The sequence below is a fragment of the Gopherus evgoodei genome, chromosome 7 (genome assembly GCF_007399415.2).
Source record: "Gopherus evgoodei ecotype Sinaloan lineage chromosome 7, rGopEvg1_v1.p, whole genome shotgun sequence".
NCBI lineage: Eukaryota > Metazoa > Chordata > Testudines > Testudinidae > Gopherus > Gopherus evgoodei.
In genome coordinates, this window is record NC_044328.1 from 119,983,657 (window position 1) to 120,127,835 (window position 144,179).

General features: G+C 41.7%; 1 protein-coding gene across 1 annotated transcript; it reads left to right on the forward strand.

Annotated features, from left to right (window-relative positions):
- Window positions 1-8,030: 8,030 nt before the first annotated feature.
- SHQ1 (SHQ1, H/ACA ribonucleoprotein assembly factor) lies at window positions 8,031-120,173 on the forward strand. Its single transcript, XM_030570247.1, is given in 12 exon segments — window positions 8,031-8,097; window positions 13,659-13,843; window positions 14,689-14,753; window positions 16,214-16,336; window positions 19,071-19,228; window positions 23,302-23,414; window positions 28,447-28,577; window positions 59,037-59,188; window positions 61,289-61,342; window positions 65,991-66,114; window positions 80,728-80,848; window positions 118,350-120,173. Coding segments are annotated over 11 exon segments (1,779 nt in total). The 5' UTR covers window positions 8,031-8,097; window positions 13,659-13,757; the 3' UTR covers window positions 119,002-120,173.
- Window positions 120,174-144,179: the final 24,006 nt, after the last annotated feature.

Below are 144,179 nucleotides of genomic sequence, written 5' to 3' on the forward strand. Positions count from 1 at the left end.
CCCCCGGAGAGAGTGAAGGACCCCGCCCCAGGGGCCCCGAAAAACTCTCGTGGGGGCCCCTGTGGAGCCCGGGGCCTGGGGCAAATTGCCCCTCTTGCCCCCCCCCGGGCGGCCCTGGGTCGGTGCCGAAGAAAATGGCGCCCCCCAAATCCTAGCGCCCTAGGCAACCGCCTAGGTCGCCTAAATGGTTGCATTGGCCCTGCTTAAAGTACCATAAGATGATACACTCAAGCAAAATCAGCTCAGGAAAGCAGTAGGTAGGGATTTTATGCAGAGTTACATTACTCTGCCTTTAAATCCATTATATTCTGCCCGTAGTTCTCCATTGCATGCAGCTCTTTTTTTGTTTTTTTTTTTGGCTGTGTGATGAATTGGCATTCATGTCAAGTCCTGATAATATATTGCAGCAGTTACAGAGACAGGCCACTCAGACAGATGGTTTAGATCTATATCTGTGGTTGTAGCCAGCACAAATAAGTGAAACTTCTTCTACTGTAGCTTTAACTGGACTGTTTTGACAAATATATATTACTTAAAAATTACCTTGTTACACACTTTGGTATTGTAAATATGTCTCATGTTTTGGAGGCTCTTTGGGGCCCCTTCTGATGATTAAACAGCTCTTTAGATGGTAAACTGCACAGGCCTGGGAATCACCAGGGGTAAAATGCAAACCTACTTCATCTCCCTACTGGTGCTACCTGGGAAGAAATGGTGGTACTATGCTCTCCAGCCTCATTTTCACATGCACGTTTAAGCATTGTCCAGTGGCCACACCCACACACAATCTGAGAATTCCCCTTTTCCCACTCCACTATCTACGTAGGAATATTATGGCTCCCCTTGTCTTAGTATATGAGTGCCCTACAATCAGAGCCCCTGTGAAGTAGAGAAGTATTATTATCCCTATTTTACAGATAGGGAATTGAGGCACAGAGTGGGAAATTCAAGCCTCATTGATTTCAACGAAGCCACGATTTCACCCCTGATTTTTAGAGGTGCTAAAGTATCTGAAGAGTCCCTGGCCTTTGACTGGAGTTGTGGGTGCTCGGAACTTCTATTAATCAGGCCCAAAGTCACACAGGAAGTCAGTAGCTGAGTCAGTAATTAAACACAGATTTCCTGAGTCCCAATGCACTTCCTTAACCATGAAATATTTCTTTCTTTTTATCCTCACAATTTCAACATTCCTCTCCCCAGTTGCCACATCCACAATCCAGCATCTTCCCCACACACGTATACTTTGCCATGATTACAATCCTAGTTTCAGATGGTGGGGATATAATTGAATATAATTAGCTGTCTATGATCATGTACATATCATGCTAACATCTGTTTAAATTCTCTAAAACCGTAGACTTGGTAGGGAACACTATCAATGTTTTAACCACTGGGCTTGGGACAGTTAATAAAATAAGAAATGTGAGGAGGGACAATAAGGATTTAATAAGTTAAATTCATCCAAAGTGCAGCTCCATTGAATTCTAAGGGATTGTTTACATAGTGCACGGCAAGCCAGAGTATGAATTTACAGTGCACTAGCTTGCCAGGCAGTAACATCCCATGTAGACACTGCTACAGCACACTAAAAGTTTTGTAGTGCACTTTGGCATACTGCTTTTTGAAATGGCGGTTAGTCAAAGCGCACTGCAGAACTTATAGAGCACTGTAGCAGTGTCCATACAAGATATTACTACATGGGAAGCTAGTGCACTGTAGAGTCATATCCTGGTTTGCCACGTGGTACCATCCCATGTAGACAAGTGCTTTAGATGCATCAGGGTTTAGTTTGGCCCAATGTCTGTAATATCATTGCCCACTTATGATAATTGAGATTTAAAAAGATTCTTGAAGGCTTTGGATTAGGACTGCAAAAGGCATGGAAGACAATCAAAGATAGAAAAGAGTTATGGACATGTAAAACAGTCATTAAATATCAGCAATGATTCTATTATTATTGGAAATACTTAGGATCAAGAAGCCTTCATAAACTGACTAGTTTAGCCATGGAATCTGACCAGTATATAACTGCATTACAATAGATTATAGTCATAAAGAAAAATTGCCCTATAATCACATCCACATGAGTCTGCCAGTTTAGAGGAATCTGATGACATAGAAGATGATTTTCTTCATATTTCCATTAAGATGTGGCTTTTGAGCAATGAGAGATTTGGTCTCTAAATCAGAAAACATTTAAAAGCAAAAATTGCTCTCTCTGTAATGTTTTTAGTTTACATTTTCCTCCAGTTTAAAACATAATAAAATGAAATGTTTTGTATTAGTGAGAAAGTTATATTCTAACATTAGCATAAGATCCAGCTGGCTTTTCATTATGCAGTCCTGTAAATGATGCCAAATATGTAACGTGGAAACTGGGCACGCATTTTGCTAAACTTGTATAACTATTTTTACCCTGGCAGGGCCGGTGCAACCCATAGGCGACCTAGGCACTGCCTAGGGTGCTAGGCATTTGGCGGGTGGCATTTCGGGTCCTTTGGCTGGCAACTGCGGCAGCCGGATCTTTGGACTGCCCTGGTTGTCGTGCATTTAGGCAGAGGGACCTGGGGCAGGGGGGGCCGCAGGGAAGGCCGCCTGCAGCAAGTGTGTGTGTGGGGGGCGGCACACATGGGAACTCCCCACCCCAGCTCACCTCTGCTCCGCTTCCTCCCCTGAGCACACCACTCTGCTCTGCTTCTCTCCCTCTCAGGCTTGTGGCGCCAAACAGCTGATTGGCGCTGCAAGCCTGGGAGGCGGGAGAAGTGGAGTGGTGATGGCGTGCTCGGGGAGGAGGCAGAGCAGAGGTGAGCTGGGTGGGGAACTGCCACATGGCTCCCTGGGCTGTGGGGAGCTATTGCAGGGGGGGGTGCTTCAGGGAGGAGGAGGTGTGTGGAGCTGCCACGGGAGGGGGCGCCTGAGGGGGCGGAGAGCTGCCACAGGGCTTCGGGGGAGAGGGAGCGCAAGGTGAAAGTTTCACATAGGACGTGAAACATCCTTGCACCTGCCCTGACTCTTGGATAATAGGTGTATCTGTTCAAGGTTCACATCATAGAGGGAGAGCTTGGAGAAATATGTGGTGATCCTGCACACTGAAAAACGGAGTTTCCAAATGCTTGTAAAGGGCTACACTAGGGCTTTTTATTGCTGAACTAGAATTAACTAATTAATTGTAGCTAAATCTTGATTCTACTCTGAAAATAATGGTACGAATGACACCTTCCTAGTCAATTTTGTTTTCTGGCACAGAGATTTTCAGGCTGTATTACAGCTACCACCTTGGTGGATGCTGGGCACTGAAACAGTAGCTGCATGAGTTGCTGAAGCTTGAGCTTAAAGAGCCAGGTTCTGTACAGACTCACATTCTCTTTGGATGGGCATAGAAGGGGACATGTAATGCATCTGGAGAGTGGGTTACAGTTTTAAGCAGGAAAATAACTCAGGCCTCCTGCTTCAAAAAATAGGACCCTATCACTTGGGCTAAAGTGAATTTGACCTGATTCTGGATTGCCAGTAAAATGGAGAGGCAGTCACAGGGATGCAAAGGCTGATGTATGCTACCTTTGTGCCCTCTGAATTTCTGGAGTTGTTAGCTGGAGCAGCTCCAGGGGCAGCTCTAATTACATTGTGCTGCCATAACTTCCTGTGGAGCTGGCCACAGCCAGAGTGCAATGTCAACCGCCCCTGTAACTCCTTGCCCCACCCTGACATGCCTCTCCACTTTTCCATTAGCCCCATGCCAGCAGGAAATCTTTCTGGCACAGAACTGGCACTTGGAGTTCACAGCTTAGGCCACGACCAGGGTCTTTGTGTTATGTACAGTTGTATTAAGGCTTATATCCTTGAGCAGGTAACAGCTAAAACAACATGATCTCTCTCTCTCTTCCATGCATTCACCCACGTCGCACATGCGAATGCGTGCACACACACACGCACACACACACATTCTTGAACAAGTCTATCATTCCATCTACCTCAGGGGTTGGCAACCTTTCAGAAGTGCTGTGCCGGTCTTCATTTATTCACTCTAATTTAAGGTTTCGCGTGCCAGTAATACATTTAAACCTTTTTAGAAGGTCTCTTTCTATAAGTCTGTAATATATAACTAAACTATTGTTGTATGTAAAGTAAGTAAGTTTAAAAAAATGTTTAGAAGCTTCTTTTAAAATTAAATTAAAATGCAGAGCCACCCTGACCGGTAGCCAGAACCCTGGCACTGTGAGTGTTGCTGAAATTCAGCTCTCGTGCCACCTTCAGCACACGTGCCATAGGTTGCCTACCCCTGATCTACCTAGACACACGAGGAAGTATATTAGAACATACTTCCTTGATTTTGTTTAAATTCCACTTTTAAAAAAATCATTCAAAGTTTGAAAAACATGATCCCAAAGCCAATAAAGACATGCTTCATACTTTCCTGTGTCTAGTGCTAAAAACATATTTAATATGTGATATTAGATTTATTTTTAAAATAAAAAAACATGACATAGAAGAACAGTGTGATTCAGGATTCCATATCTTCTCTAGGGAAATAAAATGAATAAAGACTGTAAAAGGCCGCAAGAGAAATAAAGCTACTAAACTATCTATTGATGGTCAAAATGCTTTTATAATGAAACTACTATGGACTATAAAGTCCAGAAAACTATTCAATGACTTGGAAACCAAACTCAGATTAAGGAATGTTTAATTAGTAGGGAGCCCCAAAGGCATTAAGACAGGAGAAGTCAAAATCTTTTGTTTCTAACTGGTTTCTGAAGGTCCTAGGGATGAACAATTGTGATTTTCCCTCTATAATTCCTCTATTCTGATCTCAGGAAAACCATCCAAATACCACTTGCATCATTCTGGTAGACTGAGATTCTGCAAACCAGAAGCTGAAGATGACGATGTGAATCTGAGTGACTATTTCAGGGATCCAATATTTTATCTAGATTACAGCAATTTAAGTACTGTTCCATCTCCTTTCCAGTTGCACAGGTGTTTTATAATGCTGTGATGTTATTTGCTCATATGCTCTGGCTTTCCAGCAGGTGGAGTTTTATATTTTAAAGAAAAAAGCATTTCTTCTGTAGCCTGGAAGAATGTGTTTCTTCTATTTAAAGCAACTACCAGCAGAGGTAAAAAAAATAAGCCTCTTTTTTTCCCCTTTAGGAAAAAGATTCATGATGCATTTCAATGGGGGTCTTCATACACCAACATTTAAAAATGTGGATAATTATTTTGAACTGAAAACCAAGACAGTGTCCCTCCTTCACAATAGGTATGGCTTTAACGCTCTATGCTATTTAAAACAAATGTTGTTGAATATCTTTGTCTTTTAGCCTCAGCTTTTCTGCTTTTAATGTTTTCTTTGAGGTTCTTTGTCTATTTCTCTTTAAAATTTGTATTTCTGATCTATAGATTGATTAGTTAGGACGTGTTCTTGCAAAGAGCCATTCACATATATAATATTATTCACCTTCACCTGTTTACTTTAGTGGGACAAGTTATGTGATGATACTCTGTTTATCCATTCTTTCTGAAGGTTTCCCTCCGCTGATACATTTTTCAGTTTTCAAAAATTCCTATAATCTTTCAAATTAATTTAAATCTTCATCTCTCATTCTATTGCTTGACTCTCAGTCTGTATTCTGTTCATTCTCTCTTCCCCACAGTTGGTTTTTCTTGCTATATGTTTGCTTTTATTTCCTTACAAGCCCATCTCATATTTCTAGCTCTTATGTGGCATCTACTTCCAAGGGCCTGACCCAGCAGTATAATTATAAACTAGTATGTGGCCATATCTACAATGTGCATGGTGGTATCAATTACTTCCAGATGTCGCAAAGTGTATCTACAGCTAGAAAAAAATTGAAGAACATAACACGTACACAAAAGAGGGCAGAGTTAAGGTTGCGCAGGCAACTTTAAATTTCCCCTTTCCTGACTTTTGAGTGCTTCACTTTATAACCACATTTTTAAATGTAGTTTATTTTTAATGGACTAATGGTGATACTTTTCATGCCTGCCTGCTGCCCAGAGAACATTACAGACAGCTCCATAGCACCCCTGGGAAGGAAGGAAGGAGGGTTGGTGTCAGGGGAAGGTGAACCCAGGATTTGAATTGAATTTGTGACTTCCGCTTCTTCCCCTAAGGAGCCATCTGGGGCTGAAACAGGCCAAGCGCTGGCCCCTCCTGCTGTTGGGCTAGGCCCCAAGGGCCTCAGCCCCTGAGGACAATGGGAGCCTTTGCAGTGGCTTCAGGAACCTGCCCTGAACCCAGAGAAATCCCCACTTAGCCAGAGCCACCAGACCCCTGCGGCCCCCTCACACCGTGTGGCGGGGCAGGAAGAGAACCCAGGTGTCCGGGCTATATGTGAAGGGGGCGAGGAGGGGCGGCTTTCCCCTCAGCAGGGACACCACGAAGCGTGAGGACAGATTGACCTGGGCGGGCCACCGCCACCACTGCCGTGTTTTCAGCGCGGGCGGCGCCGAGCAAACACACAATAAGCAGGGAAGGGGGGGGCACTCTCGGAGACGGGGCTGCTCAGCCCTTCCGCGGGTGGATGTCTCCACTGGCCACGCCCCTTCCCGCGCTCTGCGGCCTGGTCCCCGCCCCTGCCCAACGCCGTGTGTGTCCGGGTCAGGCGCGGGCAGCGCGCAGCCTGGTCCGCGTGCGAGGGAGGAGGCGGCGGCGCCGCAGTAAGTGGCGGCGCGGGGAGGGTGGCCGGGGTCCCAAGCGCGCTTGCGCCGCCGTTCCTGCCTGGCCGCGCGGGCTTACCGGTCCTCACTGCCCCCGCGAGGAGACCGACAGACCCTCCCCCCCCCCCCCCGGGGGGAGACAGACCGACCGACCGACAGACCCTCACTCCCCCCCCCGCGGGGAGACAGACCGAGCGACAGACCCTCACCGCCCCTCCCCCCGGCAGAGAGACAGACAGACAGATCGACCGACCGACCCTCATCCCGCACCCCTCCCCCCCGCGAGGAGACCGACAGACCCTCCCCCCCGCGGGGAGACAACCGACCGACAGACCTCCCCTGGCAGAGAGACAGACAGACAGACCGACCGACCCTCATCCCGAACCCCTCCCCCTCGCGAGGAGACCGACAGGACCCTCACCCTCCCCCCGCGAGGAGACCGACAGACCGACCGACAGACCCTCCCCCCGGCAGAGAGACAGACAGACCGACCCTCATCCCGCACCCCTCCCCCCCGCGGGGAGACAGACCGACCGACAGACCCTCCCCTGGCAGAGAGACAGACAGACAGACCGACCGATCCTCATCCAGCACCCCTCCCCCCCGCGGGGAGACAGACCGAACCGACAGACCCTCCCCCAGGCAGAGAGACAGACAGACCGACCGACCGACCCTCATCCCGCAACCCTCCCCCCCCGCGGGGAGACGGACAGACCCTCCCTCCCCGCGGGGAGACAGACCGACCGCAGACCCTCCCCCCGCAGAGAGACAGACAGACCGACCCTCATTCCGCACCCCTCCCCCCCGCTGGGAGACAGACCGACCGACAGACCCTCCCCCCAGGCAGAGAGAGAGACAGACAGACAGACCGACCGACCGACCGACCCTCATTCCGCACCCCTCCCCCGCGGGGAGACCGACAGACCCTCCCCCCCCGCTTGGGAGACAGACCGACCGACAGACCCCTCCCCCCCCGGCAGAGAGACAGACAGACAGACCGACCCTCACCCCGCACCCCTCCCCCCGCGGGGAGACAGACCGACCGACAGACCTCCCCCCGGCAGAGAGACAGGACAGGACCGACCGACAGTACCCTCCCCCAGGCAGAGAGACAGACAGACAGACGACCCTCACCCCGCAACCCTCCCCCCCGCGGACAGACGGACTGGCTCCCGCCCCTCCCAAGCAGGCAGGTTAGACCCGCTCGGCACCCCCCGCGGGGCCCAGCCCCTGTCCTCCATCGTCTGCCCGGCCCCGGCAGCCAGAGCCGGCCCCTTCTGCCCCACCGCCAGCCGAGAGCGACCCTGGAAACCTGGGCTAGGTGTCTTTGAGGGGTTGGTATCGAGGAGCGAGGGGGAGATGTGTGACCGTGTGAGTCCAGGGTGACCAGACAGCAGTGTGAAAAATCAGGATGGGGTAGGTGGTAATAGGATCCTGTATAAAAAAAAGTCCCAAAAAAATCGGGACATCTGGTCACCCTATGTGGGTCCCACTGGTTTGGTTAGCGGTGTGGGTTTTTGCTCTTTACTAACATGGTTGTACAGGCCACAACCCTTAGGTGCAGTTACAGTGTTGTAAAGTTTCTTTAGTCCCCTGTAGCTCTCTCCCCCATCCAGTAGCAAGGTTGCAGTTAAACTGATAGAGGTACATGTACTAGTATAGCTAGTCTCCCATTCTGTAGGGCAATAGCTATAGTGGTATAAATGCATCCACAGAAGGGGGAGGCGGGGAGTGTTGTAGGGTTTCAACTGTGGGGTGTAGTTGACTCAGTCCAGCTTCTTAGTGTAGATAAGCCTAAAGTTTTATTTTGAAAGCACATTTACCCGAAATCCCAGTTATATTGGCTCTTGGTTATTCAGTTTTCTGACTTAATTCAATGTCTTAATGTTAGGGGTGTGAAATAAAGAAAAAATACCTTTCTTGTGTCTAAACCCCACATAATGGTCAGAGGTATTTCACTGTATTGTACTGAAAGGCAGTGGTGTGACAAGAAGGAAGTTAAATCACTTTGGGACAATTGAACTTGATTGGGTAAAGCACAGGATAAAAATACCACTGTAGAGGACAATCCTACATGGTGGGGAATAGAACTAGATCAGGGGTTCTTAAACTGGGGGTTGGGACCCACAGGGGGTCATAAAGTTATTACATAGTGAGTCACAAACTGTCAGCTTCCACCCAAACCCTGACTTGCATCCAGCATTTATAATGGTGTTAAATATATTAAAAAGTATTTAAATTTATAAGGAGGTTGCACTTAAAGAGTTTGCTACGTGAAGGTGTCACCAGTGACAAAAGTTTTGAGAACCACTGCACTGGATGACCTAATGGATCTTTATCTCTCACTTAACTAAGGCACTCTTCAGAATCGTACTATACAGTGTTAAAGTGATGAGCATTGCAAAGAGAAAAGTGAAATATCTAGCAAGTATTCAGATCCATGGTATTTTCTTATCTGCAAATGTATTACACAGCAGTGATTCAGAATCAGAGTGTTGATTTGAAAGGAACTGTTGTCAAAAGCAGTATCTGAGGTCATGTCCTTCACTAACAATGTTGTTGTTGTAGTCGCGGCACCTCCCAGCGCTATTTAAAAAAAACCCATCTCCTCAAAGGGACCAGCTCCCAGTGCTGGTGCACTGTCTACACTGCCATGTTACGGCGCTGAACTTTGCAATGCTAAGGGGGGTGTTTTTTCACCCCTGAGTGAGAAAGTTGCAATGCTGTAAGTGGCAGTGTAGACAAGGCCTCTGCTTCCATTGGCCCCATTAGCTGTGTGATCTATTAAGTAGATTAGGTATGTTGTGTTAATGCAGCGCATATGGCTTTAAAGAAGATGTTATTGTGATAAGAATGTGGGTCTGTTTAATAAAGACTATTGTGAAAATGCTATATTCCTTGTAGAATAGCTCTTTCCAAATTAATTCTTTTTGTTTTAAAGGATTTATTTTTAAATCACCAAAAAGGCATCCAGGATAGTTTCTACATTTCCTTTTAAAAAACAAACCAATTCTTAAGGGTTTTTTTTTTTCTCCTAAAGAAAATTATTTCTAGCTGATCAAAAGAATAGTTTTGGAGCCCTATAAAAGCCAAACCAAATTTTTGCCTGGTAGGATGGAAATATTTTGTTGATGAATTTAAAATATCCCCTGAAAACTGGGTTATCAACGGAATAGTGATGCATCTGTAGTAATAAAATCCATAGCTGTAACTTACAGAAAGCACAGATTTAGGGGAAAGAGAGGCAAAGGTAATTTTAAGTGCTTTTGGTCACATTGATTCGTGGGCCAGCTGTGGGACACTAATATTACAGCAGCCTTATGCAGACTGGCAATGGGTTCTGCTGCAGCCTAGATTCCTGCTCAGTACTATGGATTCTCTTTGACACCTCAAGAATGCTGTGTATGCCTGGGACTGTTAGGGAAGCAGCGTAAGTCTGCATATAGTAGTCAAGCATTGGGGGAATTCTTCCTGGATGGTTGCAGTTTCTTTTTTGCCTCCAGATGTGATTTTTTTATTTAAGTTGATATTGACCAGTTTAAACATTGCTGGTCAACTAAAACTATTTAGTCCCTGATCTCGCAAACACTTTGTGGACATTGAGCTCAGTGAGACTGCTTGCGGACATAAATCTTTGCATGATTGGAGACTGAGTTTCAAAGTAGCTTTTCCAAATTTCTAACACAGAAGTGACATCTGTGTACTCTGACCACAAACTGTGATTTGAACATAATTACATTGTTTCTTTGTGACTGTGTTGAAATACATCGTATGATTCATGTATGAAAAGAGCATACATATGTATGCATGATATATAATGAGAGTTTCAGAATTTTTTTAGAAAAGTTCTTAGTGGTCTATGAATGAATGTGTGCTTTAGAAAAATGAAGAAAACAATACATTTTTAATTCATAGTCTCTGAACCAATGTATTCATAAAATGAAAAATGGACACGGGAAGTTTGGGGAAGAATTAAAAGATAGACATTTGTCTGTGGGGTATTAACCAACTTCCCATATCTGTTGTATACAAACAAGACATTGATAGGAAATACTCAACTGACGTGAATTTCTGATACAGCATACAGTATTGTACTTCTAATTAAACATAATGATGGTGCCCTGAAACTGCAACGTCACAATAGATGTAAAACTGCTATTTATGGATTACAGACCTATAGATGTAGAATATATTTGTGAAAAAACTAAAAGATAGCATAAACGACCTTACTTGCTATCTTGCCGCAGGCACGGGCAACTTGTGGCCCACGGGCTGGATCCAGCCCGTCAGGGCTTTGGATCCGGTCCACGGGCTTGCTACTCCCCATGGCACTGCGGGGCTAAGGCAGGCTTCCTTGGGGAGGCAGAGGGCTTTGAGGAAAACTGTGGCCAATGCGAGCTTTGGGAAGGTACCCGCAGGCGAGGGCAGCATGTGGAGCTCTGTTCCCTCTCCCACTGGGGACACAGGGACATGGTGCTGGCCGCTTCTGGAGCGGCATGGGTCTAGGGCTGGCAGGGAGATGCCTTAGCTCTGCTATGGCCAATGCCACCCTGGAATCGCTCAAGGTAAGTGGCGCTGGGCTGGAGCCTGGAGCTTGCACCCTGCACCCCACCCCCTTCCTTGAGCCCCATCCTGCACCCCCAGCCCTCTGCCCTGAGGCCCTGCTGCATCCTGAACCCTCCTGCACCTCAGCCCCCTGTCCTGAGCCTCCTGCCGCTCTCTGCACCCCTACCTGCACCTCTGCCCTGAGCCCCTGGACTCTGCGCCCCCTCTGCACCTGAGACCCCCCCCCACTCCGCACCCCCTCCTGCATCCCAACCCTCTGCCTGAGCCCCCTTGTACACCCTGCACCCCTCCTGCGCCCCAACCTCTTGCCCTGCTTCTCTTTCTGCACACCGCACTCCCTCCTGCACCCAACTCTCTGCCCCAGCCCTACATTCATGGCCCTGCATGCAATTTCCCTACCCAAATACGGCCCTTGGGCGAAAAAGTTTGCCCACGCCAGTTCTTGAGGGTTTTGCTTTAATATATCAAATCTGGCTCATATTTTTCAACCTGTTTTCTGTAATATTGGATTTCAACACTTCAGGGTCTACAGTCCTCTACTGTGCAATGAGGTGTTAATATCTTCATTGCTCAGCAGAATTTTAGGATGTGAAATTGTGGAGTAATTTGATACTGTGATTTTGTCATATTCAAAGCATACTTTTAAGTGATTTTTTTTAATAAGTTCTTTTTCTTGCTTTACTATACTTTCCATGATATGGACAATTCTCTTCCAAATTTTATTTAATTCAGTTAATGAAATTACAGATCTAACATTTAGAGCCTGGGTAATTATAATCTGCTTTTTTAAAAAACAAGAATGAATGCAGTATTTGAAAGTCAGGAGTATGTTAGTGTTGCAGGAAGCCAAAAAATTGGTTGATATGTATTTAGTTGGTCCATGTCAAACTTTTCATTATTTGTTGTAAGATACTTACGTGTAACAGCATTTATTAAATTCCATGACTATCTAAATTACTCCATATAGAGGTTACACGTATTGAGACTTTTCCTGCCTTTATGATTTTAATCATGTTAGGATTCCATTACTGTGATGTGCTAATGCAATGGAGCCAAAACACATCAGGTTACTAGACTGATCTTTTTTTTCAACTGCTATAGCCAGGGCCATCTCTAGATATTGTGGTGCTCTACACAGCCCCTCTGCGTGGGGAGGCGAGCCCCAGGCCTCTGCGTGGGTGGGGGCTGCTCCCAAGATCTGTGGGGGGCAAGGGTAAACCATCCCCCAGGATGAGCAGGCAGAGTGGAGTGGGTTGGGCTGGGTCGCTCCACTTCCTGCTGCCTGGTAAATGCAGCGTGTTCCAGATCCCTACTGCAGTCCCCCGGCAGGTAGCTCAGGTTATGGGGTGGAGTGGGGGCGGGGCTGGGGTGAAGCAGGATTGGGAAGAGGGGGAGCGGAGCAGGGGCGGGAGCTATGGGAAGGGGGGAAGTGGGAGTGGGGGCAGCTTTCCTGGCTGTCTCAGTTGGCTGTGGGATTGGGGTGGCCGCTGGAGCAGCACGCAGCTGCATAGGGCACTGGGAAATTTGGTGCCCTATGCAGCTGCATAGTTTGCGTATGGGTAAGGATTGCCCTGGCTATAGCAGAGCTCAGGCTTTAGGAACTCTGAAATCAAACAGGCAACCTAACACTCACTGATATGTGCAATAGCAAGTTGGTCTCATGAACCATATCAATTCCATCTTCTACCTCTTCATTTTTCCTACCATATTCCTAATATTTTATAAAGATTCTTCTAGGGGAAAAAAGTGTGCATGGGAGAAGGGATTGAATAATAATGGATTAAATGGTACACACCATGATCAATAGCCTCCCTATGGGAATCAATTTTCAAATATTGTATACTGAATTCTATCCAATTCTGATTATGATGACTAATCATAAGTGTCAGTAAATGGCATGTACCACCATCTTCTCATGTAATGATTATGCTTCTACCAGGTTTATCGGGTTTTAATTATGATGTTAGTAGGGCTCAGGATTTCTTTTGTATTGTATAAGTGTAAAAAAAAACAACCCCACAACAACAACAAGGTAGCTGGAATGTTTTTTCTTGATAAATTAAAAACTTTTGTTCTCCATTGACATGATATTAGAGGTAGTTAATTACCCAAAAGTTAGCATGATCAGCTCTGGCTTTACATACTGAATATGCTTGGCACTTTAAAATACTTAAGAGTTTATCTTCATTTAGTTGGTTTGATTAAAGAGCTATAATTAGGACCAAAGAGATTGTTTTGCAATTCTTGATGATGAAAATGTAAACAGTTCTTTAGTTCATAGATGTTCTATTCAGGTGTATATAGGTATCTCATTCTCCTCCAAGCTTAAACGCTGTTGTAGAAAGTGTATTTATTTTTGTAGTTATCTTCTTTTGTGAAGGTAATATTTTTCTTTTTTCCTTTTTCAATAGGATTTTACAGGGAGTGTGGTTGCCTGTTCAGCTGCATTCATCATGATAACTCCAGCATTGAACTGAGCCAGGACCCCGATTGTCTTACTATAACAATCAATGTACCTTATGCCAAAGTGTTCTGAGTTTGATGTATATTTTGAAGGAAAGGATTTTAAATTTTATGCTAAGCCTTATTTTCTCAGGCAGTAATTTAGGGATTTTAAAACCTTGAGTTTCAATAAAATAAAGTACTGAAAAGAGAATCAGCTTTATATCTGTGTCCTTACAGAACATTCTACTGCTGCAGTTCCTATACTGTGGTCTGCAGAGAAACTGGCTGGTCACATGGTGCTGGTTCTCTTCTTGTTTCCAGCTGCTAAATCACATTAAAGAAGGCTAAAATATGTTAAATGCGTTCCTGATATACTTTTTCCATGTTGGATAGTAATGCAATGATGAATGGTATAGAAGATCCATGAAACACTTTCAATATTAAGAGGTTGTCCGTACTGAAAAAGTTTGACAACCCTTCACATATAGTATCGTGTAATTTTAACAGCTCTTTCTTTCTCTTGTTATGGGACCTTGAAGCATCAAAGCACCAGCTCTCATCTCTTGCCACATGTTCATATACCTTAAGTGGGGTTGAGTAAATGGGTGGAATAGTATATCAGTTGAGCCTAAAATAACAGAGGGATTTTTCTATCTTGTCATTCCTGGTCAACTCTCTTCATTCCTTGAAATGGCAAAATCCTTTGATACTGTTTACGTAGTGCCGAGGATATCTTCTCTGTAATGATGCTAATCCTATCCTGGTTGGGAAGACAGGAAAATCAAATTCTCTCTCAAATGCTGATCTCTTTCATTACTGCATGGGGGGTTAAACTTTCAAGTACTGCACAGGGATTTAGCTGCATGACTTCCATAACATCAAGGAGAGTATGTAGTTAAATCCTCTCTACTGCTGCAGAATGTGCCATATTATTTACTGGTTGAGCCATAGATGACAAATCAGGTATTTTATAAGACATGTCATCTTTGTCCATAGGTTAACTCTTCCTGGAAGAATTGTGGAAGATGGAAGAGAAAAAGCATCTTATAATGTGGACAAAGGTATTAGTTAATAATGTTGTTTTTTTTATTATATTAAAAACACAACACATGCTGTGTACTGATGTATCTTCTGCTGCATTTGTAATTACACAGAACTTTTCATTTACTTGCAGCAAAGCATGTTTAACTGGATTCCTTCTGGTTTTGGTTTGTTTTAAAACCTGTAGTTCAGAGTGGTTACCATATAAACACAAATGGATTATGCTAGTTAAAAAGAAGGAAGGTAATGCATTTGCATGTTCTGTTCTTATCTGGCATGAAGAGCTAGCCCTGGTGGTCATCTACTGAAAGGACATTGAGTGACCCACCACGAGTGAGAGTGGCTCTCCTAATAGAACTTTCTGTATCAAAGGCTGATCTTCGTGGATACGGATCATAACATTCCTGTTAAAGGAAGGTCTATGTATGTGACTTATTCCAATGTGACATGAACGATATAAGTCACTGAACCAAGTAACCTATTCAGCCTGCAAGAAATATGAGAATGAATAAGGTTCAGTAACTAGTAAGAAAGCACATCTCAAGACAGACTCCTGGCTAGTCTTATAAAGAAATCAATGGAAATACACACATCAGCCATCCCACCAAAAAGTAACGTATTGCTGTAGAGAGAGGACTAGTAAAGTTTTTTTTGAGCTCCAGAGAGAAATTATAATTCATGTTGAAGCAGCAATAGTAGAAATACCATGTAATATTCATATTTGCTATGACAACTGCATTATCTTTCATATGGTGATGTCAAAACATGGAGTAGACACATTTTCAGGCCTCATGGTAAGTAATATATATACAATTTGCTCAAGATTTACAAAATTTAATGCCTGGATCTTGTAATGAGGTCTGTGCTGAGCTCTGTGCATTGCCCATTGATTGCTGTGGGACTTTATGCAGATATAAGTACAATATCTGTGTGTGTGAAAGTGACGGCAGCATTGGGGCTTAAAATTGTAAACTATCTGTTCAACAATTCATTCAATTAACAAAATAAAGCCCCACAAGAATAAGACCTGGGCTTATTAAGATACAGTCTGCTGTCTCCAAAGGCATGTTTATACACCTGAAATAAAATATGCATCAGAATATTAAATGTGTCTTTCTTTAATCTTATGGTTGATTATTTGAGGGGAAAAAACAGTTTAAAAATAAAAATGTACTTATTCTGTCTTTGTTATATGAACTGTGTCAAGACATCACCATAAATGATAAAGCATTTGTGTACCTTTTGAAAAAGAATTTAATTATCTGGTTTCAGTGGAATTCATAGAGTCGGGGTTAACTCTAAAAAATGCATAGAGATGAACACACGGCAAAATTTTAATTTGCATACATCCTGGGTGAAATACACCCAAATAGCTTCCCGAACATTAGCTTCAATAAGGAGAAATGGTTGTACATTTTTTTACACCTTTTATCTTTTAAATTGTTATACATCTGAATGAAATTTCAACTTCTCTTTCAAGACATTTTTACAGTTCGACTGCCTAAGGAGACTCCTGGTCAGTATTTTGATGTGTTGGACATGCTGACGGCTCTGTTAGCACAGAAGAAATCTAGATCAACTAAACCATTAGTGGAAGAGATAGGTATGATTACTGACACTGGAAAATACAACATATTTTAAAAGTTTAATTTGTATAGTTGATTTTTTGTTTGAGTTTGTAAGGTGAATTTGTAAGCAAGAAGACTTCCCTTGTGTGAAGTGCATTGCAGACTTTCATGGTTTGAGAAAGTGTTTTGTAAGAGTTATATTTGCATTCTCTCAAAATATCTAACCCTTGCTAATCCTTTGTTCCCCTGTAGTGTTTATATATGCATAGAGGTTTGAGATTCTACTGCTGCCTTTAAAGTGTTAAGGTATTGGTCTTTTAGCTCAAGTAATAGTAGCTCATTAGATCTAGCAGTCCCAAGTTCAACCCCTGCAGAAGACCTAAGGATGCTCGTACATATAGAAGAAAGCTTTAATAAATGTAGTTAATTGTGTGATTGTCTGTCGTCTTACCAAATAATTGGCAATATCTCTTTCCGTTTGTGGGGTGGGTGGGTGTGGGTGGTTTTTTTGTTATTTTCTTTTAAATATAGAAAGTTGTGATCTTGGAGGTGATATCCTGGCCTTATTGAAGTCAGTGTGAGGTTGCTATTCAGTTCAATGGGGCCACAGTTTCACACTTGGTATATATCTGGTTTGTCTCTGAGCCTCCATTATTGCTTGTAGGAATGTTGGACCCTGATCATGCATGGAGCATTAACGTAAGAGTCTCTCTGTATGAAACATTGCTTAATAGTAGAGAATGTGGCTCACTGATTATCTGAGCATTCTGAATGGTCTTAAGGTGTAATCCAGGGTAGAGCACAATGCAGTACCCATCATCAGGGTGATAGAAGCAAGCATAACTCATGGGGCTTGCATCCAAAATAAAGTCGTCGTCTTTTTGCCAGCTCTTAGAACAAATGCCACTTGGCTATCGAGAGGCAATAATGAACCATCATGAACTCTCGTTTTCTGAACCTGAGTTACAGATGGTGGGCACACGACCTTCACTCAAAAAACTGATATAACCTGACATTCCTTCCAGTTGCCTCCTCCAGTCTCTGCTCGTTAGCTTCGTCTTCTGTGGATCGAGTCTCTTCAGGCTAGCTCTCATCCAAGCTTTACTCTCTGTTAGGCATGGGGAAGGGTTCTCAGTCATGCTAAGATAAAATAAATTTTTAGATATAGGTGTCCTACAAATACACATACGTCCTCTCTGATGCTCCTGATGGATCTAGAGACATATCAAACAAGGTGGGTCATGTAGAACCCTGTGGAACTCTGCCAAAGAGAGTTGTGGGTGCAGATGAACAGTGACCCATAACCTTCTTTGGGAGCGCTTAAAGAAAATAGTGGAGCCATTTGAGCACAGATTACTCCTGGGGGAATTTTGCACCAAAAAATTAAAAATTCGGCACACAATATTCTAGAATTCTGCAAAATAATGCATATTTTATATTTCAAAATAACAATATAATCATGTCACTTTGAATTATTTTGGTAATTTATTTCATAATAACTGTCAGCAAGTATGTCTGTAACAATACAGACAGCAAAAAAGATACAGGAAATGTTTTTTGACAAATAAATTTCTTACTAGGCATATTAATACAGAACTTGGAGTAATAATTCATTTAAACTACAATACAGAAATGTATTTCCCTCACTGCTCAGAAGCAGTGCGAAGGCTTGGGGGATTCGGGTAGTGGAGGAGCTGAGGGAGAGGGAAGTAATTGCTTGGAAGGACCCTGGGAGTGAACCTAGAAGGTTGTTGCGTGTGGACAGAAGAAGTATTGAGCAGTTTGTTGTTTTTTCCAGTAGTGGGGTATAAGGAATTGTTGGCGACCCGTCCTCATGCAGACCCTGGCTGATCCCAAGCCTCTCTTATTCAGTCAGGCACATGTGCCTCTGTTCCCCCACTAGCTCTTCTGAGCCCCCCAGCAGTCCCATGTACCCTATGCTTTCTGTCCCCCCATGCCCTGCACTCCTCACTTGGCACCACAAGCATGGCACTGTGATGAATGCAGCGTCTTCTCCTCCTATCTGCAACTGGCTGCTCCCACCCAGGAGCAGCTGGTCTGTATTCTGGTGCCATAACAGCCCCTGGTGGTGAAAGACGTAACTAGCGCTTCTTTAGCAGAATGTATTTTCTGTGGACAAAAGAAAATTCCGTGGGGAACCTGAATTCTGCCCATGCCTAATGGTGCAGAATTCCCCCAAAAGTAACAGATTTGTCAGCAGCACCTGATATTTTGCACTCCTGCATAGAGGTGTAGACATTCAAAAACAACTGCAGAATTGCCCACAGGTTTTCATTTAGCTAGGAAGGACATGGATCTAATTTGTATACTGCTATGTGGGCCACACGTGTGCACACAATGAATATATACTTATGCATTTGGTACCTAGATGACATTTATATGTACAACTACTCAATTATCCCTCAGATAGTTTTCATGGCTTAGTTTTAAAAATAACATTGAACTTTTAAACTACAGTTTATATAGTGCCATATTAAAGAAAAATAATCTAAACTGCAGTAGAGAAATGAATGCAGACTTAGTTATTGCTGAAATGTGTTGATGGTGCAAAATCCTTTGTCGATCTTCCGTTTTCTAGAAACTGTAGGGTCGTCTGATACTAGAAAAGTTTTCCTAATAGTTAAAAATTTAGTAAAACAAAAAAAAGCCTGATTCATAGATAAACTAGTAATCTTTTCATTAGCTGATACATTTTGACTAAAGTAATTTCGAGATCCTTTTCTTTTTTGTGATACAAAACATTTGTAGGTACCTCTGCTGAGCTAGCCGAGGAGGAGAGGAAGAGGAAGAATTTGACTGGGAAATTGAACAGATCCCCTTATCATGAAACTGCAGAAAGCACTTTACATTTACAATGCTGCTATGGGTTTGGAAATTTGAAATCAGGAGTGTTCCAACGATTGCAGGTGTGTAATTTTTCTTTAAAAGTGACTGATATTAAGTTTATAGTGTTTGTTATGACCTAGCATGCTGATTTCAATTGGACTTAAAGTCAGTGCAATAATGTTTCAGATGTGTTCAATTCAGCAACATGTATTTGTTCACAACAAATCATGTCAACCAACCTCATTTTCTCATTTGACAGATTTATTGGCCTAGTGGATAGTGGGAAGCAGTAGATATGATATATCTTGATTTTTGTAAGGTTTTTGACACAGTCCACATGACCTTCTCTTAAGCAAAGTAGTGAAATGTGATCTAAATGAGATTATTGTAAGGTGAGTGCATAACTGGTTGAAAGACCATACTCAAAGTGTAGTTCTCAATGGTCTGCAGTAAAATTGGCAGGATGTAGCTAGTGGGTTTCCCACAAGTGTCAGTCCTGGTTCTAATACTACTATTCAGTGTTTTCACTAATGCTTGGTTAATGGATTAGAGCGTACGCTTATAAAAATTTGCAGATGACACCAAACTAAAAGAGGTTGCAAGCCCTTTGGAGGACAAGGTTAGAATTCAAAATGACCTGAATCAATTGTAGAGTTGATCTGAAAGCAACATGATGAAATTCAGTAAAAATGAGCGAAGTACTGCACTTAAGAACAAATCCAATGCACAACTACAAAATGGGGAATAATTGGCTAGGCAGTGGTAATGTTGAAAAGGAACTGGGAATTACAGTGGATCAGAAATTGAATGTGAGCCAACAACATGGTGCAGTTGCAAAAATGGCTAATATTCCTTTTAATACGCGTCAGAGTGTTGTATGTAAGACCTGGGAAGTCACTATTCCACTCTACTCGGCATTGGTGATACCTCAGGTAAAGTCTTGTGTCCATTTTTGGGTGTCTCAGTTTAAGAAAGGTGTGGACAAATTGGAGGGAGTGCAGAGGAGAGCAACAAAAGTGACAAAAGGTGTAGAAAACCTGACTTGAGAGGAATGGTTAAAAAACCTTGCCCTTTGTAGTCTTGAGAAAAGATGACTAAGGGGGATCCTGATAACAGTCTTCAACTATGTTAAAGGCTGATATAAAGAGAATGATGATCAGTTGTTCTCTATGTCCACTGAAGCAGAGCTGGAAGTAATTGTCCTAATCTGAAACAAGGGAGATTTGGGTTAGATAATAGGAAAACCTTTCCCATTATAAAGGTAATTAAGTTCTGGAATAAATTGGAATCTTCATCATTGGAGATTTTTAAGAACAGGTTAGATAACCCCCTGCCATAGGTGGTCTAGTTTATTTGATTCTGCCTTAGCACAGGGGGAGTGGACTAGATGACCTCTTGAAGACCTTTCATTTTTATGATTCTGTGTAATTGAAAAGATGGGTCTAAAAATGAGGACAAACAATACTTTGAACTATCAACTTTGAAATGCAAAGATTCTATCTAATGCAAAATTAAATTATTGTATAGTCAATTCTCTTCTCTTCTCTGAATTGCCCAGCTGTAAAATAAAGAAAATACTACTTCTCTGCATGAAAGTGGTATGAGGATAAACATGTTAAAGATTAGAATGCCACATAATGACTTAAAATACATGGCTATGTGAGAGAGATGGGCATTTTTTGTAGTACTTTTATGAATCCAGTGTGCACCTCAGTTTCCCTCTGTGCTTTGTACTGCTATGTGCTGAGTGTAAAGAGCAGGAGGCTTAGGTGTTTTGTCACATAGCTGCCTGGCGTCACTGCAGATACTTGCTGAGGTGCACTGATCCTTGAATAGAGTAAAAGACTCCTGTTCAGAGACCATCTCAGTTGGATATTCTGGGCAGAGTTAACGGAGAGAAACAGGAGTGCTGGAGCCCATACACTCAGTCTCGGAAGCGATGTGGCTGTGTGGCCTACCCTTGAGGAAGAGTGGGACCTCTTTGGGATCTGGAATGCTAAAAGGGTACCTTCAATAAACTGTTTAAAAGCTAAGGTGTAGCACATATCCTGTGGCTCCATGGCAGTATATTAGTGAAGTCAGTCACAAGACAGATAACGTGGACTGTTTGATAAACTGTGTTCTTGTTTTCAGCGTTAGTGCTAAATGCGTACATCTTGTTTAATATAATTGTAAAAAAAATCTTGAATTTATATCCAAAACTTAAAAGTGGATTATGAAGGATATACTTTATAGTTGGTTGTATGTGTGTAGTCTAGGGAGAAAGTTCCAGCCAACTCGCAAAAGAAATGCATCAGTCTGGACTCATTACTGCATTCTTGTCTGACTAGACATGTTTATGCCAGATAGTCACAATAATAAAGTTATTAACTAGATAGTAAAACTGCTTATGGTTTTAAAGTTATCTCAGAGTAAAATGAACTGAAAAGGCCACTTCAATTATTCATACTGGTGATAAAGTTATTAAAAACAATTGAAATAAGATTGGTATATGTATTATTTGCCTAGAAGAAAGTGTTACTAACTTTGACCCCAATCCTCCAAGTTGTTCTGCTTGGGTAGACTCAGTAAAGTTAGTGGGGTACTGCTCAGGCACAGGAATCTACATGTGGGGAACAATTTGCTGGATCGAAGTCTTAAATTGTAGGCTTAAATCTGCATTGCTAATATACGCTAAACGGTTTTCTTTGTTTTTTGACTGTTCATCTCCAATTTAGTCCAACCTGCAGGGAGTAAGGATTACATAAAGATATCACAAATATGTACAGCATTTATTATGGTAGATTATAGACAGTTTACTAACTAAAGTTTTGTTTATGTATATAATACCAATAGGCAGAAGTACTAGCTGCTTCTATCAACTCTAACTATAATACAAGATCATATAAATTGGTACTGCATGAGTTATTATGTCTTAAAGTGGAAAAGTGAAGTAACTTTAGGGGAAAGCTTTCATCATGTTCTAGTAGCATGTATATTGATCTGTTGCCATGGAATTCCTGCAGAAGTTCATATTATTACAGTGAAATTCCAAATGACTAATGATTGCCCACTTAAATATTAACACTGTCAGTTTGTGCATAAACAGTCCTGCGATCTCAGGTGCACAGTGTAGAAGTCAGTGGGATTTGGGGATACGAAACATGTTGTAGGGCTGAGCCCTAGAATTGCAAGAACAATAATGCCTGGTTTTTGTCTGTATCTTTATTGCAATAGTTTTCATTAAGTATTGCCGATTTGAGGCACTAATGAAAAATAATGCATCTTTTTCTTTGTAACCAAGAGAAAAGCCCAAACAGAATTTGTAGTGTTTGAAACACCTAAGGCATTTGGCCATGTTTTTATTTAAGCAACTCAGTCTGTATCTAAAAGATGTGGTGCAGATGAGCAGAACTGATTGAAGTAGATTTAACAAGAATAGCACCCAATTTTAATGATTACAATCAACATGCAATCAACAGCAGATACATTATGAATCCAAAAAGCAGTAGAATTGTAAAATATGGGGGAAATACTGGATCCAGGCCAAAGCTTTTTTTATTTCATTGTTTACTGTTTCTACTTTAGGCTAATGTTTTAAAACAAAATAAATGTAATTATACTAATTGTGTATAAAAACAAATTATGCAATGAAAGGCATAGCATTGTGACCCATAATTAAGGCTAAGATTTTGTCATGGATATTTTTGGAAAAGTCACAGATAAGTCATGGGCAATATAAAATATTAATGGAAGCCCATGACTGTCCCTGACTTTTACTAAAAATATCCATGACAAAATGGGGAGCGTGGGCATCTGCCAGTGGGCTGGGAGCTCCAGGGGTCCCCACCATCCATGTGGGCTTCGAGCTCCCTGGTTACCCCACCACAGCGGTGACAGGGGAACCTCGCGGCTCCTTGCCTCCACACGCAGCAGGGGACTCTGCAGATCCCAGCTGGCGCTGGTTGAAGTCATGGAGATCTTTGGAAGTCACTGATTCTGTGACTTCCATGATCTCTGTGACTAAATTGCAGTCTTTCCCATAATGCATAGCTTTTCAGTAAGGGAGACTTGGTAGTGGCACCTATCATCCTAATAGCTCACCTTAGTATAAGACCGTTCAGCATCGCTTCTAAACTCTCATTTATTCTTTTTGTTCCTGTTACCTTTCCAGGATGAACTCAGTGATGTTATTGATGTTAAGGATCCAGACTTAACTCCTGCAGATGGACGCAGACAGAAACGACTGGAGACTGAGGCTGCTAAGTTTGATCCTGATCATTATCTGTAAGTACTGCGTTATTCCTCCTGAGGAAGTGAATTTACATCAGCTAAAATAAATTTATTTTGCCATTTAATAGATGATGGATTTTAAAACCTCTTTTAAAAAAAAATGGGTTTACTGTTTATTTGCCTGACTCTTCATGTCTCATAACACTAGGACTTTAGAGGGTATTCATAAGTGTGACAGTGACACAAGATATTGCTCATCCACTTCAGGCTTACTTTGCTGCTCAATTATACTCAGAGGCCAGTCGTTTATTCAAGCAAAGCAACTGCTGCTGCTGCGAACTGCAGAATATTATTTTATAGTTGACCTCTCAAGCATCAGGGTAACCAATCCTTGCCAGCATTTTAGGTTGTAGACATCATAGTTTTGTTTTCCTCCTGAGTAACAATGGCAGTCAGCCCATCTTAACCATGAGCAGGTAAATATTCTCTTTTTAGATGGATTCTGCAGTGTTTCTCTGAGTTCTGTAATCATTTGACTTATGCTTAAGTCACTCTTTATTTGTTGCTCAAATCCCATCCCCTTCTTAGTGAGCCCTTTGTTCTGAGGATTGAGCACAGAATTTGGGCAGAGACTGGGTGCACACTCTCAAGCAAAATTCTTTATGCTCCTTTCCCAGATTATCTTTTCCTGTGTAAGGCAGGTAGAAATAGATCTTCTCTGCCTTTCAGGGAGATTCTTTCAAAATTGAACCTTTCAAATTAAGGAAAGGACAAAAACTCATGGATAGATATACAGCCTAAAAATGGCAAATAAATGACTTCCTTTCAGGGGGGTTCTTTTCCACATTTAGACCTCAGACACCTCTCTTCTGCTGCTGGCAAAATGACAGTCTGCAGTAGGAAGAAATTATTTTTGGTTTCTATAAACTTTGAGACAGAAGATGTCAACCCCCCTTAATCCAGTCTGCATATTTCAGGACAAAAAGTTTACTTCCCAACCACAGAGCTCTTCTCAAAGACATACTCCAGAAGGAGTAGAAAGTGTCTCTTTCCTCAATCAAATCTTTTGAAAATAGTTTTTACTGCAGCTGAAATAGTTTTAGATATTAATCTGATATAAATTACAGGAAAGGTAAATTTCAGCCTGAGAGAGACAGTCTTGTAGCCTGTACAGTGGGGCTAAATTCTTTGAGATCAGTAGAAATTTGGGGTTCATAGTTTGCAGGATCAAGCCTATTAATAGCGTTTATATTTTCATGTGTGTATTTTGATATTTGTTTTAAAAAATACCATTATTAAACTGACTCCAGTGGCACTTTTCAACATTTGTGTGTCCCAAAATGGTACCACAGATGTATTTTGGTCTGCATAGGACATGTGTCTACCAGACTTCTAGACACTGTGACTTTCAAATGATCAATGCATTTTGAAAATCAAGTAAACTATCTTCAACAGTATGTATACACCCCACCCAGTGGAATTACATGTTTTGGCCATGTGACAGACTTAAACCTACTTCATGGTTGTTTAGCACACAAGTCTGTCTTTCATGTGCAATTTATCTTTTTCTGTTTTTTAAAAAAGGATCAAAACAAAAGTGATTTGAACCTCCTCCTCCCAGCAGGTCAGACCCACCTCCTATGATTCCGTGAAGTTCCCTCTTCCATCTTAGTGCAGTGTCCTTCTTGTCAGTTGCATTTTCCAGGAAAAAGCAGCTTTCATATTTCTCTCTTGGAGTTGTAGTTGTCCTCATGGCTATAAAGGGGGATAGCTGCTGTGGAAATAACAGAGGTGTGTATACCACTGCTGCATACTAGACAAGGAGATGACTTAGCAATTGGGGAAATAATACTTTTATAACGTTCTGTGAAATACTTAAATCTCCCTCTATGGGCAGCTCTCAAAGCTTAGATTATTGTAATAGAATTCTGTCTTGCCTTACACCACTGGGAGGCTCCGATGAAGGGAAAAAATGACCGTGGAAGGAAGGGAAGATGGTTCATGTAGAGGCCATATGTAAGGCAGTGGAGGAATCAGGAAATACTATCTGAGGGGAAAAATAGGCTGGGCTATACATTAAATACATTAAAAGAACCTGCTATTTATTACTATAAGAATAAGACAGACTGTACTTTGTATTTAAAAAATTTGGGTAGTACTCATTAATATTAAGAAATGTTTCCTGCATTTTTACCATGAATTGTAGTCCTAAATTTTCCTGTTTGTTTCATTGCTGAAAGGTAAGATAGAATGATAGCAGAAAACTTGGAATTTTGAAAATGCTCCGACAGTGCATCATTTGTCCATTAGATAATAATGGAGAGAGAAAATGGGCAAAACATAGGAACAAGTGACTTGTAAGTGCAGGGCTTGAAAACTTTGCTAGGCATGTACTGGGCTGTAGGCTAAACCTATTAGGTAGGTATACAAGGTGATGGCTAGTGGGTGGGGATGGTGTCACTCTTAGGAGGTCCAGAGGCAACACCCGGCAGGAAAATCCAGGCCCCAGCCTTTGCATCTCCAGGTACTGGCAAAAATGGGGATGGTGCAGCAATTTCTAAATGTGTTCTCTCTTTTGCTATAGAGCCCTAAATGAATTGAGTCAGGCCTGCTTGAGAGGCCACCTTGCAATGTGTAACACTGACATTTCTGCAGTCAGCAGAGATGCTTTGAGCTGGAGCCCCCTTGCTGTGAAATGGAGTTTTCTGGCAGCATGGGCTGTCAGCTTTGGAAACTGTTTCCTCCTAACTGATGCAAAATTTGTCAACATTGAGGACTTTCCTGTATTGCACATCTATTACCCCAAGGTTTTAGGGAGGGAAAAAGGAGTGTACTGTTTAGGTTTTCATCTAATCTTTGGTTAATTATTTTTTGGTGTCGAGGCAAGGAGCTGATTTTGGTTAGGTTTGTTTTAATGTGATTCTATTTTTAGTAGGGCTGTCAATTAATCGCAGTTAACTCATGCAGTTAACACAAAAAAAAATCACGATAAAAAAAACATTAATCGCAGTTTTAATCACACTCTTAAACAATAGAATCCCAACTGAAATGTATTAAATATTTTTGGATGTTTTTCTATATTTTCAAATATATTGATTTCAGTTACAACACAGAATACAAAGTGTACAGTGCTCACTTCATATTATTATTTTTGATTACAAATATTTGCACTGTAAAAATTACAAACAAAGAAATAGTATTTTTCAGTTCACCTCGTACAAGTACTGTAGTGCATACTCTTTATTGTGAAAGTGCAATTTGCAAATGTAGATTTTTTTTTGTTACATAACTGCACTCAAAACCAAAACAATGTAAAACTTTAGGCCTACAAGTCCACTCAGTCCTACTTCCCATTCAGCCAATCGCTAAGGCAAACAAGTCTGTTTACATTTATGGGAGATAATGCTGCCCACTTCTTATTTACAGTCTCTCCAGAACATGAGAACAGGCATCTGCATGGGACTTTAGTAGCCGGCATTGCAAGTAGGGATGTAAATACCGTTTACAAAGTTAACCATTTAAATTATTTTAAAATATTTTGTTTAAATGGTTAACCAATTAAAGGGCTGGCAGCTGGGGCTGCACTGACTGCGTGGCACGGCTGGGGCCGCTCTGGCCAATGTAGGGCCATTGGGATCAGTGCGCTGGCCAGCACGGGGCCGCTGGGGCCGGCCGGCCTGGAGGTTAATGGTTAAGGCAGGTTAGTCAGTAAGACTAATGCTTACTGCTTAACCGATTACCATTTTACATCCCTAATTGCAACATATTTACATGCCAGCTATGCTAAACATTGGTATGTCCCTTCATGCTTTGGCCACCATTCCAGAGGACTTGCTTCCACGTTAAAAAATAATGCCTTAATTAAATTTTTTGACTGAACTCCTTGGGGGAGAATTGTATGTCTGGCTCTATTTTACCTGCATTCTGCCATATATTTCATGTTATAGCAGTTTCAGATGATGACCTAGCACGTTGTTCATTTTAAAAACACTTTTACTGCAGATTTGACAAAACACAAAAAAGATACCAATATGAGATTTCTAAAGATAGCTACAGCACCTCAACCAAAGATTTAAGAATCTGAAGTGCCTTCCAAAATCTGAAAGGGATGAGGTGTGGAGGAGCATGCTTTCAGAAGTCTTGAAAGAGCAACACTCAGATGCAAAAAACTATAGAACCCGAACCACTGAAAAAGAAAATGAGCCTTCTGCGGGTGGCATCTGACTCAGATGATGAAAATGGAAATGGTTTGGTCTGCACTGCTTTGGATTCTTCTCAAGCAGAACACATCATCAGCATGGATGCATGTACTCTGGAATGGTGGTTGAAGAATGAAGGGACATGTGAATCTTTAGCGCAGCTGGCATGTGGAGCCATTTAGGGATCTGGGACAAAAATCTGTCTGGGAATTGGTCCTGCTTTGAGCAGGGGGTTGGACTAGATGACCTCTTGAGGTCCCTTCCAACCCTGATATTCTATGATCTTGCGACGCCGGCTACAACAGTGCCATGCGAACGCCTGTTTTCCCTTTCAGGTGACATTGTGAACGGGAAGTGGGCAGCATTATCTCCTGAAAATGTAAACAAAATTGTTTGTCAGAGCAATTGGCTAAACAAGAAATAAGACTGAGTGGACTTGTAGGCTCTAAAGTTTTATATTGTTTTATTTTTGAATGCTGTTTTTTGTACATAATTCTACATTCGTAAGTTCAACTTTCATGATAAATAGATTGCACTACAATACTTGTAAGTGGTGAATTGAAAAATACTAATTTGTTTTTACAATGCAAATATTTGTAATAAGTAAATATAAAGTGAGCACTGTACACTTTGATTTCAATTATAACAGAATACAATGTATTTGAAAATGTTGAAAACATCCAAAATATTGAAATAAATGGTTTTCTATTGTTTAACGGTGTGATTAATCGTGATTAATCGATTAATTTTTAATTGCGCAATTAATTTTTTTTTATTGCTTGAGAGCTCCAATTTTTAGTGAATGCCACTAGAGAATCTGGGATTGGTGGGTTTTTTTGTATGTGTACTATATATTGAAATAAATAACAAGCGACTCTTTTCTCCAGTGCTGACTTTTTTGAAGATGTAGTCATTCAGCATGTTTTGAAGTACAAGCCCTGGTGGGTTGATGCTTATGCAAAAAAGATGGCTTCCCAGGGAAGGAGTCATCAGGAACATGTTAGTCAAACAACGTTCGGTAAGAGTTCATACATTTAATTTAATTTTTATTGGTTCCATTCCACATTACTTGCCAGAAAGCTGTCTTCAAGATGAAAAGTCGTGGTTCGAGCTAGCTATTTCCAAGCATGTAATATTAATACCACCTTTGTCATTATTTATTTCAAGGATGATTATAATGGGGTTGTTTTAAAGAGTTGAGTGTCTGTTTGGATAGGAGATATATATTGGTCATCTCTCCTTCAGCATTTATATATAAACTACTAGAGTTTTGTGCAATTCGTTATTATGCAATCTCGTATCTTCAGAAGAAACTATAGTTTTAGCTTTGTCATCTGTTCTCAAGGATTATATTAGACACATCAGTGGTCTGTGAAGACGCAGCTCCCTTTTAAGTCTTTGCTATAGATTTTATGGACCTCATGGAAACCTCTCAAGAGTTGACAGTAATGAAATGTAATTTCAAATTAAAACCGTTTTTGTTTGGACATTATATTAGCTGGAAGGTGCGAGTGCCCAGTGTGTTACTAGTATAGCTCCTTCTTTACTGGTATAGCTCCTTTATAGCAGATTTTCGTAAGTCGTTGTTCTCCTGATACCAGATATTTCCTTTTTTGAAAATACAGTAGTAATTGATTTCTGTATCCACTTGTGCATATGATGCAGACACTGTACTGTTAGTCTCATTGTTCAGAATTATTTGCATAAAACTGTCGTAATATCAGCCAATATTTCTATACAATATACGAATCATCTTTAGAAACTTGTGTATTATATCCTTCCACAGGTGGTTATTCCACATGTTTTTTTTACGTATCCTATGGGCTTCTTTCCATTCTTTGTTTTATGGCCTACAAGATGTGTTTCATCTTTAGAGGATGAACTTGTGATAATACTATTAATGGGTATCTGTGTGAGATTACTATTATATAGATAATGGTTTTAGAGTTGACTGTTACCTTTATATATGTCCTCTGATCGTCATTTCATCTCCTAGAAGACTTAGGACAGGGTTGAGCAAACTATGTCCCGCGGGCTGGATCCGGACCTTCAGGGCTTTGGATCCGGCCTGCGGCACTGCCAGCACCAAGTCACAGTGGCCCCTGGGCGGGGGGGGCAGAGGGCTCCATGCGTTGCCTCCAGGCACCGCCCCCCACAGCTCCCATTGGCTGGGAATGGGGAACCACAGTCAATGGGAGCTTCTGGGGAGGTACCTGGAGGCATGGCAAGGGTAGCGCATGCGGAGCCCTCCACACCCCCCCTCCCTCCCTAGGGGCCGCAGCGCTTCTGGGTGCAGCACTGGGATGGGGACAGGGCAGGTAAGCAGGGAGCCTGCCCTGGCCCTGGTGCATGCCACTGCCACTCTGGAGCCGCTTTAGGCAAGCAGCGCCAGGGCCGGAGCCCAAACCCCTCCTGCATTGTCTCCCCATCTCCCTGCCCTGAGCCCCCTGCCAGCACCTTGCACCCCTCCTGCACACCAGCCCCCTGCCCTGAGCCCCCTCGTGCACCCCGCATCCCTCCTGCACCCCTGCCATGATCCCCCCTGAACTCTGCACCCCCTGCACCCCTTCCCTGAGCTCCCTCATACACTCATACCCCCCATCTGCCCCAATCACTTGCCCTGAGCCCCTTCCTGCACACCTTGCCTCCTCCCATACCCCGTACTCTCTCACCCCAACCCCCTGCCACGGCCCTGCATACAATTTCCCCACCCAGATGTGGCCCTCAGCCCAAAAGTTTGCGCACCCCTGATGTAGGAACACAGGATTTGGCGTGCTAAATGATAATTGTTAATTAATCAAACATGGGATCCATACATATAAATATTACTTTGTATTTCTAGGCCAGAGGTGGGCAAACTTTGGCCTGCGGGCCACATCTAGCCCGCGGGGCCATCCTGCCTGGTTCCTGAGCTCCTGGCCCCTCCCCTGCTGTCCCCTCTACCCTGCAGCCTCAGCTCGCCATGCTGGCAGTGTGGTGGCGTGGCAGGCTCCGGCAGCTCAGGGGCAGATTTACCAGTGAACACAGGGTGCCCTTGCAACAACAGGGGGACCCAGGGCTGGGCACTTGGGCAGCTCAGCACCAGCACCCCCTCCCCCCCGCAGGGCAGGAGGGGCTGCATTGTGGGGGCAGGGGAGCAGGTGGGAGCACGGAGAATGGGGGCAGAGGACTCAGAGGAGCACCGGACGGCTGCACAGCCGGCCAGAGAGATGTGATGCTTTGAAGGGAAATGGCTGCTTCTCTCGGGCCGTGCGACTGAGTCCTCTGCCCATGTTCGCAGGGGCCACATTCTGAAAGGGGCGGGGGGTGGTGTAAATAGGGGGTGGTGTCCCAGGGGGGTGCTTAAGGGCAGAGGGTCCCGGGGGCTGGGGCTGTCAGGGAACAGAGAGCAGGGGCGATTGGATAGGGATGGGGTCCTGGGGGGCGGTTAGGTTCGCGGATCCTGGGAGGGGGTGGTCAGGGGACAAGGAGCAGGGGGGATTGGATGGGTTGGGGGCTCTGAGGGGGATGGGGAGTGGTGGTGGGGATGACAGGGAGGGGGTGGGCTGTTTGGAGAGGCACAGCCTTCCCTGTCCGGCCCTCCATACTGTTTTGCAACCCCGATGTGGCTCTTGAGCCAAAAAAGCTTGCCCACCCCTGTTCTAGGCTCTAGTTCCTTGTACTTTGAGCTTTTACACAGGAAATAGAAGGGAATCTGAGTAAACAGAGTGCGTTGCAACAGCTCTGGTTCATTCTCTCATTGATTTCCATCCTGCCATTGCAATGAGGCATTATTAACACACACATCACATACATTGGAGACATAGTAGATTAAAGACATTGGACAAAAGTGTGAGAGACTTGGAAACAAAAAAGTAGTGAGGTTTATTTCTTTTGTTTGCTTTCACTGTTGACTTCTCATTTAATAAAGTTGTGACCACATTTGTCCATGTTACAGAATACAACGAAAATGAAGAACAGTGGACAGATTATATAGATAGAATAAATAGGTTTTTTTTGGTAAATGATGTTCCTAAAAAAACCATTGGGCTTTATAGGAAATGACTCAGAAATTACTCAAAAGCCCGACAAGCCTTAGTGACCCAGCTAGGAAAAGTTAAATGCAGGTATTGGGACAGCCCTAAGGGACCATCTCTTTCCCAGACGGCTCGTTATAGGGGAGAAGTTTAGTTTGATGTCACAAACATGATCAGAACCCCTCAAGTCTGTTGGCTGAATTTAAGAAACTCATGGCATCTTGTAAATCTCATGTAAATTTAAATGACTCATTAAAGGACTGAATGGTGTTTGGATTATGTAATGACAGAAGCCAAACAAATTGTTGACTGAGAGAGATTTGAGAAAGAGGCTGGTCTTGTGTCAATGGAAACTTCAGCAAGAGATGACAAGGAACCGAGTGAGAGTATGAAACCAGTGGAGGCTGTTGAATCCTGATTTAGATGTGATAGAAGAAATCACCATGAGAGGGAGTACAGGTTCCACCTGGAGATTTGTCATTAATGCAGATGCATAAGGTACAGGAAGCCTCAAAGGTACAGAAAGTGTGTACGTGCTTTGGAGGAGCAATCAGTGAGCAATCTGAAGAGTTCTCTATGTTCGGAAAAAGTATTAAAGCAAAAAATCCAAGACAGTGCAGCCAATTTGAGTTATAACGAAGATTCAAGGAATTCCTATTTATACAGAGTTAGAGGTAGCAAGGATGTCACAAAAATAGTTTACTTGGTACTTACAAGGAAAATGCAAGTTAACTGTCTCCAGATCTGTATTAGTGATATAATCTAGAAAAGAACCAATGCATCAGGCTATTGCTGAAGTGGAAGCGATATCGAAAGTGCACATGTAGGAATTGACACTGTATATTGTGGAAAGGGAAGGATTTCTCTTACTGGTTGAGAGTGACTGCGTTATCCAGTAGGCCTGGGCAGACATCTGATTGCTGTATGGAAAGGTGCCTGAACCAGAGCTTGTTGAAATCAGTGGGAAGGCTTTTAATAATTTCAAAGAGCTTTGGATCATGCCCATATTAAAAAGTCTCAGGAGGGCTTCCCAATGCCCAACTGCAAAATGTCAGAGAGTTTAAAAGTACAGGCAGTGTAGTGGCACAAACTAAACTTGATCTGAGCCAGAGGCCCGAGAAGCGTGTTGTTATATCCTTTGAGATCAATTTAGATGATGCCCATTGTATGATAAACCTGTAGTTTGTTGGGCATGTCAGTTTGTATACCACTGAAAGTGTGTGTTGTGTGCCAGACTGAATTTACAGCAGTGCCCATAGGGGCTGCCCTGTGTCTTCCCATGCAAGGGCATAAGGTGTGGAGTCGCCACTACCTTCCCTTGGTTCCCTCTTACTGCCCTTCTACTGCCTTCAGTGAGATAGAAGCCAGTGAGTATCCATCCTGCTACCCCGGCTAAGCTTCAGACTTATTCCTTTTCAAACTATTTGAAGAATATTTCTTGAATGTTTCTTTTTTATTATAGAGGGACAAAGTAGTGTTAAGGCCTCACCCAAAAGTCATCCTCAGAATGGTCTCAAACTTCATCTGAATCAATCCATCAAAAAACCACATTTGGCATTGGAGAAAATAAATTGCACGCTAGATGTTTCCAGGACGTTGCTTTGTTATATTGATAGGACAAAACCATTTGAGATTCACCCTCTCTGTTGATGGGTGTTGTAAAGGTTACGCCATGTCAGGGCTTGGCTACACTTGACAGTTACAGCGCTGTAACTTACTCCCTGTCCACACTGGCAAGGCACATACAGCGGTGTATCCCTGGCTACAGCGCTGGCTGTACTCCACCTCGGCCTGGGGAATAACGACTATAGCACTGCTCTTGCAGCGCTGGGGTGCCAGTGTAAACAGTGATTGATCTTACTAAGCTGTAACTGACCTCCAGAACCTTCCCATAATGCTTTTTAAGTAAAGGTAACACTCTTTGTTTTGTTGTGAACTCGGGGCTCCCGGAGCTGCTTATCTAAAAAACAAACACAGCTACTGTTTGCTTGAACAGAGGCAGTCTGAGGGATGAATGTCCACAGCTAGTGTTTGCTTGAGGAGAGAAGCAGCCTGGAGGCGGTGTGGTGGTGGTAGTCCATTTTGGAGCAGCTGCTTATCTGGTCTGAAGGCTATTTGCATTTAGTGAATGAGAGAAGGGTGGGGGAAGGGGTCGAAACTTTTAAAATGATTGAAGGTCGGTGCTGTGTATCTTCAAGTCCTTAGAACTCGTAAGGCAGGGAGCTGAGAACAGTGTCAACTCCAAAAATCCACTCTCTCTGTCTGCCCCACGCTCCCTGTCACACTCCACCCCCCCCTTTTGAAAAGCACGTTGCAGCCACTTGAATGCTGGGATAGCTGCCCATAATGCACCACTCCCAACACCGCTGCAAATGTGGCCACACTGCAGCATTGGTAGCTGTCACTGTGGCCACACTGCAGCGCTTTCCGTACACAGCTGTATGAAGACAGCTTTAACTCCCAGCACTGTACAGCTGCAAGTGTAGCCAAACCCTCATCTCAGAGAATATCAAAATTGGCTACAACAGTGTATCTCCTTGTGTTAACAGTTGGCTGGTGAATATCTCTCACTGAACATCAAGACTCATTACAGAGTAACATTTGCATTCTTCAGACATTTGCCAATATCAGAGATGTACAAGGCGATGTCCACAGAGTGACCGCCTAACTTTTGTCAACACCTTGGACTTGGCAGCTGGGTCAAGACTAAGTTTAGGAGAGCAGTATTACAATCAAGGTTTGACTAATGCAGCTGAAACTCCTCATTCCTCCATCCTGAGGGGTAATTCTTGGCAGTCACCTGTAGTGGAATCCACAGTCATGCATACTTGAAGAAGAAGGGACAGTTACAGTACTTGCCTTATGGTATCTTTGGTTCTTCAAGATTATGATGTCAGTGTGAATCCCCTAACCTGTCCTCCATCCCTGCTTTTCAGACTCCTCAGCTACCAAAGGCTTTGAATTGCAAGGAAACGGGAGGTTGTGGTCACTGCTCTTTCATAGAAGCATGAGGAGGCACAGGGTGCATTTGCAGCCCTAAGGGACACTGTTGTGTTTAAAAAAAACAACAAAAAACTGATCTCATGCTCATCAGATGCAGGCGCACCTACAGTGAGTTCCATGTTGACAACATCTCAAAGAACCAGTTACTGTAGAGTAGGTAACTACTTCTGTCCTTTATCAGCCTGTCTTTTCATGGCTTGAAAAGCAATGCTTGTTTAGTACATGTGTTAAGCTTTCATGTACGTATAGTTTGTATGCTGCGTAGTTTTGTAGAAAACAAGACGATACACATTGACTCCTCCCATGTTATCGTATATAATCAGATAATATATACTGGCATTAACTTCCATTTTATGACTTTCGGCTTTAAGGGACATTTCTTTCTAAACTGTGGAAGTACTCATTATTCCTGACAGAAATTTATTGAAAAAGGAATCAGTTTTCTATTTGTGCCACTTGTAAGAGAAATTTAAAAAGCATTATTACTTGTATTATATTTGTAAACCAATTAATGTTGCAAAATGTAAGTGGTTTATAATGGGTGTATGACTCAGTCCATTATGGAGTGGCTGTATAGTCAGAACCATTCAGTTTTGGTGTTAGCACTTATTTGCAGAATTTAGTGAAAGTTTAAACTGAAAAGTGAAAATTTATTTTATGCAATTAGCCCACCTTCATCAACTTCACTATCTTTTTACTTTGAATGGGTGGCTGAATGGAAATTTTGAGCTAGCCCGATCATACTTATACTTACACCTTCACATACTAAATACCTATAGAGGTAATAGAAGCCCACAATAATCACCTTTTTCAGCCGTAAGTTGTTTAGAAATGGACCCGCATCTCCATTCTCTGCAAATTTTTTTTTTTTTATTTAGCATTTTCTCTACAAGTCCTCTAAAACAAGGGCTTGCATCTGTGTTAAAAATTCATGCTCCTTATCTGGCCAACCCAGTGTGACTAGGGTCCTGGGAGGGGGTGGGCACATTGAGATTACTGAATTAGGGAAAAGTGCAAAAAATGGGGCAGACAGTCCCCAAAGCTGTGGATATTCCAATACTTAGATTTACCAAGCCAGCACAAACAGCTTCTACAATACCTTACTGGTTACACAGAAGCCAGAAACTCAGTTCCCTTAGAGCAACCCAGCCTTGGGCTTCCACACAGACCCTCAAGTCAAATATGATGAGGATTACTGAAAATTGTATTAATTGTATAAGAAAGTTCTACCAATCCCAAAGGATAGGACACATCACCTGTCAAGTTAATGAATATTTCAGATCTTACCAATTCTTATTAACTGAACTAAAATGTATTAAAAACAAAAAGAGAGAGGGAATATTGGTTAAAAGATCAGTATATCCACAAACCTGAGTGCAGTTCTGAGATCAATTTCATAGAGATGGTGAGCTTTGTAGGTGCAAATACTTCTTTCAGAATTAGTTCATAGATTCAGTCTAATGTTCATATCAGGGTGATCCAGGTCGGACTGGAGATCTCAGTCTATGACTTAAGCTTCCCCTGCATAAAGCATCAAGCAGATCTGAGATAAAAAGGATCAGGACCCCAGAGTTTTTTAGATAGTTTCTGGCCTTCTTTTAACAGCTCAGAGTTCATAGCAGAACATAGGCAATATTCCGACTCTGAAGTAGACCTGTTTCCTAACCATCACCTGTAAGTAGCTAGTCAGAAATAACATAAGGCAATTGCCTATTTTCTACCATTTGTAAGTGATTTGCTATATACTTCAAGAGAAATCAATACAGTGATATCACTATATTTACAGTTCATTTAAATGTTCTCCTTTTGATCTCTGAATTAACAGAATACAGCATAGACAGGAAATGTTCGATTACTTTGTTAACCTCTAACAGTGTTTATGTAAACACAGAAACACAGTTATCTACCAATTTGTCCCTAAAGGTTGAATTTGGGTCATGTATCCTGTAGATGCTTAAACCTTTCTGACCATATGTCACACCCAGTAAAATATCAGTCTCCTTTAGTTGTTTTTCTTATACCAGCTGGATGAACTGTTGTTTCAAAGATGGTAGTCAATGTGTTATCCCTTTTTTGTTGTAACTATCAGTGGTGTAAAAATAGATGTTGTGCTAGAGACTGGTTAGAGAGTGGAGGCAAACATTGATTTCTTTGCAAGATAGGGGCAACCTGTTGTTGAGTACAAGAAGAGAGGCAATTGTAGTATGACAGGGGCCGATCAGAGGGGGAGCCATTTGCCCTGCACCTTAAGCTCAAAGGGGGCCTCAAATGTAGACACTGCTTTTGGCATTTAATAAGTTTGCAACTTGTTTTTATGCATATCCCTATCAGACCAAAATGTGATACTCTCTCAGCTTAGAGCTGCAAATTTAAGCAAATAAGAGATGTGATTTGGTAACAGACATAATTTTTTTTGTTACCGATATAGATATTGTCATATTAAAAGTTAAATATGTTCATAAATATTAATAAAATTAAATCTGTTCTGATGGCACAAGATTAGACTGTGATGAACGTGTCCTCTCAGATCAGCTGATTATATAAACAAACCACTACTAGTGGCTGGTGCTGGATCCAAGTGCGTGTTCAAAGGTAGAGAATTGTTACATTTTAGTGTCTTTATAGTTTTATGTTTAGTTGTTTAAGGAATTATTTGTGTGAGAATGCCTCATTATTATCTTCATATGGTAGTTAAAAGAGGTGTCTGGTTGGTTGGTTGATTGAGACCTAGCTTGGTAGCTTGGCCATCGTCATAGGCTTTCGTAGTCTGTAGGCCCAGATTTAAGGTGAAAATTTGTGAGGACAGTCTTGTACAGTGAGTTTCGTGAGGACACGTTTGAAATTTTTGGACATTATCCCTCTGTCTGTATCCCTGTCTGTGTTTACTATATATATGTCATCCCTTTGTCTTCAGCTCAGCCTGTTATATTATACCTTGCGTGCTTGAGTTTTGATTCAGTGATAAGGATAATAACCTGTCTGTTTCATTTTGTGTTCTTAATTAGTATTCCTTCCTTTTAAGTCTTTACAAGCATTTGTGTACATCTTACAGTAGAAGATTTCAAGTGTGATAAGCTACTTACTTATAGCAGAATTTTCAAGTATGGATAGGCTACAAATTGACCAGATAGATCACTATGAAGAGGAGATTTGAAAGCGTGCAAGCAAGACATGGCAAAAATAACTGAGTGAAGCAGCAGCTAAGAGCTCAAAGCCAGTAACTTCATTTCTCAAACCAGTGGAAAGCGCACCTTGCCCAGCAAACAATGCTACAGATAATGAAAACTCTGCAACTGCAACAGGTGATATTTCAATGCCAATACATGAACATGAGGACAGTAGTCAAGAAGGAGATGTACCAACAGTAACAGATGCAGCAGAAGATCCTGTGTATGATCAAGAAACACAACAGCAACAGGAAGATGTAGATCTTATACAGCAAGAGCAATTCATGAGTACTACAGTTTGACTGTCACTGTCATTGGAATTATGGACAAGAGCAATGCTGCCCAAATGCAATCTTTTCTTCAAATTAGTTGTTTTGAAATTCCAAGTAACATTCCATGAGATGCTGATAATCATGCCTTTCCTACTTGTTTGCTGACAAAAACTCTTCCAAAGAGTGAGACCTGCACAAGAGTCTGATTATGCTGGAGTATGGAAAAACAATCTCTGTACTGTGCACCCTGCTTCATTTTGAACAAAAGTGTTACAAATGCATCTGTTCTCTCTGATCAATTAGGATGAAGCATCAACAGAGGTTGGAGGAGATTGAAAGACCGAATACCATCACATGAGAGTTTAACGTCATAAAAAGAAAACTATATTGCATGGAAATCAGCAGTAGGGCAGAATCAGCTGAAAGTTCAGTTGAGAATTTACTCTTGACTGAATTCTCTACAGAAAGTAATAGCTGGGAAAATCTTCTTGAGTGCATCCTGAATGTCATCCTTTTTCTTTCTGAGTGGGGGTTGGCTTTCTTTGGTTCCAGTTAAAGTATTGGTGATCGTGCAAATGGAAACTTTCTAGGCATAGGTGGGCTCCTCATCAAACATGACCCACTTTAATCAGAGCATGTTAAACGTGTTTGAGAATTGCAAGAGAGTCAAAACCGCATGCAAGTCCATTATCTCTCCACATGGATACAAAACGAGTTTATTGAGCTATATGGGTCATTCATACAAACAACAATTCTTAATGAGATTTGAAATGCCACATATTTTTCAATTGTTGATGCCACTCCAGATTGTTCTCACAAGGAACAGCCTACTATGGTTATTCACTATGTTAAGATTGTTAGCAGCTCAGAATTTTCAATTGAAGAAAGGTTTATTTTGTTTTGATAATTTCATGAAAAAAAACTGGAAAAGAAATTGCTGCTCGAGAACTAGCAATTCTAGAAGGTTTTAAGTTAGATTTTCAAGTCTGAATTGGTCGAGCCTGTGACAGTGGATCTAATATGACTGGGAAGTACAAAGGTGTACAAGCAGATCTGCTTGAGCATCATTCAAACTGCATTTTCTCCAACTGTGGAAACCACACACTTAACATTGTAGGTATTGACTCTGCTGAATCATGCGAGGAGAAAATTACCTACTTTGGAACTGTTCAGCAAATGTACAATCTCTTCAGTAGCAGTCCAGAAAGGTGGGAAATTCTGAAGCAATATCTTCCTACTTCACTGCATGGGATGTCCAAAACTAGATGGTCTGCATGGATTGATGGTGTTCAACCAGTTGGGCTCAGCATTTGAATTCAGTGAGAGAGGCTTTAAATGAGCTTGAATCTCTCAATCTCACAGCACAGGCTCAAACTGAACTTCAGTCTATTCAAAAGCACATGTCCAAATTTGAATGTATTCTGATGTCATCTTTACAATGATCCACCAAACTAATGTGGTAATTGAAACACGTAATGCTACACCTGATGTTGAGAGGGATAACATTGAAAGTCTTATCAATCACACACAACAGATACATTGACAATGGGGTGCGATCCTGATTGAGGCCAAATTAGTAGCACAGAATATTGGCAGTTCATCCGAGTTCTCCATTAATTGCAACTTACCTACTGAATCCGAGGCCGAGCAGCATTAGAGGGTCAGTGTCTTCTTTGTTATCATTGACTCTATTCAGTCAGGTCTTACACGTCGATTTGAGTCACTGTGACTAATTTGTACCATCTTTGGGTTTCTTGAGCAGTTTAGTGGACTGAGTAATGAAGATCTTCTTTCTGTAGCTGAACAATTTCAGCAACAGTACAACAAAGAAATCTCAAAAGATCTCAGTGACAAGGACATCTTCTTCAAATGAATATATTCCATGAACTTTAAATTGGATTGCAAGCCAAAGGAATTGCTTCAAGAAATACTCGAACTTGAACTCTCTGGGGTGTTTCCAAATATCACAATCACATTGCGTATTTTTGTCAGTTTGCTTGCATCTGAAGGACGCACCTTCAACATGTTGAAGCAGGTAAAGAACTATCAGTGTTCAGCTATGGGACAAGAGCCTTTGAATGGGCTCACCAGGCTTAATATCAACTGTGACATTGCACGAAAGCTAGATTTTTTCCCCTCAATAATTAGCGCATTTGCACAGAAAGGCTAGAAAAGCATTTGTTAAATAAAAAATTCAGATTATGTCTCACTCTTTTTTTGGTGCCTTGTTTTGTTTTCATGTGTCATCTTTTTTTATTTTTATTATGGGTAGGGCCTTCAAAAAGCTGGAAGTGGCCTGGGCGCCTCTGGACCTCTGAGAGGGCCTGGTGTTGACTAAAAGTAAGAGATGGATTGATGCTTTCATCAATTACTTTGTGAAGCTTTTGCTGTTGGTCATCTATAGCAAATAATAACAATGTCATGATTCTTAGAGGTGATACTTGTATGAATGCTCACTTGTTTATATTTTTCTAAGATACTAAGTGAAAGAGAATCTAGATCAGGGATCGGCAACCTTTTCAGAAGTGATGTGCCGAGTCTTCATTTATTCACTCTAATTTAAGGTTTTGTGTGCCGATAATACATTTTAATCTTTTTAGAAGGTCTCTTCCTAGAAGTCTATAATAAATAACTACACTGTTGTATGTAAGGTAAATAAGGTTTTTAAAATGTTTAAGAAGCTTCATTTAAAGTTAAATTAAAATGCAGAGCCTCCCAGACTGGTGACTAGGACCTGGGCAGTGTGAGTGCCACTGAAAATCAGCTCTCGTGCCGCAGGTTGCCTATCGCTGTTCTAGATTAATATCAAATGCAAAAAAATTGTGGATGAGGAATAAAACTATAGGTCAGGGGCTCAAATAACATGTTGATGGTAACTTACAAAACTCGATAGATGAAGGCATGTCTGGAAGAGAACAATAAAAGCTGGAAAGGTTAGCTAGCTGGGCATCACATCTGATATCTCCAAGAACATTTTAAAAATGTCTGAAAACTTAAAAATATAAAGTGAACCAGGTCCATGATTTCATTCTTTGTAATATACTGTGCAATAAAATACTATGGTATGACACTTGTGCAATGACAACCATCCACTATGTCCTGTGTATTGCCCTGAGTCAAACTCCTTCATAGCAGAATGTGATTAATGGCCCTGCACACTTGCATCACAGCAACCCCTCCCATCCAGTGTTAGCAATCTGGTGTTGTCACCTTCCACACAGCGATTTCCACTCATCCTCTACAGCCAGTGCAGCTCTCATTTTGGTGTTGCTGTGCCAGAGGACTGGAGTGAGCTCCGGAAACAGTCCCAGAAATGTGGCCTTGTGCACCACCGTTTGTCATCCCATACCTGTATAACGATGCGGTCCCACCAGTCAGTGCTTGTTTCTTGGCGCCAGAACTGGCTCTTCATTGTTTGCAGCTGCTCTTTGACTGCCAATAACAACCTTGAATTGTTTTTTTTCATGGTACACAGCAAGCCAGCCTGCAAAAAATCGTCATATTCCTTGTGGCTCTAGAAGTGCTGCAGGATCAGGCACGTTGTGTTCACAACACTCATCGCAATAGTGCAGAGCTGTGTAGGATCCATGCTTCTTGCAGAGATGACAGACACGCAGGTTTGCAGAGCATTTGAAAAGCGTGCAACATTCTAGGATGCAGATAAAATTATGGGATGGAGAAAACTGCATCATGGGACATTAAAACCATATTCCCAGTTACCCCTGTGTGTCTCGTTTGCTCCTGTGAGGCATTGCAAACCCTTCCCAAAACACCCTGTGCTAAATAACTGAGTTGTGCAGTGGAATGTGCACTGCTCTCTGCATTGATGCAAGCACTGCTAGTTGGAGATGCACACTGCTTAAACAAGGAGCATAATGTGGACATGCAAAAGTGATTTAATGACTGCGGCAGCTGTACGTCGATGTAACTTAGGCTGACTTAATTTTGTAGTGTAGACTTGCCCTATGTCTCATCACTACTACTCTTGCTGAGCCTCCCTCCCACCTGTGTCTGTGGATAACCTGTGCTCTCAAGGATTCAGCAGTACTGGAAGGAACTTGGCAACTGGATGGCCGACGGCAGGACATTGCTGGGAGAATGGATGAAAACGGGCATAATTGAAACGTATATTGCGTTTGTAAAAAAGAAGATCTTTTAATGAACAAAGGGTTTAAAATGCTGTGTAAGCTAGTAGAAGTTCATGGGGAAATGACCAACGCAGTATATTTAATTTACTTTTCTATTGAAAATATTGAACTAAAAAGCAGCTGAATTATTGTTACTGCCTTTACTAATTTGTCTCGAGGATTTTTTTAATAGTAAATAGTTTCTTAGAACAAAACATTTGTTTTGACTGGGAGGAGTAAGTACAAATACAGATATGTTTTTGCATGGTATTACAATTAGTTGAAGATCTTATTTATTTGATTACTGCTCTTACTTTCTTCCTTGCTTATTTTCCCTTGTTTTGTTTTTTACTTCTTCAGTTCTCTAAATGTCTCATTACCAGATTTTTTTTTGGATCAGCTCGTCTCATTAGCATTTAATGCCTTTAGCTGTTTTCTATTCTTACCTTGAATCTACTTTTAATTAACCTTTTCTGGCTCTTCCTCCAGCTTTTGTGCACACTGTATTTTTTATCTTCCTCTAATTTGCTGTTTCATTGTCCTAAGTGTTTTTTTCGTTTTTGTCCCTTATATTTTTATTGTTTATTGGAATCATTACATCTCCAGTTGATTGTTTTCTTCCTGATTTTTCTTCTGAGCCTGAATGGCAGTCATCAGGCTGTTAAGATCACTGAAAAACTGCTTTTGCTGCACAATGCCTGGGATGCCAGGGGAAAGATTAGAAATTAGACTTCCTCTTCATTGTGTTTGTGGCAAAAGTATCATTTCAGGGATAGGCACCTTTTTCTTAAATGGACAGCCTCAGATTTTTGTTCATGCTTGCAATGTCTAATGCAAGTCAATAATCCTCTCTTCCCCTTCTCCTCCCCTGCACCCCCCCCCAAAAAAAAGCCTAACTAATTACATAGCTGTTCTCATGAGGGAAAAACTTTTGAAAGGCTCTCTTTCTTGCTGCTAAGGTTCACATTAGAGTCTTGCTTCTACAGATTCCAGATAAAATGCTTTACATTTTGTAACAGTCACATTCAGCTTAGTTAAAAGTTCATTTTTACTGTGTTTCAAAATGCTTAACAGTATAACTCCTTTTTAGGCCGTACAAAAGTCTTCAAAGACTCAGGCTGACACATGTATTTAATATAGCATTTACATGCTCCAGGGATCACTTGTTTTATTTACAGTTATCCATCATGCTTACTAGTGACCAGTCTGATTTTTTTTAAAAAACAGTGTAACAATGCGGTTCTGGTGGGACCCAACTGAGAGTGCCAATTCAGGACCAATTGCTTAAACAGGGCAGTAACAGCCCAAGGCTGGGGGTTTTCCACCTCTAAGGCAAACCAAATCAGCCAGACAAAGAGGACTTTGGTCTCACTCCACTGGCTAACCACAAGTCACACAAGCAATTTCCTTAGACACTCCAGTTTTCTGATATTACCACCAGTCCCACTTGTCCTGGGGATGAATGGTTATGAAAACCAACAACCTAGTAAAAGAAAAAAGTTCTCTAGATCCCAAAGAATCAAGCCCCAGACCCAGGTCAATATACACATCAGATCTTACCCACAAAACACGCTGTTGCCAATCCTTTAGAATCTAAAATCTAAAGGTTTATTTGTAAAAGGAAAAAGATATATAGATGAGAGCTAGAATTGGTTAAATGGAATCAATTACGTACAGTAATGGCAAAGTTCTTAGTTCAGGCCGGTAGCAGTGATGGAGTAAACTGCAGGTTCAAATCAAGTTTCTGGAGTACATCCCCCACTGGGATGGGTCAGTCAGTCCTTTGTTCAGAGCTTCAGTTTGTAGCAAAGTCACCTCAGAGGTAAGAAGCAGGACTGAAGACAAGATGGAGACGAAGCATCAGCCTTTTATAGGCTTTTCCAGGTGTAAGAACACTTCTTTGTCCTTACTGTGGAAAATTACAGCAAAATGGAGTCTGGAGTCACATGAGCGAGTCCATGCATATTTTGCTGAGTTACAGGGCGTATCTGCCTTCTCTCCATGGGTCAGTTGTGTAGCTGATGGTCCTTAATGGGCCATCAAGCAGGCTAGGCAGAGCTAACACCAACCTGTTTGGGATGTCTCCCAGAAGCACAACACAAATTTGAAATACAGACAGTATAGAACCAGTACTCATAACTTCAACTACAAAATGATACATACATATAGACACCATAATTATAACCAGCAACCCATAACCTGGTCTTAGACACCTTGTATGACCCCCTTTACATAAGATTTGGTGCCTCTACAGGATCTTGGTTGCAACCATGTTCTATATGGTCCCAGATTATATCAATAACGTCACAAACAGCAACAATTTTTCTTTTTAAAGACTGAACCTTTCCATAAGCCTGTAAATTTCCAAATAAATACAGCTTGTTCACCTGCACATCTACCAATGTGATATGTGCCAGCAATGCCCCTCTGCCATGTACATTGGCCAGGCTGAACAGTCTCTGCGCAGAAGAATAAATGGCCACAAATCAGACATCAAGAATTGTAACATTCAAAAACCGATAGGAGAGCACCTCAATCTTCCTGGACACTCAATAACAGACTTAGAAGTTACCATTCTTCAACAAAAAGTATTTCAAAAACAGACTCCTATAAGAAACTGCAGAACTGGAATTAATTTGCAAACTTGACACCATCACATTAGACCTGAATAAAGACTGGGAGTGGCTGGGTCACTACAAAATAATTTTTCCTCTGTTGATACTCACCCCTTCTTGTCAACTGTTGGGGATTGGCCACATCCACCCTAACTGAATTGGTCTCATTAGCACTGAACTCCCTCACTTGTAAGGCAATTCCCATCTTTTCATGTGTTGTATGTTTATACCTGCTTACTGTATTTTCCACTCCCTGCGTTGGATGAAGTGGGTTATAACCCACGAAAGCTTATGCCCAAATAAATTTGTTAGTCACTAAGGTGCCGCAAAGTCTCCAAATAAATACGGTTAGTTGGCGTTTCATAGATTGCCAGTGTTGTGGCTGTCTTATTGTCTTCTGAAGTCTTCCTTGCATTCACTGCATAGGTGACATTAGTGGCACTGATCTGCCCTTCAGCAAATACTTTTTCATATATTGAAAAATTATGTCCCACCCCAAAATTTGCTAGGCTCTTTAATATATGTGAAAAGCAAGCTCCTGCCCCTGAAATACTACAGTCTAAAAAGGTGACACAAACATAAAGGAGAAGAAGGGGTTACATCTTTTTTTAAAATATTTTATAGGGAATTACAGGTTTGTTTTTCATGGACCATGGAAAAAATAGTTTTGGGGAGGGCTTTGGAGGAAGAGAGAAGTTGAAGTTCAGGGAGAACTTTCCAGGTGTAATGGCCGCATGGGAGAAGGCATGGAAATGCTTGTTGGAGAGAGGACGGCAGGAGGAGGAGGTGTGGAAATGGACCTGGTAAGAAACAGGAGAGTGATGAATATTCAGGAATGAGAGGTAGAGGCATTAGCAGAAACTTGAAATTGAGAACAAGGAGTTTGAAGTGGATGTGGAGGCATTAAAGGGACTGTAAAGAGGGTGATGTGTTTGGAGCAATGGAAAAGGAAGATGAGCTTGACCACAGCATTTCGGGAGGCTGGAGATGAGCAAAGATGTTTAGCTCAGTGTACTTTCTATTGTTTAGGTTTCCAATATGGTTTGTTGTTGAATATCTGGAGGGCAGATACTCTTTCTTATTATCTGTTGTACAGCATCTAGCACTTGTGGGTCCAGGATCCTGAGTGGAGTATCTGAGCACAATTGACATCACAGTAATAATAATCCATGTTGCTGTATAATATCATAGAATTTTGAAAATCCTACAAAGGTGTTCCCTAGTGCATAAAACATTGCTATTTTACCCCAAAGACTGTTTTGTAACACCAACATGGATCACTGGTGTTACTGACACTACAGATATAATGAATGCTGTAACATCTCAATGGGAGATAAGTGAAAATTTCATATCCAAGTTTTACAAAGGTAGAATGGAAATGTTTTTAAATTTGTTTATAAAATACAGTGACCAATCCTGCAAAGTGAAGAGCAACTCCTGGGGAAGTGTCCAGCATCCACAGAAGCAGGCCACTAATTAGGATTATTAACAACACTCTGCATTTATATAGCGCCTTTTATCCAAGAATCTGTAAAATATTTAGGAACATTCATTAATAAGTGTCACTACCACTCTGTGAGGTAGGTATTGTACCCATTTTACAGCTGGGTAGACTGACACCAAGAAGGTTGAGCAGTTTGCTCAGTGTCATAAAGTCATTGGCAACACTGGAAATAGAATTTACAGTGAAACATTCTGACTGTTTGATAATTATTCCCTCTCTTTAAAGGATGTTAAACTATACTGACTCCGATATTAAGAAGCAATTTGAAACATTCATTTATGTTCCTGACAATGTGCAGCCACTCCAACCCCCCCTCCCCTCCCCCGCAAAACCAAACCCTGTCTGTGCAGACCTATGTCATTGTTGGTTCCAATACATGTTACCATTGAGGAAAGGTTTTCTTTTAAATTAGTTCAATTTAAACTTTTTTTAAGGAAATGATCAAGTTGCTCTATAATAGGTGCCTGATAATCTCTTGTAATATTTGTCTTGTTCTGAGTTTGCCATGATAACCTTTATTTTTGTTCTATCTCCTACATTTTGAGCTGTGAAAAATGCTCATATAATTAAACTGAGACACATTGTTTGGGCACTGACTAATGTATAAAATACTTTAAATCAAGTTTAAGAATTTATGTATGTGGAACACAGTAGGTGATAGTTGATGCTACTTAGCAAGAGATTAACCTTAAATACTATGAGAATATTGTTAGACAAAACACATTGGTAACATAGAAGCATGCATAGCACACATATAAAGTGGTAGAAAATGTAGTCTTGCATTTATTCTTCTGCTAAACTTAAATTATGCAGAATTTTTTAAAAAGTAGAAAGAGAATATGAATAACTGGATAGATGTTTTTGTATGTTAATGAGCAGTCTCAGGCCTGGGTAATTTATAATTCAAAGTCCTTGATAAATGGAAAGATCTTTATTTATCAACTAGAAGACAAATATTTTCCCTGGGGAGAAATTTTATTAAGAACACCTGGCACTTTGTATCAGCTAAATTAATGAATGTGTCACCACTGTACTCTTGGGGAATTGTTGCAAATCTTCTTTGCCAACCTCTAGTGAACTTAAATTTTCTCTGTATATATTAGTTCCAGTTGAATATACTTTATAAGATACACTCTTGTCCCCTTCAAAACATATACTTCTTCATATCCTATCATTCATGCCCTCTCACTGTTAGGACTTGGAGCTTGTTCACCTTTTTACATAGTTACAGTTTATGTGAAAAGCAGCATAAAGAGATGTAGTACTCATTGCACACACACTCTTACTTATGCCTCCTGAAATGCAGTTTTCAGATACAGACTCCAATTAATTTTTGTTAGTGGTAAACTTTTTAAAAAGTCAGTTTAGGTTTGCCACTTGCCATTTGTTACTTTTTTCCACTGAGATAGGTAGTGCAGCTATAGGAGTACAGGAATTATTGGGGCAGACCAGAGCTGACCTGTGGTCCATCTAATCCAGTTACCTCTGTATGACAGTGGGCAGTGCCAGATGGTTGTGAGGAATTATTTAGCTTCTCTGACATATCCTTCTCCTTAATAGCTCTCTTATTGCCTGGTTGCAATCTTCTGTAGACTTTCAGACTCTGATATTGTGATGCTCTGATTGTACATAGGAATCAGCCAGATCTGCTGCTGCTTGTTCAGAACCCAGGGATTTATCCCAAATGGCTTCTCTGATCTCCTTAGAGCATACGCTCAGGAAATAGTCTTGTGCAAAGAGGCCAAATAAATGATCATAATCCTCAGTCCCTTTCCCCTTTGCCCGTTTTCTCATTGAATCTCATATCTTATATACATATTCTCTGTGACTCATCATTCTAAACCTTATTGTATACATTTTAGGGGTACATTGAAATATTTGCAAAACAATTCACTCGTTTAGTTTCCATTTAATTAAATACACTTAATGTTTTACTGAAGAGCTTTGCCATTAGCAGGGAGACGTCCATGTCTTCTGGAATTTTATGTAATTCACACAGTCTCTTTACAGTAGTGAAATATTATTTAATACAATGCATCTGTTTGTATACAGGGCTCAGTGTCTCCCAACTGGGTGTTTTTTGGGGAAGATTGATTACTGCTTGAAGATTTTCTGTTTTTAGTTCCCATATATTGAGTTCATGTTGGTATTGCTTCTCTCTCTTCTTGCTGTAGTTTGATCTGAAAGGTTGCCAGTTGCAATTTTTCTCTCTCCAGGAATATACATCCTGGGCTCCATTATAAGCTGGAGGGTCTGTGTCCTTCCATCACTGTAGGCTCTGGAACTGCAGATATGCTTTGGGGAGCTGGGTGCACTCCATGGAGGCTATGATACTCCGACCTTTTTTCCTGCAGAGAACAACTCTTCTAATTTGCTTTCTGGTGTATTTGTAATAAATTTCTTTTTTCATCCTGCCCTTGCTGCTGTTTTGTTTACCTTATGCTTTCCTTTGTTCTATTTCATTTATCTAAAATAAACAGAAAACAACAAACTGTAGCCTTATCTTCTTGTTCCCAGCCTCATCACTCTGAATCACTTAAAAATCTAATTTACCAGTGCTTGAAGTGTAACTTCAGTCAACCAGCAAGCAGCATGTAAATCCTACAATTGACTATGTTACTGATGCGCTCCTCAGGACAGCCCAGAACCATAAGCCACTGTTTTACCCTTCCACCTTGGCAAGAATGAGCGTTGCTGAGGATTAGACTGTATCAGCTTCCTACCACACTAGTCTGTCCGCCTCATCAGCAAACACCTCGAGACTTTGCCAGTCTTAATCTTGACTTGCAGATAGCACTTGGTGAACCCGTTCCTGAGTTCCCCAGAGATTTCACTCTGCAACTGTCCAATCCCTCTCACTGGGCACTCTCAGAAATTAAGTTTGCCCCCTCGGGAGAAACCATACACACACCAGCCTGTTAGGCTAGCTGAAGGTTTATTGTTTACTTCAATATAATAGCCCTGAAATGGTATATAATAAAACTAAGAATAAGTTTATTAATAAAGAGCACAGGTTTAAGTGATACAAAACGAGAGAAAAAGATACATTGCAAACAAAACATTTTTTAGAGACTAAAACTTAATTTTAGCAAGTTACAATTTTTGCCGAAGTGATTTTCTTTCTTACATCAAATTATTAGCATCTCTAACCCTCTAGGCCAGAGGATCCAATGTTCATAGAATCAGAAGGTGCTGTCCCTTTGTTCCCTAAGTGATAGATAACTAGATTGCCTTTTTTTCTCCCCTTATGTTTCCCAAAGTTCATTGTCTCTGCTTACAGAGCCAGGAAGACTTCCTGGGGAGTGTGGACTCTGTCTCCCAATATACCCACAGTGCTGTTTCCACTGACACTTATTAGCTTGATCCCTTTGTTTACCTTATATGTAAATATACTTTCATTGTTCCTTTGCCTGTAATCAAGCCAGTCAGACACGTAAATCCACATTGCTTTGTCCAGGGCAGGCTTGACTTATGCACGGTCTCCAAAACATATTTTAAGAACGTATTTCCAACACACATACATAACTCTTTATGCACAACCCATACTTGCGTCACACAGTAATATTCATGACCAACATGTCACCAGCTTTCATAAAAGACCTTGCTCAATACACTTTTGTAGTACAATAATATTGTATATAATCAGTTGATTCAGTTGCTTATTCTTTGGGGTTCAGATCCTCTGGTCTCCCTCTGTGTGTCTGGACCCTGATTGTCACAAATATACTTAACCAAAGACTGGAAAAGATAAGATTTGTTATTTGCCCTTAGGATAGATCTACACAGTTGTGGCAGACTGCAGCAGTGAGTATGCGAGTCCAGGACCATAGACTTGGACTTGAGTTACCATGCTAACAATAGCTGTGTAGATGTTGCAGCTCAGGCTCTGAATCCTAAGGACGGGGTAGGTTTGCAGCTTGTGCTCCAGCATCTTCACAGCTGTTGTAAGCGTAGTATCTCGAGCCTGTTGACTAAGGCTCTGAGACTTGCTGCTGGAAGCCATGGAGACGTAGCCTTAGATTCCCTCTTACACTTCCATCTTTTCCATCTTCCATTTTGACATAGTTTGTGCTCTTTTATGTTGGCCTCAATAGGGTGGAATTTCCATTTATACATGATTTTGCAATAGATCTCAGAATAGCTTCTTACTGAGGTATCTCTATTGGAAGCTACTTGAAATTTGAAAGTGACTTGTTTTTTCCAATTTAATGTTACTGTAAGTATAGACACCCTGGTGCAACAGCTTCTGATATCACATTAGGGTCCACCCTAGCGTAGCAAAACATAAATGTTTTAATTTTATGTTCTTTCAGAAATAAGTTTATTTCAAATGTATTAAAACATTGCACATGTGGGCTTATAGATAAGTTAGTGTAAATGAACCAGGAATTCACTGAAAAAGTCAATACGAGTTTATAAGAAGATCTCTTTGTAAGTTTTGGAATTTAGATATAAGGAATAGATGCTATATCATTCTGTACTGATGGAGAATGAGGGTTGAATTACCATCATTCTTGCTAAATTGTAATTTCTCACTAAACCATGGCAACAGAAAGAGATCAACTTTCTCAAGATATGACACAAGCTTGAATTTCTGGGAATTTAGAAATAAGTTGGCTTCATTCCTAAGAAATGTTTAGTTCACAAAGAAGTTTGCTAAGCACTAAAATCAAAGCATGTAATGCTTATGAAGCAGATAGAGACATCAAAGATTTTCAAAAAGAAGCATGTACAATTTTTTTTTCCATTTGCAGTCTAATACTTTAAGAGAGTGTGTGTATGTTCCGGAGCCTTTGGTGTCCATTACGTTTGTAACATTTTTTGGTACGTTTGAATAAACTCTTGTGCCACGCTCCTGGGATAAAGGAGACTGCATGTCTTATGGAGAACATTGTTTGTAACCATGAGGATGTGGATTGTATAAAAACTGTGAGCAATATTCCAGTGTAAACACACACTTCCTGGATTTACTGGATTTGTTGGAGGAATGTGACATGGTTGTGTTAAAGAGAAGGGGTTTATGCATAAAAGAATCCTGTTAGTCTATAAGGTGCCACAGGATTCTTTGCTGCTTTTACAGATCCAGACTAACACGGCTACCCTCTGATACATGCATAAAAGAGAAATTTGTTTACGCAATGTAACTATGAGAAATACTCTAAATCTAAGGAAACGTACTTAATGTTTTCTAGATTAGGTAACTGAAACGCTAAACACTGCCGTACCACCACTCAAACACTGACCTAAAGTTTCTAGGTAGACTTAATAAAAAATTTTAGATCAGGTTCCTTGGCTTCTTAATTTGGCTTACAAGAGATTCCTTAAAAGCAGCGAAGAATCCTGTGGCATCTTATAGACTAACAGACGTTTTGGAGCATGAGCTTTCGTGGTTGAATACCCACTTTGTCAGATGCATGTGGTGGAAATTTCCAGGGGCAGGTATATATATGCAGGCAAGCTAGAGATAATGAGGTAGTTCAATCAGGGAGGATGAGGCCCTGTTCTAGCAGTTGAGGTGTGAAAACCAAGGGAAGAGAAACTGGTTTTGTAATTGGCAAGCCATTCACAGTCTTTGTTTAATCCTGAGCTGATGGTGTCAAATTTGCAGATGAACTGAAGCTCAGCAGTTTCTCTTTGAAATCTGGTCCTGAAGTTTTTTTGCTGCAGGATGGCCACCTTAAGGTCTGCTATAGTGTGGCCAGGGAGGCTGAAGTGTTCTCCTACAGGTTTTTGTATATTGCCATTCCTAATATCTGATTTGTGTCCGTTTATCCTTTTCAGTAGCGACTGTCCAGTTTGGCCGATGTACATAGCAGAGGGGCATTGCTGGCATATATTACATTGGTGGACGTGCAGGTGAATGAACCGGTGATGGTGTGGCTGATCTGGTTAGGTCCTGTGATGGTGTCGCTGGTGTAGATATGTGGGCAGAGTTGGCATTGAAGTGTGTTGCATGGATTGGTTCCTGAGCTAGAGTTACTATGGTGCAGTGTGCAGTTACTGGTGAGAATACGTTTCAGGTTGGCAGGTTGCCTGTGGGCGAGGACTGGCCTGCCACCCAAGGCCTGTGAAAGTGTGGGATCATTGTCCAGGATGGGTTGTAGATCTCTGATGATGCGTTGGAGAGGTTTTAGCTGGGGACTGTTATGTGATGGCCAGTGGAGTCCTGTTGGTTTCTTTCTTGGGTTTGTCTTGCAGTAGGAGGCTTCTGAGTACACGTCTGGCTCTGTTGATCTGTTTCCTTATTTCCTTGTGCGGGTATTGTAGTTTTGAGAATGCTTGGTGGAGATTTTGTAGGTGTTGGTCTCTGTCTGAGGGGTTAGAGCAGATGCAGTTGTACCTCAGTGCTTGGCTGTAGACAATGGATCATGTGATGTGTCCGGGATGGAAGCTGGAGGCATGAAGGTAAGCATAGCGGTCAGTAAGTTTTCTGCATAGGATGGTGGTAATGTGACCATCACTTATTTGCACCGTGGTGTCTAGGAAGTGGACCTCCTGTGTAGATTGGTCCAGGCTGAGGTTAACAGTGGGGTAGAAGCTGTTGAAATCGCGGTGGAATTTTTCCAGAGACTCCTTCCCATGGGTCCAGACGATGAAGATGTCATCAATGTAGCGTAGGCAGAGAAGGGGCGTGAGTGGACGAGAGCTGAGGAAGCGTTGTTCCAGGTCGGCCATAAAAATATTGGCATATTGTGGGGCCATGCGGGTGCCCATAGTGGTGCCACTGATCTGGAGATATAGATTGTCATCAAATTGGAAATAGTTGTGTGTGAGGATAAAGGTTCAGAGCTCAGCAGCCAATTGTGCTGTGGCATCATCAGGAATACTGTTCCTGACAGCTTGTATTCCATCTGTATGTGGGATGTTCGTGTAGACAGCCTCTACATCCATGGTGGCTAGGATGGTGTTTTCTGGAAGGTCACCAATGCATTGTAGTTTCCTCAGGAAATCAGTGGTGTCACGGAGATAGCTGGGAGTGCTGGTGGCATAGTGTCTGAGTAGAGAGTCCACATATCCAGACAGTCCTTCAGTGAGAGTGCCAATGCCCGAGATGATGGGGCGTCCAGGATTTCCGGGTTTGTGGGTCTTGGGTAGTAGATAGAATAACCCTGATCGAGGCTCTAAGGGTATTTGATTTTTTCCGGTGTTAGTGTAGGGAATGTCCTGAGTAGATGGTGCAGTTTCTTAGTGTATTCCTCAGTGGGGTCTGAGGGGAGTGACCTGTAGAATTTGGTGTTGGAGAGTTGTCTGGCAGCCTACTTTTGGTAGTCAGACCTGTTCATGATGACAACAGCACCTCCTTTATCAGCCTCTTTGATTATAATGTCTGGGTGGTTTCTGAGGCTGTGGATGGCATTGCGTTCTGCACGACTTAGGTTATGAGGCAAGTGATGTTGTTTTTCCACAATTTCTGCCTGTGCACGTTGGCGGAAGCATTCAATGTAGAGGTCCAGACAGTCATTTTGACCCTCAGGAGGAGTCCATGTGGAGTTCTTCTTTTTGTGTTGTTGGTGGGAGGGTACCTGTGTATCAGTGCGCTGTTCAGTGTTGTCCGGAAAGTATTCTTTGAGTTGGAGACGGCGAAAGTAGGCTTCCAGATCGCCGCAGAACTGTATCATGTTGGTGGGTGTGGCAGGGCAGAAAGAGAGTCCCAGAGATAGGACAGACTTTTCTTCTGGGCAGATAGGAGTTTAGACAGCTTACAGTCCTTTTTCCTTTGTAGAGAGGTGAAGTGAGTAATGTAGATCTCCTGTCTTATTTTAGTGAATTCCGTTTGTATGGAAGTTTGGTTATTAATGAGAGTCTCCAGGTTGGAGAGCTCTTTTTTGATGTTTTCCTGTTTGCTGTATAGGATGCTGATCAGGTGGTTCCTCAGTTTCTTTGACAGAGTATGGCATAATCTCTCACTGTGGTCTGTGTAGTATGTAGATAGCAGTGGATTTTTTTACCTTTAGTCCGTTTGGTATGATGTCCATCTGTTTGCATATGGAATGGAAGATATCTGTCTGTATTTGTGCAAGTTTCTTCATGCAGTTGATGGATTTCCACTCCATACGGCCAAATGCAGTGCCTTGCATGGTGTCAAGTATCAGAGGGATAGCCGTGTTAGTCTGGATATGTAAAAGCAGCAAAGAATCCTGTGGCACCTTATAGACTAACAGATGTTTTGGAGCCACCATGTATGTAGAGGCTGTCTACACGAACATCCCACACACAGATGGAATACAAGCTGTCAGGAACAGTATCCCTGATGATGCCACAGCACAATTGGCTGCTGAGCTCTGTGCCTTTATCCTCACACACAACTATTTCCAATTTGATGACAATCTATATCTCCAGATCAGTGGCACCGTTATGGGCACCCGCATGGCCCCACAATATGCCAATATTTTTATGGCCGACCTGGAACTACGCTTCCTCAGCTCTCGTCCACTCACGCCCCTTCTCTGCCTACGCTACATTGATGACATCTTCATCGTCTGGACCCATGGGAAGGAGTCTCTGGAAAAATTCCACCGCGATTTCAACAGCTTCCACCCCACTGTTAACCTCAGCCTGGACCAATCTACACAGGAGGTCCACTTCCTAGACACCATGGTGCAGATAAGTGATGGTCACATTACCACCACCCTATACAGAAAACTTACCGACCACTATGCTTACCTTCATGCCTCCAGCTTCCATCCCGGACACATCACACGATCCATTGTCTACAGCCAAGCACTGAGGTACAACCGCATCTGCTCTAACCCCTCAGACAGAGACCAACACCTACAAAATCTCCACCAAGCATTCTCAAAACTACAATACCTGCACAAGGAAATAAGGAAACAGATCAACAGAGCCAGACGTGTATCCAGAAGGCTCCTACTGCATGACAAACCCAAGAAAGAAACCAACAGGACTCCACTGGCCATCACATAACAGTCCCCAGCTAAAACCTCTCCAACGCATCATCAGGGATCTACAACCCATCCTGGACAATGATCCCACACTTTCACAGGCCTTGGGTGGCAGGCCAGTCCTCGCCCACAGGCAACCTGCCAACCTGAAACGTATTCTCACCAGTAACTGCACACCGCACCATAATAACTCTAGCTCAGGAACCAATCCATGCAACACACTTCAATGCCAACTCTGCCCACATATCTACACCAGCGACACCATCACAGGACCTAACCAGATCAGCCACACCATCACCGGTTCATTCACCTGCACGTCCACCAATGTAATATATGCCAGCAATGCCCCTCTGCTATGTATATCGGCCAAACTGGACAGTCGCTACGGAAAAGGGTAAACGGACACAAATCAGATATTAGGAATGGCAATATACAAAAACCTGTAGGAGAACACTTCAGCCTCCCTGGCCACACTATAGCAGACCTTAAGGTGGCCATCCTGCAGCAAAAAAACTTCAGGACCAGATTTCAAAGAGAAACTGCTGAGCTTCAGTTCATCTGCAAATTTGACACCATCAGCTCAGGATTAAACAAAGACTGTGAATGGCTTGCCAATTACAAAACCAGTTTCTCTTCCCTTGGTTTTCACACCTCAACTGCTAGAACAGGGCCTCATCCTCCCTGATTGAACTACCTCATTATCTCTAGCTTGCCTGCATATATATACCTGCCCCTGGAAATTTCCACCACATGCATCTGACAAAATGGGTATTCACCCACGAAAGCTTATGCTCCAAAACGTCTGTTAGTCTATAAGGTGCCACAGGATTCTTCGCTGCTTTTACAGATCCAGACTAACACGGCTACCCCTCTGGTACAAGAGATTCCTTGTTGATGTAGCCTGAGGTTTGCACAAGGGTCATTTCTGGTCAATCATTTATCTCTTCAGTAGTTTAAGGATAATTTCAGAGTCTTTTTGCATTGCATTTAAGCAGTGATCAGAAATATTATAACACACTATCTTTGGGTTCCTTTAAAAAACAAGTCTTGTGAGAGCAGAAATTAGCAGACAATTTTCACTTGTGTTATTTTATATGTGGGACTAATTTTCTGTGTGTACACTAGAGATTGTGCCACTACAGTCAATTTTGGATTCAGATAGAAATTTTTGCCTGGAAAATCTAACAGCAAAACTCTTCTACTGATATGATGAATGGCTAACATAATATATCAAGTACTAAATTATATTGGGTTTCATCTATCTGCAGGACCCAGACATGTTCTTAGTATTCTGCTCCCAGCATCTAATCAGAACACGTGATTTTTACTTGACACTTGAAGAATGCTAGTAGGGCAGCAAATGGGCTTATTCGTATCTGTTCTTGTACTAAAACTGAACAGTGTATGTGTTGTATTTATTCCTATTTATAAAACTGCCTGTAACAGTGCACTAGTTGCAGAAAAATAAGTCTACATACAATCAAAACTCAGTTAAAATGATCATAAGAGGACCTCCCAACCTATTGATATAGGCTTCTCCTGCTTCCTGCAACACAGATCAGCTTCTTTTCCTGCATTGTGGAAAAGTATGGGAAAGTAGCATATACTAAAGATAATCAAATCTGAGTGATGTCAGAGCAAAGGAGGAAGTTGGGTTCCAAAATTCCAGACAGCACCTTGCCACCAGAACATTTTTTGTTTAAACTTAATGGCTGTAAGCTTGAGCATCTCAGAAAGTTGCAACTGCAACATAAATACGTAAGGAATTAACATGACCCCCCAAATAGCTGAGACTGAAATAATTTACTGTAGTTCTTTAGAACTCAAAATCAACAGCTAAAATGGCAGACCATGCAAATCACGGAGTATGAGTGTAATGTATTCCCTACTGATAATGTAGTAAGCAGGTAGCCTCTCAGTATGCTTAGTAAGCAGGTAGACTATTCTCTACCAGCTACAAATTCTGAATGGGTTTAAGTGTATGGCTACATTTGGAATTTCAAAGCGCTGCCCTGGCAGCGCTGCGAAGTGTGAGTGTAGTCAGAGCGGCAGCGCTGGGAGAGAGCTCTCCCAGCGCTGCATGTAAACCACATCCCTTACGGGTGTACCGTGCAGCGCTGGGAGCGCTGCCTTGATTACACTGACGCTTTACAGGGCTGTATCTTGCAGCGCTCAGGGGGGTGTTTTTTCACACCCCAGTTGCAGCGCTGTAAAGTATGAGTGTAGCCAAGGCCTAAGATACAGCCTCATGTGAAGCACACTGGTGTAATCCAGTCTTAAACTGTAAAGTTGGCTTTGATGATGTCTGTATCTGAAAGAAAAGGCCGTGATCTTCTTGACAAGTACAAGTGATGGAAAGAGAGCTTGGCAGCTGCTGATACCTGACATCGGAAAGCAGCTGGAGAACGAAAAAGGCACTCAAATTGTGAACCTGAGTCACAGATAGCAGGCTTGCTCCCTCGTTCGAAGGCGCTAATATAATTGTGCTCAGTTTTGGGGTACTTTTCGCAATATGTAATAACTTCAGTTTTCCTGCATGCTTACCGTTACTTAACTCCAATAAATCAGTCTTACGTCAGTTTAGTCTCTACCACCTAACCCTTATCTAATTCCAATCTCTGTGGGCTCTGGTTCTGGGTGAATTTTTCAGTTCTGTCAGATATCTCTAGTGATTTGAAGAGTGAGCAGGGTGTTGACAGCATGCTGAAGGCAGGTATACCATGCCTCCCCATTAAACCCTCCTCCCAGCCCCCATAGTGAACAGGAAGAGAAAAAATAGAACCCTGTGTCAGCAAATCCTCCGCTCAGAAGGCCAGTTGCCCAGTCCTCTCCTCTGGGTAATATAAAAAAGAAAGGAGAATAGCTGTTCTAGAGCCAATCCCATCTGTTCCCGTGAAGGTCTACAGACCTGTTGAGAGCAGCAGTATCAAAATCAAATGGCAGAAAAAAATTAGTATGAACATTGGGGGTTACAGGCTGAATGAATGGCGGAATGGACTTCAGTGGGGACAGGATTTCACTCATGATCTTCATTCAACACTGGGAGGGGATTGTCAGCCAATACAACCAGCACAGCTCCTAAACCTTATCCAGGTCTAAAATCAAACTTGACTGGGTTCAGAGTGACAGAATTATTCTTATTTTCGTTCTTTCTCTTATCATTTCTTTATCCTGCCACTGCTCTGGGAATGCTAATATCTAGGCTCCTTGGTAAGAACTGCAGAAATGTTCAGTCACTGTCTTTGGCTCTGATTTTGCATAGAGCGCTGTACAGGATACCCCTGCACCTCACTGAGCCCTGGTATTTTCAGAAAGGTTCTAACATGGGTCTGCCTTAACAGAGTAACTTGCATGATTGGGGCATTGGCAATTCTAAGAGGCCTATGCGCTTGCCTACATGGGGGAAAGCCCACAAAGTATCTGGTGTGCACAAAGTTATGCCACACTAACTCCCTGTGTGGGCACTTTAGTGTGCACTCACAGAGTCTTTGTGCTCATTAGCTTAATGCCTTTTGGAAGTTTATTAAGTTAAACCACCTGAGGGCACTCTTAGTGCACAGTAAGGGGTCCACAGAGAGAGTGAGTGTGGAGTAGCTACTATTGTGCTTTAAATTCACACCCTGGCTTACTGCACACTAACTTCCCTGTGTAGGTAAGCCCTAAGGTCGAGTTAATAAATGTTCAATAAAAAGATTGATGATAATCAAAGTAAGAATGTTTTAAGCTTTTTCTCTCAGAGATGTTCAGTGTTTTTAAATATGTGATTGGTAACCAGTTTGCTTTCATGTGTTTGTTGGAAGAAGTATACCTCTTCGTTAAAGGAATCTTTTGGTTTTTAATTGTAATCTGTTGTCCTTTTACATTTTTTAGTCTCCTTGTCAGAAGCGGAGAAAGAGCAGCTGAGAAAATTCACAAATAAATCTTACCTGCTAGATAAAGAACCCGTCATCAAGTGTATTTCAGTTTAATTGATATCCTTCTGCATACTGCTATGAAATTGTATTACTGAAGGAGACAAAAATGTAAGTATTTTTTTTCCTTAATGAAACTTTAGAAGTGTCTCAGCTGCTTGTCTACAAGATATTTATTTGTCCCCCACAAGACAGGGCTTTTAAAGTGGACTTTGTTCCAGAATTTAAAAAGTGAGGATTGAAATGTTAAATTCCTAGATTAGCCTGTTGGGCAGCAGCTTAGAATTGGTATAATTCCAATGAATTTTATGCTGGTGCTACAGGTCTGAAATATCCCACAGCTGTGGGAGCAAAAAGGAGAGAGGGTATGGTGCAGGACATATAAAAACAATGAATCACTTCAGGTTATTCATAGGTCACTACTATACTATGACTTGATTATCCAGATAGAGACTACATCAAAGAACAGCTTTTTAATACTGGTTTTTTATTTTTTTTTCTGGGTAGTTAGAATTGTTTGTAACAACAGTGTTTGGTTATGTAAAATGTCATTAGTGGGCGTGTAGAATGAAGGACAGAGTTCTGGAGTTCCACAGAAGCTACTATGTTGAATGCTTCTGTTCAGGGAATTCCACAGCTTTAAAACAATTGTCTTTTGTTTTTTAAATGCCTCTTAGAGCCAGGTATTAGTTTTGGGAAGCAGTCAGTAAACTAAAGCAAACTTTTGAAACCTTCAGAGTAGCCACAGAAAACTTTGGCCCCAATTCTGAGTACTCCCTTTCCCCTAGCTCACCACTGGTTGTGGGGAGGCAGCTAGATTGCTTTCAACTACCTTTGCACCTCTGGTATTCTAGGCTTGCCCTTCCCCTGTGTAAGAGTAACCATAAGTCTCCCCTTACTTACATTCTGTTTCCCATAGCCTCTGATGGGCCATAGGAAACAGAACAGCCAGAGCACTGTGTTCTTCAGCTACGTTCTCCTCCCTTCCCAAAACAGCCTTAGCCCCTCCCCTGCCCCCCCAATGGCACAGATTGAGGCCTTGGCTACACTGGTGCTTACAACGCTGCAACTTTCTCACTCAGGGGTATGAAAAAAAACACCCCCCTGAGCTCAGCAAGTTACAGCGCTGCAACAACACCGGCGTAAACAGTGAATTAAACTAATCCCCATGGGGAGGTGGAGTACCTGCAGCGCTGGGAGAGCTGTCTCCTAGCGCTGGCTCCGTGACCACACTCGCACTTCAAAGCGCTGCCGCGGGAGCGCTCCCGCAGCAGCACTTTGGAGTTTCAAGTGTAGCCAAGTCCTGAGAGAGGGGACAGCATAGAGCTGTACTTTGGGCAGGAGGGTGCCCTGGAGGCCAGTGTTGATATTCTGAGAGCTACCAGAGTGGAACAGATAAACAATCCTGCTCTCCTGATTGGAGTGAATTTTTAAGGATAGACATTAGAATTGTGTGCAGAACTTTGCAGGTCTGTACAGCACAATGGTATAATAATAATACTCTTACTAATATAGCACTTAATATTTTCAGTGTGCTGTACAAACACACATAATTTTATCTTTACAATAGCCCTGTTAGGTAAGGGAATGAGTATTGTTATGCTAATTTTTTTAAATGGGGAAATGGAGACATGCAGAAGTTAAATGATTTGTCCAAGGTCACAAATCGAAGCTGCATCAGAGCTAGGATTATAATTCAGGAATTCATGGCTCCTAGCCATTCTCATTCCACTAGAGCATACTACCTTACAAATCCCATGAATCTGCTACACTTTAAAAAGAACAGCAGTGTACATGCACTGCTGGATTTAGATCACCCTTTGGAAGCCAAAAACCTTGAATAGTTTTTGGAAAAAGGCATTTCAATTTGAGCTGTGTTTATTCATTGGGCAGACACTCAAGGTGCTGTTGCTTGGAGGAAAGTGTATTTATTGAGAGAGAATTCCACTAAAATGCAGTTTTTCTCTGATTGCTGTTGTGTTTCAAAAGGTTTTATGCGTAAGCTAGATATTCCCAGTCATTTAAATAAATACGTTACTATTTTATATTCATAAATATTCTTAACCTTTGCAATTTTTAACATTTAAATTACTACTGGTAGAATATTATTTGAGAATTCTTTGCCAGCAATTTTGAATGTTGAATTAAATAATATTTGTTTTATTCTATTTCTCTTCCTACTCCCTTCTAACCCCCCCTCCCCAAAATCAGGTAGAGTCATCATGGAATATCAGGAAACTGAGTGCAACTTTGTGCTGGCTCGAGGTAAGGTGAATTTCAAGAACTGTAGTGTTGGTGGTTAAATTACCGTTATTATTGTATGTTATGTTCTGCTCATTCATAACTATAGATGTATTGAATGTTTTAAATTTCCTTTTGCTGTATGTAGTTATTTTAATTAATTACATGTTGTAACTTCCAAAACTGACTACAGAATTATTTAAAATGAATCTTTTAGGAAGTGCAGTATACATTTTCAGGCTAAGCTTATTGTGAGTGAGATATTTTTGGACTACATAGATATCTGGTAAAGTTTTGATATCATTGTCACCACCGTGGAGCAAACTGTAATATCCATTCAGTGGAACAGAAAGAGAAAGTGAAGTGGTATAGAGAAAGTGAAACAAATATTTTGGCAAGATCTCTGAATCTGATAAGTAAGCCAGAACAAGATCAGGTGCTTTCTCTTGCTCGTATGGACGGACTGACACTCTGAAGAAGCATTAAATATATCATTCTTACTAAATAAACATTTTTCTTTGAATTAATAAAGCTTACTATCTGGTTGGATGTGGTTTGTGGTATATCAGTGAGGATATTATAGCAAATCTATGGTCTAGCTAAACTAGGATTTTCCTCCTGTTATGAAAAAAGTAGTTCCTTTACCAGCTTGATACTGTAATACAGTAAAGTATTTGTCAAGTAGGCATGTTAAGTGCAACCACATCATAGCACTAGAAAATAATAGTATAAAACTCCAACTGTTTGAAACAAAAAGCCAGAGATAATCTTCCTATTTCACTGGCTGAGAGCAGCATTGGATGGTATGACAGCCGCTGTCAATCAGAATGTTTGAAAAGTACCTTAAAAATTAACTACAAAAACTGGCAAGTGGCTTTATTTTACTGGGCAATTAGTAGTTAGGATTATTCTAATTGTTATCTTTTTCACACTGAGCTCTCACACACAAGCATATTACCTGTTTGAAGGGATCCTGATCATGTATTATTTTAAAACAGTTCTGTAATTCTATCTTCATGTTTCTCGTATTAAATTCTTTGGTTTTAAAATGGTCTTAAGACATTAAAATTTATTTTTGTCGAAGGGAATCATGGCATGGGAAAATGGAAGCAAGAACAAATATAATAAAGAGTACACGCAAATTGCAGTATTATGCAAATTTGCTTTAATGACTAGAAGTCCCTTTTTTAATGAATGACTGATGAACAGTCAAGATAAAAACATATGGATGAGAGGTATTTGTTTTGCTAGAAAATCCTCTCATCCTGAGCGCCAGCTGACAGAAAACGTAAGATATGTATGTCAAATGTTGTAGTGATACTCAAATACAAAATCATTATGGATCACTAGGTTTGCAAATTACTAAGGGGCAGATTAATAACTTTACTTTATGAAGATGTATGTCTTTATATATTTTTTATATATAACATAAACATTTAAATATTAAACCAAATAAATGTGTACTCTTTAAACAGAGACATGATAGAAGCTAGTGTATTATGTAAAGCGATGCGCTATAAAAGGATACTGTCAGAATTGACAGGCCAAGTTATATCTACTTAAAATGTTCATATTTCACTTAACCCTGCCTCCCTGATTCCTAAAAACTGGTTTATGCCAGGAAACAAGGATTATAGACATTGGAACTGAAACTGTTCTTCTGAGTGAAATAATAATAAAACCCATGTAAGGAGTTTCTCCACAATTGTAAGGGCATAACCTGATGCTGTGTCCATTCCACTCTTGTGAGTGGGAATCTTGTAAATTTTAATAATCTGCCTAAACACAAAAATGAGAAAAGCAGAATGAAGAGGCTTTGTCAAACCACATCTGGGCCTACTAGTTCTGACAATGCCCTGTGAATTTAATTTGCTTCTGTAATATTTTTGTTTTTTAAAATTAGTAAATTCTTCACATTTGAAGTGTGACTAATTCATACTGTATTTTATAATCAGTCCCATGTACTGCATGACACAATGGGACCACACTGCAGCAATGGTTAAATTCTGCTCCAACAAGTTCTAAATTCTGAGACGACAACCTCTAAATTCCATAGCAACGCTAATTTATTTCATCACTGTGTTATATTCTTCATTTCCTTCTTCCCATCTCCACACAAATACACATAGCTATGGGTCTGATTTAAGAAACAAAATAACTACTTCAGGTTAAATGTGTTTAAATATGTTTTACCGTGATTGCTTTTGAGGATGGTTTTTTTTCCCTATACCTCTTTTGGAAGCCCATTGGGTGCACTGAAAACTCAGCTCTCGCAGTGTTTTCTTGATAGCCCAGCTCAGGACCACCTTTGCCATGTGTGGGCAGGGACTGTCATTTATTAGGTGCTTGTACAGTGCCTAGCACATTGCGGGGTCTAATCTGGCTATGCTCTTTAGGCACTATGGCAATATACATATTATATAATAATAATAAGTTGTATCAGGGAAGGCAGGTACTTGTAGCCTGCTTCAACCTCTCATCTCCACAGCTCAATAGGTCTTGACTGTTGCACTGTTTTGCAGGCTTCATAGCCTACACCAGTCTGCCCTTTTGGCTTCCTCTTTGGACTGTAATTGGACTGTAATTCTGGCTCCCCAGTCTTCTCCCACCTGGCGTCAAACAACAGTGCAGGGAGTATGCACTGTAATCCAGTTAACTTCCCCTTGTGGGGAAAGATGAAGCAAGCAGCAACTGCAGCCTGGTTGCAGACAGAAGACAAAATGTTAGGCTCTTGGCTGCAGCAGAACAGTAAATTTCATGACAGAAATAGTGAATTTCATGGCATCTTGAAAAATATCCCAAATTCATAGTTGCAGAATTGCAGAATCCACAGGCCCCTGATTGAGTTTACATCTCTCAGAGCTATTGTTTCAGGGTGTCTGCAGACGTGGGCTGTGGATGCTTAACATTGCTTTGCCCTTGGTTCATGTTCTCAGCCTCTTTTTTAAACTCCTGTGCACCTTAACAGAGCCAGTACAGCCAAGACTGAGTGAACTGAATTCTATTCCGTTCTGTGCATCTTTCAGTGGAATTGTTCACTGAGTTCTGTTACATCTGTATAAAGCAGTAGGGTTGCCCAGATGGGACTGAGGGGCTCATCTGCCCTGTGGAACCTTTTATTTCTGGTGAAGATAAAGAAGATAGAAAGAACCCAGCTTAATAGTCTGAGCCAAGACTCTGTTGGTAGGGTTGGCAATTTGAAAGAAAAAAAAGGGCATAATCCTGCAAGCACTTCCAGTGATGCACTATTAATGATAGGAAACACTATTCAGTAGTAAGAGTTTGCGGGGATTGGGCCTTCGGTTCTGTAGTTTTTAACATGTCAGTGCCATGTGTGTTACTGTGTAACACTGTAGTTAGACGCAACTGATGAAGTTATAAATGCAGTGACGGTCTTGACTCTTGTAATGAAGAGGTTTTCTTATGCATGTGCACTTAACGTACAATGTAGCAATTGGTGCCTCAGCCACAGTCAGCAGTAGACTTTACACCCAGGAAATTCAGTTGTCTGGCACCAAGTTATTAACAACAATGGCCAGGTCTATACTACAGACCTATATTAGTATAACTGTGTTGTTGAGGGGTGTGAAAAATCCACATCCCTGAGCGACATAGTGCTGTCTATGTGGTTGGTACAACTATGTCGACGGGAGAGCTGCTCTTGCCAACATAGCTGTTGCCTCTCAGGGAGGTGGGTTAGCTATGCTGACAGAGGAACTGTAGCGCTGTACATGAAGACAAGCCCTTCATCTGTTATGCAAACCATGTAGAAGTAGCATGCTTTCATCAATCTGTGAATGATGTTGCATGAGATATTGTTTGTTTGAACTGACTGCCATTTTGCTGTGTATGAAATATACACACTTTATGACTAACGTTAATGACTAACAATACATAAAAAATTAAAATATGTATCAAACTGTTAAAATGAAAAAAGTTTGCAATGTTAATATAATGTGAACAAGTGCTGAGTGGTTGGCAATAGTGGTTTTTATTAATTTTAATCAATTGCAAATTCAGGATGAAAAGTTTTTTGTTTTTGTTTTTTTTAATTCATAAATAGAAAGTTTTATCTATGAAGAATGAAAGATGGAAAGGAAATCACTCCTGAGAGAATCTTTAATAACTCACTAATGCCTCTGGCCTAAGTAAACTAGAGGTAGTCTTCACTCATGAAGAAGGACAATGAGCTGGCTTCCCAGGGGAGATATAGTTCTCTCTATCTTCAATATCTATAATTTGCTAAAAGGCAAAGGCATATATCATTTTTAGTGTTCTTGAGTGTGTATACATGGATTCTGTTGTTTTTAATTTTTATTTATTTTTAAAAGGCTTTTTATTGCTCTTTTTAATATACCTAATGTTAAGAGACAGACTTATTGCTGTAATGTAAAGAATGGCAAAGACTTCAGTTAAATATTTTATTGTAATGTGCCCTGAATTCAATATTTTTCAGTTAAAAACTACTAAAATTTATCAGATTTATAATTGTACCATGTAAGTTGAAAGTGCTGGGTCTTGTTTCTGTTTAAAATTAACCTATTTTTTCCATAGCTGTTAAAACTATAGACCTTTTTGTGCGTGTTGCAATAAGGTCTTTTAAAAAAAATTAATTACTATGTGCTTTTTTAATTCACGTAAATTAACCATACAATTTCATTGATGCTCTCAGAGTTTCACTAGTATTCCTGAGGTTCTGGTATCCTTTGGAAGAAGAGTTTTATGTTATCCACTCTACAGACATTTCAGATTAGTGACACGAGCCTTCAGTGATACTGTCATGATATTGCAACTAGGTGAGATACTTAATTTTTTACTATATGTATTAATTAGTCATATACAGTGAAGTTTGGCCATACTATATATTTATTTGTATGGGGGATGAGGGGCCCTTGTCTACACAGAACATTGGTACACACCAACCAGGGTGTAAATTCTAGTGCACACCAACATGTCGTGCACTAACTGCCTGTGTGGACTTTACTGACATGCACTAAAAGTTCCTTAATGCATGTTGACATAATATTATGAGACTTTATCAACATGCACTAGGGAACAATAGAGTATGTCAGCAGGGTCAAAATGGACCATTTGTGCATCACACGCTGGTGTGCACAAGAACTTAACACCCTTGCTGGTGCGCATTAACGCACAGTGTGGACAAGTCCTGTGTGTGTGCACACACGTGTATTACAGTGAGGAAAAAGGTTTTCCTTTACTGCGCAAAAGTAGAGTTAGGAAGCTACTGTCATGCACAGTTAGGTGTTATACTTTTGTTTTGTGCCCTGTTTTAAAGTATCTAAAGTACACTTTTAATTATAATTGCATTGTATTTCTAATGGTGGATCATGGCCAAAAGTTTAGCTGCACATCTGTAGTTAGCTCTTCCTGTGGTGTTTAATTGCCTGACCTAAAACCTTTGATTGTGGCTGCCATTCTGTTCAATGAAATACAGCTGATCCTGATATGCAGTCCCTCACTGGAATACATACATTGTGTGCTACACAATCTGGATCATCGGAGCAGCTTCCCCATCTTGATCCATGATTTGGAAGAGCTATTCCATTAAAGTAACACTTGTGAATGGTGCTAAGAATTGTTCTGAAAGTAAATTTACTTTACTGTTAAATTCATTTTTTTAGCTAGCTAGTTTCCCAGAGGCAGAGCTTCTGATGATATTAAACTGATTTGGTCCCATTAGCTATGACATTTTTTTTCTGTATTTCAAATAATCATACTAGACTTCTGAGGTTCCTTAGTTCCAAAAATACGCTGTCACTTGTGCCAGATTAATACTGGCATATAGGTGCACTAATTTTTAAGGAACAGTTGTGGGGGCTTTTATCTGTGTGGTTCTTTTAGCCTGAGAGTTGCCATTTCCTTTGTGGGTTTAGAAAAAATGGTTGGGACAGCTGTGCATTAGGTGCAATGATGGAATGAACAGGTCAGAAATACAGATTTTTTTCTTTTTTAATAAGGCCATGGCTGAAGGTATTAAGCATGAACTTTAATGGAGCACTCTTATGGTATAACTGTATTTATACATCACTAAGATGGAATAAATTTTAACAGAACTAACATGTTGTTTTATCAGTGACCCAGAAAAGGCTGAAATAACAGCTTCATGATGTGGAAAGGATCAAAATAATGCAGTATGCATCATAATTTTTTGTATCACTTTCAAAGTCATAATTATATCTTAGGGGGAGAGGAAGAGATCTATAAGTTTGACTTTTAGTGCGCTGCCCCTGGCTTTTATCTACGCAAAATCAGGCAGTGTTAAATAACCAAATAGTGCTGTGTAAACAAAACATAGAGTAGTGGGATTCCATATGGATAGGTTTTGTTTATTTTAAATTGAATTAAAAGCTGATGGCACTACGTATTTGAACCTTTGGTTTGTTTCACACTTTAGGAGTAGGGCTGTCCTCTCTTTAATTATATGTTCAGTGTACCTTCTTTCACATATGGGCAAATTTTCAAAACTGCTATCATGTCAGTTTCAATTGTACAGTTGTATGCACACATGTTGATATCTTGGGTTGTTAAAATTACTTACAACCATGCTGTGTTTTGTGAATTACTACATTAAAAAAAGCAGTTTCTTCTATATTGATAACTCTTAATTCTTTGAAGAAAAAATTGTATTAACAGATTATTTGTCATGGTGTGTGAGAGTTGCAGGAATCGAAAATTATACTGATATCTGGAACTTGCAAAATTAATTCTGGGCCAGTGTAAAAAAAAAAGTGCTACTTGTCCAATTTACCACTGACAAAATAAAGGTCAGGGAATGAAGTTAAGCAGGGAAAGTATCAAGCCTCCTTTCCAATTAATTCCATTGGATCTGTGTAGCATCTCTTGAGTGCGGAAAAAATTAAATGCTTATGATACCAGACATAGTGTAGCGTTCAGGCAGTCTGTCAGGGGATGTCTACACAGCAAAGCTGCGTGTTGGCTAACCTGGGTGAGCTAGCTTGAATCCAGCTTGTGTAAGTATTGATAATGGTGAAGACTGCGCAGTATGGGCTTCACCCCAAGCTAGTGAGCCGAGTACCTAGCCAGGGTTTTGCTGGCTTTGTGCTACTTGCCCTGAACCCATGCTGGGCTGTCCTCTCTACTGTTGTTACCTATGCCAAGCTAGTTCAGGTAGTCTAGCACTCTCTACAGCTTTTGCTGTGTACACGTGGCCTCTGATTTACTGTAGGAGGGATCCACAACAGAGATACTATGTACGTTTTTATTGTAATTTTGTGGCACAAAAGAGATTTACAGAATGAGCATTCAGTGACCCAACAAATAAATATTAAAAAGATTTTGGTAACACAAACAGCACCCATGTTCTAAGTTAAGTCTAGGATTGCTTTAGTGGACTCGTGTGAATACTTCAGGAAACCAGTAAATTTTTTCAACGTTTGTTGCTTGATATGTCATCACTGGAAAGAATAACGCTTGATTTGTGAAGTACAACTGTCTTGCACTGTGATGGTATTCTTGAAATAGAAATGAGAGGATTGTTACTATTGTTTATAATAATAATGTCTAGAGATAATTCAATAATGTGTGCTGGGTACTGTACAAACACAACAGTAAGCATTCGCTGCCCCAAAGATCTGACAGTTGAGATAGACAAGACAAGGGGTAGGGGAAAGGAATAATAACATAGCAAAGAGTGAATTATATGATGACCTGTGAACATCATGTTACTGCCATCATTATTATTATTATTATTATTATTATTATTGGTAGGGTTTTGTTAGGAGGGGTTTAGCTAAATGGAAAGACAAGGAAAAAGAGAGAGGAACAGTTGAAGAGAAATGATGAGAGGAAGAAGAAAGGATGCACAGAGTAAGGTACGCAGGACAGGTTTGGAGTGCAGCCAAGATGAAGAGAATACGAGGGAGGAAGCGCTGGGAGGTGGCTGGAGCAAACAGCCAGTCAGAGCAGAAGGGAAAATTACTAACGAAAACTATAGGACATATTTTGATGGTATCTTCACTTTCATTGTATGACAGACTCAAGGCCAAATTATCTGTTTGTCTCAATTGCCGCAGCTGGCTTAAATTCAGCCAGAACACCAGCAGAGAATTTTACCCTTTGATTATTAATTCCTTGTTTAAAATACAGGCTGAACACCTATGGTGCTGTGTCAATAATAAAAATAATAGATATGTTCATTAAAAACAAACCAGACTCACTTTCACATAAGTCACTGAGCAGTAGCAGCCTTATCATTACCAAATCTGGGTGGGTTCTAAACATCCTGATCTTAAAAGGAGCAGAACACCTTCAGTTCCTGTTGAAGTTACTAAGGCACTAAGTGGATAATTTGGAGCAGAAATGCTACATATGCCTTCATTAGGGCCCTACCAAATTCATGGCCATGAAAAACATGTCACAGACTGTGAAATCTGGTCTCTCCCCATGAAATTTTGTGTGTTTTTACCCTCTACTATACAGATTTCAGCAGTGGGGGAAGGGGAGTGAGAGACCAGCATTTCTCAAACTGGGGGTCCTGGCCCAAAAAGGAGTTGCAGGAACGTTGCAGTGTTGCCATCCTTGTTTCTGTACTGCCTTCAGAGCTATGATGCATCCCATGAGCCATCTAAACTTTAATCATTTTAATACTTAACAGCAGAAAAGTATTGAAAAAAGTGGAAATATGACAGGTTTAGTTTCATTCAACTGCATACCATGCATTTCTTGTGCTGTATTGGTTACCTAGGAAACCATTGCAGGAAGAAATGTCATTGGCTGTATTGGTAGGTTGATTGTCAGAGTTGTGGGTGGAATTTCAAGAGCTCAGATTGTGCATGTAAGGCACAAAAAGTGAATGCTTGCCCATTTCAGCATGTGTGTTTATTGGTAAAAAGAAGGAAACTGCAGTGAATATAAGCCATGATATTCTTTAAATATTACCTAAGAAGTTAAATAGATTCTAATGGGTTAATTTAGTCAGAAGGGGAAAATAGTCTTAATCTATTGGGCGGAGGGGCAAAATAGTTAATATAGTGGCGGTGATATAAACAAAAATTATTAATATTGATAGTGTTGAAAATGCCAGTATTTATGTGCTGTAGTTATTTCTTGCTATTGTAGTTGAGAATGTGTGGTATATAAGGCCTTTAATTCTTAAATTAAAAAACCACAAGAATATAACTAATGTTAAGTGTATTTAATAGATCTATACCTTACCAGAAAACAGTATGAAATAAATAGGAACCTATATATGAATTTGAAAAAGGAGACGGATGTTCAAACCATATTAACCTACAGTTTTTTGCTCATACTATCTAAACAGCTTACCACAGATACACTCAACAAAATGTTTACTTCTTCAAATTCCATGGAAAATCTAAGAAGGTCTTTGGGGCCTTTTTGTTTTTGTACAGTGCCTAGCATATTGTATATACTACTGAAAGCATAATACAAGTAAATATAATATTATATGGTGGATTGTGTGTTATAGTGTATCATATTTATCTTCGGAGTATTGAACGCACTGAACCACAAACATCATGCTTGTTAACATATCCAAATGTATACATTACACACAGGTAAATGTGACTTGCTTTCATCATTTGGAAGCTAATGCTAGTAATAAAACTTACCCATAAAACCATTCCTTTTCCTGAATCTAGCAAAACACTTAAGCACGTGCTTAACTTTCAACAAGTCAGTAGTCTAATTGACTTTATACTCAATTGAGGCCTTTTGCTATATGATGATAGATGAAGCTGGAGCGTAGTACAATAATATATTTGGAATTTAAAGCTGAATAAGATATTTTGGCAATGAAATTCATTGCTGCTATGATAGTGTCTGATGTGTTCAGTATATTGATAACGTACACAAAATGCATAGCCCAAAGTCTGAGACTGTGTACGAGATGGACACTTTCCAAAGGCACTTTAACAGAGCATAACCCTGTGAATGTTAAGGAACAGCTCCTAGGAAACTACTCATTTCTACTCATTAAAAAGTAGTTTGTCAGTTTTGCCACAAACAGTTAACAAACCTAGAGATCAGTCATTAAATGAGTTACTAACCAGTTTTTCAGAAACTGTTGCTTTTCCAAAATATTATTCAATTGACGTAATAGAAAAATGTACATAAAAAGAGAACAACTGCCAGGAAAACAGTTGGACAGGTAACTCATGAAGGAAAATTGTGACTTAATTTGTTTTAAAAATGTAGAGTTTACTCCCAATGTTCACAATATTGAATTTTTTTTGAGCTGGTCGGTATACTAAAGGGCGCATGAAACATTCATTTAAATCAGAAGCACAGTAGGCTAATTTTTATTAAGACCTCAAGGATCACATGCTCTGGGTTGTCAATGCTTTGAATGTTTTTAAATGCTTTTACAGCAAAGCTATTTAAGAGCGAATGCTTTGATTGCAGTATCCTGTCATATCTAAAAAGCGATTAAGTCCTGTGGCACCTTTATAGACTAACAAAAGTATTGGAGCATAAGCTTTCGTGGGTGAATACCTTCTTTGTCAGACGGCTAACACGGCTACCCCTCTGATACTTGTCATATCTAAGTTATCTGAAAACATTTACAAATACTATTTGTATTAGATTTAAGAAATTTCTGATTTGTGAGTTATTGATACATACAAGCTATAAAATTGCTTCAAAAATAAACAAGTATATCAAAACTGACAGATGATTAAAGCACAGATTAATCATATGTAGCTTTGGTATATTTATATAAACATTGTTTTTCCTCTTCAATAAATCTGTAGGCATCCATATACATCTTTACCCCGATATAACATGAATTTGGATATAATGCAGTAAAGCAGCCCTCCGCGGGAGGGGGCTGCGTACTGTGGCAGATCAAAGCAAGTTTGATATAACGCGGTTTCACCTACAACGCAGCAAAAAATTTTGGGCTCCCGAGGGCAGCATTATATTGGGGTAAAGGTGTACATTTTTTTTTTTGAAATATTGGAGACATGTAGTATTTCTGTCATTAGATAATGCTAGTTTGTGTATTTTACATTTATTAGCTGCTTATAAAGATATAAACCATTGTGCTCCTTTGTGTGAGGTTAAAGAATATCCTATGCTTTTTTCAGCATACATATGAACAATAAATAATTGAGAACTACAAATCAATCTCTTTTTATATATAATTAGTCATCAATTTCTTAATTTCTTCTGATGGATGTTAGCACCAAGACCTTTCTGCTTGTTTTGTAACAGAGTGGTGGCTGTAGGTGGCAGCACTTCATTTCTGGTTTACTTTCATTGGACTCTCTTGTAGGACACACAGAAATGTGATTGATCAAACCTGCCATCAAATTGTAAAACACAATACTGTAAAATTACCATGTTTGCCAACAAATCAAGGATTGTATTTGCCAACAAGGATCTTTGAAGATTCAGAATTGCACAGAAATTCTAGAGCCAGTAACACTAAATATTGCCTTTGACACTTCAAAATGAAATTTTAAGTTAATCCAAAATAGATTAATGTTCATTTGCATTAATTCATGTTAACATATATCTGTTTGTCATACAGATACACTGAGTTTTTTAGTATACTTCTCTCTGCTTAAATATTCTTGAGATTTTGTCTTAGAATCTGATGACTGTGTTGATGCAGACACAAGGGGTTGGTGACATCTTTTATAGTCCTCATATATTCAGCTTCATGCTATCCTTTAATATCTTTAAGAGGGAGACAATAAAAGTTCAGTTTATTTCTTTAGATGCAAACTCATTTTGCTGCTTGGAAGTATGTGGAAAAAATATATAGAATTGTCTTTGGGAAAAGAGCTTAATTCACTTGATTTGATGCTATGGAGGGAGAAAAAACCAGATTGAGGAGATCAAAAATAGCTGAATGAATTGTATAGTCTCCCGTTACTTCATAAATGCTTTATTTTCAATGCATGAGCTACTGAGCCAGTGAAAAAGATTACTGTGACTTGATTTCTGTTATATCAAATGATTGATGTAGATTTAGGCCCAAATTATACCCTCCTACGCACAACCTCATAGGATAGGAAAAAGTCCTTCTGTAACACCATGAGTTTAAAATTGTGGGATTTCTGCTTCAGGCAGTCATAGTAGTGAACTCCTGCAGAGTCTAACAATCTGTGAGCAAATGCGCTGGCTCTTATGGCACTTTTTGTGTTTAATATAATGAAGTTTTATACATATTTATAAGATCATTGTTTCCAATTGTCTTACAGATGTGGGATCTTTTTATATATTTATTTTAAAATCTGTCCCACTAACTTTTAAGCAATCAGAAAACATCTGTTCAATAAAAGCAGTTTATTAACTGCTCAATATAATGTAATACCGTAACTTTACAAATAAACTAAATTGTTACAGGTTAATGTTTTCATTTATTTAAGGCACCTTAAAATGAATTCTATTTACCATACATAGGTTTGTTTCTGTGATCGTTGTATGACTTGGAAAAATTTTGGTGCAGCAAATACCTATGATGAAACAAAGAAAATCTTTAGTTCACAAACGTTTACATTGATTTTGTGCACATTCTTAAACACTTATCATTACTTTCTGAATAGTTTGTTTCCTGCTTCAACCTTGATTTGGGTCTTTGCACTGTATAAAAAGATTGAAATTGCCCATGCTTGGTACTTGGTAATCAAGCTGATATTCAGTCTTGTGTTTCCAAACTACAAAATAAAGTTAACTGCAGCAAGTGACTTGAAGAAAAGGAATTTAGGGCCAAAATAGTGGCATGGTATTCATAGGTCATGAAATCTTAGACGTGAGTAAAGCACAGATGCTAGTAAAGGCCAAAAACAAGTGTCCTTGGACAGAACTCAGCATTTATCATGGTGATAGACCAGCAAATGAGTTACACTTTCTAGAATAGCTACATGACTTTAGATACTATTTTTATATGCCTCTTATTTATTCTTTGAGTGTAGTCCCTATAGATGTATGTGCCTCTGTGCACTCTTGATTGGAGACTGCAAAGTAATGTCCATCATTCCATGCCTGCACAGAACAGTGCCTTTTGTTCTGAATGAGGGCACATAGGGTGGCGTGAGCCGACCACCACTCAGTTCCTTCTCAGTTGCCTGCAACTCAGGACAGAGAGTTCTGCTGTCTGCTGTATTTGCCTTAACTTGTGAATTCCCTACTCCCATGAGTCCCTTTCATGAAGAACATCCTAGGCAGGGCCAGTGCAACCATTTAGGCAACCTAGGCGGTTGCCTAGGGCACTAGGATTTGGTGAGTGCCATTTTCTTTAGCAGCGACCGCGGCAGCTGGCGCCCCGGTTGCCGCTGGCATTTAGGCAGTGGGAGCTGGGGCAGGGGAGTGCAGGGAGGGGGCGGCACGCAGGGGAACTTCCCGCCCCAGCTCACCCCTGCCCCACTTCCTCCCCGAGCACACTGGGGCTGCTTCACTTCTCCTGCCTCCCAGGCTTGCGGTGCCAATCAGCTTAGGTGCCACAAGCCTGGGAGGCGGGAGAAGTGAAGCAGCCACGGCGTGCTCGGGGTAGAGGCGGAGCAGCGGGGGTGCCTCAGGGCGGAGGGTGGGGAGCTGCCGCAAGAGGGGGTGCCTCAGGGCAGAGGGGTGGTGCTGCCATGGGGGAGGGTGCCTCAGGGTGGGGGCGCTGGGGCGGGCGCAAAGTGGAAGTTTCGCCTAGAGCTTGAAACATCCTTGCACCGGCCCTGATCCTAGGGAATGTACATTGTAGGCCCAGAGATTGACTATCTCTGAGCTCCCTTCACTTGTCCCCCTCCCCAGTGGAGTTATTGGAACTTATGGAGCCCTACAGCAACCAACTGTCAGGGACCTAAGTGAAAACAGCAGCCCCCACCGGTACCATGTCACCTACTGGCATCTCTAGACTGTCCTGTGCTACGTCACACATTGGTACCACACACTTGTCTGGTTTGGATGATATACAGGAGGAATAAGAATCTCAGGTGGAGGAGATTTCACCTCCATCTCTGGATAAGGTGGTAATGTCACCACTGCCCTCCCACGCTGATGATTTTAAGACCTTCCAGGACCGCAGGAAAAGGCAAGCGGACTCGCTTCAGATGCTGCTGGAGGAAGTGTGAAAGTCTAAGCATTCCTTGGTGGATATCCTGAATGTCAGTCCCCAGGGAAAGATTGCTATCACCTCAGTGAGGTGAACAGGGGAGCTGGGAGTGCTCTTGGTGAGCCCACGATGTATCACCTTCTACAAAGACATCTCCATCCTTGCTTCCTCCCAAAGGTCTCTTCGGAACATAACATTAACCAGGAGATTCACTATCTGTTTTCTACTCAAAACGTCATGCCTCTAGAGAAGAATCAAACCTTTGTTTACTGTGTTAGGAGGGCCCTTGCTTTCTGTGTGGATAGGACTAAATCATTCAGGCTTCTCCTAGACTATTTGTAGCAGTTGCAGGTAGGATGAAGGGTCAGCCGATTTCCACGCAAACTAAGTGAGTTTCGGGTTGCATCGTTACCTGCTATGAAAATGCCAGCATGCATCCCATCTCACAGAGCAACAGTGTATTCTAAACCTCAGTCCACGTTGACAGGGCTACTAAAGGACATTCCCATAGCAGAAATTGGCAGGACTGCTATTTGGTCTTCCACCTATACCTTTGACAAACATTACGCCATCTTACCTGCTTCTAGCGATACCGCCACCTTTAGTGGTGATGGGTTTTGAACTATTCTGGACTTGCCTCCTCAGCACTCCTTGATGGGTTACTGCTTGAGAGTCTCCTATGGTGGAGCATCCCCAGGGACATGAACTTGAAAAAGTTACCTCATAGTAACTTGAGTTCTTTGAGATTTTTTTTTAGCTGTGGATGTTCCACCTCCCACCTTCCTTTTGCTCTACTGCAGAGTTAGGCTTCAAGGTCAATAAGGAATTGAGTGGCAGTGGACTTGGACCTCCCTATATGCCCTTATCAGAGCATGAGACACTGATCTGCACAGCCGTTGGCCTGCAGACACTACTTTGCAGTCTGTGATAGAGAGCACAGATAGAGTTCAGGAACCTACTCAGGGCACTCATTCTCTGAGGAAAGAATTGACTGAAAGGCCTCAATTAATAGGCTCTGGAGGGAGTTGTATTTACCTGGCGGGCTGCTGTAATGAATGGACTTTAGGTATGGATAGGAGAACAGGTTCCAACAAGTCCCCTTTTCTCTCCTCAAAAATGCAAAAGAAAAGTGGGATTGTGGGACAAGGAAGCTGTTAGAAATAAATTAGATTGGAGGTGACAGGCAAGAAATGAACATACAAAGCACATTTTTTCTTTCACTCTGGAGGAAACTCTGAAGTCTGGAGTGCAACTAAAAGTAAAATATTCAAGGGAGGAGAAAAGACAGAAACACCCACTAGAGGGGAGAAATATTAATAGGTTAATTTAAGGTGATATATGTTAATTACGTTTCTTCTTTGAGTAGTGTTCCTGTGGGTTCTCCACATCATGATGTGTGTCTGCCTGTGCACACTTGATCTGTGGTTTTTGCCAGCAGTGTCTGTGGGGTCTGGCTTTGCGCCATGCAAATTCTTACGTTCTGGTACAAGAATATATAGGGAGGGTGGGACTTGCTGCCACACTCTAGTTACTTTTCAGCCATCTGTGGCTGGAAACAGAGCGTTGCAGTGTCAGTTAGCTAGCTACACAGCTTGCTCTCTCTTCCCCTTAAACTTTTATTTTCTTTATTTTATGGGGGTTTTTTAAGTTTGTGCTTTTTTGGGATGGGATTCTCTCTTCCCTTTATCATTTGCCCAATCTGAGCCTTTGTTTTTTGGGTTTTTTTTTTTTGTCTTGGGTCTTATCTGTGTCAGATAGTCAAGCCGCCTTGGCTCCCTGGGAGGACTCACATCCTTTCAAATGTAAGGGTATGTCTACACTGTCAAGTTTCTGCACCACAAGTTATCACTTTTACTAAAATGCTGGAATTAAACCGCTGTTGCGTGTCCACACTGTGCTGCTTGTGATGCTGGAGCACATCCACATTAGCAGCTCTTGCAATGGCAAAGACAGCAGTGCAGTGTAATAGCTATCCCACTGTGCAACTGGCTGCAGAGTGCCTTGGGAAGGGTTTGCAATGCACACACACATGCCTACCTCTGTGTTCAACAGCAGGAGCACTTCACATTAATGGTTTCCTTTGTGTCCTGGAGCAGATCAGCACAGCACACACTGGCTGTCAGAAACCATGCTTTGAAGGAGGAGGGACGCATGTTTCCAGGGCAGCCAAGTTCAAAACAATGAGCAGAGTGGTCACTTGAGGCATTATGGGACAGCTCCGGAGGCCAATTACAGCACAGAACGCAATCAAGTGCATACCCTGGGAATAGAGCGCTGGAGCCTCTGCACAAATAGTCTTACGACTCTCATCGAGGTGGTTCTTTTCCAGTGCTACAACTGAGGAGTTTCTGCACACAAAGTGGCTTGGCAGTGTGTACATGTCTGCAGTTTGAGTGCAGAAAGCCACTTTACTGCGCTGAAACTTGCCAAGGCCTTAGATCGGTTCAGGGTTTAAAAGCAGCTCTGAGAAATGGAGGGAGAACAGACTTAATTGCCTGTTGATTGAGTGAGTGTTGTCTGAGACCCATGGGGTACAATTCACCCCCTGTACCTTGGACCCGGTTGCTCACACTCCTGGTGACCATGTCAGTTGCAATGGTAAGCAAAGACCCTGAGGGCCCTTCAGAACCATCCAGACCCTCAGAGAAGAAAAGGCCACATTCTTCAGAACAGGCTAAGAGAAGGGGAGAGTTACCCCCCTCAGTCTGGTTCTCAGGAGACCTTTCATCCTGGTTCCACTGAGGCTTCAATCATCTCTGGTACTGAGACCAGAGCACTGGCTAAGAAAACCATGCTGCATACCAAAAAGCCATCAGGTAAAGCAACTTAGAACAGCACTAGCATCAAACCACACCGTCTCTAGAGCCATACCAAAATCATTCAGTGCCATCTTCTGTAACCAGATGAGAAGGGCACACCATCTGCCCTTCAGTACCCTCTCCAGTACCGCTCAACGTAAGGGCTCTTGAAGCTTCCTGTCCAGAGTCCCCGGTACCATCCAAGCTGCTATTCAGTGATGGTCTTTGAATCCTGGAAGGAGCTGAAATGATTTTACAAACTATTCAAAGTTTTCATCTTTCATTGAACACCTGCCTCAGAATCAGAGGGAACAACTTAATGCCCCCATAAGAGAAGGGCAGACAATTGCTGAGATGTCTCTTCGGGTCTCAGTGCTGCTGATACAGCTGTGCATTCCATGGATATGGCAGTAATCATGCCCCAAGCTTCTTGGCTGCCTCTGACTTCCCGGGTGAGGTCCAAAATATGATCAAGGACCTTATCTTTGGAGGGCCTACATTATATAGTGACTCTTCATATTCTTACACTCCCAGGCAACACTACAATCTTTGGGCATCTATATACCCCAGACAAGGAGAAAATACAGTAGATTGCAGATGCCTCAATGTCTTGCCCAGGCCACTGCCAGCCCTGAGAACAGCTGAACTCTTATTAGTGTTATATTATTATAGTCACATAATATATTCCTTCTTTTTCTTTTTGCCAATGTAAACAATATGCGACTTGAAGGACAGTGTGATGAAAATGAAATCTGTGACAACATCCATTTGTGTCTTATTTAAACAGAATAGAACTGTAACAAAGCATACTTCCCCTTCCTCTTCCCTTAGTGTACTGGATGGCTCCTGATTTTGTGAAATCATTGCAGCAATGTATAAATTGGGTATGAAATGAAAATTCCCCTTTCTGTCTAGTGTACAAGGACACTAGACAAGTGCTATGGAATCATTAAGTTGATGTGCCGTTTGCTGTAGCAGGAGACCCGTCAGAAAAGCAACTAAATCCCCATGAATATCAGTGAAATAGAATCAAGGGATACGGGGGCATCAGAGAGAGAATCTCGAACCCAGTTTGCCCCCTGTCTTTTATGTGTCGTGAAAACTTTTAAAACCTGTTTTATACTCTTTTGTTGTTGTTGCTAACTGCAAACTGTTCTGGCTGGTGGTTTGACAGCTAAACAGGGTTTTCACTTTGTCATTTTTTAAAGAAAATGGGTCTGCTTCTTTGGGGGGAGGGATAGCTAGGCGGTTTGAGCATTGGCCTGATAAACCCAGGGGTGTGAGTTCAATCCTTGAGGGGGCCATTTGGGGAACTGGGGTAAAAATCTGGGGATTGGTCCTGCTTTGAGCAGCGGGTTGGACTAGATGACCTCCTTAGGTCCCTTCCAACCCTGATATTCTATGATTCCATGATAAGTCAGAATAGTCTGTCTTGACAGATATTCAGGACAATAAAGTTTAGAAGTTATTGTTCAGCACCATGCTTGTGCATCTTAATTTTTATCTGATTCTCTCTCTAGTTTTCTGTTAGGCTGCACTGGAAAGGAATTAGTCATTCTCCAGCTTCTCCACACCTACCGTTTATACCGTATTGTACACCTTCTCCTCCCTACTCCTTTGGGTAGACATACTCAGACAGGGGCTCTTCTGTGCAGAGGTACTTCTCTGATAAAATCTTGTGGTTGAACAGCAGGGGGAGTTCTACAAGAGAGAAACTCAGATCTTAATTTTTTATTTATTTAGAGTGTAACCTTGCCAAGCTGAGATTAAATAATGTAAGAGGAGCTCACTCCAGCAGAGAGGGACTGGTAGACACCCTCTGCACACTTCATATTTTTTATTAGCTATACTTGTTTTCACTGTCTAATAAAAATGGATTTTAAAAGTTTTCTCACTAGCACTTAAGCCTTAGTGGTTTTGAAGCGTTTGAAAAATGGTGCAAGGAAGTGCTAAGTAATTAGAAAATGTTTGTCGCTAAACATCTGCTTTGCAGAAATGGTGACATATGAAAGAAGAATGAAGCAGAGCAGGTCTCTTCTGGTAGTGAAATAAGAAAATGTATTTCTGCTGCCAAAGAATCATCTTTCAGAGATTTATCCAATGTTTTTAAAAATGGGATTTTTTTTTAGTTATTAGGAATGTATGATGAGTTATTTTTTATCCCAGACATTTGAGCTGCCAATCAGTCTGTCACTAACAGCAGCAGGAAACAGTCTAATGAATTCTAAGACTCCGACCCTCCAACGAACTCTAAATGGGCACGCTTTCATTAACTTCAGTAAAGCTCAGTGTGTGCAAAGGAGTCCAAATGAAGAGAATTTGTGCAATTGGGACCTAAATCTCTCCTCCCTTTATTTTGTTTTTTAAATGAGGGAGAATGGGAGAATTCCAATCAAATGATCAAGGCACTATCTCAACATAAAGAGGTAATAAGATTGCGCCGCACCTGCCATATATATAAAGTGTTGCAATGAAATGTTTATTAAGGTGTCAAGTGTAAGACTGTAATGTTTTAGTTTTCATTTGTTTATTTTTCAAAAAGCATAAATGTTTTTTTCCAGGTAAAAGTGCTGTTTTGAAATGCCTGTTGGATATTCACAAGATTTTTCGAGAAAATGACCCTGCCTACATCCTTAATGATCTCTACATTACAGACTATTGTATTTGGATTCAAAAAACAAAGTAAGTTTTAAATCAGTTGCTATTCTGAGAGAGTTTTTAGCATATTGTATCCAGGAACAAGTGTTGATAATCTGTAAAGGTCTCAAATGAAAAAAAAAATTCTTTTCTTAAAATCATAAATGGATATCTGTTCAATCTTTCACTTATTAAGCTTACCTAACATGCTAGTCATGCAAGACAAAAGAAGGCATTTTATTTTTTTAATAATGCTGGTAGTAGTAGAAGACTAGAAGGTTTGCTTTTAAATAAAAATATAAATTCCGTTTGTTTGCAGACTGCTAAAACATAGGAGAGGTAAAACTTTATAAGAGTGTTCATGTAACTGCACAGAAATCAAGAAGCTTTTTCAAGGAATTAAAATGATTAAAAAACATTCATGTAATATGTTGAAAAAAGTTTGTGGCAACTCACAAATCCTGAATTGGATGTCTTGAGCTAATGACACACACAAAATAATTCATGACTTTGGCATTTTACCTTTACTGGTTGTACTAATTGGTTTCAGCACCTTTAATGAGGATTATAGCACAAATCCAGCTGAATAAATGCAGTCTCCACCAGTTTCTTCCTGGGGTATAGAGGAAGCTGCGATGGACTGTTCAGCTGATTCTCCACCTGTCAGTGCAGTGTTTTGCTACTTACTCCAAGCAGCAGTGTAGGACACAGGAGCCTCAGTAACTCCAGAATGCCCTGGTACAGTCATGGTTGTAAAATGTACTATATGTTGATGTGTTTAAAACTGCTCTGTGAACATCTTGCTGCGGAAGGCATGGTAATTGATATACAGTATAATATAGTATCATCCTGATATGGCTTGATGGTCTGTAAGCAGCCTCTACATCTTAGTCTGTAATTTAACACAGAGAGGTTCACAAGAAATTGTGAATCCTTTAAATCTACCAGTCGCAAAAAGCAGATTATATTGGATGACATGCCCAAGAAAATTTCAGAGGAAGTATTAGGGCAGAAAGGGAAATATGAAAGAATCTTTTATTTTATGTAAAATATGGATCCAACTTAAATAGCCCAATATTAAGTAATGATACATCTCTGAGTTCTGAGGGTTTTTTAAATTAAAACATGTAGTTTGACATAACCAGAATGTCTCAATGAGTAATAGCCCTGCAATTCTCAACTGCCTGTTAGTAAATGCTGTGTATTACCTGATTGTTTATTCATTTGCTCTTTAGTGTATTTTTTAAATGATTAATTTTGCTCCCGCTATGAAGAGTGGGGGAAAAAAAATCTATTACAGTATAAAAGACTTTTAATCCCAGTGTAGCAAAATACTGCTAATTCAATCAGTTTTCACTTCTTTGATTAGGCCAGTTTATGTCAGTAGCCTAAAGAGAGCCGCTGGAGAATTCATAAGCAAACCGAAGCTTTAGTAGAGAAAGTACAGTAAATGAAGATGGGTCTTTTCATGCATCTTTCACGAAGAAATGAGTCCTAGGAGAGAAGCATTGCTGCTGTTCACGTCAGTGAATATAACATCTAGCAAGCCAGTCATTGGAACTTAGCCTTTCTTCAGATGCAGTGGAGGAAAATGTAGGGTTGATATAAGGAACTGATAGATTAATACATTTACTGTAAGACGCATACATTAGGTACCAGTTAAGCAGAACTGGAAAGAGGCAATTAAGCTATCTTACTGTCATAATGATATGGCACAATAGTTGCCTGCCATTAGGAGAGCAAGAGACAGAGGAACTGCAGAATCAATCTCCTGTTTTTAGGCCCTGAATCGGGAAAGCATTTAATCATGTGCTCATGTCCTTTTCCATTCAGGAAAACACTGAACCGTAAGCTTGAAATTAAGCACCTGCTTAAGTGCTGGCCTGAACAGAGACGTTTCTTGAATCAGAGTCTTAATGTTTTCCACTGTAAATGTTGCAGGAAATCATTAGGTTCACATATGATTTCAAATAATATATAAGGGAATCAAAAATAGGCATTGGCTGGTCTGCTAACAGCAGGGTGGGGGAAGCACATCCTAATAGAATACATGATCACATAGAATCCCTGTGGAAGCTGCTGCAGTTGCTTACCTTGAAAGGGTATATGGGGATGGGGAGGGAGGGTGGGAATATTTAGGTATTTATAGCTATCTTTAATGAAGTGTTTTGTTCTTTTTGAAATCTGTTGATGATACTCTCTACTTTTGGTCTTCGTTTTATGGTTTTGTCATTCCTGTTCTTTGCTCCTCTGAACACGTGACTAAAATGTTATCCCCTTCTTCCCTGGGTGTTCATCTGCTCTTGTGGCTGGCAGCATCAGCCCCACTGCTGGTTCAAAGTCTGTGAAGGCAGGTCCTGTTTTCTTGCCTCTGATTTGTAAGCAACCCGTAATAGAGGCTGCTGAGCCTTTTTGTTTCCATCTGCTTTTACAAGTCTCCTGGCTCCTTTCTGCAATGAAAAACTTGGATACTTATGAAAGCGGAGACACCTCCATTAGTTCTCCCTGGGACAACAGTTTGGGAGCCTCTGGTTTAGGACAATTGTATATATTAATGCACTTTCAAATCCTAGATTAGAAGAGTGTCCTAGAGTTCTTGTTACACAAGGCTTTCAGTTTAAGGCCTTGTCCACAGTACAGTCGTGTATTTGTAACCAGTTATTGACAGACTCATCTGACTCAGTCAGAACAAACAGTTTGAATCAGGGCTTTGGAGCGGAGCCTGGAGCAGGAGCGCGGAGCAGTGGAGCTGCAGGTTTTTGCCTGGAGCTGGAACGGAGCCGGAGCACAGCTCCAAAGCCCTGGTTTGAATTATGTCCACAATGCAGCTTTTCTGATTCAGAGCTGGAGATAAATATGCTTCACATCTCTGCCTACCAGGCACTGTGCTTATGTTTGCATCAGTGATTTCTGGGAAAACCTGGGCAGTTGTCCGATGTTGCTTCAGCAGAGGAGAATGTGCCCAGAAGACACTGTGAGGTTTCTTAGGGTATGTAGGACTGAGAGTCACTGTGTTTGTTTCCTCCCTCCCACCCCCTGCCTCCAGCGAGCAGGAAACTTGCTTGTGCTTAACTGAATGTCACGTCCCTGACACCATCAGTTGTTTGCCACCCAAACAGTCTTCTCGGGGCTATGCCAGCCCTTACTTTGCTTTGCAGATTAACAATAGGTGCACCACAGTCCCTGAGCCCTTTGAAGCATTGCACTGTAATGGCCAGCCTCTTCTCTACCAAAAGTCATAGAAATATCAGATTTGCTGTTCCCGTGGGAACAATGTACACCAGTGGTTTCCAACCTTTTTATGCCCAAGATCACTTTTTTGAATATAAGGGCAATCCAGGATCTGCCCCGCCCTTCCCCAAAGCCCCACCCTGCTCACTCTATTCCCCCCTGTCTCCGTTGCTTGCTCTCCCCAACCCTCACTTTGACCAAGCCGGAGCAGGAGGTTGGGGTTCGGGAGGGAGTGCTGGCTCTGGGAGGGGTCCAAGGGATCCTCAGTGTGGGAGGGGGCTGTGGGCTGAGCCTAGGGAAGAGGGTTAGGGTTCAGAAGAACTTGCATGCTCTGGGAGAGAGTTTGGGTGCAGGAGGGGGCTCCAGGCTGAGGCAGAGTGTTGGGATGCAAGAGGGGGCATGGGGTGCTGGCTCTGGGAAGGGGCTCAGAGCTGGGGCAGGGGTTTGTGGTGCAGGAGGGGATATGGGGTGCTGTTTAGGGGAGGGGGCATGGAGTGGGGGGGCACAGGATGCAGGAGGTGGTATAGGGTGCTGGCTCTGAGAGGGGGCTCAGGGCTGGGGCAGGGGCTTGGGATGCAGGAGGGGGTATGGTGGCTGCAGGTTGGGTGGTGGAAGAGAAATGCTTGTGTATGATTTTAAACACAGTGATGTGGTCATAGTTGAAAGCAAATGAGCTGTTGAACAAAATGCTGCTATATAGGTAGTTACGTCTGATTTGGTGAATACCATCTGGTTATTTTGCTTATATTAGAGGTGGTTCTTTGCTGATCCTTGTGTATTCCACTGTGGGTACACATCTGTCCCGGGATGGCACCAAGCCAGAAGCTGCTGTCCTGTAGGAGTTCATCATACATCGTTCTGATGGCACCTCTCCTAGCAGTGGAGCCTATATTCTTCTTTTCAGGGGAGTTGGATTTTATTGAACTGGCCTCACTTCAAGGACAAGATCTAAGCCCAACCAGAGGGTCCAGAATTTCTTGGGTGCCTTTGCAATTCTACAAGGCCGAGTTCATGTGGGACTGCCATGAGGACTTCCCCAACCAGTGTTTGACCCCTCACATTGGCCTTATTGCTGACTTTGGGGCCCAAAAAAAACCATGAAGAATCTGTACAGTCCTCTCAAGCATCATTGTGTCATTCCCTTCCCAGAGAGGAAACCAGACTTCCTCAAGAGGCTATACAGGAGGAAAGAAGGAAGAAGAACCAGAATCAATGGTACTGGCAATCCTACCAAGAATGTTTTCATTTTCTCATGCTCCAGCCTCTCCTCCTCTACCTGATGACAACAGGCAGTTTCAAGCTCTCCCAAGGAGGGTGGCAGATGCATTCCATTTCCCCCAGGGGAGGTCCAGAAGACACCTCAGAGCTCCTGGACCTCCTACAGAGTGTTGTGCCTAATAAAATACCACACCTCATTAGTGATGCTATTCTGGAGCCTGCCAGAGCTGTCTGGCACACACCAGCAGCATGTGTCCCCATGCCTAAGGGGCAGAAGAGAGATACTCCATACCAGCCAAGAGAGCAGAATATTTATTTACATGCCGTGTTCTGAACTCTTCAGGTTTACATGGTGCTACAGAGCGAAGTAGACAATATCAGTAAGGTTTTCTCTCTAACAAAGAGGCTAAATGACTAGTTCTCCTTGGGAGAAAAATCTTCACCTCAGCCATTGAACAATTCAGAACATCAAATTATCAAATGTTGCTTTCTAAATATGACTATTTACTCAAAATTAACTGAATTTTCAAACAAATTTCTACAAGAGAATAGCAAACAGTTCAAATTATTATTGTGGAAGGTGAAACTGGTTGCCAGATCCTCCCTCCAGACTACGGCCGATGCCGCTGACACAGCCTCCTGGTCAGTGGCTATGATAATCATCATGCATAGAGAGTCCTGGCTCCACTTGTCAGGATTCCCCAGGGATGGTCAGTCCATAGCAGATGACTTTGAAGGACTCAAGGGCTACCCTTCACATCACGGGGATATACACCCCAGTTCCCTAAAGGAAATTCCATAGGCCACAAACATAAAAACCCAGGCTGCCACCTCAACTCTTTAATGATCAGAGAGGATACAAATCATCACAAAAAAGACAAAGAACACAGAGAACCAAGCCTAACACTCCGCTTCCTCCTTCCTTCCAACCACAGCATCCTGTTAAAAAGTTCTTTTGATAGTATCTTTGAGAGCTGTGAATCCATCCAGATGTTGCATCCTTCATCTGAGAATCCAGATACTCAATTTGGTGGCCGCCTAACCCACTTCTCCCACAGGTGGTGAACAATAACAGTGGTCAAATTGGGTACTTGAGATCATTCACTCATAGAATTCACTTCCCTTCTCCTTCCAAAGCCGCCATCCCTCTTCAAGATAACTTTTCAAGAGAGGTTGCCCAGTCAAGAAGCAGCTCCCTACTCCTCTTGGGAGTCATAGAGCTGGAATCCCCTCAACACCAAGGGAAGAGATTCTATTCACAATATTTTCTCATCCTGAAAGAGAAGGGAGGATGGAGACCTATCTTGGCTCTCAGACAGCTCAATGTCTTTATCCACAAAATGATGTTCAGAATGGTCACACTGCCATCAATAATTCCATCTATGAACAGAAATGATTGACTCACAGCTCTTAATCTGAAGGATGCCTGCTTTCATATAGACATACACCTCTCACACAGGAGATTACTCATGTTCATAGTGGGCAAGAACCATTACCAGTAGAGAGTGCTCCCTTTCAGCTTCTCCACAGAACCAGAGGTATTTGCAAAGATAGTCTCAGAGGTAGCAGCACACTTTACAAAAGGTCTTCAGTTTTTCCATACATGAATGATTGATTGGCCATTGGTGGGGAAGTCATAACAAGAAGTAGTGATAACAGCTTCTTCCCTAATCAACTTCCTGGCATCTTTAGGAATCAGTGTGAACACAGAAAAGTCTGTTTTAGCTCCCACGCAGACTGCAGTTTATTGGCGCAGCCATGGACTTTGTTACCACCAAAACATATCTCCCTCATGACCCATTACAAAAGAATCTTGTCCACAGACAGCTGTCTGCTTATGCCTGGTCCTTGTAGGTCACTTGGCATCTTGCACTTGTGTCCTCTTTCATGAGACTTCTTTGTTGCGTACAACCTTGGCTATGCACAGTCTGTGCTCCAAGCAGACGTGGCATAGACAAATTAATTACACTCCTTCCGGGGTGTAAGACTGGGCTTTGGGATACATCTACACTGCACTCTCCTTGTGGTGGCATGTAGAGTACCTACACTGCACACTCCCCTAGCACGAGTATAAATAGCAGTGCGTATGGTGAGGCACTGATCAGGCAAGTAAAGACATGCCTGAATGCTTTAGGATAGGTACCTTACACAGTTCTCTGAGCACCCATGAATTGCCTCCCCTGTCTGCATTGCTATTTGCTCCTCTGTCTCCCAGGCTCTGGTAGCTCCCTGCTGCTAGAGCCTTTCCCTGATGCAAGGAAAGATTCTGGCAGCAGAGAGGCAGCGAGGAAAGGCTCCTGTCAGCTCTCTGCTACCAAGGCTTGTCCCTGCTGTCTCCCTCCTGCCAGAGCCTTTCACTGATGCGTGTAGCTACACACTGCAGTGAGGAAGCAATTAGCTTTTCACTGTGGTATGTAGCTACAAGTACCCTGCCAGAGGTGTTCAGTGTAGCCATAACCTCACTGGACAGATAGAGACCATGTATGTGTTGGAGTTCCATTTTCTCGCCCTCCACTTGCGAGGGCCCTGATTGTGAAATCTCTTTGTTGGGATGGGGTGCCCATTTGGATGAGCAGACCATACGAGAAACATGGACTTCCCAGAAGTCCAGGATACACACAAACCTTTTAGAGCAGAAAACAGCTTGAGAAGCCTGCAAACATTTTCTACTACTAGTACAAAATCATGTGCAGATGATGTTGAACTATGTGACAACAGTGTTCTACATTAGCAAACAATGGGGTTTAGAATCCCTTGCCCCCATCCCCTACCCCCTGCCCCTTTGCATAGAAGCATTAATCTGTGGAACTGGTGTATTCAACACCAGATTACTCCCTTAACAGTGCACTTCACAAGAGACCACAGTACACTAGTAGATAGTCTCAGCAGGCACTTTGTCACAGAACACGTGGGAACTCCATGACTTGGTGGTCCCGAGCGTTTTCCAACTATTGGGGATTCTGTCTTGCAACCTGTTTGCATCCCTGGGAGCAAAAAATGCATAATGTCCTGATCCAGGGCAGGTTGAGGTCAGGACTCTGTGGGAGAGGCACTCCTAATCCTGTGATCAGGACCCATAGTGCATTCCCACCCATTCTCCTTTAATGTCGGGTTCTGAGGAAGAATCCAGCAGGATGGAGTGGTGGTGACCCTGATTGTGCCCCGATTTTTTATTCTCCTGTCCCATACAGTTGTCAGCATGTCCACTGATCACAATCCAGTCCTTCCTTGTCTCTCTGATCCAGGACAAAGGCAAAGTCAGGCATCTCAATCCAGATTTCCTCCATCTCACAACATATTTGTATAGGCATCAGCACTAGAGAAGGACATGTTCAGAAATTGTCCAGAACATTCTCAATAATAGTAGGAAGAAGTCCACTAGAAAGTGCTACACTGCCAAGTTGAACAGATTCTCCATCTGATGCCAACATCATCTATCAGTTCCAAAGGACTCTGACATCCTTACCATCCAAGGCTATTTACTCTCCTTAAAGGCATCAGGTCTGTCCATCAGTTCTATTCGGGTACACCTAGCAGCCATTAGCCGTCACCCGCCCAATTGAAAACAGCTTAACTTTCATCCATTCAGTGACTGCATGGTTTCTGAGAAGCCTAATCAGGACTTACCCACAGGTGACAAAACTCACGCGGGCATGGGATCTCAGTGTAGTTCTTTCTGTGTTAATAGGGTCTCTCTTTGGGCCCTTAGCTATCTGCTTGCTGACATATCTATCAGTGAAGGTTTCCTTTCCATCACCTCAGCTAGAAGGGTAGGAAACTGAGGCCCATGTGGGTGATCACTGTATACAATTTTCTATAAGGATAATGTTTCTTTGAGACTGCACCCCAGATTTACCACCAAGGTGATCTCAGACTCATTTGAACCAAGCAACTTAATTTATCTTGCCTTTTCGTGAAGTCACATGTCAGCAATGACAACAAGAGACTTCATTCTCAGGATGTAGTGCTGAGCTTTGGCGCTGTAACTGACAGAGAACAAGACTGTTATGGAGAATTGCTAGACTGTTTGTCCCTGGCAGGATGGAAGAAAGGAGAAGTGATTTTCTTAGCAGCGATTTTCAAATGGATCTCAGGCTGTATTCTATGATGTTTGAAAGTTGGCAGGTACACCCTCCTGCCACAAGATGTGAGGCTACACTTTGCCAGAGTCCCAGGCATCCTTGGTGGTGCTCTCTTTGAGATGTTCCACTCGTTGAATTCTGGAAGCGGCAATCTAGGCTTCGTCAGTACATTTACAAGATATGCATTGGTCTAAGCATCCACAGCTGATGCATCTTTTGGCTTGTCAGCCCTGCAGTTGCAGTGTGACCGGATCCTTGGCACCCTTCTCCTGTAGTGAGCACTGCTGGTCAGTCACACACCATGGAATATACTTAGGGACCACATATCTTGGAGAACGCCGGTTACAATGAGATACGTAAACTCTCCTCCTTGAAGTGTTGGCCCCTATCTATATTTCACTACCTGCCCTCCTTCCCTCTGCTTAGGATCCTTCACTCATAATTCACAGCAAAGAAGAAATTGAAGAGGTGGTCAGTCACCGCTGCCTCATACACCCTCAGTCCACAGCATGTGGAGAGGAAGGTAGGCACGGACCAATGATCGCTGCTAGGAGAAATCTTCCAGACTCAGACGCATGGAGTGCATATGTACCCACGATGAAATACAGATAGGGACCACACATCTCAAAGAACTCCAGTTACCATGATAGGTAACTTTTCTCTTTTCAGGCACTCCCATTTCAGAAGCATGTGGCGGTTACGCATGTTACTTTTCTCTCATTAGACTGTCTTCTTAAACTTTATAGGAAAACAGTGTAAGGCATTAGCAGATGCAGACTGGCAGATTATGCAGTTCATAATTTTAAAGCAAGTTTTACCTGCCTAGGAGTTTTCTAATGAATGTCTTCAGGTTGCTTGTTAAATTAGTACTTAATACAATTACTACATTGAATACAAAAACCCCTAGGAGTTTGGTGGCACCTTAAAGACTGATTTATTTGGGCAACATTTATGCTCTAATAAATCTATTAGTCTTTAAGGTGCCACCAGACTACTCATTGTTTTGTGGATGCAGACTAACATGGCTACCCCTTTGATTCATTGAATACACTATATTGTAAGTAACTTTTGGTTTTTAACTTTCCATTTGTTTACTGGGGAGGGGCATATTGCACAACAAAACAGAGGGAGAAATAAATGTTAACCTAGTCTTCAAAAACTACATAGAGAATAGTGGAAGCGGCTCATAGTAAACCTCAGCAGGTGGTGTCAACATTTATGTTGAAAAGCCAGATGCAGCCAGATGGAAAATTGCATCTTTAACCCCTGAGGTCATAATGGCATGTCATCACTTCATTTGATCCCCCTGCTAAGTGAGCTTATCATCCACCCTGCTATCATTCTTGTTATTACTTTCATTTTCATAATAAAATTACATTTAATTTGTCTGGTGTGCTTGCTTTTTTTTGTCAGTTCTTTTACAAACTGCTATGATGTAGATTAGAGAATGATGGCTACCTATCCAAAGCTGACTAAAAGACCAATTTTTTGTCCCTTTCCCTCCAAAATAAAATCATTGGGTCTCTGATGTGAAGGACATAGGAGAATGGAGAGAGCAGAAGAGCGATGGGGTAGCAATTGTTTATCTCGGGGAGAGGGGGCTGCTAGGAGCAAAGGAGTCTGTGTGGATGATGGAGGAGGAGGAGGGAGCAGGAAGCACTGATGCTGAGAGAACATCCTGTGCATCAAGAGAAGAAACTCCTGCTCTGTGACCCACAGGAGTTTTGTCAGCTGTTGAAGCCAGCGAAGCACTAGTGTTTTTTCTCACCTGCTGCTGCAGCCCTGATCTACTCTGTGGTCCCCCATCTAGCTCTTTCTGCTCCTCTAGGCCCCGGTCTTCCCCTTGCCAAAAGATTGCTCCCTGTCCACAGTCTCCCGCATACCCTACTCTTTCACATACCCAGCTCCTAGGCCTTGGTGGGGTGGGGCTCACAAGCATAATACCCAGAGTAATTGGGTGGCCTGATGGGAGGCAATTCTGAGTTGGATAAAGAGCCTGAGGAGGGACACTGGGAGCTGGGATTGGGGAGTGTAAGAGACAGAGGGATGACTGGAGGTCAGGGAGAAAGGCGAGAGAGATTGGCTGAGAAGTCAGAAGGGAGAAACTGGAGCTGACTGGGCAAGGAGACTGGAGATAAGGAGTTGGGGTGGTGAGAAACTGGGACTGACTTGGCTTGTGAGAAAGATGGAGACTGTGACCCAGAAGGGGAGATGAGGGCTGGCTGGGCAAGGAAACTGGGATGAGAAGCCTGAGGAATGGAGACTGGTACAGGGTAGGCAAGGGGACTGGGACTGGGATGAGGAAACAGGGACGAGGGAACGACAGGACTGGGACAAGGAACAGGTTGGAGTGATGGGGTAGAAAGATCAAGCCTAGGTGGAATAGGTGGAAGGGTCTGTTTCCACTAGAGCACACACTATTCCAGAGGTTGGCATGGAACCTAAGATTCTTAACATTCCTTTGCTGTCAGCAAATATCTGAACCCCACTGGCAAAGTGTCTCATCTCCTGCTAATGCTGGCCAAAATAGAGACTGATAGCCTGCTAGTTACCCTGTTAGCTCAAGTGGCAGGGGTCTGTCTGGTGAATTTGAAGGTTCCAACTCTGCTAGGGAACCTTATGTATGTCAATATGATGGAGATAGTTTTTTATATGTAAGTTTCTAGGTTTTAAAAAAAAATGTTAAAAGAACATTAAGGTTTCAAAGTAAAATATTAGAAAGTTAGGAAATGCCACAATTAAGGTTGCTTGTGCAACATAAATTTGGCCTTCAGTGTGTGTGCACATTATGCCATAGTCTTTAATTGCATGATCACATAATATATTTTCCACAGGATTCCTGCCACATTTTTTGTAATCTACTTTATAGCTATCTCACTGAACTTTATGTATGCAGTGGTGTTGTAGCCATGTTGATCCCAGATATTCGAGAGACAAGGAGGTGAAGTAATATCTTTTATTGGACCAACTCACTGAACTTTACTTAGTCCCAAACTTTATCATATCATCTGGAGCTGCTAAATTTTGTGCAGTTTTGTAATGTAAATATATTTCCATGAAGGAAGCAGGTTGGGACCAGCAAATTTATTTGACTTGAGACAAATACCCGGATTAGAACTCACCGTTGTTTGTATGCCTGTCTTCTTTGTGTGGATACATCATAAACTTAAATACCGCTTGATTTGAAATTGTTCCTGGTAAACTACTTAGACTGATGGAAGCCCCTATATAGGTATTTATTTTAACTTAACCCCACAAACACTTCCTGGTTGCATGGCATTGTTTATCTTGCACAAAGACTAGTACTTGCCAGTATCCATTTAACATCTCTTCATTAATGCCAAGACTATAAGAGGGTTCAAAAAAGAACTAGATATGTTCATGAAGGATAGGTCCATCAATGGCTATTGGCCAGGATGGGCAGGGATGGTGTCCCTAGCCTCTGTCAGAAGCTGGGAATGGGTGAGAGGGGATGGATCACTTGATTATCACCTGTTCTGTTCATTCCTTCTGGGGCACCTGGCATTGGCCACTGTCGGAAGACTGGATACTGGCCTAGATAAAACTTTGATCTTGACCTAGTATGGCTGTTCTTATGTTCTTGTGTTATCTTGTGCAAAGACTAGTATTTGCTGATACCCATCTACATCTCCTCAGTAAGGACAAATATAGACAAAAATACTTAGTGGCCTTCTACCTTATCACCAGTTGCTTAGAAGTCATTCTTTTTTCATTACGCTTCTTTTGTAAAGAATTTACCTGTAAATTTCAAGTATAATAAATGTCTGAAAAGTTTTAAAGCCAAAGTCACCTTTTTATAAGGAATCTGAGGGTAGTATAAAAACCAAAGGAGAAGCCTGACTGAGGAGTAGACTTTTTTTCTTTCCTTTCAAGTCTTTTCTTATTATGACTATAAAAGTCAGTATTAACTGGGGCATATTTCCCCCTCATATTGTGGATGGAACTTTCAATTAATATTAATAGGAACTTAGTGTGCAGAGTATTGTATTGACATGCATATGTATAAAAAAAAATGCAACACTCAAAATGATTTAATTCAACAAAACAATATGTACAATATATTTTGGCTCACAGGACTCCAACATGATGCCTTGGAGATCAGAATACCCAGGATGCCCTACAATACATAAGCATCCAAAGTTCAGTAATATTAACCACTAGGGATTCCATAGGAACACATGGTTTGCCTTACTGGATCAGACCCCAGCTCCATCTAGTCCATTGGCATGTCTTTGGCAATGCCAAAATCATATGCTTCAGAGAATGGTGTCAAAACCCTGCAGTAGGCGTATGTGGAGTAGTCTGCTTTCCGCATAGCTCCCATCCTGATCTCTGATAGAGGTTGGCTTAAATCCTGAATCACAAGGTTTAATATCCTTTCTAAAATGTTTATTGTCATTAATTATGATAAAATTGGATATTTTTATATCCATATAAATATCTAATTCCTTTCTGAATTTTGTTAAGTTCTTGGCCTCAATGATTTCCTGTGGCAATGAATTCCACAGCTCAGTTACATTTTCTGAGGAAAGAATATTTTCTTCTATCCATTTTGAACTTCCTACCTTTTAATTTAAATTTGAATGTTGCCCTTGTTCTTGTCTCATGAGCCAGGATCTCCCTTCTGTATATCATTAATTTATTTTCTTTTATCATAGCCCTTCATTTCATTTCTAAGACAAGCAGTCCTAATCTTTTCACTTTTTTTTCATATGAGAGTTTTTCCACACCTTTGTCCATTCTCCTTGCTCTTCTCTGAACCTCCTCCAGTTTTGCAATGTCCTTTTGAGATGGTGTAACCAGTACTATGCACAGTATTACAGTGTGACCACACTATTGATTTATATAAAGGCATTATAGTTGTTTCAATATTCTCCATCCCATTCCTTATACCTCCTCACAACTGGTTAACTTTCTTGACTGCTGCTGTGCATTGAGCACATGTTTTCAGTAGCTGGTATGGTGATGCCTGGGTCCCTTTCTTGGGTGAGAACCCTAAAAGGCATAAGAGTAGTTTACATTTTTCCTCCAGCGTGCTTTACTTTGCAGTTATCAATATTAAGTTTCATGTGCCATCACATTATGCATTTACCCAGCTGTAAGTTCTCTCTGAAGTTCCACACAGTCCTCTCTAGTCATGACTAGCGTAAATAACTTCGTGTTATTCCATGTATATAAGGAAAACAATACTAGAGTTAAGTCAAGAGCCCTGTATGGATCAGAGAGGAGCATTTTGTCCTTCAGACTTAGGCTTTGTCTACATTAGCACTTTTGTCCAGTATAACTTATTTTGCTCAGGCATGTGAAAAACACACCACACCACCAGCGACATAAGTGACATCAACAGAAGTGCCAGTGTGAACAGTGCTATGTCGGCATGAGACGCTCTCTCCCACTGACATAGCTACGCCACTCCTTGGGAGTGTTTAATTATGTTTACGTGAGAGCTGTCTCCCGTGTAGACATGGCGTTACTATTAAGTCTGTGCCAATATATTGTGATGCTGAGAGATACTGGTGACGGCTTAGTTCACAGTACCTCTTTTAGATTCAATTAACAAAACTGTCAGGATGAGTTAATGTGACGCACCCCACTTACGACTAAAGGGGTTGTAAACCCACCCAGGAGTGTGGACTGAGTGAGTGGAGGCATTTTGCTGAGTATTGTTGGGTGTGGGAAGGGGGCAAGGAAGAATGCACAGAAACAGAGAACAGACAAGAACCAGAAGGGGCAGGGGCAAAGGGCAAGAAAGCCAAAGCAGCATCTGATGTAACACTGTGAACCTGGAAAAAGTTAAGGCGAAAACTTTGGGGTCTGTTGTTAGAGGCTTGGCTATAAGCTAAATAACTGCTCCTTATCTTCTTGGTTCTTCCTGTATTTGGAGAAGCAGGACTTTATTACATTGCCTGTAAATAAACAAGATTGTGTCAAACAAAATGCCAAACTCTAGTTCATTTTCGCTTCCAGCTGGAACGTCCCAAGGGCCTCAAATTTTGATAGCTGCTGGGGTCGAAAAGGGAAACTATCCTACACATGGTAAAACACTACAGGAAGTGTGATGGGTGTACAGGGCTTTCGGTACTCCCTGCAGATGAGGTCTCATCGTGTCTCATTCCATCCCCATTATGCTACTAGGAGAAGGCTCCATGCTTGGGGGTTAATCTTAGTAGGGGTTTTCAGAGTTCTGGGTGGGAAGACCTCCCTGAGCTGAACCAATCCTGTTCTGCTGAGCCAAAGTGTGTTCAAACTCATAAACAGAGGCCTGAAAGGAAGAGGAGGACTTTGGCCGTTCAGTTATGCAAATAAGCAGCTTTCAGTGTAGCACAGGGCCAGTTTGGTTTTGTGTTCTTTTGGTTGAAAAAGAAGCCTGTATAATAAATCTGAAACTCAGGGATTTTTCTTGACTTGCACTTTCCATACAGTTTCTTTTCAGTGTAGGCCCATGTTGTCCTAGGGAGCATTATAGATAAAAGTAACTGCAAAAATGATCAAATTAATAATCAGTGGATTTTATGCCGTTATAGACTCTAGGACTGGAAGGGACCTCGAGAGGTCATCGAGTCCAGTCCGCTGCCCTCATGGCCACCACCAAATACTGTCTAGACCATCCCTAATAGGACATTTATCTAACCTACTCTTAAATATCTCCAGAGATGGAAGATTCCACAACTTCCCTAGGCAATCTATTCCAGTGTTTAACTACCCTGACAGTTAGGAACTTTTTCCTAATGTCCAACCTAAATCTCCTTGTCTGAAGCTTAAGCCCATGCTTCTTGTTCTATCATGGAGGCTAAGGTGAACAAGTTTTCTCCTCCTCCTGATGGACACCCTTTTAGATACCTGCAAACTGCTATCATGTCCCCTCTCAGTCTTCTCTTTTCCAAACTAAACAAACCCAATTCCTCAGCCTTCCTTCATAGGTCATGTTCTCAAGACCTTTAATCATTCTTGTTGCTCTTCTCTGACCCTCTCCCATTTCTCCAATCTTTCTTGAAATTGCGGTGCCCAGAACTGGACGCAATACTCAGTTGAGGCCTAACCAGCGCAGAGTAAAGCGGAAGAATGACTTTCTCGTGTCTTGTTTACAACACACCTGTTAATGCATCCCGAATCATGTTTGCTTTTTTTTGCAACAGTATCACACCCTGTTGACTCATATAAGCTTGTGGTCTACTAGACCCTAGATCTCTTCCTGCCATACTCCTTCCTAGACAGTCTCTTTCCCATTCTGTATGTGTGAAACTGATTGTTCCTTCCTAGTGGAGCACTTTGCATTTATCTTTATTGAACTTCATCCTGTTTACCTCAGACCATTTCTCCAGTTTGTCCAGATCATTTTGAATTTTGACCCTGTCCTCCAAAGCAGTTGCAATCCCTCCCAGTTTGGTATCGTCCGCAAACTTAATAAGCGTACTTTCTATGCCAACGTCTAAATCGTTGATGAAGATATTGAACAGAACCGGTCCCAAAACAGACCCCTGCGGAACCCCACTTGTTATACCTTTCCAGCAGGATTGGGAGCCATTAACAACTACTCTCTGAGTACAGTTATCCAGCCAGTTATGCACCCACCTTATAGTAGTCCCATCTAAATTGTACTTTCCTAGTTTATCTATAAGAATATCATGCGAGACCGTATCAAATGCCTTACTAAAGTCTAGGTATATCACATCCACCGCTTCTCCCTTATCCACAAGGCTCGTTATCCTATCAAAGAACGCTATCAGATTAGTTTGACACGATTTGTTCTTTACAAATCCATGCTGGCTATTCCCTATCACCTTACCACCTTCCAAGTGTTGCAGAGATTTCTTGATACCTGCTCCATTATCTTCCCTGGCACAGAAGTTAACCTACTGCTCTGTAGTTTCTGGGTTGTTTTTATTCCCTTTTATAGATGGGCACTATATTTGCCCCTTCCAGTCTTCTGGAATCTCCCCGTCTCCCATGATTTCCCAAAGATAATAGCTAGAGGCTAAGATACCTCTTCTATAACTCCTGAGTATTCTAGGATGCATTTCATCAGTCCCTGGTGACTTGCAGGCATCTAACTTTTCTAAGTGATTTTACTTGCTCTTTTTTATTTTCTCTTCTAAACCTACCCTCTTCCGTAGCATTCACTATACTAGACATTCCTTCAGACTTCTCAGTGAAGACCGAACAAAGAAGGTCATTAGCATCTCTGCCATTTCCAAGTCTCCCGTTACTGTTTCCCCCTCCTCATTGAGCAGTGGGCCTACCCTGTCCTTAGTCTTCCTCTTGCTTCTAATGTATGATAAAAAGTCTTCTTGTTTCCCTTTATTCCCATAGCTAGTTTGAGTTCATTCTGTGCCTTTGCTTTTCTAATCTTGCCTCTGCATTCCTATGTTGTTTGCCTATATTCATCCTTCGTGATCTGACCTAGTTTACATTTTTTCTATGATGCCTTTTTATTTTGTAGGTCACGCAGATCTCAAGGGTAAGCCAAGGTGGTCTTTTGCCACATTTTCTATCTTTCCTAACCATCGGAATAACTTGCTTTTGGCCCTTAATAGTGTCCCTTTGGATAGTACACCATTAGTATCTCCTGTCCTGTACTAATTCTGATTGCTAGAATTTGTGATGATTCTAATTCATATAGTTAACCCGTTTGGAGGCATGTTGAACACCTGAAAATGTATCCAGCTGAGCGAATCCATATTGCACTGTCACCGTGTTTCTAGCAACTAAAGTATTCCATGTGTTTGATGGCTGTGTCAGGAACATAATTTGAATTATGTCAAAAGTAGGCTTATGTAAAAGACACGTGCCTTAGCAGCATTTTCCTTTTCATCCTCTCATTATGATCGAAACCCAATCTTTGTTACAACATAATTACCTTGTCTGAAGCCGCAGGGAGGTTGCGCTTATGTGAAAGTGTGAAGTTCCCTAAATAAACAGAGGATTAATTACATTCACAGCATGTCATTGAGGTGATGAGATTGATTGATTTGTGATCACTCAACTCTTCTACTGTCCCTAAACAACATAGGCTTTATGAATTACTTTCAACTATAGACAGTGGTGTTTGGTAGCGCCATACTGGAAGTTAAGAGCCCAACCCTAGGCGTAAAAGCTTTAGTCCATGTGTTGTGTCTAGTAGAAAGAAGGTTTATATATTCTCTAAACTGCCTCGTTTTAGTTTGGTTTTAGTTTGGTTTTAAGATGTATCTTACTCCTAATTATTTCAGTGGTCAGCGCCATTACCTTCCACATAAAACCAGTAATCAACAGGTAAAAATTGTACAAATAAAAACTGCTCCCTGAAATACATTTGAAAATCAAGCCAGTGTTAGCAGTTTGACCAGACAACTTGTTTCCATATCACATTTGCCTGAATGGAAATAGCACTAGGAATACAAAAACAGATTATGAAGTGTCTTCTTTTAAGCCCCTTTTGTTCTTTTAAACCAATATTAATACGGTTTTCACGTGTCCTATTCACTTTCAATGAAGTATCACAAGAAAAGATAAGGACCAAAACATATCTGTGAGTGAACACTTTTCACAAAGCCATCACTCTAGATCTAACCTATCAGTCCTCATCCTCAAAGGAAGCCTGCACAACACTTTCAAAAGAGGAGCCTGGGAGTCTTAAGTCATTACTCTGTGAAACACTGATATCATGGGTTGAAAAGACACCTTGGTTTATGGTTTGTTACAACAATCTGTAACATATACGCCCTCTTTTTGTCCTATGACTCACTGCAGGTGCTAACAGGCCACTCTACCTTGAATGGTCCCTTACTACTTATGCTAACTACTAATGCTAAACAATGTGTTCCACCTTGCATTTTTCTGTGACGCTTTGGGTAACTTTTCCATACCTGAAGCAGAGCTCTATGTGGCATGAAATCTTGTCTCTCTCACCAACAGAAGTTGGTCCAATAAAATATTAGCTCACCCACCTTCTCTCTCTAACGTATTCTCTCTTTTTCCTACTTCTGGGATGTTCTCTGAGCCCCAATGCTGCCTAGGGAGACCAGGCATCTCAATATTATCAGATTGGTCCCAATATTAGGGGTTTTGTCTTATATAGGCAATTATCCTTTTTTAGGAGTGGGGGCGGGGGGTCCAGATTTTTCACACTTGCTGTTTGGTCACCCTAGTACTGCCCTATGCCCATTCCTTGCTATCTTTCTTTGCTTTTCCACTTACTAAGGCTTTGTCTAAACTATGCAACTTTAGCAACATGGCTGTGTTGCTACAGCCATGCTGCTTAAAGACGTGCAGTGTACCCACTGTTGGTTGGCAGGAGAGAGCACTCCTGCTGACAAAACGCTGTTCACACCGATGCTTTCCATTGGCAAAACTTGTCTTTCAGGGGGGTGTTTTTTTAAACACATCTAAATGAGAAAAGTTTTGTTGTTCAGTGTAGACAAAACCTCAGCCATTTATCTTTACCGTTCTTATGGCACGGGGAACCTGAGTTTAGTTTTTGCAAACACCACTTTCCTGAAATAGCGAAGCATAAGTATAAGCATTTGCAAGATCTGGACCAGGGTATCATAAAACGTAATGCTTTCTAAGTGTGTGAAGTATTGTACTGTGACTTTTGTGTGAATAGTCAAAGATTTCTAAACAAGAATTTTAACAATATCGACAAATCAGTGTTGCTGCTCCTCAGGTTCTGGAGTCGTTCATTTGTGTGTTGTATACCTATTTGCATACTGAGCCGGGTGTGACTTGAGTAATTGAGAAATCGATAAGAGAGAAAATATGCAGGTGAAAACTAACAGCAGGGGAATGTCCCATTTATAAATAAAGACAAAGGATTGGTCTGGTATTGCTGAGTGCAAAAGGCACAGTGAATCCTTGACCTAGGAGGGAAACTGACAACCTGCTTGTCTCATGAAAGGAAGGTCACAGCCTGATTGAAAAGCGCTGCAAGGATTTTGAGTGAGCAATACTATACAGGACATGAGAGTAACTTGTTAGTGAAGTCTAGGCTCTAGAATGCTTGTTATGATTTTATTTTATATGTAACCATTTGTTTCCAGTACTTTTACTTGCTACTACTTGAGTATCTATGGTTTCTTAACTAAACTTATTCTTGATTTCACCATAAACAAATTTAAGTCTTGTGAGTTCAGTAGAGGGGTGGTCTGGGGTGAAACTGGTAAGCTGCTATGTACTGCTTCTTTGAAAGCAGCAGATTGGTGAATACTTAGTGTCCAGTGGGTCAGAGGTTAGATGATTTAGGAGTAAGGGGGCCGCAGCTGGGGGTGGGTCTGGGGCCAAGAGCGGGGTCAGGGCTGGGATCAGGAGTGGGAGTGGAACCACATGGCCCGAGGTTGAGGCTCGGGTCAGGAGTCGAGTGGAGCCACATCCGGACTACGGTGGCGGTCAGAAGCCAGGCCCATGGCTGGGGGCAGCTCTGCTCCTCGCCCTGTCTCTAGCCTTGGCCCTGGGCTGCGAACGGAGCCACAGCTGGGCCAGAGTGGGGGCTGGTAGCTGGGCCCGCAGCTGGGTGCAGCTCTGCTCCCAGCCCTGCCCCCAGACTCAGCCCTGGGCCAGAAATGGTACCGTGGCCAGAGGATGGGGATGGGGACAAGGTCGGAGCTGCAGTCAGGACTGCAGACTAGTGCAGAACTGCACCGAGGCTGGGGACAGGGCCAGGAGCAGAGCTGGGGGTGGGTGGGGTTGGGTGGCCGCGCCACCCTGAATGTTCCTCTGTGCCCCCCCCCCCCCACAGGGTGGTGCGTCCTCCAGTTTGGGGACCTTTGCTGTAGAGTGACAGCGGGGCCTGTGAAGCCTTGGGGGGAGTGCTTGGGTTGCCTGTGGCCAGTGAAGTTGGGGAGCTGACCCACATCAGGTGCAGATAAGGCTGCCTTGTGTTAAGAGCAGGTGGTAGCAAAGTGCCTCACAACCCTGGCTACTCCCAGGAACCATCATAGAGATTTCCTGTACTAAAGAGATTTAAGAGGTTTTGTTTAATATCAGAAAAGTGTCAACTAGAAAAACTTCTCTGCAGAAATGGAAGAGATTCCACCATTGGTGTAGCCAGTGGCACTCGTCCCTGTTCGATCCTTCCCTTTCAGACATTTTAGATTACCTATTCAGTTTGACGATTTTGGGTCTCACTCTGAGCTCTGTTAAAGTTCATTTAGCAGCCATCGCAGCTTTCCATTCCCCTGTTGAGGGGTTTTCAGTGTTTGTTATCCCCACCATTTCCAGTTTCACTGAAGGGTTAGTTAACCTTTTTTCCAGTTCGGGGAACCCACTCCTTCATAGGACTTGAATTTGGTTCTCTGTTTTCTGAGGAAGTTTCCCTTTGAGCCACTAGCTAAGTGTTGCTTTCTGCACTTTTCTGTGAAGATTTTATTTTTAGACGCTATCATTTCTTCTGGGAGAATTGGTGAGCTCGGAGCCTTAATGGCTGATCTCCCCTACATAGTTTTCTGTAAAGAAAAGATGTCTCTGGCCAGATCTCTGGTTTTTAGTGAAGGTGACCTTGGACTTTCATATCAGTCATGGTGGTGTTGGCTTTTTAAATGGACAGGGCTAAGCCCTTTAGGCCCCTTTTTTCACAGACAGACTTAAAGGAGTCTCTGTTTCTATCCAAAAACTCACCAAGTGGGTTTCTGGTTGTATCATCTCCTTCTATGAGGTCACATTTTAAGATTTAGGACCATATCCTGGAAAACCATGACTCTAAAAAGGACTTAGGGGTCATGGTAGATAACCTGCTGAACAGGCGATCTTACTGTGATGCTGTAGAGGGTGAATGCACTAGTTGGGTATATAAGCAGAGGAACATCAGGTAAGGGTAGAAGGTGGTATTACCTATGTATATGGCATTATTGGAACCATTATTGAAATACTGTTCTAGTCCTGGTGTCTGCAATTCAAAAAGAATGTTTAAAAAATGGGAAAAGATTCAGGAAAAAAACTACAAGAATGATTAGAGGTCTGGAAAATACATGAACTAAAAAGATTCAGTGGTTTATGGAAGAGAAGGTTAGAGGTAACTTGGTCATGTTCTGCAAGTACCTACATGCTAAAGAGGTTTCTGATAGTAGAAGACTTCAGTATAGTCGAAAAATGCACAATGTCCAGTGGTTAGAAACTGAAGATACGCACCTTATCTTGTCTGAATTCGTCTGTTTTTAATAGTGAGGGTAATTAACTACTGGAGCAATCTACCTAGGGACATGGTAAATTCTGTATCATTTGCAGTCTATAAGTCAAGACCAAGTATCTGTCTAAAAAATATGCTGTAGCCAGGGGCTTGATGTAGAAATTATTGGGGTGAGGTCCCTTGGCTTGTATTATCCAGGAGATCAGACTAGATAGTCATTTGTCCCTAGGTCTCCTCTGGCCTTAAAAACCTCTGAAAATGTTATAATTTTCTCCAGAGGAGAAAACGTAGACAGAGCGCGGATAAGTGACTTGTCAAAGGTCCCACTCAAAGCTAGTGCCTATAATGGGAATAGAACCTGGTCTTTTGACTCAAATTGCTGTGATTTAACTACTGGATCGTGGGTCCCAGATTTAAAAACGGTAGCTAACAAGTTGTGTGCACTTCCATAAGCTTTTGTCTCATCTGTCATTGTTGCAATGCCTGTCCTTTCATATGTTTTCCCTTTTTTAATGATTCTTGAAATACCATACTTTTCATGTAGATTGTATCCTCCTTTAAAACCCATACCTGTAACGGTAAGTACATCAAGGGCTCTTTATAAATAATACTGCCCATGTAATATAAAGTACTGACTAGAGTCAAGACTTCAAGTAACAACCTGTTTGCCCTGCAGGCTTGTAAAAGTGGCAAATAGTTGGATGTAATACCAGAAACTCCTCTTTATACATGTTTTAGCGAACCCTGTAAAACATTGCTTTTTAATAAGGGATTTAATCTCTCTTCCCAGCTGCTGGCTGCAGTTTCCTTTGATGTTTTTCCTTTCTCATCTCTGTTGTTTTTCCTTTTATTCCGTCACTTTTCTCTTGCTCGTATTCCTCCAGGCAGTGTCTGAATGCATCTTGCCATGGGTAAACGGGAGTGGGGGGCGGGGAATAAAGCCGACTTATCTCCCCTCAGGCTTGGGCTTTGATTTTCAAAACTTGTGAGGAGGCAGTTCCTGTTTGCCTTCAGAGAGCTCAGTGATTTGGGTCCTGTCTTTTCAGTCAGCACATTTCTGCTGACTCTCCTGTTTTGACTACAGGAATGATGAGCCTGTGTAGTTGTTGCCTTTTTAAGCAGGTGGAGTGTGCAGCTGTGATCAAAGGGGGAAGCTGTTCTGCAAGCAGATAACATCTTCCTTTTCTGTTTTCAACTTTGTCAGTAGCTGGCTTGGTCTCTCCCTTTGGCAGTGATTCCACCATAAACCACAAATGTGAATGAGGATGGAGTGAGAGGAGGAAAAGGATGAAAGTTCTCTATTAATAATTTGCTGAGATGATGATTTGCAGTTTTTGGCCTAACGCCTATTAGCCACTATTCCCTGGGGACTCTCTCTCTCTCAACAATTACTGCTCTAGGTCAGCTGCACTGAGTGTGGGCCAGCAGCTCTAGGTGTAAACACAAGATGGCAAGCAAATTCCCCTGTTATGGTCAGCCAGCAAAGGAACAGACCATCAACCATTTTAGGTGCAAAAGAGTATGATGATGATTCATTATTTGTATTAGTGTAGCACCTAGGCACCCTAGTCATGGAGCAGGACCCCGCTGTGCTAGGTGCTGTACAAACACAGATCAAAAAGACAGTAGCTAGACAGTTTAGGCTGTTCTGAGATGGGAATGGATGGACTCCTCCCCTCTACCAGGGATTGGTAAACTTGGAAAGTTTGGCACACCTCCATTTTAAATGTGCGTGTTACTGAAGAATCCAGGGTAACAGGGTGTGAAGGATGGAGGCTTTTTTCTTTTGTCGGGATTAAAGGTAGTAGTAGCAGTCAGGCAGAACTATTAGTCATAACTTGACTAGCATTTTTCTGGGATTGAAATGTACACTTCCTTTGGATGCCTTTGGTCTCCTGGTATAGCACTCACATTACGTACCATACTGTGTTAGGAGTAAAAAATAACACCAGAGATACAAGGTGGAGACCAATGCCTATATAAAGATGGCTCAAGAGATGTAGAAGGAATTGTGGGTTGCTGTCTGCCATACTTATACTTAATACGTTTTAATATATGGATACATTTTATTTCCTCTTATGGGAAAATCCAGGTAATGAAACTAAGATGTTACATTCTTAAAGCTTTATCCTTTCTTAATATTTATAAATGTGCTCTGGCTAAAGCCTAGTCTTTAGAGTTGGTGTGAAAGGAGCACTGCAGAATTTCAGAATTACCATTGAGGAAGACAATCATCATTTGAGACAACCAGGCAAACTCTTCAACACGAAACACTGCTACTGAATAGAAGCAGTGGTACTGCATTTCAGATTTTGTTTTGCAAAGTTTGGTGCTCTGAGCCACCAGTTTGTTTACAGTACTGCCAGTTAGACTGTAACAAGCACACTTCCTTTTCTCTGCCTTCCTTGTCATCGCCCTCTTAATTTCAAAACCAGTTTATGCTCCCTTGGAAACAGAACTTTCAAAACGGAAGCCAGCTCTTGTGCCCCTCAGGATCAGTGGATTCTTCCACTTCAGTCAGTTTTTCATATAAAAAGGGGCAAGTTCAGTTTCCATTTTCTAAAGCCAGATGATTGGTTCTTGCTTTGAAAAGGATTCTCCTTTAATATAGACTGTTTAAAATTATGGCACACAGACCTCCATGTACAGGGGGAGAACTTAATCCTCTAGGTGTCTTTTTGAACATGATGCTCCAGTTTATATGGTTTCTCTTTTGGATCTCCTAGTGTTATAGTAGAAGTGGGTTGAAGCGTACTCTCCTGTATCTCTAAGGACTACTCTCAAGGAAACAATTAAAAAACACAAGCCCCATTCATAGGAGATGATGGGAAGGATGAAAGTTTACCAGTCTTTGCTCCCTGCAGTCACAGGAAATTTATATTGGCTAGGCCCGTATTATTCTAACAGCTGATACTACCAGAGGAAGCTCAAAACTCCAATTACTGGGAATGAATTACTGCCTGCCCATAAAGGTGATGATTGGTTTAACCCTGGTTCATATGAACAAATATTGCAGTATTTATGTCATGTTTACGCTCTTCTGGCTTTTTCTTCTACTGCAGATAATGTAGTAAGTAGTGTAAAGTTTAGTTCAATTTTTGTTTCAGCTACAGTTTTATAATCTTTTAAAAACCTACCTTCTCTCTTGAGCTCACTGATCAGATTTAGTTGGATTTTTTGGTTTGGGTTTTTTGGTTTGGGTAGGATGTTTCGGGGTTTTTTATGGTCAATAAAAATATTATTTATTGTTTCTGACTCATGAAAAATGTGTAATAAAATAAATATGTAAAACGCATATTATTATATCATCAGTTTTTAGCCATATCACCCCATTCTGTGATCCTCTCAGATCTTACAAGCTAACTAGGTCTCTACTTGGATGGTAGATCTCTGGGGAACAGATTTAGTAAGAACTGCTGTAAGCGGTGTTGATGATTCAGTAAATGCTACCATTTTCTCTTTCAGTATGTTTTGGTGTGCCAGAGGGTGCTGTGCTGTTGGACATGCTATGTTTCAGGGAGGACGTAAAACAGATCCTGCCCCCCCGTGTTCATTAAAGAACAACTGTTATTCTTTGTAAGCTAGTGATATCATTGTGTCTTTAGCACATTCCAACTCAGTAATTACATTCTGCCTACTTAAGTTTCAACTCCAGTTTCAGTTGGCTGTTTTAGGGTTCTTTGGCCTCCGTTTGTGTACTGTTCTGCTCTGTTAAATAGTAGAAATGTTTCATGCTGGAGGTGGCTATATTCCCAGCAATGGTTAAAATGAAATGCTCATATAGTTTGTGCTGGTATATCATTTTGTTTTGTAGAATACTTTGGGATGAAAAGAACTGTATAAGTGTAGGATCATATCGTGATCACAATATCGATAACGTATAGCCATGCAAAGTGGTTGATTCAGATTATCTATAAACATTTCCAGTACAGATTCACAGGCTGCCTAATGTGATTTTTGTGTTTCAGAGCAAACAAGCTAAATATACAGAATTTTTAGTTCCTAATAAGTAGTATAGGGCATATTTGTTGGCTAAATGCTGTGCTTACTCTTTTTAAACCATTTGATTAGCGTGCCAGTGGCTGAGTAGCTGAATATAAGGGCTTGTCTACACTTACATTTTCTAGTGCTCTAATTTGCTGGCTCGCGGGTGTGAAGAATGACCCCCTGAGTGCAGCAAGTCTGGATGCTTTAAAGCACTAGTGTGGACAGGCTCCGGGCACTGCAAGCCGTACTCGGAGCTATTCGCTTCTTGGAGGTGGATTACCAGGAGCGCTCTGCGAGAGCTCTCTCCCAGCGCTCGCACGTGACCACACTCACACTTCAGTGCGCTCCCGCGGCAGCACTTTGAAGTTTCTAGTGTAGACATAGCCTTTCTTGAAGGACTAATTTGAAATAACCTTGAAATTGTAAAGAGCAGGATGGAAATGTGGCCTCTTATGTAAAATGCATGTGCCAAAACGTATAATTGAGTCAAAGTTTTATCTCCAGCCATATTTTTAAGTTTTTTATTTTTTGTAACGCAGTGCTTTATAAAGAGTAAGACCAGCAAATGGGTGGTGTCTGTAGGTTGATGTTTCTTGTTGTTATAGTTAAATGTTCATTTGGAAGCATTTTTTTCTGAAAAATTACCCTGCAGTAATGGCCATTGTTGGGCTATTTGTGCTTTCTCGTTCCTATTAACGAAGGGTCTATTTTTGCATGCCATCATCAGTAACAGTTCTATTTCATTTCATTCTGATCAAGCCTGCTCTTTTTACTATCATTTTACGTCTGTATTTTATTGAAATTTAATTGAGCTCTTTTGCTGTCTTTCAATTCTGTATCTCAGTAATTCAATCAATGTTGATTTTCCTTTCTAGCAGCTTGGAATTGCTTTTCCAGATTTGGAGGGAACTTTTAGTGTTTCAGTTTAATTTCTAAGGACAGTATACTATCCTTAATCTATCATCCCCTCTGTTTTTTAAGTAGTGTTGGAGTGATTTGAGTACTTCTTTCTAGATGTCAAAATATGCAATTGTAGTAACTTATAGTATTGCCCTAGGGGGGCAGCTTTTCATTATCAGCTTCAAGGGATGTTCCCAGAGGAACAGTATAATATCTTCCAATCATAGTTTTGGCTGCTGAAGCACCTGTGTCATGCTTGATGAAAGGTGTCATCCAAATTTTAGATTGACAACTAATTTCTTTTCCTTTCAAATACCTATGGCTATTTTGTCATCTGTTTCATTCAAGGATCAAATTCCCTTCTGGCCCTTTCTTCCCATGATAACATGATCAACTATAACTTTGCCTGAGCCTTCTGTTTCAAAGGAGCCCAGCTATGAGATGTCTTGCCATATGCAAATTCATTTTCATCAAAGTTCCTGTGCGAAATTAATGTCAACATTATCTCATTCTCCCTAAGAGTATAAACCTAGACAATGGCAGGCTTGCTCCTTTGAGAGCCAGGTTCTTGGGAACAGGAAATAATAGTGCAAAGGGGCTGACTCTTTGCAGATGAACTGAGATCTGTTTGACTTCTATTCATCATTGATGATTCATGTAGAAACATACATGATCCTACTGCTGTCGGTGCTCTATCTGTCTGGTGGCTAAGCATATAACTTCCATGTCCTTTATAGGTTGATTTGTTATTTCGTCATCTTACCCAAACACTAAATTCACACACACTCATCTCACCTTCCTTATGTCACGGGGACAAACATATCACTAAAAACATGACTGGAACCACTGAGAGAACAATATTAAGACTGGAGGAGGCTTAAGATGTATGATGTCTCTACTCAAAGAATAATAGGGCAGTGGTGAGCAATGCAGGTTGGTATGATTCTGAACCGATTCCAGGCCTGACCAGCTCACTAATCTGCCATCGACACTTTTATCTCTATAACGAAGCATAAATGATGTGCTCACTGCAGTAGTGCATGGAAGTCTGAACTGTGACAGGCTTTACCAAGAGCAGCAATTTGTCTTCACCCCGTTTTTCACTAAACCTCACTAACTTGTACAATAATGGTGTAAAACTTGGGTGATTGGAAATGCCCTGCAATCCAGCACGCACAATGCCTTTAGCTTGATAATGCAGCTACTTCACTCTAAGGTGAATCTCATGAGTCCAGATCACCCGTAGAGTGAAGATAAATTAAATAACTGCCATTGGTAAATCAGTCAGCTATACTGATGGGCACAGCATGATGTCATGTTGTATTTGAATGCACATCAAGGCATTGCAGGCTTGCCATTGGGGATGGCTGCTTAGCAATGTGGCAAACTCATTTTCCCAGGTGATGGAACCCTGGTAAACTATATGAAGAAGACTCTATCCAGGGACAGTCTGCCACATCTGTGAGGCCTGCCTGCCTTTTCTTTAAACATTTAAAATGTGTGTTTAAATTTAGGGCTTAATTTAAAATAGGGCTCGTCTGCCCTACAAAACCAACTGAGTTAGGGGTTTACCAGCAGGGTTGTCCCCCTATTCCAGGCACAACACAATTAAAACCTGTTGTATAGATTCAACCTAACTGCATTATTTGTAACAGGATCACATAATGAAATATAGCCAAGGCTTTAGTCTGATTATTAAACCTTGGTTACAACCTAGTCAGGTCCTGTCCACACAACAAGTTTAAACCATGCTGCACCCGGGATTAGGGATAACATTGTTGCAACCGGATCCCCTGGCTTGGTGGTTTTTGTAATGTAGTTAGGCTCTTTATCCAATGAAAACAGGAGAAAGTGGGAAATAGTAGCAGAATCAGACTAATGTTATAGAATTTGGCCAGAATATTAGGAAACATCCATGTAAAAGCAGATTAGCCATGTGATTTGTGCAATCCAACATGACAGCATCCACGCACCACACAGCAACTCAGTGTGACTTAGCAAACATAGGTAGGAAGAATGCACTGTTGCACTCACCTGTAATATGGTAGCACCCTGTTAAATAGAGAGATCTGATGATTGTATTACTGTATAATGATTCTCTAAACAATCACTCACTGTTGTAATGGTTATTGTTTTGTCCCTGATGTTTGGATGGTATGGATTTGTAAATCTGTTAAAACTACCTCAATCAATAAATACTTATTTTTAAAAAAAGCACTGTTGCTTTATGCATGTATTGTGCCATCCCATGCCGCTATGGCTAATTTACAATGTAAACTTCTCAGGGTAGTGAACTGTCTTTTTATATATCTGTAAAATGCTATGCCAAACATACACTGCAGTAGAATAATCTTTTTTATGTGTGTGGGTTTTTTTAAACCGTTAAGGTGGCCCATTTTTGCGCATGAAGTTTTATTCTGTTTCATTTAGTAGCAAAATGTCACTGAGCTATGCATTCAAAGCCTGATGTGCCAACCTGGCTGCTGTGTTTATTATACACACGGGTGTAAATATTCCACACAGTAATTTAGCTGGGTAACTCCCACGGTGATGATGTAAATTGCATGGTTAAATGTCATGCATTATATAGAACAGTGGTTCTCAAAGTCGGTCCGCCCTTGTTCAGGGAAAGCCCATGACGGGCAGGGCTGGTTCATTTACCTGCCGTGTCCACGGATTGGCCGATCGCGTCTCCCATTGGCCGCGGTTCTCTGCTCCAGGCCAATAGGAGCTGTGGGAAGCTGCGTCCAGCACATCCCTCAGCCCACGCCGCTTCCCACAGCCCCATTGGCCTGGAGTGGTGACCGTGGTCAGTGGGAGCCGCAATCAGCTGAACCTGCGGACACAGCAGGTAAACAAACTGGCCTGGCCCTCCAGGGGCTTTCCCTGAACAAACAGCAGACTGGCTTTGAGAACCACTGATATAGAATATTTATTGCTAACTGTTTTTTAACTCTTTCACGTAGTTTTGCTGTTTAGGCTGAATCACTAAACCAAGAGCGCTGCTGCACAGGGCAATCTACCACAAGGACTGAAAGGCCTGCTCCAGTAGTTTGTGTTCTTTTAGGTTTTCCTATGTAGTATTATTTCAGGTTGATGGGTATGTTACTCAGAAAGGCTGGTTGTATATCATTTTACTTTTATTCTGCTGCAAATTAATATCTAGGAAAAACTACGAATAAGGGATTCCAAGACAGGATGGATGTCCCAAATTATGCATGTATTCTTTATATTTAATATTTGGGCTCACTTTGTAGCCGTTATCTTCTCCCTGCCTCCCAACAGAACTTACCTTCAGCAACTATAACTCTCCAGATCATTTCCCCTCCAAAAGTATGATAAAAATAATCTCCAAAAAACAGGCAGGTGCTTTGCCAGCAACTTTGGAGGAGGAGACCTGGGCAGCTCACTCCCCTGGATGTGGCTAAGGAGGACAACTGTGTGGGGCACCAGGTTCCAAGTGCCCTTTAACTCCCCAAGCCACATGGGCTGCAAGAGACGGAACAGAAGCTCTTGGAGCAAAACCAGCCTCTGGGAGCAGTATTGTCTGCAGTGAGGCAAAGAGTATCTTTAAATCCCCTGTACTCCAGTCATATCAGCCAGCTGCACCTTAATTGGAACATTGAGACATTTTGTTTGTCTGCTTATTGGTGCTTTGCTTCAGGCTCCACCCTCCCCCTCCATTAGTACCCTCCTGTTGTTGGCCTCACTCACTCTGCTCCCCATACTGCTCTCCATCCTTCTCTCTCTCCTCCCAACATTCTCTTCCTTTTCCTACTTCTTTACTTAGTTGTGTGTTGTATCGATTTCCCCCACACTCACCTGTTTTTGTCTTTTTAGCAGATAAGCTGTGTGGAGCAGAGTCACTCGCTTCATGCATATTTGTAAAGCACCTAGCACATCAAAGCTGTGTTGTAATCTAATGATGATAATACTGCAGCATTGACTTCCAGCTGTTACGTCAGGTGTATGGACAAGACCTGTAAGATGTCTGCTGTCTATTTATCAAAGCTGTCTGTTAAATAAAACGTGCCTATTATCAATTTAACCTGCAGTTAAAAACATTTTCCCAATGCAATTGGCATCTTGACAACTAATAATTTCCACGTGCAATGCTTCAAATACCTATTATGCATGTTTATGTAAGATCACTATTGCCATAATAAGATATTACCGCAAATGTGCATACTGAATGAACATATCTTCAAGTAATCATGAGATTTAATTAATCATTATTGAAGAACTAAAATATTTGTTACTTTAATCTTAAATACTATTCTAAAGGTTTTGGAAACAGCAGGGCATGTTTATCAGATCCCTAAATTCTGCACTACATCCCCCATTCTGTTCATGACTTATGGTCACTTCTGTTCTCTGGGCTATTGTTTTAACCTGTACGATTTATCAAACTAAATCCACAGTCTCGCTTGGGAAAGTGTCCTGTGCTGTGATTTCTGCAGTGTGGTTTAGCTGTCTTCCACTGAGTCAGATGTCTAATACTGGCATGGTCTCTCTCTAGCTGGATTCCTGAGATTCAATTCTCCTTGTTAGCGGATTGTTTCCTTAAAAATAAAATGAATTGACAGGTGTGTGCTAACAACTACTTAGTTCTGTTTATCTCTTAAATAGAAGAGAGAAACTTTTCCCCCTGATGGCAACTGCATAACTGACCATCAGATTTTTACTTGCCTTAATTCTTCTACAATTCAGAGAATGTATTGTATATACAGTAGTATTTTAGTAGATTTGTTTCTTGGTTCTTCAGCTATGCTTAGAATTTGGGGTCTTTCTATAGGATATTTTTCCTTTTAAAAAATATCCAGAATAAAGGAAATATTCTTAGATAGATGAGACCAACTTTTGCTTTACAAACTTTAAATTCAGGTTGGGTTTGTCTTTGTTGGCTGAGGAGTTACATTATTTCCTTTCCATATTATCAGGAGTCATTCTCTTTCTCTCTCCTTTTCTTCCCCCAAAAGGCATCCTTTCTATCACAAATCCAGAATCTAACTAACTAGTTGTCAGCAGTTGAAAAGCTTCTGTTCACGTTGTTCTTTATGTTTTGAGCTTGGGATTCTTCAGTTCAGTGAAAGTGATTAAACAATTGCTTTAGCAAAAGGACTTTAAAAGGTGGACAATTATTTTTTAAAAAACCCACCAAACTTTTCATCAGAAAGTTTGTTTTTTTATGCGATAATAGCTAAGAAAGTGTGCTTGTTAAGAATGTCCTAGAGTCCTTAAATACTGTATAGACAATAGAGTTTTTGCAGTCTATAAAACAATAAAAAATATATAGATCTGAGAAGCTCCCTAAATAACATTTATGGAATCTGCTTCTTAAAAACATAGAAAGTTCTTGTTTTTCTTGATACCGCCTTTCCAACCTATCTCAAATATCAAGCATGCAGCTGATGAAGTCAGCCTATTCCTGATTCAGATGCATTGTCATCAGGTGTTTCTGTACTGCTTCTGTTCATTGTTCTGTTTTAATCTACCATTCATAAAAAAGACAATAGCATGCAAAAAAATCACGTTTAAATAATGCTAACATTGCAGCACAATCAGTCAATTGCGGGGAAGATTTAAACTGAACCTACACAGGAAGAATAGCCATTGTGCATTTTTATGCTGCTTTATGATATATAAAGAAGGCCTGAAAATGGGAAGTGGTTTCTTTTTGTTTTTTACAATTAGAAATTTCAGCTTTGTATACTCTAGTTTTCTTGGAAGAGACTATGGACGACTGGAGCACTCCTAGGAGTAAGACATTACATGCACCAAGAAAATGAAATCTGAGTAACTGAAAGGAAGAGGGATTTTTCAGACTGTGGAAAATCTATTGAACTCAAATATCTGACACAGTTGGGAGGAAGGAATCGTTTAGTCCTTAAGTGAATGCTAAACAAACTCCTATTCCAGTTCTCAGGCTCTCTTCCAGAAAAAGGGGGAAGACAAGGCAAGCAGGGGAAAAGCCCTTCTTTGTACATGATATAAAGAAGTGGGGGAAAGGCACAAACCCATTTTTTTATTTGCAGGTCACGCTGTGGTAAAGCTGATACAGTCATCCCACTTGTGTTTGTACCACAGGGCTCTTAGATACGTCTCCAGTGTCATTTAACCTCGTGAGCTGCTGCATTTAGCAGAATAAGAATAGGATGCCAGTATGAACTCTGAATTTCCTTGCTTTTGTGTGATTACACATCATGCACATTAGTAGATGTGGGGTTCTGAAATGCATACAGTCCAACAACCACAAAAATGTTATTCCTTGGGCTATTTTTCAGGTACATTAGGGCAATTTTGCAGCACTCCACCAGCACAAAGCTGTCCTAACAATGCTAACATTACTGCCGCTCTAGGATCCCCCTCTGTATAGGGATCACTAAGTGTCAAAGAGTCTCCATAGTACAGATGCTACTATCCCCTTACTGAATCCAAGGTGGCTCTGGACCCTCATGAATCCTGCCTTCCAGAAGAGCCCTTTGGGTTGCTGGCAGTCAACAGAACTTAGAAGAGCCCCATGGCTGCTGCAAATGGGCCCAGGATTAGGGGAGTGCAACAGTAGCTTAAGTCTGCACCAACATCGACCGTGTCCTGAGCTGCCCCAAGAACTTCTTGACCACAGCTCAGAACTGAGCCCTTGTGTTTATCTGCTGTACTCATGCCAATGGCTCCACAGAACCATGCGCATAAAGAGTTACAGTAAATCAGCTGCATAGTTCAGGAGGGGACCAATGGAATTGTTGGTCTTTGGAGAGCATATCCGAATCCAGTTGGAGTACTCATAACTACTTTATTTTATTTTTTTTTATAGAAAGTATTGGGGTCCATTGTGTCATTTTTATCTCCTTTCCCTTGTAGCACATGATGCAGGTGGAGAACACGTCATCTCTCAGCAACTTTGGTAAAACTTTCAATGTGAAGGGTTAATATGGATCTTTTAGCAACAGCTATGCAATGGAAATCAGTTAAGATCATTACATTACTATTGAAGTAGATCAGTTTATAGGAATTAAACCAAGGCTGTCAGAGAGCGAGTATATTTTCTGTCAAGTATCAGAGGGGAAGCCGTGTTAGTCTGGATCTGTAAAAGCAGCAAAGAATCCTGTGGCACCTTATAGACTAACAGACGTTTTGGAGCATGAGCTTTCGTGGGTGAATACCCACTTCCTCAGATGCATCTGAGGAAGTGGGTATTCACCCACGAAAGCTCATGGATTCTTTGCTGCTTTTATATTTTCTGTTGCACTCTTGTACCTATCCTGTAGGAGAGTATTTATTCCTTCCTGACCTGCCCCTGTCAGACACCAACTCTTTCATAAGTGGACTCACTGTTTAGTATGTACTTGTACTGCGTAAAGAGTGGTGGGGACAAGTATTTACTGCTTTAAAGAGAGAAACCCTTTCTTTATAGCCATAGTATTACATTTTTGTTAAGTAACATAATGCAAATGAAGGAGCCAAAACATATTACCATCTATTTTCTTCTTGAACTCTGAGCTTTAGATACTCTGGAGCACAGATAATTATTATGTATTAATAATAAAATTTATGGAGTGTTGTAAATTTATGTGGACCTCTACAAACTTAAATACGACATATTTCATCCATAAAGAACTAGCAGTCTTGGGAGTTGAGAAAAGGGAGGGTATGGAGAATATTGAAAAGGCGGGAGGTGGGATTGGAGGGTTTAAGGAGTAATTTGAAGGGGCTGTGGAGGAGGTACACTTGGCAGGGAAGAATTTGGATGATAGAAACCAGAAGGTGAAGAATTGGAAACGAGAGGAAGTACAAAGAATATTGGGAAGAAGAGCTTGAAGAAATGAGTGAAGAGTAATATGGGGATAAGATTATATAGGGCATTGCATGTGACAACAGCTGTCTTGAATTTTATGCAGTAAGAGAGGAAGGAGGGGCTGTCATGCCTGGAGTTGAAGAACAGTCGGCAGAGAGAAAAACATTCCTCCTTTTAGCATCAGTCATGGTTTACTGTGCATGTTTGAAAGTTATAAAGGGAATTTTTTGCACAATGTACATTTAGTCTGTGCAGTCAGATTATCATTGACGCCAAGAGTTTAGTAACATTTGAAAAGGAATTTCATTTTTATATGGTTACCAAGAATATGTAGAGTTTTTTTTTTAATGGAGATCTGGAAGGGATATAAAACCTCATTCCTCAGGCATAAACCAACCTCTCAATAGTGGGGTCAGGAAATAAACCAGGTGGGCAGGTTATTTTGTTACAGTCTACTTGCTGGGGGGTTTGCACCTTCCGGTGGAGCAGTTGGTACTATTCTGGCAGAAACAGGCCAGATGGACCCTTGATCTGATCCACTCTGGCAGTTCCTATGGTTCTGTGTAACTTTGTACTTTTAAGGAAAATGCAAGTTGCTGAAGATGATTTGGGGGAAATGTTATGACTGAACAGCACTGGGATTATTTAATGAAGTAAATTGGTATATTAAATAGTTGATGAAAATTTTGGATAATGTGTATCAGGCATTACATAGAGAAGTGTGTTGCTTATTTGTGAGCTTTGGTAAGTGCTTTTTAATTGTTTTTTAACTTTTATGTGGTTTTGATTACTCTCCATAAACATGAATTTCTGAGTTCTTTGGTTGGTTTGAATGGAGAAAGTTAACAAATAATCTGTTTCAATCCAAGTTTTGTTTTTAAATGCTACACTGTCTCTGTAAGAATGTGTAAGAAGCTGCATTAAATTCCCCTTCCCCCACCTTTTAAATAAAATTCCTTTAGGAGAAAAAAAATTGCACAGTCGGTTATACTGAGTAATTATCCCCCCTGGGAAGCAGAATATAAAGATCTTTAAAGTCATTCAACTGAGAGAGCAAGCGCTTTAACTTTTGCCTTGCAGGAGTTATGTATTACATTATCAGCTGCTTGCTCCAGTGTCAGTGTGTCATGCCTTGCAGGTTAGCAGGTTTTGGCAGAGGAAATGAAACCCAGTCAGTTACTGCAGGATTTATAGTAGACCTGCTGTTGCAGGAAGTGGTGAAAAGTTGATTGATAGTCTGAGGCAAAACTCTACAGTAAGAAACAGGATGTATGTTTGCTATTTATACCTGGTTTTCTTTTTTCCCACATTTCAAGACATTCTCTTACTTTTTGTTCTCTCTGTTTATAAATTTATGGCACAGTTTTCTGGTAAAGCATGTGCTGAATTTCAAATACTTGAAGAAATCTTTACAGCTACAGTTGTACTAAATGAGCTTGCGAAGACTGAAAGTTGACCTACCATGTCTGTTGTCCCCTATGGTAGGCCTTACCTAAAGGATCTAGCAGTTTTTTTGTGTAGTTTGTTCTTCGGTGCAATACTAAATAAATTTAAAATAAATCTACTACTGATTTATTCTGCAACACGTCCTCAAACAGGTGCACAGATCCTGCTGTGATAGGAGAGAGAACACACATATGAAGTAGGGCCCATAATAAATTACATAGTTGCAGCATATTTTTCTTTTAAATTTTACATAGCAGGAAAGATCATTTTTAGAAAATTTAGTGTGACATAATTTTCAGCTGGTCAGTTCTTAAATCTAAATTTTTGGTATTGTTGCTTTTTTAAAGTAAAATTAATTATTTTTGGCTTAATGAACATTTATTTGCTAAATGTATGGCTCAAAATAGACCGATAGGCAAATGTTTTCCCAAAGATTGTATTTTTAACCTACCATTAAAAAAAAAAAACTGGTTTAAACCTTACCACTTTAGGACTTCATCTCAGTTAGCCTTGGTTTTGTAATGCAACATATTTTCTTACTCCTAACATAAATATCTATTTGGCACGTATCAGCAGTTCAGCCGAGGGAAGGTGTGGGACTCATTAAAGATGAGATGGGAAGATTTGTCATCTTAAAGAGGTGGGCTTTAAGAAATTGGAGAGGGAAGGGAAAAGAAGATGGGATTAAAAGAATGACGGTAGAAAGGAACCATTGAGAATACGGTATTCAGGATTGAATGAACCTAGGGTGAATAATGTTTAGAGTAAAGTGGTGAGACTTGCACAGAAGATGTACACATTTGTAACAGAGATATAGGAGATTTCTCTTAGCTATAAAATCTGTGTCCTGCTTTCATTGTTTTTTGTGGTGGTTTTTTGTATTTTGCAAATTTCCCATTTTCTGTGCATTTAAATGGATTAAATTTAATACAATTACTTTGTCTTCACAAATTGTCATTCGGTTGAACAAAACCAAGTCCAGTACCATCTTTCCCAGGTTTGTTTACATTGCTTTTTGGAGGTGCTCATTTACTAGGGAAGTATGTTAATCGGCAATAATTTGTGTCCATTTGGAGAAGAATGGAAGGGTAATAAGAGGTTGATAAATATGTAATATAATTCTGAAGGCATCAGATAACTAAGGGGCATTAAAGAAGAAAAATAGGAGTTTAAAAATAGTGCAAGTAGCCCAGTGAGAAGAACCTGACAAAATATATTCTGTAAATATACTGTATTGTTGGTAATACTGTGAGGAACTTGTCATACCCTATTTACATTTGGGATATGACAAAGCCAACTGACTTAGTCCCCTCTGGATTCATGCCTTACCAAGCTGTTTCAAACCAGCTAATGACAGCCCCTTGGGTAGCCAAACGCTGCAGTTTTACAACATTAAAAATAGATACTATCTCTGCAGAGATGTCCTGTTGCTTCATCATCATAGGTGCAGTTGGTGTTTCTCATTACAGTGTATCTCCAAAGTTTGTAAAGAAGTGTGTGCTTTCTTCTGAAAAATTCACTGTAAATTTGCTGAGGTGACAATGTATGTAGCTGCTTCTCTAGCCTTGTGGGAGTGAATAAGTTCAAGTGAATAAGGGATCGTTTTTATCTTTGTTTCCTGTACCTTTTCTGTTCCCATTCTGTAAGGGAAGAAGGAAGTTGTTTACAAACAAAATGAATAACAAGAATGTTTAGTTCCCTGCTACTTATTATCAAATGGGAAATATTTTGTTTCTAGAGTTTAATGTGTTTTGTTCTTTTTTAAAGGTCAAAAAAGTTGGCAGCTCTTGCTGAATCCTTACAGAAAGCCAAACTAACTAAGGCCCATTTAGGATTTGAACTAGAAGAGCTGGAATCAGCCGCACTTCTGGTACAAGAGGAAGAAAGCGAGTTAAAAGCCGTCAGCGCAGTTTCCAAGCAACAGCTGCCTTCCTCTGAATTGGAGACAAGTGACTCTGAAGAATCAAGCAGTACTTTATCATCTGAGACAGAAAGCTCTGATTCAGATGAACAAGAGTCCTCAGCCAGTGAAGATGGGAAAATAAATTCTCTACAAGGCGCACTCCAAGAGGAGAGGACAGCCCCACTTATTGACTGCAATGGATTAGGGCAAGACACAGGCACTTTGACGTTAGATGTTAGTAATGAAAAATCAAAGGCTTCTTTACAATCTACATCTGTTCCTGGAAAACTGATAGAGGAATTAGGAAAGAAAATGCAGACTGCAATTAGGCTTTCAGAACAGCCTGAAGAATTGGCTACTGCAAGCTACACAGTTTTGCAAGAGAAAGGAGCAAATTATGCAGTTGAACCCCAAAGGCTTTCTGAGGATCCAAGTGGAAAAGAAAATTTCTTGGAGGTTTCCCCAAAGAGAAACCTACTGCTGTTTGTTGGCAGCACAAATGAAGATGAAGACTAAACAAGCGTGTTAGGAAAAACTCTGACCCTTTACGTAATACAGCTCATTGTTATAATGTGATATTGTTCCTACATCTAATGTGTGCAAAAAGGAGGTGATATTTTTCCTGTTTTTTTTTTCCCCCCACCCAGTTGACAGTTCTTAAACACAGGATTGCTTTGGAGGGAATCAACAAGACTTTCTCAAACCCTCATAATTAGATATATTTTGTACATCAGTGATTCATCAGAAAGTAAAATTTTGATCCCCAAATGCAGGAATCTGTAACTTCAGTAAATGCTTTCAGGAACAGTTTTCATTAAGGTTAGTAATGGAATGAAGAGAGAGAATGAAATATAACTGAAAATAGTTGTACCATCACTTAACTGACTCAGCTGATGACATCTTCTTGATAAATAGCCCCGTATATTCATGATTTTTTAATGACATTTTACTACATTATTGGATTTCAGATATTTTATTACTAATTTCTCAGTTTTAAAAAGAATGATGAATACCATAAAAATCCAAGCAGCACTGGCAGTTTTTGTTTGTAGTTCCAAATAAATGTTCCTCACCTTTTTGTTAGTACAAAATAAAGGTAGTTTCTTTATTGTGAGGGCCGAGCAGTGCTATGTATAAGCTTTTGTTTCTACTGTCCTGTTATAAATTGTTCTTTACTACTTTCAGTATTTGTTTATTTTACTGTGCTGTCCATTTTTGAAATGTTTCTAGGTTGTCTCCTTTTCAAAACTGAAAAAATCTTGTTTCGTGTTTCTATTGCAGGGCTGTTTCTGGCCCCACTGAGGTGGGGAGGCAATGTGGTTTACTGCTCTGAGCACTGGAATGAAAGCCAGGAACTCTCAATTTCTAGTCCCAGCTCTGCCACAGATTTACTGTATTTTTGAAAAAAAGTCACTTAACTTCCCTATGCCTCATTTTCTTCATCAGTAAAATATGAATAATACTGGCCTATCTCAAGGTGGTGTTGTGAGAATATTTATTAATATGCTCGTGATAATAGTGAAGATTCTAATGTTTTACAAATGAAATGCCATATTTCCAGGTATGACTTACCCATAAAAGGTTGCTTCAGGATGAAAGGTAGCTTGAATGGTCTCTTGCTTTCATGTTTGTGTGTGAGGTGTGGGTGTGTGTTGTTAATATTAAAATCCAATTTTTTGGGAATGAAAAAACAAATTTGATTTTGACAGAGTTTCTGGTAGTTTGTCATTGGTAAGTGGCAGTTCTTGAAAAGGGATGGTTATTGCATAGCGGATGGTGCTGTCATTGGACCACGGTAACAGATTGGTGATGAGGAACACAAGGATTTATGTGCTGTCATGGGAACTGTGAAACTGCAGCACATCTCAAATTTAGTCTTCCCACACTTACTTTTCGACCTTCACTTACAATTACAAAAGCATATAAGAAGTCACAATTTAAAAACATTAAATTCTTCACCCTTGTTGCAATAGTCCCCGCACCTCTAAAGTCAGCAGTCTCCCTCTGTGCCAACACACACTCCGGTTTCACATCTGTTGGTAGGAACTGCAGCCCTCACCCTACCGATACTGAATTTATAATCCTACGTACTTGAGTCATTTCACTGCCACTTGTTTTCTCCTCTTCCTGTAAGGGTGGAACCTTCTTCATCTTACAATTAAGCATTTCTTTCTGTCCCTACTAACAATTAAATCCAGAATATAGCTGGTATAAGCAAGTTGCATTTGAGAATGACAGAGAGAAAACAGGTAGAAAAAAAGGGTGAATGTTGAAACTTACTAGAAACAAGCTGCAGAAAGCTGAACTAATACGGGTTGGGAAATGCAAGTAGCAAAAGTTAAAGGGTACATGTCAGAGTCCATGTCTGCTGCTTTCGTTTTTTGTTTTCTCTCTCCCCCATTTTGTGGCAGGCTGCCAAGGAGAGCTGGTTTGCCTGTTCTCCAAACAGGTTTGTTTCCCTCTAGGAACTGGCTACCTCTTTTATTGTGAAATAAATCTCTTTGTTCCAAAGGATTAACCCTCCTGGTGACTAAGGACGTGACACCAATCTGCGTTTGTCCAGGCACACGATAGCTTGACCTTTTCCCACTGCTCCTCAGGGAACCTTTCTGGAGTGAAATACCTGCAGTGTCTGACGTAGCAAATACTGTATGGATAGGAACATATAGAACATAGTAACTCTGGGACACTTTGGGGTTTCACCCAGGCCAGTAAGGGGCTGTGTCACCACCTCCTCGTTAACCTTGGTTGCTACAGTGCAGTGCAGTTTTGGCTCAGAGCCCTGATATCATCAGCCCGTTTGCAACTCAGTGACCTCACCCTGGCTTCCACTTGCCTGGTTACTCCCTGCAAGGTGATGAAACAGCCCGTTCAGTTCAAGTTTCCCCAAAAATCTTCTCTTTCGAGTGCTCAGACCCTTTCCCTTTAGCACTCTGAAAACCTTATCGAGTTTGCTGCTCCTTTAAAGAGACAGAACACAGCACCAGCCTGTTAGTTTGGCTGAGGATTTTACAGGTTAGTTTGAAATGCAGCAGGACTGAGGTGGCTGTGTAGTAAAACAAGATTATTAAATTTATTACCAAGGAACAGATGTGTAAGTGATACCAAGTAGAAGGATTTGGGATAGAAGTGGTTACAAACAAAAGTAAACATATGCTTCAAAGACTGAAACCTAACTTAACCTACTAGAGTCTTCTGTTTGGAGTAGCTTTCTCACCACAGTTCTTCCAGCATGGCTGGTGAATCTGTAAGCCAGGATCCCACACAGAGACCAAAGCAGTGGTTTCGCCGGGAATTGAAATGAGGAGGGGAAGTGTCAGGGCCAATGAAGGGTGAGACTATGAGGGTGAAGGTGGGCTGTATGGCACCATAGTAAAAACTGAAAAATGTTTCATGACCATTTTATTAGATTTAACTCAAGTTTTAAAATCATCACACAAATTAGAGTTGGCTACTCAACCCTTCTATGAAGCACTGTGTCTACATCCTTCTTGGATTTTTGTTATAAGTTTGCAGAACTCTGTTAATGAACTTCTTGAATGCAATGCGTTCATCTTCAGTGGCTTCTTATGTGTCCGGTCCTTCCATTCCTTCAATTGATATGCTCATTAGTTCATTCACATGATCAGGCAACTTCTTTCAGAACACACAATTCTATTCGATGATGAAGAAGAACGCTCGACTGTAGCTGTTGTGACTGGAATAGCAAGAGATGAATTTCTACTTTTTTCATCCTAGGAAACAGAACACAAACATCGGGTCGAGCCACTAGTAGTGATAAAAAAGAAGTAGAAGTCAAATCTTCATTCATTTGTCATATGATATTCCACTCTGTGTTCAAATTCTTTATTCTGTCCTGAGCACATGGCAGCCCTATTGCCGATAGTGCCTCATTTCACTCAACTGTTGGTGTTTTATAGGACAGGCATCTGTAAAAGCTACGTAGCAGTTGAATAGGATCTAGAAGTCGCTGTTGTAGATTTTTAAGAATCAAGTCTGTATACTTTTTCAGTTGTCCTAAGAAACACTTCTTGTCCTCTTCACTTAAGGATTCAATGTAAATGCCTTAATTAGTCAACTTCTGGACTGAAGTCTTTGCTTCTTCCAGTACTTTTTCAGTGGATAGCTCTCAGATTGATCCAAATGTAGCTTCTGTTGCTGGACAAAGGTCTACTACTGTTGTAGCAGATGCCTGGATGCCATTGTTTAATGACCCAAGTGGTTTCAACAGTAGACTTACGAGAGAGAGAATGGCAATAGTCTTCTTTGAACATAGTAGCAAAAGTAATCCACCAGCCTCACTACTTAGATCCATCCCATCTTGGCAGATACTTTCTAAAGCCAGTAATAACGGCTGGAGTAATTTTAAGACAACAGCCAATGATCGCTCATGAGAAAGCCAGCTGGTTTTCCCAGGTTGGACTAATCTGAACTTCAATCCCAATGTATCTTCTATATTTTTCAAGATATTCAGTCTTTTTGGACTCTTGCTGAAAAAATAATATAATGAAGACATTACATTTATAGCTTTTTAAATGTCTTTTGAAGATTCTGCAGCTCATACTAGTGCTAGTTGGAGTAGATGGCCTCTGCAGTGTGTATATGAGAGATTAGGGTTATACTTTTCTCTGAGCAAAGCTTGTATTCTGCCATGTCTTCCAGAGAAGTTTGCAGCTCCATCAAATGCACAAGCAGCCGTCTGTTTGGGGTCCAATTGACAGGCATTTAACTCTTCTAAGATGTGGGTTGTCACAGATGCAGCGGATGTGTCTTCTATAACTTGAACATCTAGAAATGCATCTACTATCCTACTCCTGACATCAAGATAACGTACACAATGACTTAATACTTGATGCCCATTTGCATTGGTGCATTCATCAGCCACGTATGCAAATTTTTTGAATATGATGAGAGAATTCTTCACTTTTTCAACTGTTGAGTCTTTCACTGTTGCACCGCATGCTTCTAGCCAGGCAGTTGAGTTTCTTGCAGAAAGATAGTGAGCATTTGCTGGTCTTGTTCGGAACCAGTGTTCAGCTTCAGGATGAACAAGTGACAGTGCACTTAACATTGGCCTCCAGTTTGTAGTGTGTGGTATCTCTTGTTTAAATAGAAAGTAGGGTGCCGCAGCCATGTTTGTTCGCATGAACTGTGTTGTGTCTCCAGCAGCCTTAACAGCCTCATTAAGTACTTCTAAAATTGGCTTTGAAAGTAGATGCACTCCAGAGGCCTGATGTCTTGTAGCCTTTTCATGTAGTTTGTCAGCATTGGCTTTGCTGATCGATTTGACAAACCAAGTTCCTCCACTTTTACCAGTTATAGCACTGGGAAGCTTTCCTTCTTCATAAGCTTTTTTGCAAAAGGTGCACCAGTAGCCATCTTTTGTAACTTCAATAAATGGGAACACTTTGACCAACAAACATCGGGAACTGCCTTTAGGTTTTGGAGACACTGTTTCTTCAGTAGGTGGCTGAATTTGTGCTTCAGTCTGGTTGGATGTAGATATACCACTTGAACCTTCAGATGACATGTTGATATATTCTTGATTCTTGATGTGTTCTTCACCTTGGTTAGTTTTTGAGGCCTTTGAGTGGAAAAATTGTTGTATGGTTTTTTGCTTTCATTTTCACTTTGACCTGCAACATATAAAACAGATATGAATAAAGTAAATGTTTTGTTAGGATAATGCAAGTTACACCAAAACACATAACAGGTCTAGATTTCTAAAAATATATATATTTTTTAAAAATGTATTTAATTTAAATTGACTTTTGAAAAGTAAGCCCTCATGGGATAAGAGGGCAGTCCTCTCATGGATCAGTAACTGGTTAAAAGATGGGAGACAAAGGGTAGGAATAAATTATCAGTTTTCGGAATGGAGAGAGAGAAATAGTGGTATCCCTGAGGGGTCAGTACTGGGATTATTACTGTTCAACATATTCATAAATGATCTGGAAAAATGGGTAAACAGTGAGGTGGCAAAATTTGCAGATGATACAAAACTATTCAAGATAGTTAAGTCCTAGGCAGATTGCGAAGAGTTACAAAGGGTTCTCTCAAAACTGGATGACTGGGCAACAAAATGGCAGATGAACTTCAATGTTGATAAATGCAAAGTAATACACATTGGAAAACAATCTCAACTATACATACAAAATGATGGAGTCTATTAGCTGTTAACACTCAAGAAAGAGATCTTGGAGTCATTGTGTATAGTTCTCTGAAAACATCCACTCAATATGCAGTGGCAGTCAAAAAATCAAACAATGTTGGGAATCATTAAGAAAGGGATATATAATAAGACAGAAAATATCATATTGCCTCTATATAAATCCATGGTTTGTGCACACCTTGAATACTATGTGCAGATCTGGTCATCCCATCCCAAAAAGATATATTGGAATTGGAAAAAGTACAGAGATGGGCAACTAAAATGATTAGGGGTATGAAACAGGAGGAGAGATTAAAATGACTGGGAGTTTTCAGCTTAGAAAAGAGACTACTAAGGGGAGGATATGACAGAAGTCTATAAAATTTTGACTGATGTGAAGAAAGTGAATAAAGAAATGTTACTTAATCCTTCACATAACACAAGAACTAGCAGTCACCCAGGGAACTTAATAGCAGGTTTTAAAAAAAAAAATTCACACGATGTAAAGGCAACCCTTGGAACTCTTTGCCAGAGGATGCTGTAACAGGATTAAAACAAAAATAGATAAGTTCTTGGAGAATAGGTCCATCAGTGGCTATGGGGAGGGATGCAACACCATGCTCTGAGTGGCCCTAGCCTGTTTGTCAGAAGCTAGGAATGGGCAACAGGGGAATGGATCACTTGATGATGACCTGTTCTGTTCATTCCCTCTGAAGCACCTGGCCTTGACCACTGTCGGAAGACAGGATACTGGGCTATATAGACCGTTGGTCTGACCCAATATGACCATTCTTATGTAAAAATTAATTATAATAAAAACGTTTAGTACAGAAACTCCCCAACATAATGATCTCTCAAGATAGCAACGATGTGAGATAACAACCTTGGCAAATAATGCATTTTAAAAATCTTGGCCTACTAGGAAACATATTTATATAAGTTTCCATTCCCAGTCACAAATCTAGCATTCTGGAGCAAAGTCACTAAAATATAGTCCAACAAACAAATGTTTATTTAATGTGCCCCTCACTTTTCCCTCCACCGCACCCCACTCACCGGTGTTGTCCTTGGTCAGAGGATACTCAGCATTCAGATGTGCTTTCACATGAGTTCACCTCCCAGGTGGGGGGCAAGATGGCACTTTGCTCATTCCTACAGCTGCTCACTGTTCGCTCTGGCTACTGCTGTCCATTGTGCCACAATTCACTTCACCATTCTGTTGCCAATGGCCTTGCACAGTCACCTTCTGCTGCCACTGTGACCATTGCGAGTTGGTCTCTTGAGGTTCCACCAGCTCTCTGATGCATCTGAGGAAGTGGGTATTCACCCACGAAAGCTCATGCTCCAAAACGTCTGTTAGTCTATAAGGTGCCACAGGATTCTTTGCTGCTTTTACAGATCCAGACTAACACGGCTACTCCTCTGATACTTGACACCAGCTCTCAGTGATTTCAGCTGAGCTCTCATTGGGGGAACCTCGCTGCTAGTGCAGTCTGGGGTGTCTCTTACACAAAAACGCTGTCCCACAGGAACACTGTCCCCACAACAGGACTAAGCACTTAGACCTGATTGTCAGTGATTTCAGCTGCAGTGGTCACTTAACAGAACAAAAGACTCTCTATGGAGCCTAATCAGCTCTGCCTTTAAATAGTGGAGACGGACAGGTCCCCACCCTCTTTCTTGATGCCTTCAATCAGCACAGGCTAAGTAAAGTTCTACTGCCCTTTACTCATACAATAAGAACAACATTTCATTCCCCCCTCTCCCCTGCATTCAAGTGGTTTGTAACCCAACCCCAGCCAAAATCTATCACTTGGCAACACAGCTCTGTTTGCTGGATACCTAGGTAGATTAGATGTGAATGTAAATACAATCTGGTCCTGAAGCCTTTCCCCCCAGCTCATCACTAGCTGTCAGGGAGAGCTCATTTAGACATTGCTTACAAATCATTTGAAATGATTAGGTTGGCTAGCATCACCGAAATGAATGCACTGACATTGTCTTAAAAATAGCTATATAAGGAAGCTAGTCTATGTTCATACTTTTCAAATCTATTATACTTTTTCAGATACATGTATCTTATCATACACTGTATATGCTTTTAAAGTGTGTATTAATGTTTCAATTTCAATTCAAATCTCCAAACAGTCACTAAATTGGCATGTAACTAGTTCACAAAACGGGTGGGGGTTGGGAAGATTCAGGGGAGGTGTAGGGAAATCACTAGCCCAAAGTGCTTTGTTTCTTTGCCTCCTCAGGTGAAGGATGCCAAAATGGCTTTCTCAGAGTATATCCTCCAAGTTTCTCTTTGTTTTCAAAGTCAGAAAGCCCTGCTTGTGTCTCAGCTTGCTGTGTCAGGTAGGGAGCTGACACCAAGTTAATTTGTCTCCTCTCCCCACCCCTCATGATAGTTAAATGGCCATCTCTACCGCTGGCTTGTTTGATGGCTTTGTTTACTTTTATGTAAACATACTTCCATGTTGTCTCCTTGCTCAATCTACATTGGAGACACATTCGAGCTGGCAGAACCACATTTCTTTGTCCTGGAGCGGGGGATGAGGGAGCCATAAGCCCTTTCTGCAAAACAAATGTTAAGAATATGTTGCCAGCCTGTATTTATAATTTTTCATATATCACCTGTACATACACCACTCAATGACGCTTATGACCAGCATGTTATCAGTCCATATATGATACCTTACATGACCCTCTTTAGATTCAAATTATGACAACAATGAGTTGGGTGCACTAGCATCCCGACTGTCACCCGAGATTCTGAAAAATTGCCTCTCACGCCTCCATGCCTTCTCCCTCCGCCCTTCCGGCACCATTCTCCATGCCAGGAACCTCCTCTCTGATCCTTTGGACTATGCCATCCTCCTTCATCTCCACATTCCTCCTCAGAAAGCTCTCCTTTCAGTCCATTGCTGACATCTACTCCTGCCTCCTTGCCAAGCTTGGAGGGACAGCCATGGCGCTGCTATGTAGTAACATTAGGAATGCTGAGATGTAACAATGTTGTGAGCACTGTGGGTTACCAGGCGAGGGAGAAGTAGTTGTATATTGAGTTGTTGCAATTTCATGTGTGATTGTCTTGATCTAATTAATATTGGAGGTAGTGAAATGTCTGTTATATGCCTAGAATGCTCAAATTCCGTGGGGTCTGTGCATGAAGACGACACAGTGGCTTCCCAGATAGGACCAAGCATCTACTTGAAAGACAGTGGGGCAAGCTATTAGCTTCAAAGCTCCCATCTTCCATGAGTTGCAAACCTATTTTGCCAGAGCTGGGAGTCCCCAGAGCAAAGAGCAATAAACAGTTTAAAAAGGAGTTAATTCCTGCAAAGAGGAGTGAGTTGCCAGGGCTGCCCAGGGCGTTGTCAGTGAGCCCTAATAGGCTGGCACAGAGAGAGGGTCTGCCAAAGAGTCTGCAGGAAATTAGTCCTTGCAGATATCCCTTGTGGAAGATGGTTAACCACCTGGCAAGTGAGAGATGTGAACAGTTTGATTTATTGTCTTTAAGATGTGCTTTCTCTGAAATGTTTGTGTTCTAAATAAATAATTGTTTGCTTTACTGAGGCTTTCTGCTCCCTGATTGCTACTGTCATTGTCCTGAAGAGAACAGAATTGCAGAGACTGGCCTAAATCAGACCTGCTGAGGTAAGTCATGGTTGATACACAGGAGATTGGAGGGCCCGGTCTGAGAGTGGGAGAATCAGCTGATTTCACCCCAAGAGAGGGGGTGCACTCAGAGAGACTAGGAGAGGTCAGAGGTGCAATTCGCCTGGTGATAGTGGAGCAAGCCAGTCTATGCTAACCTATATAACTAATGATTTGGAGTATTTAAACACTACAATTCATGTTCCAGCCACCGTGTGTTGTGCTGCTGGTGCAAAGCTGCCCTCAAGCCAGTGTAGTTAACCATGAGAAGATCACACCAGTGCAGGAGATCTTCAGAAGGCAAAGGGTCAGCGTGGTGATTTCCCCAATCCCCAGCTGCCAATGGCTACTGAGGGTTATTTACAGCCATCCAGCTGGATAGGGGCTTGGAATCCAAGAGGGGAATCCCTTGTTATCCCAGGGATAAGGAGACCCAGCTGAGCCTTCCCCTTCCCTTCCCTACTGCTGCTTCCTCCGTCAGGGAAACCCTGTGGTCATTTGGGTTTGGTTCCCTTGGAGGCATCCTTATGTTGCTTCAGCGAAAAACCTGGTGAGGTCCCATTTCCTGCCCCCCCGCCCCAGTTCTTGGCACAATTGTTACAACCTGCATCATTTCCAAAGGCAGTCACCACTAAGGGCCCATGTTTCCAGAGATTAGGGATGCGGGTGGCGAAGCCTCACTCCTGCTTTGCTACTGCTTGGCGTGCTGCTTCCTGCAAAAGCTAGACAGAGGGGATCTGCCGGCCAAACTATGCTCTTGGTGACACCTGTGCCAGCCCCACTGCTCTGTAACTGGGAATTATTCTTGGGGATATCTAGAGGGAATACAGTCCAGCTCTCCAAGTCTTGGCTGTGATGGCTCTCCAGGGCTAAGAAGAGTGGGAAAATTTGGTTTTGTTTCTAAAGTCAGTGGATGTGATGCGTAATGAACAGGGAGATCACCTGCTTTACAGAGCATGGGGTCTTTTTTCCTAATCGCTTTTAAGAGTAGAATTTCTCTTTGGTATCAACAACGAGAAAAATCCTGGGCCCATTGAAGTCAATGGAAGTTCTTACTTTGACTTCAATAGAACCAAGATTTCACCCTATCTGATGCCCCCTGCCCAGCTCCCAACAAAAAGGGGTATCTGAAACTCTTCAAATTAAATAACTGATTTTTTAATTGTTGGGTTGATTTATTTTCCTTTCACTTTCCTGAAAATCTACATAGACTTCATCCCATACCAAGTGAGGGAAGCATTGATTAGACTTGATTTACTGCTGTAAATGATACATGTGGCAAAGAAATTGATTCAGACCCCTGGAGTGAGTGGGGCGCATAGCTCTTCACCATAGGCACAGCTAACAATTGTCAGAGCTGGAGCTAGTTGTCTCAAGGCTGGGGCACCAAACAGGGAAACACGTCAAACAGATAAATGGCTTTGCTGTTTGGAACGCTCCATGGAGGCCATTTGTTTCCAAGATAAGGAAGAATACACTCCAAAGCAGTGAAAAGATAAGCCAGCAGAGCAAAATGAATGGGGAATTGCTTGAGGCTTGTTTGGACACGTGAACACTTGAAGTGAATGCTCTGTCCCCTCTTCCCCCACTCTCCCCCAGGAAAAAGCTGCTAATGTGGATCTGTGTCTGTTTTTCTTAAAATATTATGATGTACTATTCTGACACACAGTACTATTACAGCATGCTAACAGCCAGCACGCTAGCAAATGGGACCCATATCTGGTGTCTTACCATGTGAATAACTGATTTTTCTTCTGTCTCTCTGTTTCTCTCCCTTCTAGTAGCATGTGGGTTGCAGCATATATGTGTTTGTAGGTATGTGAGGGTGGTTATTTTGTATTGCCGTGATAAAACAGAGATTTGAAATACTATGGTTCCTAAAAAATAATGCTATTTTACTTTTGGGGGGGTTGGGCAGCAGGGACAGAACCCTCAGCGTTAACGTGGCTTGCATCACAAACCTGGCTTGCATCACAAAAGAAGAGCTTGGTAATGTTAGTCTCTTTCTTATTAGATGGACAAAGTGGATGAGGTAATATCTTTTATTGGACCAGCTTCTGTTGGTGAGAGAGAGACAGACCTTTGAGCTTAGCACAAAGCTCTTCTTCAGGTCTGGGAAATGTCTCATTAAACGTTTGTCATGCTGCAAAGCCACAACACATTTCAGCACTCTTGGCGGTCTGTGCAAAAGAAGCCGAGGACACAAACAGGAGCAGTATGTTTCAGGTTAGGATTAAGATACGCTGGCAGAGCTCCACAAGGAAGCTTGCACAGCTCCTATCCATGGGTCCGTCATTTTCCTGAAAGCAAAGTTTCCAGGTTTAAATTTTTCAAAAGGGAAATGGTAGAGTTATGAAGTGGTTATAATGAAAGAGGGGAGGCTGCTTTCCTGGTCAAAGCACTGTCCTTGGACTCAGGAGTTCGCTGTTCAATCTTTTCTCTGCTACGGACTTTCCATGTGATCTTAGGCAAGTCACTTAGGGTCAGTTCTCTGGTTGGCTCTTTCGCACTGCATATGCAGCCTTAAAACAGCCAGGGGGAGACAGCCGAGAGGCCCCCTTACAAGGAACCCTAAGCTTATAGAAATCAGGTAGAGGCATCTCTGCTTCCTCCTTTGCCAGCTGCCCCCTCCACTCCTGGCATTCTGAAGGGGAGGGAACAGAGGGGGCATGGGAGCATGGAGCTCTGCTATGACCAGTCCTTCACTGATCCCTGCTTGACCATCTGCTAGTGGGATAAATAAGGGCTGTCCCTGTGCCGTCCTAACATGCGCTGGGGCTGGACAGCCCTGAATCAGATTGCTGCAACTGGCTCCCTGTAGCTGCTGCTCCCCAGTATATCTGTCAGAGCTCTGCCTGGACCCTTCATCTCTCTGTGCCTCAGTTCCCCAATCTGAAAAATGAAAGGATAATATTTCCATCTTTGCCTGCCTTGTCTATTTAGTCCAAGGTCTTTGTAGCAAGGTCTGTTACTATGTGGATGTACTGTACCTAGCACAATGAGGCCCCAGTTTCAGATGAGGGCCTCTGTTCCCTACTGTAATATAATAATAGATAACACTAACTGGCCGCCAAGGCTCTTGGGTTCTTTTCCTCACTCTGCTACTGACTCTCTCTCTGAACATGGATAAGGGTCCTAGACTCAAATTTTCAGAACTTTTCCCTAATGTTTTGTGCCCCAGCTTTTGGGCATCCAACTTTGGAGGCATGTAGGGTCTGATTGTCAGAAAGTACTGAGGACCTGCATCTCCAACTGACCTCAGTTGGAAGTGCAGATGTTCAACACTCCTGAAAATTAGACCAAGTGGACTTTATTTGGGAGCCAAAAAAGTCCATAGTAGTAATAATTTAAAAAGGCAGGGGAGATGGGAGGATGCTTCTGAAATTTTGTCTGTCATTTTGTCTGTGTCTCTCTACCTTTCTGTGAAATGGACATCACAATGCTACAACACGGGGGCAGATTGTGAGGCTTACTTATTGTTTCTACTGGGCTTTCACATCTTCAGCTGAAAGGCCCGGTAGAAGTGCTTGACATTCTATTATTTCATGAGCCAGGGCTTTTTTTCAAGTAGCTAATATGCCTACCTTGAATTCTGTATTTAGCCGGGGTTCATTAATTATATAAAAACAAAAGTTAGAAAATGGTGCAAATCCAGAGTATTTGTTATGGGAAACTGCCATGAAATCTTCATTTTAATTTGTGAAATGCCGTGTCTCTGCAAACGAAACCTGTCTGATACTAAATTACCAAGGATTGTCCACACTTGTGTTACCTTTGCCTTTACACTAGTATAAATATAGGACTGGGAACTGAATTCGTCAGGCTTCATCAAGAGTACTAGCTGATGATCTCTGCACTAGTGCCTACAATCACAGCGTAGCTGAGACCTACTAAGTTATTTCCTCTGGCAGCAGGTAGGCAAACACCACACAGAGTTCACTCCTGCTGTTATTACTCTTGAGAAGGCCTGTCTTCAGTCCTTCCCTTCTGCTTTGGCATTGTAGGAAGGAAAGCTGTCCACACTATGTCTTTGTTCTCTGAAGGATCCAGGATCTGACTTGGATTTCTTGCCATGCCCATTCTGAAGCTCTTAAAGGGATAACTCCATATCGTGTGATCGGAGCCATCCTCTGTATCTGAATACTGCGTGAAGTTGTTTGGAAACTGTTGACAGAGTCCAGATTTCCAAAGCAATACATACACTTCCAAAGGACACTGTGTCTTTATGGCAAGCAGCGTGTTACAAGGCCACCAGTCATTCCCCTGAGCCCCTATCTCACTGTTTAGGATCCAAAGAGAGGATATGAGTTCGCAGCCTGTCACCTGTCAGCCTGTCTCTTTATCAAGGCCACTGTAGAATATGTTGTTAAGGGGGCAGAGAGCTAACCACTGGAAGCTAAGATTCCTCTCCAGGGGTGACATTTACCCCATGCACCACTTCAGCCCTATTGTGAAGACGTCGACAATACATAGGCCTTGTGTTGGCCTTCTGTACGAGGGCTGAATATCACCCTAGGTGCTGTCTTGCCCTCGCTGGTGTTGATGATGCAGATCAGGACTCAGTAAAGCTAGATTTATCCTAAATGAGTAGGTCCATGCTGACCAAAAGGGTGCACTGTTCTCATAACTCACTTATGACCCCTTTTGGGGGGCATAGGGGAGGTTACTGATCCCCACATTCAGTCAGATTCAAATGGCGGGCTCTCCAGCTCAGACAGATTCTAGACAGGTCCTATCCCCGGAGTCTGGACATTTTAGGAAATACTTCTGCTTGATATTTGTTCCACCTATAACTCGCTTTGCTTTAGTAAACCAGAATAACGAGTGCTAATGGAAAAACCTCTCCCAGGCTGCTGCTTCTGGCAACCAGATCACATTTCAGGAGAGGACAAATGGATCATCTCAAATTTCTTCAGTTATCTTAACGTAGCTTTGTGGGTCCCAGCTCTCCATCCATCCCAACCACTTTGTTCTGTCACCCCCTTTCATATGACTTCACATCAGCACTGTTCAGCAATGAGCCAGCTGTTCAAAGGGGGAAGGCTGACTTACCTTTGATGCCACAATGTAGAGAGATGACATCACCCTGGTTGTTAGAACCCCCCCCTAGCCTTTCATAGAGCAGTACTTGCAAAGTATGAGGAAGGAGGGGTGAGAGCAGGGCAGGACACACAAGTCAGAGGATCAGATCAGCATTCATTTTGGCTAGGCTGAGAGAGAATGTTAAGAACATAAGAAAGGCCATACTGGGTCAGACCAAAGGTCTAGCCCAGTATCCTGTCTTCCTACAGTGGCTAATGCCAGGTGCCCCAGAGGGAGTGAACAGAACAGGTAATCATCAAGTGATCCATCCCCTATTGCTTATTCCCAGCTTGTGGCAAACAGAGGCTAGGGACACCATCCCTGCCCACACTGGCTAATAGCCATTGATGGATCTATCCTCCATGAACTTATCTAGTTCTTTTTTTTGAACCCCATTAGAGTCTTGGCCTTCACAACATCCTCTGGCAAAGAGTTCCACAGGTTGACTGTCCATTATGTGAAGAAATTCGTCCTTTTGTTTGTTTTAAACCTGCTACCTATAATTTTCATGTGGTGACCTCTGGTTCTTGTGTTATGAGAAGGAGTAAATAATGCTTCTTATTCATTTTCTCCACACCTCTCATGATTTTATATACCTTAATCATATCCCACCTTAGTTGTTTTTTTTCCAAGCTACAAAGTCCCAGGCTTATTGATCTCTTCTCGTATGGCAGCTGTTCCACACCCCTAATTTTTGTTGCCCTTTTCCACTCCCAATATAAATGTTGCCCCAAAACAACGTGTGAATATGGGAGGAGAGACATTCAACAATTGCCCTTAAGTCAGAGAGCTTCAATTCCATGTGTTGGCAGCTATGGAGCAAGTCATAAACTACAAGAAAAAGCCAAGAGTGCCTCTTCTTGGAGCAATAACTTTGCAAGCTATAGCTGCGCAATTCAGCCTGACATCAGAGGAAAGGTATACAGTGGTAAACATCATGCCATCTAATTACTCACGGATGTGTGGGAGACTTGGGTGAATAACTCATACATGTTAATGAGACTTCTAAGCATAAATCACCCACATGCCAAGATCAGAATAACCCTCTGTAAATTATACCACTAAATATTCCTGGCGGGGGGGGGAGGAGTTGATAAGGCATCCTACCTACATGGCGTGTAATTAGTTTGTGCCTTATATCCACGATTTTTGGTGATTGGCAGAAACGTCCATTGACAGCAGTAGATAAACTGGAATGCATGTTTTGCTTGATGTAACTCCGCCCACGCTAATATGCTGCATTGTCCATTGACTTGGTTAATTATGTGTATTACAACTGCATAACGCTCAGTGTAGCAGCAGGGGTCCTTACTGTGGAATGAGCAGGATGATTGTTCCATCTGTTCCCTCAGAGCAGAAGGGGAGGGGAAGGGGAATGGAGTGAGGAATTACCATTTAGTGCAGGTGCCTCTGGAAGGGGAATCCCATTGCCAGGTGCTGATAGACAGCACTCCTGTCTCCCTTGTATGCTTAATTACAGTATATTGAGACTTCCCATTTAAAATTAGAGCAGGTAATTGCAACTGAAGTTTGGAAACAAAGTGGGGAATATGGTAGCGTTGAATCTATTTCATCACAGAGACCCGCATTTACAGTTCTGTGAGATTCACTTCCCATTCAGCTGAGTCTGAAAACAATTACATGGAATTAAATAATTAATTTTAAAATCGGAGGGTAATTGCAGCAATAATGTCAAAATATTTGAGGCTGGGAATCTGTATTTAAATTAAGACATTTTAAAATGCAAATATAGTGATGCTTAGTAATAAAGGCCTCGATCCAGGAGTGCATTCCTATTCAGGCCACCATTTAATCTCTTGCTTAAATATGACCATAGAAAGGTAGTGCAGTCTAATGGGCAGAGCATGCAATTGAATTCTCGTTCTGACTCTACCACTGACTGACACACTATCTAGCCTTGGGTAAGTCACTTACCTTGAGGCACAGCTACTGAGAGTTTGTCTACACTACAAGAGCTAAAATTACCAAGCTGTAGCACTGCAGCTGCAGGTTTACAGTTGCTGTAGTAAAGCCACTCCCTCGAGAGGCAGTAGTTAGGTTGACGGAAGAATCCTTCCATTGACCTACCTGTGTCTACACTGGGGGTTAAGTTGACCTAACTCCATCACGCAGGATGTAAACTTTTTCACAATCCTGAACAATGTTTCTAGGTCGACCTAAGTTTTAGGTGTGGAGCAGGCTTGAGCCTCTTCCTGCTTAAATTTCCCGCTGGTGTAGCTCCATCAGTGATAACAGTGGGCATGTGGTGTAATGTTAATCCCTCTGAGACCCATTTCCTCCATGCTGCCGACAGCTGAATCTGGCTGACTTACATTTAAAAACGTCCCTCCAAACTCTGTCACTTTGGCTATCTGTCCGTTTGCCTGTAAGGTCTTTGGAGCAGGGGTCATCCCTTCTTCGGTATCCGGAATGGGCCTAGAACATGGTGTGCACAACTGTAAGTAGTTGTAATGTGGTGGGAAATTCTTGGGGGCAAAGGTTAGTGTAGACAAGGCCCGTGTGCTCCTTCTTGGGTTAAATAGTCTTACAACTACTTTCCCTCTCTCTCCATCTTGCAGCAGTGGTATGTGGATCGATGTGTGCAGAGGACTTTGACAGTTAAAAGCACTCTAGCCTACTAGATCACTTATTTATTTGATCATATTAACACTGTTCAGTATCCTGCTCTATTCAGATCATTCTGTCCATGGCCCAGAGGTCAGAATTACAGTATAAGGGCCCTCTGGTACTCGGCACACTTGGGCTTAATGGTTTGCAATAGCAGATGCCAGTGCAGTATGAAAGATTAAATTCCTACAGCGTCCTATGAATCTCATGGTCATTTCCATCACCTTACTTAGTTAGAAAAATCTGCAGTCAAGTAAAGCAAGCCCTTTAGTCCGAAACTTAGTCTTTAAAGCATTGGGGGTAGTAATGGCTATGAGTATATGCAACTGTGATAAAGCCAGTCTCCCTAGGGGGGTTGCATTATTAATAATTATACACATTGTCACATTCAGAGGTGTCAAATTGATCATATCTATGAATAAGCACACAGAGTATCACTTGAGTACATGGTTGAAAATTGTTTTAATGAAAAACCTGAAATTGGGCTTTTCTGGTTCATTGAAAAGATGATGGGTATGAGAAGGTACCAACCTGGCGATGTTTTGTGTGTGTGTATCTTTTAATCAATTTGCTTTTCAAAGCGGCATAAAAACAAAAGTCTAAGGAGTTCCCACTGTGAGGTGATTTCCCTTGGTGCTGTTCAGTTCACAGTCTCTGTGCTAACTGCTTATTGTGCTAATGGTATCCTCTCCGCAGAGAAAACATTGTACTTCAGATCTGAAGTGGTTGGCAGAAGCCGTAATTGAGGTGTGAAGTGACTTTCCACATAAGAACATGCTTTTCAGTGTTTGGTTCCTCACTTGTCTTGCCACAGAATGCTATTAACGGAGACTCTTCAGCAATTAGTGTTTATAAATGGGTCTGACAGCATTCGGAGGACTCTGCTTGGATTGCTAACCTGTGCTTCCTGCTGAAATCCCTTAAAATACAGCAAAACTACTCTAAAACCATTACCCCGTTTCTCAAAGTGAAGTAAGGGCATGTAACAAACTATTTCAAATATCCATTTCAATGGTTTTGGCTGCCTAGTTTAATTTGGGGGTAATCTCACTGGAATTTGTTTAAGTAAACAATTTATGTCTTTTATTTAAGTGCTACAGCATGAGGAATGATGATCTAGATGATTGCTAGATCAGCAGTTCTGCTGTTTCGAAATCTGACTCAAATCTCTTATTTAATGGATTGTCAGCTTTCCTAATTTGAAATTGATTTATATGGGAACAGGCAACAGTTTTAAAAGTATATGGACTATGAGTCAGCTGGAGCTTTGACTTTGAAATTAAGCAAGGGAAACCAGTTAAATCCTGAACAATGCTGCAGCCATGCCCTCTGTAGTGCTGTAATGGAGACATTTGCTTAAGAGACGGAAGGTGTTTTTGCGTTGCTATAATAAATCCACCCTCATCAAGAGGCAGGAACTGTGTCAATGGAAGAATTATTCTGTTAAACTGGTGGTGTCTACACCAGGGCTTAGGTTGGCTTAACTACATCTCAGGGGGTGGGGGTGTTTGAAAAATTCACACCCCTGAGCGACGTAGTTAGGTCCACCTACATTTAGGTGTAGAGCAGTCCTGAGTCTCCTTGACACCACTCTGGCTGGGAAAAGAGATGCAAAAGCCTGAGGACCTGATTCTCCAGTCTGATAAGGCTACTTTAAACCAGTGCCAAGTGGCCTTGCCAGGGGTGGTCAGTTATTTTTTGTCGAGGTCCAAATTTCTTGGTCAAAGTATAATCAAGGTCCAAATGGTAGAGAAAATAATAAAAAATATAATAACAGTAATGATGATAATATGTAAATAAAAAGATTTCAGGGTCTGTTGAAAAGCGTCTCGTGGTCTGGATTTGGCCCAGGGTCAGCCGATTAACTGTCCCTAGCTTCAATCATTCCCAGGCCTCCCCAGCTCATGGTGTAAGAGGGACAGAGGAGGGGGTAGCAAGGGTGTGGCAGAGCTGAATTCCACTATCCTCAGCCCCCTGCTGGTGTGAGGAGCTCTTTATCAGCAACATGAGTCAGAGCAGGACTCTTACGAATTTAGGCCAGGGTGGATGGTCTTGAATCAGACAGCTGCAGCTGTCCTCCTGCAGCCACCCTTCTCCAGTCCAACAGAACCCCCATCTTACAAACAAACTGGGAATGGAGAAGTTCATGCAATTGAAAAGTTTGTAAAATTGACCATCGCTAAATTACAGCAGGCAGGTTGCACAAATTGCAACCTGCTGGATTACTGTGTCGCTTGCCTCTTGTCCTTCAGATCACTTCAAAGCGATTTCCAGTACAGTGATGGCACCGGAGTGTGAAAGGATGTTGACTTGTTCTTCAGCAGCAGCGCTTTCGGTCTGTGATTCTTTTTCCCTCCCCATTGTAAAAAATGTTTTGGATAACTAACCCTTCATAACACTGGGTGTTTACAAAATGGAGGCTCTAGTGTGCATACAAGTGCAGTGTGGGGGTAGTAGCGAATCAGGGCCTCTATGTAAATGAGACTCAAACTCCCAGCCTTGTTTTAATAAGCTTAATTAAATCTGGTACTTCTTATTTACAATGGTCCTGTTGATAGGTCCCAGTTGGAACATTTAAAAAGTCAACCCATGTGTTAGGTATCCCCAAACCCTCAGGGTTTTAATGTAAAGTGAGGCTGCGTCTCCACCATTGGTAAACCAGGGCCTATACCGCAGTGTAAATTTCTGAAGCCACTAATCGTGTGAGCGTGAGACAAACACACTTTCAAAAGCATAGCAGATGCTGAGATAAGAACGCATCCACTACTTATGGTCAACGTTTCGCTTGTTTGTGTTGCGTACCCCTTCACCTTGTTGGAAATGCACTGGAATCCAGTACAGGAGACCACATGCCGCTCAACCTTGACGCGCTCTCATGAATTTCTCTTGCAAATTTTCCATGGCTACTTCATGCCCTTATAATTATTGCAGTGACATCTCTGAAGCACAGTTTCATCCTGAAATAGAAATGCAGCAACAAAGCAATGCAGTGTGCTTTGTAAGTAGTTAAAATAAAAAGGCCAAAGATACCTCCTTTAAAATTGTCTGATTGAGCTAATGTCCTTATATATTGTATACTGAAGGCCAAGGTGCAACCACTAGATCAACTCCCACAGGTAGAAAATGAGATATTTTGAGAGCTCTTGAGCAGACTGCCGATTTCCACAGTGAATTAGTACAAAGCTGTTTAGCCCAGCTTTTTCTCAAATAGGGTTTTCTTAAAAAATGCAAGTGCTCAATGGTTTTTAAACTCACTCGTGCATCTGTAGGGTGCTTGGGTCTGTGTTCCTAGTGCTTTTGAGCTTACCTTTCCTTTTCTTTTTCTTCCATTGACATTGTGTGAGCTGCTGCATTGACACAAAAGGGTGCTTTTAAAAGGGGACAAAATCATTTTTCCAAGGCTGCCTTTGAAGACGTGGCTCTCTCACTCTGCAAAGTGAGTGCATTCCCAGAAAAGCAAAGCGTAACAGCCCTTTCCCTCCAGCCACATAGATTCCTGTGAAGTCCAGCGGTCACTTGTCCCAGCTTAAGTCAAGGTTGTGAAACAGATTCCATTGTAAATTCCTTTTTGCACACTGAGCTTTCTAAAATAGTCATCATTTGGGATGAACTTTTCCACTCTTGGCCACTTCCTGAAACTGAAATTTGTATTAAAAGTTGGAGCAAAAACCACTTCATTTGGGTTTGTGTTATGGGAGAGCAGAAAAGTGTGTATACAGCAAGGCAACGCCTAAAGACCCAAGTTCATATTTGCCTTGCACTCTGTCTTCATTGAATTTAGTGGCTCAAAATTAGATCTAGCCCACATCACAGAACCATCACACCATCTGGCATAAATAGCTGGGATAAGAAATAAAACCCAGACTGCTCCAACCCAAAGTGGTATGGGAATATAAATATTAACTATGAAGATGACCCAAGGAAAATGAGTGATGGGGAAAAGTTATGGGGCACTCAAAGTAAGTGATGTAATTCAAACAGATAAACTGCCCATTACATTCTACAAGTAGATAGGTGCATGGTAAGCAGATGTGAGTCCAAGGGAGTTTTCTAAGCAAATTGATATAACATATAAATTATTATTATAATTAATTATTTGTATTCTTAGCTCCTAGCATGGACCAGAACTGCATTGTGCTGAGTGCAAAGAACAAAAAGGTGGGTCCTACCCTGAACGGTTTACAATCCAGGTATAAGACGAATGACAAATGGATACAGACCGATGCAGAGTATACTGAGACAATACAAGTCAGTATGACAGGCAGTGTTCTCAGCATACGAGCAGTATGGGATGAAGAGGAGGATGATGTACAGAACTCCATTGACAGTGCTTCTAGTATGCATTGGACCAGTGGTGGGCAACCTACGGCCCGCGGGCCACATGCGGGCCATCAGGGTAATCCGCTGGTGGGCCACCAGACAGTTTGTTTACATTTGCACGGCCTCCTGCAGCTCCCAGTGATTGCAGTTTGCCGTTCCCAGCCAATGGGAGCTGCAGGAAGTGGAATGGGCCCAAGAGTCATGCTGGCCACCACTTCCCACGGCTCCCATTGGCCAGGAATGGCGAACCGCAGCCAGTGGGAGCTGTAGGTGGCTGTGCAAATGTAAACAAGCTGATGGCCTGCCAGTGGATTACCGTGACAGGCCACAGGTTGCCCACCACCAGGGCTGCCCAGAGAGGGGAGCAAGTGGGACAATGTGCCCTGGGCCCTGCAGGGGCCCCGCGAGCCCTGGCCGAGAATCCCTTTCCTGGCTAGAGGCGCCTTTTTAATTTTTACTCTCCCGACGGTAGTCCTGGTCTTTGGCAGCACTTCGGCGGCGGGCCCTTCACTTGCTCCGGGTCTTCGGCGGCACTTCAGCAGTGGGTCCTTCAGTGCTGCCGAGGACTTGGAGTGAGTGAAGGACCCGCCGCCACTGAAGACTCAGAGCGCCACCCAGTGAGTACAAGCGCTGCAGCGGGTGGCGCCTTTATTTATGTCCTCTCCCCCGCTTTGCCCGAGGCCCCCTGAATCCTCTGGGCGACCCTGCCCACCACTGCACTAGACTCTTCTCTGAACTTTGCCCATCATGCGCTGGTTTTAAGAGCCAACGATGCCTTTGAATCCCCTGTGAAAGCCAGCTGGTAAACAGGCTGGCTTCTCTGCTGCCACCTCACAGTAACGATAATTGCTGCACCTTCAACTCCATACCGGTTTCCTACAATCTGACCGCCCAGAATTCCAATTTTCAGACACATGCCTCCGCCCTTGGGGACCTGACATGTCCCTGAGAACTGGGGAGGAGGGTTGTAGGAGGCAGGGTTGGGCCAGAAGTGGAGCACACCCTTGGCAATACAGTACAGAGATGGTGCTAAGACCAGCAGCTGTTAACCCTACAGGCACCACTGCCACCTGCATCATCAGCTGTAGGACACTGCAGTCTCACTGCACAGTGACTGGACTCTCGATGGGCCTGTATTTCCTGTAGATCAGTTTGAGTTTTTCATCATGCTGAGTGAAAGCAGCCCCACCACAGCCAAGCAGCCTCTCTCGTCTGGCCCACTACCACCTCCTACTCAGGTGGGAAACTGGATAGCACTTTGCTCGCCTGCCCCCATTGTGGCTGCTGATGCGTTCCTATTTTAGCTTGACCCTGGGAATTTTGGGCTTGCAGGCCCTGGTATGAACCCTTGTGGTACTTCTGGAGGTAGAGTCAGAGTCAGTGCTGGACACCTTCCGGCTTGACCTGCATCTATGTGTGACTTGATTTGTCTGTATGTTGCTCTGTCTTCTCTCCACAAGGCAATATTGCCAGCTGAGGCTGCTGTGATACTTCTGCATAAAATACTGAATTTGTGAAATTGCATAAGCCATGGAATCTTGATACCCCAGGCTGCTCTGCAAAATAGAAGAGAGCTGACACCTTGAAATTTCTAAAAGAGCAATATTTTGAAGCCTTGAGAATCATGTGAAACAAGCTGGGGAATAATTTTGTACAAACATTTTCCAAAACACCTGCTGCCATTTTCATCCAACCCTGTTTCAAAGCCACCCCCTGCTGCTGATTCTCTGGGTGAGATTAGCACATGGGTGTTCTTAATGTGTAACGTTAAATTGGAAACTTGGTTTTGGTTTCTGTAAAACCTAAGGTGACTAGATAGCAAGTGTGAAAAATCAGGAAGGGGGTGAGGGGTAATAGGAGACCATATTAAAAAAAGCCCCAAATCCCGGGACTGTCCCTATAAAATCGGGACATCTGGTCACCCTAGTAAAACCTGAGTGAGTTCACTGAAAGTTCTGCTTCTCTTTTTCTGTTACTTTTGCCCTATAACTAGGACAATTCATTAAAAATGATACCATTGAACCCTGTTGATTCATTTAGCACTTGGAAACTTAATGAGGTGTAAACCTACAGACGGCATGGTACAGCTGACATCATAATTTATATCAATTGATGTGATTAATATAGATCCTCAATCACTTCATTGTTACTCCCTGCAATCTGTCATAGTGCTAACAGGGGAAGTTTAACTTTGAATTGCTGTTAGATTGGATATAGTACTTTCTAGATTCTGCTAACACGCGGAGCGTAGTGGAGTAGCACAATACTCTGTGACTAGAAAAACAAATTGCTTTGTTGCAGCAAGTACCTTTTGCTGCAGAGATGACCACTAAGGTCCAGGCTTCAGAATTGCTTGCTGTCTAATTTGTGCTTGCAATTACAGTAATTGCATGCTCAGTTATACTAGTTGTGTGTGCAAATGACCCACTTGACTTGTAACTAGTTATTTGTATGTGCATTTTTATACAAAGAAATTATTTGTTTTTAGATTTTAAGAAAATGAAGGGGTGAATATCCTAATTCTTCCAAATGATTACATGTGACCCCGCTCTTGAAAGTGACTGTAGGGGTGGAGTGTCATAACTTTGTGATGTGCCAAGTTTGTTGTGTCTCAATGATTTCCAGATCAAATGCACTCATGTTACAAGTAAAAAATATGTTTTGTTTTGGTTTTTTAATAGCCAGGCCTGAAAACTCAGCCTGAATTCTGAGAGCCAAGCTAGATTTTTTCCCTTTGCACATCATCAGCACAATAAAGGTTCAGCAGGTCAAGCAAAACCCTCTCTTTCACCTGTGCAACTCCACTGTCTCCCAGTTACACCCTTAGTGACACCTTTGTGTTACGTTGTCTTCCATGGGCTTGCACAGCTGTAACCAGAGCTTAGTGAACAGTTCTCTTGGGGCAGATCTACCCTCTGCAGTGGCACAGCACTTCAGTAAAGATGCTACTTCAGCAAGGGAAGAGCTTCTCCCATTGGTGTAGGTAATCCACCTCTGTGAGAGGGAGTAGCTATGGCAACAGGAGAAGCTCTACCGTCAACATAGCTCTGTCTACTTGGGGTGTTAGGTCCGTATAACTGTGCAGCTCGGAGGTGGGGATTTCTCATACCCCTGAGCAACGTCATTATACCAATGTAAGTTTATACTGTAGACCTGGCCTCCATGATGCACAAGGAGAAGGGATAGAATCCAAGTCACTCACTCTTTGCTGTATTGGCGCAGCCGGGCTAACAAACACAAAGTCAGCAGATACAGCACCCCTGAGAGAGACGGCTATACCGCTATAAGTGCCTGGTGTCGACACTCTCAGATTCGCAACAGTTTTATTAAAGATGTGTCTTTACCCGACTGAGGCCACATCTGCACTGCCACTTAACATCAGCAAAACGTATGTGAAAAAAATACAGCCCCGAGCAATCTACGTTTCACCTGCAAAGTGGAAGTGTGCACAGCGCTACGTCGGCGGGAGGTGGTTTTCGATATCAGTGGGAGAGCTCTCTCCCGTCAGCATAGAGCAGCTACCTCAGCCACCTTGCAGCCACGCAGCCGCATCGGTACGACAGTGCTGCTGTAAGCTCTCTACGGTAGACGTGGCCTTGGTTGGGTCAGGGCAGGTTTGTGTGGAGATGTGCTCAGTATTTAGTTTCATCTTGTGAAGAAAACCCAGACAGATGAGGCTGAGCCAAAATAAGCCACTCTTAAACCAAAATGAATGTTAAAGATGGTCTTGCACTGCTTGAACTAAATCAGTTTAAAAACCAGTTTAATTTAAGGTGATAAAAGTTGTGCATGTTGACAAGACCTAAGAAGCACATTTTAAAGCCACCTCTTGTGAAAAATAAACTTTGGTCCT